Source organism: Elgaria multicarinata, chromosome 15 (assembly GCF_023053635.1).
Source record: "Elgaria multicarinata webbii isolate HBS135686 ecotype San Diego chromosome 15, rElgMul1.1.pri, whole genome shotgun sequence".
Classification (NCBI taxonomy): domain Eukaryota; kingdom Metazoa; phylum Chordata; class Lepidosauria; order Squamata; family Anguidae; genus Elgaria; species Elgaria multicarinata.
The window spans coordinates 15,202,706-15,306,722 of record NC_086185.1 but is presented as its reverse complement, the minus strand read 5'-3'; the positions used below and the strand labels follow the sequence as shown (position 1 = coordinate 15,306,722).

The 104,017-nt window shown below is 46.6% G+C and overlaps 3 protein-coding genes across 3 annotated transcripts in view; 2 read left to right on the top strand and 1 right to left on the bottom strand.

Moving 5' to 3' along the window:
• The first annotated feature begins 2,888 nt into the window (after positions 1-2,888).
• On the top strand, positions 2,889-26,428 carry CENPI (centromere protein I). The gene is made up of 21 exons (XM_063142016.1): positions 2,889-2,961; positions 5,533-5,833; positions 6,669-6,803; positions 6,951-7,069; positions 7,249-7,356; positions 7,675-7,723; positions 8,131-8,177; positions 8,818-8,907; positions 9,451-9,579; positions 10,661-10,816; positions 12,131-12,251; positions 12,694-12,785; positions 15,174-15,291; positions 15,387-15,451; positions 16,142-16,239; positions 16,404-16,539; positions 17,505-17,629; positions 20,098-20,146; positions 21,266-21,499; positions 24,002-24,043; positions 26,123-26,428. The coding sequence occupies exons 2-21, from the start codon at positions 5,638-5,640 to the stop codon at positions 26,258-26,260; spliced, it is 2,247 nt and encodes a 748-aa protein (XP_062998086.1). The 5' UTR covers positions 2,889-2,961; positions 5,533-5,637; the 3' UTR covers positions 26,261-26,428.
• Positions 26,429-33,766: 7,338 nt separating this feature from the next.
• DRP2 (dystrophin related protein 2) lies at positions 33,767-91,097 on the top strand. The gene is made up of 25 exons (XM_063141689.1): positions 33,767-33,919; positions 43,058-43,211; positions 58,313-58,446; positions 59,472-59,628; positions 60,544-60,664; positions 62,301-62,569; positions 64,541-64,687; positions 65,639-65,717; positions 66,778-66,838; positions 68,095-68,156; positions 68,651-68,725; positions 69,397-69,598; positions 70,955-71,040; positions 72,500-72,657; positions 73,806-73,972; positions 75,439-75,550; positions 77,895-78,031; positions 78,826-78,891; positions 80,405-80,470; positions 82,825-82,968; positions 83,348-83,576; positions 86,031-86,151; positions 88,051-88,137; positions 88,257-88,342; positions 90,616-91,097. The coding sequence occupies exons 2-24, from the start codon at positions 43,104-43,106 to the stop codon at positions 88,307-88,309; spliced, it is 2,841 nt and encodes a 946-aa protein (XP_062997759.1). The 5' UTR covers positions 33,767-33,919; positions 43,058-43,103; the 3' UTR covers positions 88,310-88,342; positions 90,616-91,097.
• A 5,764-nt stretch (positions 91,098-96,861) lies between these two features.
• Positions 96,862-104,017, bottom strand: part of LOC134409412 (ribosome-binding protein 1-like) — a 9,683-nt gene continuing 2,527 nt past the window's right edge. The window contains exons 4-6 of the mRNA XM_063142143.1: positions 102,971-103,147; positions 100,884-101,025; positions 96,862-99,143 (exon numbers count right to left, since the gene is read on the bottom strand). Of these exons, the coding sequence (XP_062998213.1) occupies positions 97,435-99,143; positions 100,884-101,025; positions 102,971-103,147 (2,028 nt within the window). The 3' untranslated portion in view covers positions 96,862-97,434. The remainder of the gene's footprint in view (positions 99,144-100,883; positions 101,026-102,970; positions 103,148-104,017) is intronic.

Here is a 104,017-nt window from a genome sequence, read left to right as displayed (position 1 = left end):
ATTGGAGGAGGAAGGAGATGCAGCCGTTGAAATAAAGCTCTATCACTGGGTGGACAACTTGTGGGACTCCAGATGCTTTGGCCTACACCTCTTATCAGTCCTAGCCAGCATAGTCAATAGTGAGGCATCATGGGAGTTGTAGGCCAAAACATCTGGAGGGCCACAAGTTGCCCACCCCTGCTCTAACAAGTGATGAGAAGGTTTCAGGGTTCCCTGAGAGTTGCTGGAGCAGCCCCTACATCTGCTGGGAGGAAGATAAATGCATGAGGTTGTATAAATAAGAATTAAATAGGTATGTAATGAAATAATAAAGGTGAGCACATCTGGAAGACTCAGGGCTGGATTGAACACAGCCAGTGAACACAGCCAGTGAAGCTGCTGGTAAATTCTCCACCTCAGAAGAGATTACATTCCCCCCAAAAAAGGACTGCATTCTCCGCACCCTACAAAAAAAAAGAGCTGTATGACCAGCTCTCCACCCAGCAGAGATGGAAGACAGCCCACAAACAAGAGTAATTTCTCTACAACCCTACAAAGATTGTGAGTCTTAATCAGTCCTTATGTTTGCCCTTTCACTACTGGATGGAGAAAGTATGGCTGTGCATTTAGAGTGAGCTTATGCGGGAGAAACGTGCCTGGATCGTTCCATGGCACTGCCTCCAAAGTTTGTCTTATTCATTACATGACCAAAAAAAACCCCAAAAAACAAGTAATATAAGAAGAGCGCTGACTGTATGTGCAGATGCCAAATATTGCGGGGGGTGGGGGGTGGAAATCAAGTTATTAATCTAGACTTGCCTTCCCATCCAGGCTGGCACCCTATGTGTTGGACTACAACTCCCATAATTCCCAGCCAGCATGGCTGTGGTGCAGCTCATCTGAAGGGTGCCAGGATCTGCTATAGACATGGATTTCAAATGTTTGTGGGAATCTCTGACATTCCATCACAGCGTAAGGGGGGTTCTGAGTCATGGGAGGGCAGCGCATAGCCACAAGAGAGAATTGTGGGAGCATTGGCAGATGTGTGCGCAGTTCAGTCAGGGCAACAGCAAGTCTTCTACTATGCCCCCAGAATCCTTTGCGATGTGCAAAAGGGTACTTCGGCGTGAAGTTACCACGGAAAGGGTTCTGCCCAAGTGGAAAGTTTGAAAACCCGCCCCTGTCCAGTACTGCACAAAATTCTCCAGAGATGCCAATAGAGACTGCTGTCCAATGTGCTGAAGGGACTGAATCCAAATACACAAATGTGTGATTTGTTGTCACGCTGGCCACAAAAGCAACCAAGCAAGTCACTTGCACAGTTGCGGAATTCACTTAAAATGAACCAGAAGTATTTGGGACTGTTCGCTTTTAAAATATTACTTAAAACACATGCAACGGGTAGGGGAGCATGTGGCCCTCCTGACATTGAAGGATTGCAACTCCCATCAACCCTAGCCAGCATAGCTAATGGGGAGTTGCAGTCCAACCACGTTGGATAGGTCACACACGTTCCCCTTCCCTACATGAGAGTGTTCGGAGCATTTCGTACACATTGGCCGGGTTCGGACGACACACTAATCAACGGTTGTTTTCCATTTTGTTCCTATTACCCCACACACACTGGTTAGCACGTCGTCCGAACCCAGCCATTGCCTTGTAACTGTTACAACAACCCTGTAGGGTAGGTCAGTGTTGCTACGTTCGAGTAGTGATGAGGGAACACAGAGGCTGAGACACCTAATGAATTCATGGCAGAGGGTCTCTTGGAGCCCAATCCTATATATGTTTACTCAGAAGTAAATCCTACTGCGTTCAATCGGGCTTACTTTAGCCACTGGGCCATGCCAGAAAGCCTTGTTCTGTTTCCTGAGGGTGGAGTTAACGTTTGCAAACGTGTTTGAGGGAGCAATATTTTGTAAAACTAGAGTGACCACATGAAAAGGAGGACCGGGCTCCTGTATCTTTAACAGATGCATAGAAAAGGGAATTTCAGCAGGTGTCATTTGTATATATGGAGAACCTGGTGAAATTCCCCCTTCATCACAACAGTTAAAGGTGCAGGAGCTATACTAGTGTGATCATTTTAAAAGAGGGCAGGGCTCCTGCAGCTTTAACTGTTATGATGAAGAGGGAATTTCACCAGGTTCCCCATATATACAAATGACACCTACAGAAATTCCCTTTTCAATACAACTGTTAAAGATACAGGAGCCTGGTCCTCCTTTTCATAGGGTCACCCTAGTAAAACGCCCAGAGAGCTTTGGCTATGGGGCGGTATATAAGTGTAATAAATAAATAAAATATTTTGGCAGTGAGGGGGAGGTGTTTTTTTCTTGCCTGAACCCGCATAGAGGATGGATAGAATAGACGTTTGAAACTGTGACTAGAGGGCTAACGAAAGCAGGTATCTGGCTCCAGGTAGGTAATTATTCTTCTCAATTACATAATAGTGTTAATAACTGTATTTATTCTTGAATAAGAGCAAATGTAATGACAGAGAAATAAGGGTGCTTGTACGTGTCTGACAGGGAGAGACTAAGCCCCCACCCAGCTCGCCTTCTCCTCTTTTCCCTCAGAGCCACTAACGGCCACAGCCAACAGCCCGCCCATTTTCGTCCATTCACTCTGAGCATGCGCAGCTACTCCGTTCGACTCCCGCCTCTAACCTAAGCCGCGGCTCTTCAAAACAGCCCCCGCCCACTCTCGCCCGGGCTCATCAGCAGACTGGGACGATGATCTCATCCTCCTGCGGTGCGTCTAAAACAAGGAGGGGCAAAAAGAGGAGAACTCCGCGCAGGCTCATACCGAATCAGCGACGCTCCAGGCGACTGTGGGAAGCCGAGCAACCAATAGGAATCAAGCCCTCCCAGCGCAAAGGCTCTGTGGTTGCCGATGTGCGCCTGCGCGGGAAATTTGAACTGAAGAGCGGTTAAGCAGGGAGGCTCGTCGCGGGGGTTGTTATGACAGCGGGAGAAAAAGGTAGGCCTCGGCGCCTTTCGTGGAGTGGAGAAGGGGTCGTGGCTGCCGTGGCGGGGTCGGGAAGGTACCGAGGGCCGGTGGGAGGCTTTTAAGTTTGTTAAAGGGGAGGGAGTAGCCGTAGACGGAGGGCGGGGCTCGGGTGGGTAGCTGTGTTCTGAGGGGGAAAGGCTCGCGAGACGCGGGGTATTATTATTATTTATTTATATAGCACCATCAATGTAGGGGGTGTCGTGGACAAGGTTGTGCTTAGGAGCAGTGAACAGCACTGGGCCTGTTCAGACAACACGCGAAACCCCAGTCAGCCGCTGACTCTTTTGCAGCAGATGGTTAGTGACCGTGTTTAAGCCATGGTTATGTAGCCACCATGGTTAGGAAGGGTTCACACCACACACAAAGCCATAATGCTTAGCTCAAAATGCTTAATTAACCACCGTAGCTTAGCGTGTCGTCTGAACAGGGTCGATGTCATGTATATTTGGTTGCCTCTGTGGTCAATGGGATTTACTCCCACATACAAATGTGCGTTGGTTTGCAGCTTAACACATTCATTAAACTTATTAAAATGTATTTTAAATTGTTACATTTAAATGTATTCAACAGATGTCTTGCATTTATTAGGGTGACCCTATGAAGAGGAGGGCAGGGCTCCTGTATCTTTAACAGTTGCATAGAAAAGGGAATTTCAGCAGGTGTCATTTGTATATATGGGGAACCTGGTGAAATTCCCTCCTCGTCACAATAGTTAAAGCTGCAGGAGCTATACTAGAGTGGTTAGATTTAAAAGAGCCTGCAGCTTTAACTGTTGTGATGAAGAGGGGATTTCACCGGGTTCCCCATATATACAAATGACACCTGCTGAAATTCCCTTTTCAAGACAACTGTTAAAGATACAGGAGCCCTGTCCTCCTTTTCATATGGTCACCCTATATTGCCTGGCTGTGCATTTTGGCAATATGGGCCAGCATGGCTTATTTCATTTTATGTGTAACTCGGCACTGGCCCTTTAAGGACAGCCCTGCCTGGTCTAGGTCCTTTTCTCTCACCAGCCTTGCATTAGGAGAAATCATGTTGCAGGCTTGGGATAAGAGCGCTGCCTACAAACCTATTATGTCAACCAACATCTCTGCGAAGCCTTCCAAAGGGGCAGCCTTGTGAGTCAATTGCATGGTGGTGTTGTGGTGAGTCCTGAAGTGCAGCTGTTCATCATGACAGTCCCTATAGCCACAACCCCAGGGAGAGTCCCAAAAAGGCAGGCAGCTGTGTTGATCCATATCAACAAACTAGTTCCAGCAGTTTTCATCTCCATCAGGAGCAGGTCTTTGACAAAGCTAATAGGTCTTCACTGCCCATTCAAGATCAGGCCACCCCAAAATACTTTCCATTACAACAAGGAAGAATATTTGTTGCTGAGAGAACTCTTTCCCCATCAGCTGCTGTGACGATTGCAGCTAAGCTCAAAGGGAAAAGGAATTCTGAGGGGCGTGACAGATGACATCAGTGTCTCTGCTAATAAAATATGCTGGGTCTACATCCTTCAGAGCCCTGCTTCTGTTACAGCATTGTAATTATGGCAAACCCAGTCTTATTTTGATTGATTGCATTTCTATACCTCCCAATAGCCAATGCTATTGGACCTGCTGAATTCAGATGTATCAAGTAGTTTGATTCCAGCTGTTTGAGCTTGAGTCAAATGGTTTCCTATCCAAGTGTACGCTCTTCCTGATAGTTTTGTGCTACCTCCAGTATCAGAGGCGATAAGTTGTGGGAGGGGTTCTGTTGCACTTGTGGGTTCCTGGTTAACAGCTGGTGAACAGAATACTGGACTAGATGGACTCTTGGTCTGATTCAGCATGGTTCTTATGTTCTAAGGATAGGATGGAATGAATGTGTGAAAACGTTAATCTTCTTAAGCCTGATTACATTTGGCTCATGCTCTGTTTGTCCCAAACAATACTAGGGCCGGATCTACACTACTGCTTTAAAGCGCTTTATAACAGTTTTATAGCGCTTTAAAGCAGTTAAAGCGCTTTATAACTGTTATAAAGCGCTTTAAAGCAGTAGTGTAGATCCTGCCTTAGGAAGGGGAATCTTAACAGCAATGACATGGTAACTGAGCAAATTAGAAAATACAAGCAGCCCAAGAAAAAAATCCTTGACAAATCCAAACATATCACTTAATTGCCGTTGCAATATCAGAGTTCGTAAAACTTCATACTATTTACTGTATACAAATAAATAGCTGCCTCTGTTTGCTGCTGAGTTTATTTAATTTCGTTATTGTGCTTAATGTTCATTAGTAGCCCTGGGGATCTTACTCTCTAAGAGAGAAAGAGGTGGGATATGTTTTTTTAATGAATAAAATAATTGTGGTTTTGGTAACTTATTACTATAGCAGGTACATACTAATATAACCTTCACTTACTATCCTCCTTTGGATATACTGTATACTTCCACAAAGTCTTGTTGTATCCGTCTAAAGGAGACTTTTATACTTTCCTTGGGGATGCTGTCCACTATTGCAAATTCATTGGGGTCGCTGAAGTGCTAAAAATGGCTTTCCTTCTCCTACAGGTAGTTTTTGGGCACCAAACTTGCATATTGCTGGAGAATAAGTTAATACTGGCAAATGAAAATAACTGGACGTGTCTTCAATTTCTTTCCTTGGAATCAAAAAGGATGAAGAAAGCCATACATGCAAAGAAGCAAACTTTGCCAGTTAGCTGTAGCAAACAAACTGGTCTATCTGCAAGTATCACAAAGAGTGTTGGCAGCAAAAGTGCACAGAAACACAGAGATCAGCAAATATCTGCTGGTGAAAAAACAGACCACAGCCAAGATCCTCTTGAAGAAGCTGTGTGCTATTTGGAGAAAAGTAAGAACAAAAGCAGGGCTAAATGTTTATGCGCCAGTCCAGCTAACAGATGCATATGCAGTCTGAATGACTTCTCAAAAGGCCTTTCAGATAAAAGATTTATTACAACCCTTTGGGACCTTCCTTTTCTACAATTCCTATTAGTCAGAAAGTACCTGTGTTGACAACTGTTTTCCAGGTTAGCTGTACGGTGCTGTACCAAATGTTTTGTTTAAAGTTAAGGCAGTGTCAGTTTATCAAACTTGTCTTGTCTAGGAAACATCCCCTCACAAGTATTATGGTGAACCCATACATCTCATTGGTCAGTTTCTTGTGACCTTTAGTTGTTTTGTGCTTCTCACTTTCCTAAGCGGGGTATAAGTATGATAAATAAATAAATAAAAAAAATAATCAGAAGGATATTCAAGAACAGCTTAGCAGGGTATGCTTCCTGTAAGAAGAAAATATTGGAGATGTATAAAATTATATTTTATATTTACTTTTCAACCACCCTGTTTAAAAGAATGCTTTGTTAAAAGCCATTGGCAAAATTAGTGGGGAGATAAATGATTGAAGATACTCTGCCCTGGTATGGTTTTCTTGATCTTAGCATACCACCAGAAGTATTGTATGTTTATAATAACGACACTATCTTTCTGAGCAAGTGGAATTCCTTCTTTTTACAAATGCCATGACACCACAGTTCCTTGTCAATAGAGAAGTTTGTTTTGTGGGGGAAAAGCTTTTGCTGGTTTAAGTCTAGCAAGTCATCGTGCAAGTGTTCTGAGAGAGACACCACTCACAAGGAGGATGTTTAGTGTGTAATTCAATCTCTGCACATCTTGGCTTTTTCTAGTTAAGGATCGCATTTCTCTAAAGAATGAAGTTCTGCAGAAACACTTGGCAACTGTGGAAAAGATCGCCCAGGAGAGAGGCTTGACACCTGAAGAAATTGACATCGTGTTGAACGTAGCACTCAGTGGCAAGTTTGGTAAAAACAAATTTATGTTTCTCTCCCCACTCTCTGCCACTCAGAAGTGCCTAAGAGCAACTGCATTGAGCCCCCAATAGATTGTGATGGATTATCAATAGAGGGAATAATTCTGAAATTAAAGCAGTGTGTTTCAATATCTTTCAGCTGAAGCAATAAACACTCGACTACTGAAGAACTTGATTCCCACTTCAGTGATAACAGAGGATTCTATCGTTTCAGCTGTGTCTTGGCTCTGTGTTAGTAAATGTTCTCAAAATACTCAGGTAACTTGGCAAGCATAGTGGTGGTGATGCCTTGGCTCTTACCAATGATATTTTTTGCCAGTGTGGCTTATCCTGGTGACTACTAAGCTATATGTTTTATATCCTTCTCTGTTTTGAATATGCTTCATAACAGGTTTGTTGCAGTAGATTACTGAAAGATATCTGTTTTCTCCCATAAGGTAATCTTCTTAAAATGGCTAATTACAATGTTTGACTTCATTGACCGGAAGGAAAAAGTTAATGCCCTCTATGGCTTTTTCTTCAGCTTCTTACAAGATGATAAACTGGTAAGATAATTAGATTTTGTTCTCTCTGATAGTGTGTAAAACCTCATTATCCATGATAGCTTTGAATAGCTCCACTCTTCAGTTGCCCTGAAAGAAGTGCAACTACTGCTTCTAATATGGAGTTGTATTACAGTTGATCAGTGCATTTTCACAAATTGTCTGGTACAAAGCTCAAATGATTAAATGCCATCTTGACAGTAAGATTTCCTAGAAATACTTGCTGAATTAAATGTTATCTGCTTGTTAAGATTGTGTTGGGGTAGTAAGTATAAAAAATGCCAAATTAACTGTTTCTGTTCAATACCTTTCTTTCTGCAGCTCCCCTTTGCCTGCCACATCCTTTATTTACTGACCAGAAGAGAGAACGGTGAGTTCTTAAATGGATTGAGGCCACATGTTATGTGCTTGCAAAACTGAGCCTTTAAAAAAAACCTTTCTCAGAAGCTTTCTGTCAAAGGAGCTAATCTTGTGTGTGTTTTCATTGTCTGGGGCTCATTTTGTTGACTTGAATTACTTATAAAAATTAGTTAAAGACTTAATATAAAAAATGGAGCATTCAGCTGTTTAATATTCCAGTTAACTGAGTTTGTGCAGAGCAAAAGAATATGGCCTTTCTCCTGTGTTTTGTCTTAATCTAATCTGTTTCGCTAGGAATAAAGATCCCTTTACTGTTTTACCTATAGCCATCTAGAGGCTTATGTAAAAGTCTTCGTATAAATTTGTAATCTAAAATAAAGTATAGTTATAAAGCATCATTTGTTTTCTTTTCCACAGTAAAACCTTTCCGTGTGAGGAGGCTCCTAGATCTACAAACCAAGATGGTAAGCTGCTTGAAACGAAAGTCAAGGCGGAAAAACTTATAAAGCTTTTTGGTATCTATGGAAAAATGCTTCCCTCAGGCCCTCTTTTGTAGTAATAATACATTTATTACTTATACCTCTCCCTCTAGATCGAGGTGGGGAACAACATTAAATACAATAAGACAATATAAATCAAATGCATAATTAAAAGAGCACATAAAACGGATACAATATTAAAACAACATATTTATTACTTACCCACCTCTCCCTCTAGATCAAGGTAGGGGAACAACATTAGATACAATAATACAATATAAATCAAATGCATAATTAAAAGAGCATATAAAACCAATACATTGTTAAAATAACAATCAGAACATCTTAAAATTCTTATGTGTAACTTTTCTCTAACATGCTAGCTGTTGACTGACTTGCTGATGCCTATGTACATTGTATGTCAGTGAAAGAAAGTGTGAATTTTAATCACTTCAAACACTGTTTCGCAACAGCTCTTGCCAGTCTTTGGGATGGTCCTCATTCTCCTGCCAAAGTATTTATGGGTCATGAACAGAAAGATTTGCCATTTCTAATGGACCGAGCTTCGTAGTTTCTTGGCCTGCTATGTTCAGAACTAACTAACTCCCTTCTTGTTTCTATCCAGGGAGCAGAACCTTCCCTGCAGGCTCTGTTATCAATATACAAGAGCTTTGCTCCTGAAATGGTGCGCATAAAAACGCTCACAAATGAGAAGGTGAGGAATAGAATGGCTGGCAATGAGGACATATGTTTGTTCTGTGAGAGAGCTTGAGTTGGAATTCTGTGTGTCCAAATTCTCAAGCCCCTTATTGGTTTGGGACTGATGAGTACATAGCTGCATTCTTATAGACAAAGAAGTCCAATTGCTGGACTTCTGTCATCACTACTTGAGGGAAAGGCGCTTTTCACATCTACAAGTGCATTCATGTATTACTAATGCAAATCCTGTGCTGCCCATAGGGGCTAGTAGTCAACCCATGATTCAACCGCAACCCACATTCAAACTGTACTCTGACTCATTGTGTTGTGTGAATCCAACCAAAGTGTAAACTTATTTACTGGGAGATGTCCTTTAATAGCTTCTGATTTAAAGAGATGAAAGGGCTTTTCCATGAATCACATGATTTCAGTGCAAATTGTCTTTGGAGATATAACTGCTGTCATTGCATGAGTAATAGTAATCTAAACCCATATCCTTTTATTTGTGGTTTAAAGGGAATTTTCATTCTCTTCTTCCCCCCCCCCCCACCTTTCTAAGATCCGGTTTAGGAATTCAGAGAACTTGTGGAAAACAGCAATCGGCAACATAAAACGACGAATCTGTGGAACATTACCTACATCCCAGCCCAATTTAATAGGCACTGGCTGTGTCCAGTCCCGGAAGAGGGTGAGCTATTAAAGATTTCTTGAATGCACTAATTGGATTATGTCTATATATGCTATCGTTTTGCACGTATGTTATTCATTATTGACAGTTAGTTAGCTTCTCAGGCCATCAAGTATCTTTGCAGTCTCTTCTTAGTGTTGCACATAAAAATATTTGCCTTCAGACTCAGTTGTGTCTGCACTTGCAAGAACAAATTTGCCTTTTTTTTTTTTTACACTCTTCCCCATTGTTTAATTTTAATCTGTCCACAGTCCTGAAAGTCTCTTTCAGCGTTGTTTTGTCATCTGTTTTTATTTTGCTAAATGCTCAGGCATGTGCCATTTTTGAACTTTTCAACATTCTGGGCATCCCACATATTCCCAGCCTATTTAGTAATGTGCATGGCAGAGTAAACAAGACAAGCGAAAGAGTTTTGTGTATAATTATAAATTGATACCTGCTCCCAAACTTGGAGAGAAGATATTGGTTATGGGGGAAGTCTATATTGGTGGCTTTCAAACTCTGTTCTAAGAAGCCTAGAGTTTCCTTAGAAGCTTCTCTGGGTTCTTTAGGGGAGTGTTCAAAGATGGGTTGAGAGCATGATTTTAGTTTGAATGTAAATTACTCACATTGATGTGACTCTAGAATACAGCCTGCAATCCTTGTCATTGCACGGAGGTTCCTTGGCAGGAAAAATCAATCTGGAAAGGTGTGTGTGTTTGGGGTTTGTTGTTGTTGCTTGAACCACTTTGTTATATTTCTCTTCTTTTGGAAAGCTCAGAGCAGCTTACATGAAGTTTCCAGTAGTCTCTCATAGAGGCATCAGTTGAATCTATCTGGGTGATAGCTCTCATACAATTCATTAGCTAACTTATATTGTAAATTGATTGCAATAGGTAAAGCTCACAAAGCATGTCATTTTCTTCTGTTTTGTAAGATGCAAAGAAATAGTAATTGTGACGGCAATTCAACACTGAAGACTTAAACTTAGAAAAAGACTGGAGGATAGTATGGTGACTGAATTTGGGTTGAGAGTTGACACCACATCTGGAAACATGGCTGTGATTTGTATATAATTTTGGCCACCTTGTTTTCTGTACAGAAATGGAATGCAAAGCTGGCACTGCCCGCATGCCAGAGCAACTCAACGGATAGCCAGAAGTCCATCTACAATGATCTGCTTAGTCATGCTGAATTCTTCCCAGTAGAGCAGCTACACACATTTCCCCAGCTTCTGCAAAACATCCATTATTTAGAGGTAAGCGGCAGACATGAAAGTGACCAAGAAGTGTGTGTGTATTAGGGACTGTGTGTTTAATCCTCGGCTTGTAAAAAGGACTTGACTAATCTGATAGAAGTCAAATGGGCGCAAATTGAATCATAGCTTTAAAACATCTGGAAGGACGTGATAATGATTCCAACTTAATGTAAAAATGTGAACTTGTATTAAGGATTATTGTACCCTTCTGTTAAACAATCGTCATGATGACCACCTCCTCCAGAATTTATGCAGTGTTCCCTGAAACACAATCTGGAAGATGATTTTTGTTTTCTAAACAAAAAAGAATGTTTTAAAACTTATGCCATTACAACAAAGTAACCATTCCGATGGTAACATTTTGATAGACTCACTACTATTATGCATGTGCTGCAAATCAAGTGGATTACGAAACTGTGCGTTGAGTGTGGTTTGTGGGGTCTGAATTGGACATAAATTGGAGCTAACCTGCCCAGTTGAGGAATCTCTGGTATAATCTTTTTCCTAGCAACAATGTCTTATTTAAACTAGTGGTGTTTGTTGTTTTTTTTAAAAAAATAACACTACTTAAATTAGGCATTCCGTTGAAAACAAAACACATGACTGGTTGCAAGTTGTTGTTGATTCTCATGTTACAGTGGCCTCACATCCTAGGGCAGGTTGCAAGCCCTGACCGTATGTATGCATTAGGACTGTGCTCCACTTCGCTTCAGTTCGGAGAAGCGAAAGCGGAGCGGCCTGATTCGCCTCCGACAAAGGCGAAGACGAATCGGTTCAGGGGGGGCTGCGGATCGAGGTGATGCGGTTCGCCTCGATCCGGAGCTCCAGATGCAGGTAGGTGGTGGGTAGGGGGACTCACCTGGCGCCAGCTCCGCAGTCCGTGCAGCGACAGCGATGGAGCCAGGTAAGGGGGGAGGGGGGCTTACCTGCCTCCATCATGGGCTTCAACTGAGGCCCTGGGTTGAAGCCGGAAGAGGCTGCGGCCTTCTCTTCTGCCTTCAACCGGGGCCTCAATTGAAGCCCGCGACAGACACAGGTAAGGGGGAGGGGGGGTTGGCTTACCTAGTGGCGGCGCCAGATCTCACTCCGCGGAGCGGGGGATGGGCGGATTGGCCCAAAGCGGTTCAGGCCCAATCCGGAAGTTCCGGATCGGGACACGAAGCGGTTTGGGTCCGTGCACAGCCCTAGTATGCATGTGTTTTCCTGGGTGTCTTGACTGCTTTGTTTGAATGCAAAGAAACAAGGTGGTGTTGGCTCTGTGGCAACTTTGTGTGCTGCCTTCTTAACGGTTTCTTCTCATGGCTGCCTTTACAGCCTCCTTCCCAGATAGCCTCAGTGTTAGGAAGACCTCTGTTGCTCCACTTCATCAACTGTGTCAAAGATGACTCCATCTACCAGAGGATGTATTATTGGATGGGCCAAACATTCAGAGAAGGTAGGCAAAACTGATTGATTTGAGATCTTAAGAGTCAGGAACTGATGCCTTCATTGCCATGGTAGGTTTGTGCTGTGAACTAGTTCTTCCAGTGGTAAACATGTGTCTGGGCTGCATCACTTCAGGTGAGGCCTCACCTGACTGTTCCTCCGTATGAAAACAAAACAAAAAGTCGGGAAGAAAGACTCTAGCTTAATCTTCTGCATGATGTACTAGTTTTCTATGTGCAAGCAATTTTTGTTATGTAGAGGCATTCCATCATTTGTCCTCCCTCACCTGCAATCTGAAATGGTTCAGCCCATTTACAGGTTACCATCTCAGTGGGTCTAAATTGTGCCAAGGCACAGTGGCGGGTGTAGATTGTACACAAAAATAGGGGAAGTGGGAAAGAAGGATATTATATTCAAGCATTGTTATACCCTTTTTTCTTATTACGATCCAGAATGCCCTTGGTATAAAGTTGAGAACCAGCAATATGAATTGGAGTTCAAGAACTTCTTGGAGAAAGTCTTGGAAGCAGAGTGTTTCTTGCAGGTTAGTTTGCATGTGACTCCCATTTCAGCATTCCCTGGAGGACATTTGAGTCCTTATTTCTGTCAGTCTCTCAGTTAAGATATCTGAGATTAGGGGTAGAAGTGATCTGTATGCCACACAGAAAAGAAATTGGGTTCCACACATTTCCTGCTCTCATTTTTAATAGAAGTTTCCCCACAGTTCTGATTACAGGCTTGGACACGGAAGAGTTGTTTGGGGGTGTCAGAGTAGAGGCATGGGCTGGGCTTCAAGTGGTTGAAGACTCCATGTTCCCATTTCCCTCCATTGTCCACACATCTCCCCATTCTTGGCTAAACTATCAACGTTCTTTTAAGTCCTATAGCTAACAAAATTACACAGCTTAGGGCTTCCTTGTCTAGAACAATGGTAGCCAAATTGCAGCTCAGGAGTTGTTCAAGTGCCACTCCCAGGCATGAAAGAAACAACAATAAAAAGTTATTATTTATCTGGAATTTTCAAATGTCCAAATATTTCACATAGTGTCTTCCTTATCCTTACAACAACCCTGTAAGGTAGTTGAGTATTACTACTGAAGCTAAGAGAATGCAGCTTGCCTGAGGCCACCTAGTGAGTTCATGGCAGGGATGGGATTCAGACTGCGTTCCTCCTGTTCATAGGTCAGTCTCTTAGCCATCTCATCACCAATTATCCGAAGAAGGCCCAACAATTCAAAGTAGAGCTGTCCCTGGATAAGTCAACTATTGGGTAGAAGAATGCAGCGGCTCTCAGGAAGCAGATTCTTTACAGGACAACATACCATTTTTTGTTGTCGTGTGGCACAACACTTGGATTTTCTGACTCTGACTTCAAAATGTCTGGTTGCTTTCTCTGGGTTTACCTTTGCCCTTGGAATCAGAATTGGGGGAGTTTCTTGTAGGCCATCTAGTCCAACCCTGTGCCCAACGCAGGAAATCCAGAGCTAGTGCATCCCCAACAGATGGAAAATGGGAAGCTATCTTGTACCAAGTCAGACCATGGGTCCATCTAGCCCAGTATCGTTGACACTGTCTGGCAATGGCTCTCCAGGGTTTCAGGCAGGATTCTGTCCTAGCCCTACCTGGAGAGACCAGGTATTGAACCTGGGACCTTCTGCATGCAAAGCAGGTGGTCTACCCCTGAACCACAACCCCTCCTCATCCATTCTTTGCTTGAAGGTCTCCAGAAGAGAAAGACCATCGCTCTTCTAGATAATTGGCCCTATTGTTGTTGTTTTTTAATTCTTTTTATTAACTTTTACAACAGTTAACAAAATTTAAAAAACATAATACATAAACATAAAATAGCATTTGTCTCATATATTCAAACTAGTCTATTATACATATTCATGCTAAACATAAAAGTGCACCCCCCACCTCGGGATCTCATTCCTGCTTCCAGAAACTCATAGTTTCTTCTGTTGGTGGTTTCCCGCTTCCCTTAGAAAACACAAATACTAAGAACTTTTTCCAAATTCCCTCAAAATCGTTCTTTTTTACTATACCTCTTTTCATTTCAATATTATATGTCAATTTATCATTAATAGCAATATCCCACACTTCTTTATACCATTCTTCCATACAATAATCTCCTTGTGTCTTCCAGCTCCTAGCTACGATTAACCTTGCAGCCATCAGCAAATTCGTTATCAGTTCCTTAGTTTCTTTAGTACATTTGAGATCTTGCAGTGAGAGTAATGCAATCCTTGGTGTATCCTCTATTTTCATTCCAACAATCTGCTCAATCTCAGTAAACACCATCTTCCACAACTTTTGCACATATTTACAATCCCACCACAATTGGCCCCATTGTTAAACTGCCCTTACATTAATATGTTTCTCCTAGTGTTCAACTGAAATTACCCTCCTGCAACTTCAGCACATCATATCTAGTTCTGCCCTCTGGGCAGCAGAGAGCAAGTATTTGCCCTCTTCCATGTGATAGCCCTTCAAATACCTGAAGGGCTGTTTCGTCCTCTCACAAAAGTATTACCTCCTTATAGCTGCGTGCTGGAGGAAAAACAGATTGTAACTGAGGCAGGCAGTGAGTGACGCATCTAGTCTGTGCAGACTGGAAGCAGGGTTCCTAGGGAAGGCAAACTGGCTGTGAGATGGAAAGCAGAACAGAGTGACTATATAAGGAACATGAGTAAAGCGAGCCACATGGGTAGTTGGAGATCACTTTGGCAAGCTAAAAAAGTAAAATCTTTTGGCAAGGAACTTGGATTTTTGGCATTTACTTAGAACTTTTAGCATGGCAGCCCTAATTGTTTGAAGAGGGGCAAATGGATCATTTCTGTTTTCCTCTGCTATGGGGAAGCATCACCAGGTAGGGTGTATGAAAGAGGCTGGCTTGCAAGAAATCTGTTGCCATCTCAATTGTGCCTTTCAGGAGGGCTTCTCATCCTGCGAAGAATTCTTGTACAGGAGCCTGCCATTCTGGGATGGCTGCTCCTGCCGGCCTCAGGTCCTGCAGCTGATGCGTTGGATCCCTCTAAGCACTTTCTCAGGTATGTAATGTCACCCAACCAATCTTATCCTGTTTTGTGCTCTAGACAGATAGTCTTCCTTCAAAGTCACTATTCCTTTCTTCCTTTGCTTTCAGAAATGAAGTCTTACCTCTACAGGCCGTTGACACAGCTTTTTTTCACCTCATCCCTTTATTTTAAGGTAATGGAGGGAAAGGGGCCAGTGACTATTTGCTTTCGCGTGTAAGAAAGTACCAAATTTTATCCCTGGCACATTAAGGGGGGGAGGGGTCTATTTCTCCACAGTTGTTTTCCTGAGACCCTGAAGAGTTGGGTTCAACACCCACTGACAACTGGGGACAAAAAGCCTTGAATGTCATTGGGATTGTTATCCTTGCTAAAAGAAGGCGGCAAACCACTTTGGCACACTTACAGATGGGTTTCTTGTTGTGTATAAATTGGTCTTGGGGAGCAAAATCGGGCTTACAGGTAATGTGAAAATGGGGCGGCAGCATCCTTTGAAATCCATCTGTAACTCTTGAAAAGTGTATGTGTGTTCTAAGAGACAAAGGAATTGCAAACAAATCCAGCACCTTAAAATAGGAGTTGTTGCTCTTTTTTGTCTCTTAGCTGGAAATATGCATGACTTTAATTTCTATTTTATTTTTTATGTCCTGTGATTACGTGGTTAGCTCCAGATCTATTAAGCTACCCTAGGAGAGTTCTTAAACCTATTTTTGTTGCTGTTCTGGACTGTAGAAACCTTCCCTGGCTGCTTGCTGCAGCCTTGATAGTGTGTAAAATATGGGCCTTCCTCCTCCACACACTCCCAGTTGGGCATGCTCCAACTCTGAAATGCAATTGATCCGTGTTTGGTTTTTCTCTTCTACAGTGTAGCGTTCTTGAAAGCCTGAGAGAGCTGTTACTGAACTGGCTAAATTGGCAAGTCATGCAAGCCAACATGGCAACAGAGTTGAATACAGATGTCTTGTAAGTACAATCTTTAAAAAGGTGGCGCACCTCTTGTACAATGAGGCGTCCATCGGGCAGGCGAGCAGACCTGCTCCTCGCATGGGGGGGGGGGCAGTCACTCCCTGCCTAACAGATGCCTAGTGGGATAGTGATGCTGATGTCTGTATCTTGCCCTGCTGCAGGAACACCACCCTCTCTGGCCTGGTCAGCTCTGTGGCAGAGCTCATCCACTTTGTAGGCTGGCTCTCAACCATCGCCCTGCACTTAGAGAAGAACTCTGCTTTCTTGATGCACTTCATCCTGGATTTCTATGAGATGGTACGTAAGCTGTTCACACTGGAAGTTGGTTCCCTCAGGATGACGGGAGTTTTAGGGCACCAGATTGGGGAAGGCTGCCCTGAACACTCTGTGTTTGACATCCCTCGGCAGCTCCAATGTAAGGGTGGGCAACTTGTGGCCCATTCAGATGTTTTGTCCTGCAACTCCCATCAGCTTTAGCCAACATAGCCAATGATAAGGGGAGGTGTCGGCCAGAACATTGGCTTGGCCACAGTTTCCCCACCTCTGCTCTAATGCTTCAGGACAGAGAAAGGAACAAAAATTCTGGGAGGAAGAAAAGGGAAGGACCCTCCCCACCCCTTAAGGTATTTTTGAAAATACATTTGAAAAGGTCAGTAAAATCTCCTGTTTGCATAAATCGCATTATTTTTCCCCTTCAGGTGCTGTTCAGGCATGTCTTAAAAGACATTTCCTGTCCCACCTTTCTGTAAAATGGCTTCCAGGGTAGCCAACAATAAAACTTAGATCCGTTAAAAGCACAGCAATAACAGCTAAACAGCAGTCAGAGATGTCAGTAACAAAACCATTAGAAGTAAACCAGAAATAAAACCATAAAAAAACCAGGATTAAACTATATACTAAAATTCAAGTGAATAAAATAGTCTTCCCCTGGTGCTTAAGAAGTAATAACATTGGCACTAGGTAAGTGTCCTAGGAAGAGCATTCCACAATTGGGATACCATCACGAAGAAGGGCTTGTCTCCAGTCAGCACTCAGAGAAAGGCCTCTGAAGATCTTTGGGAACCCTATGCGGGCAGCTGATCCTTCAGCTATCCTGTTCCCAAGCTGCATAAGGCCTTATAAGTCATGTATAAAACGGTGGCTGAGAGTTAACGTGTGGGTGGACAGGTACAAAACAATCCCTCTATTTTCCTGTGTAGAAAGTGTACTGAGGGCAGAGAGCTGAGCGCACAAATTCATCTGGCTACCCTTCCTACTTGTAGGTGTGTGATATGTATCAGAAGTATAACCTCCCCTTGGTTGTGATGCCTCCAGCTGGAGTCTTCTATCCAGCATTGCTCAGCATGGATGCTGTCACAGTTGACCGTCTCTGCCACATTATGTACAGGTATTGACAAGGTCTCGTTTTTGCTATGCTGGGAACGCTTCCCATCTTTTTCTCTTTCAAGCTCTTCCTCGAAGTTTGATCTTGATGTCCATAACCTCGCCTGTTCTGGACTCTACCTATTTCCCTAATCTGCAACATATTTTTATAAAGCCCTCTCATTTCTCTCAACATTTCTCTCTCCCACCTACCCCCTCCCGCTAGTTAATCTTTTGAACTGCAATCATGCCACTAAATAAGCTTATATAGTACCCAGCCTACTGTTTAGATCTTAGTAAATGTTAAGAGGGAGGACTAACTGGAGGCCTGGGCTGCTGCTGTGGGACACCGTGTGTTCATCCCTGACCCTGCTGGTTTAGTTGTTGTGTGCAAAGTAATAAGGCTGGAAGACAGAATATCAACTTGCTATTTTTAACCTGTTGAGCTGACAGTCTAGTGAGATTCGCGACGGCAGTATCTCACTTACGCAGTGTTGTAGATTCCTCTTGCTTCTCCTTGGAAGGAGAGAGCTGTAGGTGGCCCTGATGCTTGATTTGTGAGGACGTCGTCCTCGTGGATGGAGGAAACCCAAGGCTCAAATTTGGCAGCCCGAGACACTGTAAAAATGAGTTACCCCTTGGAATAATTCTCCTACAGTTTTATTGTTTTGGTGACTTGCTTTCATGTGGTTTCACATGGCTTTATGGGCGGATAACCGTCATACACGTAACTGTGCGACACACTGGTGAAGCTGTTCTCAATTTGAAGTTCAGAGGTTATTAAATGTCTTTATCCAGGGTCTCAAACTGGAGGTGTGTGTCGGGGTGGTGATTCTGCGCTCGTTAGTAGCCACCAAAGGCCTGAGCTTTTGAGGCCAGTTGGGCATCTGGATTTTTAAAAGTGTCAGTTCTCTACAAGGCCCACTAGATAGAGTGTTGTAGTTCTTAACGACGACAGTTCAAACGGGCATGCCTGATATGAGAAAGAGCGAGTTGCTAACAGCTGGTGTAGGACTCTCTGCAGCTTCTTCCCCAAGGAAGCTGCAGCAGAATTAATGTGGAAAGGTGCACTCTGGGAGATACTCTGAAACTAGTGCATACTGTACAGAACAGCTGCCGGTACCCATTACTTCTAGTGACCTCCCATTTCTATAGTGACTGAATGCTGCACTGGTGCTTGAGGTCATGATCTCCCTTTTCCCTTCGAGGCCTAAAGCTCCTGCATCGCCTGTTGTACTAAAGAAAGTACATCCTGCATCGCCTGTTGTACTAAAGAAAGCAGTAGTCTAAAGCTCCTGCATCGCCTGTTGTACTAAAGAAAGCAGTAGTCTAAAGCTCCTGCATCGCCTGTTGTACTAAAGAAAGCAATAGTCTAAAGCTCCTGCATCGCCTGTTGTACTAAAGAAAGCAGTAGTCTAAAGCTCCTGCATCGCCTGTTGTACTAAAGAAAGCAGTAGTCTAAAGCTCCTGCATCACCTGTTGTACTAAAGAAAGCAGTAGTCTAAAGCTCCTGCATCGCCTGTTGTACTAAAGAAAGCAGTAGTCTAAAGCTCCTGCATCGCCTGTTGTACTAAAGAAAGCAATAGTCTAAAGCTCCTGCATCGCCTGTTGTACTAAAGAAAGCAGTAGTCTCCTTCTACACAGTCTCACTTGGGAATTGAATGGAGCATCCATTCATCTGCCGTCCCCCTTCTCTCTGAGTAACAGCTGCTTCTGAGCTATGGAAAGGGCCTCTTGAACTTCTCTTTGAATCTCCTTAGATTCAGAGTGAAATTCAGCATGCTTGTTATTGGATGATAGAGTTGTCATGCACACCTCCTGTATTTTCCTCAAAGGGTCTTATTTGGAGATGGCTCCTCTTTCAAGAAATCATAGAAGGAAAGCACAAGCAATTTCCGTAATTTGGTAAAAAAATGGTGTCAAAAGAAATGAGGGTGTGTGTGTTATGCTCTTTTGGTGCACCAGCTTTTTGCCCCTAAGGGCCACGTCTAGTGTCAAATGCTGGACCAGGAGTGGCACATCCATGCACATCCCAATATATAATAATAATAATAATAATAATAATAATAATAATAATATATTTATCTCTTACCCACCTCTCCCTTTGGATCGAGGCAGAGAACAACATTAGTACAACACTACAGTATAAATCAGATACATAAAATTAATTAAAAGAGCATATAAAACCAATACAACATCAGAAGAACAATCAACACATCTTAAAAATTATTGGTTTAACATTCATCTGAATAGGCCATAATATACAGAAATTATTTCCCCTGCACCCATACTTATCTTCTACACACACACACACACACAATGTGCTCACTTCCCCCAGCCATTAGGGACTGTTTTTTCTCTGCCATTTGTAGTGGAGGGAAAACCAGGGATTTCTTGATTCGTAGCTTCAGTCTCCTAACCGCTACACTACACTAACTTGTACTGTGTATTGGAATTCAAATTTTATAATCCTCCTTTTTGTTTTTACTTCAGGTATCGAACCAACCTGGTAGCTGCTAAGCAGAATCAACAGTCTAAAAAGGTACCACAAATAATATGCCAAGTAATGTCCTATGTCTGGAGTGAAACAAAGTTCTCCACTGGGTCTTATCCCTGATATTCAATATAATCCCAGAGGCACTCTTCAACAATTGATTTTTGTCTGGATTTCAAATCTCTTCCTCCTATATGACATGCTCTTAAAATCCTGAGGGGTAGGATTTTTTCCTAAAAAAAAAAAAAGAATCCAACCTGCGCATACCCACACACACAGTGATCTATGTCTAGAGTTCCTTAACTGAGTCTCACTTCATTATCATGAACCACTTTCTTTTTGAACTCAACACTCTCTGTACTGCACGTCGACCTAATTTTTTTCTGAAACACCACAGCAGTCTATGGAGGTTAAATATATGATATTTACGCATACTGAAAGTGAGCTGTGCTATGGGTCTGTCTTGCACCTTCTCGTTATCATTTATGCACGTCTGTCTTTAGCTGTGATATAACCAGGTCTGGGAAAGTTTGAGTTGTAGCCAGACCCAAAGCTACTCCTGTTGACCTTCAACATTGTGGGAGTGCCCAAAAGATGGCAATGTGGGTTGGCTGCCAACTTCCAGAACCCCCTCTTCTAGCAGTCTTCTGCTGTTCAGATTGGGAGTATGCAGCCCCCAAAGACTATGTGCATATTTGAGCGAAGAGAGAGAGAGAGAGAGACCCCTTCACAGAGTTTAGCAAATCTGATGGCTCTGTGTGAGGGTCTAATGAGGGTCTGGGGGTGGGGGGCGCCTGCACATCAGTTACCACCCCTAGGTCATGATTGTTCCTTGAGCTTGTTTCAGAGCTTTCTGCATCTAGTTTAACTGAAAATATGACATGCAGCTGATTTCCCCCATGTCAAAGATTTAAAACATAATTCCCTCTTTTTTTCCCCCCCATCCACAAGCACCTGGCCAACCACAAAATGTGGATAGCAAGGCTGCGTTTGTCTTAGTGGGTCACAAGCTGTGCAGTCCTAATTTTAGTCTACTTTTTAATCGGTGTTCTGCAGATAATGATTGTGCAGGGGGTTTGTTGGAATGATGCTCCTTCTTGGCAAGAGATAAAGGGAGCCATCCCTGGCCTGAAATGTCTTATAGATTGTCTTCCTGTGTCTTGTCAGACGATGCTGCAGTTCAAGTTCAGCAGCAAGACTTGCCAAGAATACAACCAGTACATAACAGCCATGGTTGGGTGCCTGTGGGCCTCAAACGTGTTCCAGAAAGATTTCCACCCTCAGGGGATTCACTTGGATCCAGAAGTGCTGGAGAAGACCAGTGTGCAGGAATATAGGAAGAGCTTCAACATAGTTTACCATCCTGCCCTGACAGGCTATGCCATGCTCTTCTTGCAGCAGGTAAGAACAAGTGTTTGTATTGTTTGAGTAGCATCATCCCTATTTCTTTTAGTACTGTGCTACTTAAGACTACTGGATCTTCTGTGAGTCTGTTGATCATTAGTTACCATGATGTCTTTAATCTTTCCTGTTGTATTTCAGTCTTTGGTACCACATAGCCCAGCTGCAACTGTGGCATAAAAGCTCAAGCTGGGTGTGGGTTTCCTCCAGGGCTGTGGAGTCGGCACATAAAACCTCCGGCTCCTTTATTCATGGCACCTCCAACTCCTTTAATTATATTTCGATATAGGAAATAAATTTCCTAGATATTTTCTACATCGACTGCAAGCACGCAACTTTTTAGAACCCTAACCTGTTAAAGCCCGGATCTAAAGGCTATAGCTAAGACATTCTGGGTTTTTTTATTTAATTTATTAAAGAAGCCCAAAAATGAAAACAATGGGGTTATATTTTTATTTATTTATTTGATTGCATTTATATCGCCCCATAGCCGAAGTTCTCTGGGCGGTTTATCAAAAGACTATAGAGTATGAAGTAATAGCATATAAAAGAAAGAAACTATAAAAGAAAATCAGGAACAACTTTCTCTACTAGTTCAAAAATCTAAAGTATATACTTTGATATCAAAGTCAAAACTACAAAAAAGTAGAAGAAACAATTGAACACCTAAAACAACTTAACAAATGACCATTTTAAAAGAAATGAAGTCAGTTAGGTACATAAGTAACATAAACCTTTTTCGAGGTTAAAGTATCGTTTGAATATAAAATTCAAGTGAATATACATTTAATGAAATAAACATTATATTGTAGAAGATTGAAGACTAACATATTGAAGACTAACTCCAACTCCACAGCCCTGGTTTCCTCAGACTGTGTGGTGCAGGAGGCAGTAGCATTGGACTTGGACCTGGGTTCAAGTCTCCATCTAGCTATGAAAGCTCACTGAGTGGCCTTGGGAAGCAGCTAGCAGAGGCTCAAAGTGCTTCCTTATTTGTCCTGGTCCCATTTTTGGGGTCCTAAACCAAAGGAAAGGTTTTCCTGCTTGCCAGTTCTTCTGCTTACAACTACAAGTGGTATGTGTGATGCATAATTTAACATTTCAGCTTCGTTTCTTTTTTCAAAGGCATGTTTCTAGCCCCTATGATTGGAAAAACACGCTTGAGCAACACCTGGTGAAATGCAGAAGCCAGAGGAGTTGCCAAACAAGATAAGGATGGTGCATTGGTGCTATCCTTAGGTCCCTGTGCCTTCCTCCAGGCTTGGAGAAGCAGTCTAAATAATGTTTACCTAAATTCACATTTCATACGTACAGTTTATGCAGAACATCAAGTCCATCTTAATGGAAGTTGGTTTACCTTGGCACAGTATTCATGTTTTCTTAAGCACAGAGTGTACGCAGCCCTGATTATACTAATTTGGGCCTGTGCTGATATGGAGGGTGATCTTTTCCTTAAAAGCTCTCAGAATGTGAGACTAGTCTCCCATGGCTGATAAAGCAGCAGCTCGTGGCAATCTCTTTATCTCCAGTGACCGGGCTCCATATCTCCAGGAGGCAAACTGCCAGCAAATCAACACAGTGCAAGAAGTACTATACAAAAATACAATGACTTGTTTCATTGATAGACTTTTCTAGGGAACGAAGACAAGCTGTAACTTACCTGGTGCCCCTTCTGTGGCAATCATCACCAGGCTTCTTTTTTTGATCTCCTTGAACAAAAAATCTATTTTGCTTTCGCTACATTTGGTTGCTTTTTTTTAAAAAAAAAATTAGGTTTGCTATGCGGTTCGAGAACTTTTGCTTTATTTTATTCCTTTTGCAATCCCTTTGCGAAGTCTCTCAGCCTTTGAAATGATGATTAGTGTATTTCTGGTCTCTGTGTAGCATTTAGGTATTAGCCCGATCAGGATTACAGGTCCGGATCCTGTATCTTTTAAGAGCTGCATAGTAGGGAAAAGCTACACCAAGTCCAAAGAGCCAAGCTTTTGCTGCTGCATGCTAGACTGGAATTTGCTATTCAGTTCACCAGGTGGTGCTGTCATACAGCAGATTAACAGATGGCTGAACGCTCTCAGAGCCGTTTCCTCTTCAGGTGACATTGGCATGAGTTAGGTCTTTTTTTTTTTTCCAGTGGCCTTCCAGACGTTGAGCTGAAAGTCAGTTGAACTATTCTCCAGAAGCACCCCAAGCTAATTTGATCTGTGCAGGATCGCCACAAAATGTCAACTTGTACATTTTTCCATAAATGTATGACTTAGTCTGAGATTTGATTTCGTGGCACAACTTTGAGACTTTTATCAGCCTGTTTTTGCCCATGCTATGCGCAAGAGGGTTAGTGCTTCAGTTGTGTCACACTGCCTCCATCTAAACTACTCTGAGGCTGTTTCTAGAGTGAATGTGCCTGTAGAATTGAATGGCCAATTTGTCGTGGTTGAAGCCCTTTCTTGAAAAGGGGTTAACTCATAGATCTTTAATTTCTAACATCTCTCTTATTCCCTTCAGACACAAGCAGAAGACAAAGCCCCAAACTTCAGATTAATTCAGGTAAAATGGCCTGGATAAAATGGTGGTGAGGGAGCTGTTTTGACATTTGGAGCTGAGTTTTTTGAAAGCAAATAAAGTCTAGAAAGGGGAGGAGGTCTAGAAGATGACAAGGTTGATGCTCTGTGTTGCTGAGATACCTGCACCTTCTTTGTGCACCCAAGCTGTATCTGTGTCCACAACATGCTCTCACGTGCAGCGAAATGTGAAGTGGAGAACAGGTAGTGCTACATCTCGGGGTGTGACAAGTACTCAGCCTGAACATTTTCCATTCCTGGCCTGCGAATGGAGCCTTGTAACAGATGCAGTGGTTTCCTTGGCTTCTGGAAAATATAAATTGTGTCTCTGTTGCCTGGTTCCCAGTATTGTTCGGACTATAAAATTTCAGAAGGGACTATCAGGGAATAGTAGAGTTGGAAAGGGGCCTATAAGGCCATCGAGTCCAACCACCCGCTCAATGCAGGAATCCATCTTAAAGCATTGCTGGCATGCTTGGGGACATCATCATTATTATTATTATATTGCATTTTTATACCGCCCAATAGCCGAAGCTCCCTGGGCGGTTCACAAAAACTAAAACCATTCAAAGTATAAAACAAACAGTATAAAAACATGATATAAAATACACATTAAAAAGTGATTTAAAACATACCGCACATGATTAAAACATCCTTAAAACATTCTAAAATTTCACTGGATAGGCCTGCCAGAATAGATCAGTCTTTATTGCTTTTTTAAACTCTAAAAGACTGTCAAGTTGACGAATCTCCTCCGGCAGGCCATTCCACAATCTGGGGGCAGCAGAAGAAAAGGTCCTCTGGGTAACAGTTGTTAATCTAGTTTTTAATAGCTGAAGTAGATTCTTCCCAGAGGACCTGAGTGTGCGGGGCGGATTGTACAGGAGAAGGCAATGCCGCAGGTAGCCTGGACCCAAACCATGTAGGGCTTTAAAGGCGATAACTAACACTTTGTAATTCGCCCAGAAACTAATCGGCAGCCAGTGAAGAGATTTTAAAACTGGTATAATGTGGTCACCTCTAGGTGTACCAGTGACCAGCCTGGCTGCCATATTTTGGACTAATTGAAGTTTCCAGACTAGGCACAGAGGTAGCCCCATGTAGAGTGCATTGCAGAAGTCAAGCTTTGAAGTTACCAGTGCGTGCACTACCATCTTTAGGTCTTCCAACTCTAGGAAGGGGCGCAGCTGGCGTATCAGCCGAAGCTGATAACAGGCACTCCTGGCCGTCGCATCTATCTGGGCTGTCATTTGGAGCGATGGATCCAGGAGCACCCCCAAGCTGCAAACGCAGTCTTTCAGGGGGAGTGTAGCCCCATCCAGAACCGGTTGACACACCTCCAAACCCAGGTTGCGGCCTTTGACAGCGAGCACCTCCGTCTTGTCTGGATTCAGCTTGACATAGTGCCAACCAGTGATGTGGGGTTTCTCGAAAAAGTTGAAATGGAAATTTTTCTGATAATATCTGAGTATGTTTGGGTTATGTGTATTCTTGTGTTTCAGTTTACAAGCCCACCTTATTTACAAATAAGTAGATAAGTGTTGTAAGAACCATGAGGTGGAGCGGGTGGGAAGAGGTGAAAACTGTATACATTCATTATGCTACTGATTTTATGGGGAACAGCATGTTTCGAAAAGTAAATTTTTCTGCCCACGTCACTGGTGCCAACTTGCAATAAGGATTTCTTATTACAGTTTCTCTTTAACTTTACTACTGTACTTCTCTTCTGACACATAAACATATTACTGGATACTACAGCTACTAACATATTACAGCTACTAACTGGAGACATATTTCAATCTTTCTATGGAATATCCTCTACTATAAAGAGGAATGCCTGTTATAAGCTAACTGAAGCTGTCGTATTTGAACCAGTTGAGCATCGCCTGTAAGAAGGAAGCTGCATGAGGTTTGTGTCACGGCATGCTAGCATCATGGGCTTATACAGCTTAGATTGGCCTGCAAGCTCAGGTATTGGGCTGCTGGTAGAAGAACTGAGAAGATATTGTGTGACGAAGCTTCTGTAGCTTGAAAGATGTAATAGCTCTAATGCTTTTATCTGCAGGGGAGAAGGTGGGAATGGTACCTGGAATATCTCTACTCCCAAGAATTACAAGGACTGAAACTCTTCATTGAAAGTAGCATCAATCGTGTTTCTCAGTCTTCTCAAATGAAAACAAGCAAGCAAATGGGAACAGGCTGATTCTTGCAGATTGTTCAACTTAAAATATTGGATGCTATTGGACTCCCATCTATGAGAAGTGTCCCTCCATCTCTTGGTATTGACACCCTGATGGACAAACCCAAGCCCGGAGTGCAGTGGTGGAGCTGGTTTCCCTATTCAGCAAGTCTGGATGTTATTGCCAAGCTGTTTTTTTTGCCATGTGGAACCTTTCTTCTTTTGGTGAACGGCCTTTTTTTTTTTAACTGAAAAGTCAGAATCTGTGCACTTAAGACAGAAGCGGTGCCTACCTAAAGGCAGTGCTGTCTTTCCTCCCATCTTGGCAAACGAGAGCCAACTGTTTCAGCTCATTGCTGGAAATGTTACGAAGGGCAGAAATGACAAAGGCAAGGAATTCCAATACTTTGGACAGAAACAGTATTGCCTCTCTAGCTCAGCTAGTAGTGGTCTGCAGCCATTAAGACACCTTGGTGATGAATTTCATGCTTCACTGATACTGCAAAGACCCTGCGACTGCTGCAATGGCTGGCTAAATGCAGTTTTTTCCTGTGTATTTTGTAGCTATGTATATAACTGTATAATAGATATTTATGCAATGAAATGTGCTCTGTGATTTACATGCTTTCTGCTATTTTGTTGTATTAGGACTGAGATTAGATGACCTACAGTAAGTTTTTGAGCTGTCCCCTTTGAGGATACAAGCTATACCTGCACACCCTGATAGTTTTTCTTGACTCCTTTATTTTCACATTAGGGTGTCTTGCTTTTAAGCTACCCTAACTTGAATTTCATTTCTTAAATATGTGCGGTAACAGCATTGGAAGAAACCTTTAGCTTCTATGTAAGCCTGCTGCGTTGTGTCCTTACAAAAAACACCAACCTTCTTGCAGTTGACAGTGGTCATGTTCACAGGTGAAGCCTAAATGTCTTACATTGGCAACTGCAGTTGACTATCACTGGCTTTGCATATTTCTACCTCAGTGCTGTTGCATGCAGTCATGGACCTGACAAGAATCCAGGGGAAAAGTTACCCTTCCCATCCCTACAAGACCTATATAGTAAGAGCCAGAAGCCAGGATATTTACTTCATATATCATGTTTATATGTAGCTGCTGTAAACGCAAGTAAAAGGCCTGCAGCTGTCCATGGATCTGGATTTGCAGATACTGTGAAACACTGATCTTAAAATTACTTCTGTCCTGATTACATATATACATATATATATATCCTTTCTGTGTAGTAGGGGCTAGTGGCTTTGCTTGTGCTGAATTCTATTAGGGGGGTCTCTACACTCAAGTCCCCATATGGCTTGCAAAGGAATACAAGTTGATGATAAAAACATAAACAAAACAAAAAACCACCTAAAAACAGCAGCAGCACACACCAGAAAGAGAAGTCAGTATGAAACAATTCGGATTCTAGAGGATGCTGTTTTCGAGCTTCTAGGCTTCATGGTATTTGGAAAAGTGTCCGAAACAGCTAGCAAGGTCCAAAAGGTTCCAGTGCTTGTGGAGCGGTAGCCTTTAGCTCCTGTGTGGCTCTTTTGCCCTTCATTTTCTCTTCCTGCTTCCCCATCCTTTACATTATTGCTTGTCGTTTATTTGTTCAGTCGCTTCCGGCGCTTCGTGACTTCATGGAATTCTTGCTTGCTTCCCTGTAATTCCAAATTCTATGAATTACCCAATCCTTTATTTCATATAGGGTTGCTCCCGTTTGCTTAACTTGTTGCTTTGGCTCATGAGCATGGACTTTGGTTCTCCCCAGCACATAGGCTGGATTTGGGCAAGGAGGAGCAACCCTGAAAGGAAAGCAGCATGTTCTGGTCCTCAGCAATACAGGAGCAACGTATAAATCAAACACATGCTTTCACCCACACGGAATAGATGCTGATAACTCCGTGCACATCACTGGAAATTGTGCAGATGCAGTTCTTATGTTCCTCGCCGCCTAGTGTTTACTTCGGAGGGGGGGCGGTCATTACACTGCAATCAGGAAGGCACCAACAGCTGTTCAGCTGTGCGCCTCATTCTGTGTTTGAAAAAAAGACATGAAGGCTTTTAGGTTAGAGAAGCGGCTGCACAGGCCGGCCAGTTTGTCACTTCATAACTAGATCCTTAAACTGCTGTCATTTCAGAGGTGGCAGCTGAGGTAGCGAATCGAAGATGTGGGACACTTCCCAGCGAACGGCACTGTTGCACTGTTGCCATTTGCTTCTGTGGGCTTTGTGGAGGATGTGCAGTAGCATTGTCTATAGGATCAGACCCCAGTCCTGCAGTCTCTAGGACAGCCATTTCCTTTTCCAATTTTCAGCATGTACACAGTGCAGCTGGGAAGTGGTTTAATTCTGCCCAAAGGCATCTACAAACTGCTTCTGAAGCCATGTTAAGCTTCCCATCTGTTAATAGTTTCTTTGTGGGGACGGAAAAGGGTTACATTCTCCTATTCCTTTTATCTTCCAGGAGTTTAGCATCTACCTCTTGCACTGACCTTTCCAATTTGCTTAGCCTTGTCATTTAAAGGTTTTAAGAGTTTCTCTCCCTTCCTTGTGCTGGAACATCAAAACTGCTTGCTGTGTGTTCTGGCTCCTTCTCATGTTGGCCTACTTCCTTGTGCTTGTGTTTTGCATCCCTAATGCCATGAATAAATCAGGAGACGCAGATTTAAAAGGAGGTGCAGCTGGAGCCACTTGGAAAACTGAACTGCTTAAGCGAAGCCTGCCAGTGGGTAGCTTCCCAAGGTCTCTTCTTCACTAGTAACGGATGGAAGGAAATATCTTAAACCCCAGTTCCGACTGACGGTAACTCTGGGCTGATTTTTGGAGGAAGGTCTGGCTTTTCACATTTGCGTTTCCTTCCCTTTGCAGCTTGTGGCTTGGCCTTATCTTCACAGGTCACGTTGAGCTAAGCGCATCTCGTGCGTTGCCCAACCTCAGTTTGGCATTTGACGCAATCCCAGATTAAGGCTTGGATCTCTCAAACAGTGCAAGAGGTGTTCGTCCTGGGTCTAGCATATGCCACTTCAGACTGCAAGGCATGGGGGGTCACATGACTGAATGCGCCTCCATACACACAAATCCCCCCTACACATAGAAAACTAATGTGTTTGGGCAGTGGTCTGATGCCTAGCTTTCATCTTGATCAGCTAGATTTCTATGTGTGGGAGGGAGCATGCCATACCATGGGATGCAGGGTGAGGAAATGCTCTTTCTATACACCTGGAGCCCCACTTCATACTACACTATTCCCCCACCCTCCTTTTTAGCTCACTTTTGACTAGCCAGGCCGCCACGGCAGCTATCATGTGACTAGCCACATCCTCCATGGGAACTATTTTGTGGTGATGCCCACAGCAGTTTCTCAACTTACCAAATTTGCCCACGGGTTCAAAATGCCCAGGGGACCCCTGCAGCATAGTATTTGACCTGAAATTGTTGAAGGGGGAAATTAAATTGTCACATTATGCTTTAATTGTCACATTATGTACACGTTTTTATTGGAATACTTGTAAAATAAAATTAAAGACAGCATTTGCAATTGTATGTAAATATAAGAAAAAAAGGTGCAGAAAGCAGTTGACCCACAAATTCATCCTTACCCAACTGGGTGCCTTCCAGATATTTTGAATAACAACTCCCAGCTTCCCCTACTCAGGATGAATGGATGGGGATGCTGGGAAGTTTTCTTCAACATATCTGGAGGGCTTCAGGTTGGGAAAGGCTGCACTAATTAATTTTAGCAACCCAGAGAACTGTGTTGACAACCACTCGTCTATTTCAATAGAGTTCAGTTCTCTTCTCCTGAAGTTGTTGGGATACCTTCCATTTTGCTGTCATTATCTATTGGTTCTCTTTCACACTGAGACACATATGGAGTCTCTCACATACTTGCTAAGGATAATCACCTGCAAAACATTGACAACTTTGAAACAGCCAGGCTTGCTTAATACTGCATTTGCTATTGGCATCTATTCATTTTTACTAACAAGCATAGGAAATGGAAAAACTTCTGCGGAAAAATAAACCACAGGAAAGTTTGCTGTGGAAATTTTCCATCCCACATCACTGCCATCAGGCTAAAAGAAAGAAAGCCATGTACAGGACTAGGAGAAGAAAATAAAATGGCTGTGCTCACACTACCCAATAACCAACACTCAGTGGTTGAGTGTGGGCTGTTGAACCGTGGGTTATTTGTTGAACCGTGGGTTACCATGTTTTCTGAACCCAGGACATTTTCCGCAGGTTGGCTTGTTAACTGTGCAGTGTGGCTTATTTTTCTCTAACAAGCCACTTTGAGAATCCATGGTTTCTTGTTGGGTTGTTCAGGGTGCATAATAAGCTACCCAGACGACATGCTAACCCATGGTTCAACAACAGCCCATACTCAACCACTGAGTGTGGGTTAGTGTGTTGTGTGAACCTAGCCTATGTATCTGCACGAGGTGAAAACACCTTAGAGCACAATCCTATGCATGTTTAGAAGCCTACAACTCCCAGCTCAGTTACTGATGCCTATTTGTGTACCCTGATCTTGGAGAACTTATTTGAATCTGAATCTGTGTGTCTTTGTATAAGTAATTTAATCTATTTTATAAGCCACCTTCACAATTATTTGATCAAAAGATGGGATATAAATCTTCTAGACCTTTGGATCCTGCGTTGGCTTTTAATAGCTTCCATCCTCTTAACCTTCTGCCAGGGCTCTTCGAACTTAAATATGAGGTTGGTCTGACTTTTGGGGGGCTGAAACATACTACTCCCAACAATGAGAAGACAGGTGTTTTTTCCAGTTGCGTCTTTAGAATTTCTACTTTTTTCACAGCGGAGGTGAAGGAGTTTTGTTTTTTAGTACTACCATTGTTTCTTTCATACATGGTCTACTGGAGAATGCAAACGGGGAAAGGCATGTGAACTGCCTGCACAATGTCCTTGGTCTAAATATGATTTTCCAGGACACCAATATTTTTTTGTTGTTGCGTAACATCTTCTGCCTGCTGTCATGGAATTAAAAGCAACACGTCCAGGAAGGAGAACAGACAGCTGTTTGTGTGTTGTTCATTTACATAATTAATTTTTTTTTTTTTTATCCTAACTTGTAAGCTGTTCAATATTTCCGGGGTGGGAGGAAGCTCACATAGTTAACTCCTATACCATTAATTTGTGTTTTCTAATTGCATAAAATCTCTATAGGCTTACAGATGAATAAAACAAGTTTGGAGGGAGGAACACACTTCATTTTTAACTGATGCGTGACTGAATCTTAGCAAGCAGACATATGATAAAGAGGAGACAGAACATTTTAAAGAACAACTTAATTATGTTTAATAAAATATGGGTTGCTGGGTCTATTGGGGGGGACACCATTTTGGTTGGTCAAAAGGTTTTTAACCTATTAATTTAAACAATGAATTAAATGTGTAGCCCTAATATTTATTTATTGGATGTGGACTTAGCACAACATTTTTAAACACCTGTCTCTTACCTTTTGGGGGAAAGATGGAACAAAAGAGCTAGACTTAATTCCCAACACTAGATTTTGTCTGCACTAATTTTTCTTTTCAAATACTTCCCAAATGGGGCTTTGCACTTTTACAGTCATGTTTTCTTATGGGCATTTAGGGTAACACTGGTGGCTTTGCTGAGACTATTAGTGTTTTTACAGGTGTTTGCGAACTTCTGCTATTTGTGTAGTTATGAAACCAGATGTCTGATTCCAATGTTATGAATTTGATCATTGGACTGGGAATCAGGAGATCTGGGTTCTAGTCCCCACTCAGCCATGGAAACCCTCTGGGTGACTTTGGGCCAGTCACAGACTCTCAGCCCAGCCTACCTCACAGGGTTGTTGTTGTGAGGATAGAAATGGAGAGGAGGAGGATTATGTATGCCACCTTGGGTTCCTTGGAGGGAAAAAGGCGGGATATAAATGCAATAAAAAATATGACATAGATTAGTGTTCACCTATGGATTGCAGCCTCACTTAAGGAGAATCATTCATCAGAGGCCTTGCAGCTTAAAAACAACAACCCACAAGTAGAAAGGTGAGAGAGACCGAATGTGTATCTAAACTACACCTTTATACGAGTTCTATTAAGTGGCAGGGGGTCCTTAAAAGTATCCCACCCAAGGCCCTTCCATAATGTTGAGTTTCTGATTACGAACTAGTAGAGTTTAAGAAGAAGCTAAATCACCTACCCTTTAATTCCAGCTGGGAGTCACACACAATGGTGGACCCGGGGGTGAGGAAATGGTCTTGCTATACACCTGGAGCCCCACTTCAGGCTTTGAAACGGGCAGATCTGCGTCCCGCCAACTGCTTGCAATTCCCATAATTCCTCACTCTTGGCTATGCTGGACAAGGCTGATGGGATTTGTGGCCCTCTAGATACTACTGGGCTACAAGTTTCCCAACGCGCCTTTAAAAAAAAGTTATTAATCTAATTTACCTAATTGCCATTGTTGATTAACATGGCTGTGCATTAATAGGTTCCAGGAGGTGTGGCAAAATCTAACCGCTGCCCACCCAGTACTGTCTCCAGGTTGCAAGCATTGGTGGCCTCTTGTTGAAATACACATTTTGCCTAGCTGGAGATTGATCCACCGAGTTACCGATCCATGAATGCAACAAAATTCTCCACCTCCACCTAAAACTCAGGAGTCTCTTCCATAAGCATGGCAGGGTCATCAACCCCAACCCTTCTGGGACACCTCTCCTTCCATGCCCAACTTTCATTTAAAAATAGTAAGTCTCCCTTGACATTTTATTTAAGGAGACGAAGACATCTCTGGTGGCAGAATTCTACCATTAGCGCTCTCAGAAGCAAATTTTCTCCTGCCTTTTCAGGGTTTTGTCCACTGAGTGCAAAGCTGCTGCAATACTTAACAAGCACTAGATCCTCTTTTTAAATTGTATTCCTCTGCAAACCTTTGTTTCTAGGGCCAAATCGCTTCGGCTATTGAGCAGCACAGAAATGTAATTCAACAAATAAATCTAGGTGCCACCTTCCCTCCTCCTCCCCCGAGCGCGTTTTGAACAGCACAGGGCTAAGCAGGAACCCAGCAGGCGAAGCATTTCGTAGCCTGCAGATCGAGGGAGGATGAGGGGAGGGCGATCATCCCCACCTGTTGAATTTCAACCTGTCATTTAAAAACCCAGGAGGCCTGCTGGCGCTGGAAGTTGGCAACCCTGCTCCTCGTAGCCCGTAGGTAACGTGTGGATAGCGGCAGTGGGGCGCCTCGTTTCTGCCCCCCTGAGCCAAGGAAGCCCCGCCAGCTTCGAGCCGAGGAAGGGGGAGAGGCGGCGGGGTGGGGGTGGGGGACGATCCGCGACGCCAAAGGTCGGTCCCTCCTCCTCCTCCTCCTGGCCGGGGCGCGTCTCGCTTGCTGTACGCGTGTGCGCGCCTTTGAGACCCATCTCTCCTTCTCTCTCCTGGTCCGGGAGCATTTTCGCTTTTGCAGTAGCTGCTGCTACTGCCGCCGCCGCCGCCAGGGGCCAGCCGAAGCGATCTGCTGGATCTCCCTCCCTCCCTCCTCTTCCTCCTCCTCCCGATCTACTGGAGATGCGATCTCCTCCCCAGCCTCAGCATGCTTCTTCGGCACGGGGGGAGGCGACACCCCTTTACTGAGCCAGCCAGCCAGAGGCGGCGGCGGCGGCGGCGTCCCTCCTCGCCCGAAGGAGGAATAAGGTAGGCCCACGATGCATCGCTTGGAGCGCGCAAGAACGAGCCATCGATGCTGTGTCCGTTCCAAACGCATCTTCTTCTCCATCCCCACCGGGTGTGTTGTGCTTGTGCGTGCGCCTTTCCTCAACAGCTGTGGAGGGGAGGGCTCCCACGCCCTGAAGTCCCCCCTCCCTCCCCAATAAGCATGGTCCACCTTTGTCCTTTCCATTCCCTTCCACCACCACCCTTCCCATTTTTTGTTGTCTTTGAGAATTTCCCCCTTTGCACAGAGGTGATTTTTCAGCCTGAAACTGACACATTCCAAAGGGGCAGCCGAGTTAATCTGTTGCCCAGGTTGGGGCCGGGGGGGGGGGGGAAGCTGTTAAGACGTCCCAAGATGTCACACAAAGCTCCCCTTTTATCTTCTGCCCGCGGATGCTGTTGACTTGAGCAACAACCTCTCCTCTCTTCATGACCCCCTACCCACCCACCCACCGCCCGTTCTCACAATCGCTCGAATCTGTCATGTGCAAAGCGATCCCCTTCATTGAGGGAGGTGGGAGTGCAGCGGAGGCCTTAACTTTACTTCGTCTCTTCGGATACCACAGCAACAAAGAGGTCTTGGATGCCTTCCTCTATGAGAGGGGGGGGGGAAAGAAAATGTCAGGGGTTATTAGGCAAAGAGGGTGGAAATTCGTGTAGGAATTTGGGAGCTGCTGCCACAGGGAAAGGGGACCTGTGTTCCCCACCAATGTTATTAGACTCCAGTTCCCATCATCCCTAGCTACCATGGTCCAACAGGGCCACACATTCCCCCACAACCTGTTCTAGAAGGGACTTCTGAGCAGGTGTGTTTGCGTGGTCATCTGTCCTGCCCCACCAAAGGAGGCAATTGAGCAGGGGAGGGAGGAGCAGATAGAAGGAGACCAAAATGAAGAGACTTGGATTTGGAGTGATGGTGGAAAGGCCACCACAGCAAGGTTAAAAGGCCTTCTCAGACTTCGACCCCCAAGCAACAAAACTGCCCATTGTCCTTATAAGTCTGCATATCAAACTCGCAAAGCCCCTTGCTGGAAAAAATAATCTGACCTCTATTAAGTGTTGCTGGAGTTTTCGTGAGCTATTAATAAGGAGCCACAAAAAAACATTTTTCATGTCCGCTGCTTTTTGTCATTGCTGTTCTGCAAGTGATTCATGATTGTGGGGGGGGGGGGGGTAGCAGTAAATAATAAATGCATTTGCGGTGGTTTCTTTTTAATGCCTCAGAATATTACAGCAATGTTGACGTGGGTCGAGCAGGCATCCTTTACTTTTAAGGAAAGGGGTTTGTGATTGCATGCCTAGTTTGCATATAGGCATTTTTGAATTGCTTTGTAATTACATCTGATGAACTCCACGGAAGCCAACCTTCCCCAACTTGCAGCCTTCCAGATGTTTTGGGCTACAACTCCAGGCGTTCCGGGCGATTGGCCGTGCTGGCTGGGCCTGGTGTGAGTTGAAGTCCAAAACATCTGGATCACAGCAGTTTGAGGAAGGCTGGTTTATGCCATCACAAATATGTTAGTCTTTAAGCTACCACAAGACGCTCTCTTGTGGTTGCTGCAACAGATAATACGGCTGTTGCTCTGGGATTTGTAACAATTATCATTCAGTGCATTCAATTGGTAAGCTGGCCAGAGATATAGGAATATCAACACACATGATCTGAGCTACAGAGGGGGGGGGGGGAGACCTCCCTCCCCCTGCCTAAATGATGCCCCTCTTTGGACTGCCTTCATACCAGGAGAATGTGTGTTGGGTTTTTTTGATATGAAAGAAAGATCAGTGTCTCTGCATTTGCTCTCTTGGCCCTCCAGATCAAATGATCGCAGGGAACCTGCCTGAGCCAGAGTCAGACCATGGGTCCATCTAGCCCAATATTGCTGACACTGACTGGCAACAACGGCTCTCCATGGCTTCAGGCAGGAGTCCTTTCCTCACCCTACCAGGAGAAGCCGGGGATCAAACCTGAAACCTTCCACATGTATCACACTGAGCTATGGACCCATTGCACCAACTAGCGTTCAAAATGCCCCAGGCAAGCTTTTGAGCTACACAGATGTCTTTTCTAAGCATAAGCGTTCAAAAGAAATAACCATGGTGTGTTTCCAAGCCAATGTCATCAACATCACATTTCGATTGTTCTTTTTTGTCTTTTACGGAGGATCAATATCTAAGCAGCATCGGTGTTAACTCGGAGGTACAGTAGCAAATAATAATGTTCAAGGTGTCAGGAGTGGGGGAATTTAAGGCAGGAAATGTAAATAAATTCTTTCTCATGGGGTGCGGGGCTGAAATGCGGTGGTTAAAAAAACACCGAACAATATTTCAGACGAGTTCTCACGTTAGTTTAAGGCACCCAATAAAACTAGAACAAACGTACCGTGGCATAAGCTTTTATATGCCGGAGCCCACTTCATTTGATGCATGAAGTTTTATTGGGTGCTTTATAAGCATTTGCAAAGTAGTGCCAAAGATTAGGAACGTGGGTCAGTATCAGACGCTGCCCCCCTGCACCACTTCTGGATGGTGCGTTTCACCAGCAAGACCCATAGCCAGCTCAACAGGAAGATAGCACTTACTGGAACGACTCTACAAATGACCTGAAATGCTCATTTCTGGAACAGGATAGGCTCTAGAAGAGCTCATTTCTGAGAGCTCTGCTCACCTGTTCTGTTCCAGAAACTAGAGTTTTGGCTCCTTTCTGCTTGTGTTACAAAGCGCTAATTTCCCATTGCCCTTGTGGTGGGTCCCATGGGTACATGGGCAGCACTAGATACTACTGGCCATAGACAACTGCCTTATGCGAGGTCAGAATGCTTCTCTGAGCTTTATCACACCAGCGTTATACTGTGCAATCACTGCAAATTGCACGCAAAGGACTCTGAAGTTTTCCACCTGCTTTGATTGTGAAGTACTCCCATGCATTGTTTTATGATGGTTTTAATTTTTGTGAACCGCCCAAAGAGCTTCAGCTATTGGGCGATGTAAAAATGTAATAAATAAATAAATAAATAAATAAATAAATCCTGCTTTAATTGTGCTTGAAAGTCAAAAGATTCACCCTATTTAGCCCCTACTTGTTGAGCATATCTTCCGAGCCGCCGCTGGGGCACAGGAGCAGGATTTTAAACAAATGCTTACATCTGCGTAAGCTTTAAAGATAAAGATACCAAAATTGAAAATTTGAAACTTTTCAATGGGGAGCGGTATATAAATAGTCTAAATAAATAAATAAATAATAAAATTGGCACATTAATAGATATTAGGGAGAGCTTTAAGCATACCAAATTTGAATTGAATTGGGTCATCTGTTGATTTTTTATGATTTTTTACATTTCCCCCCTTAAACTCACTTCCTGGTTTGCAAAGGATCACTGTCGCCCGGTAGCAAAACAACAACAACCGCAAAAGCAAAGCGCTACAGGGATAATTCGAGGGAAGCAGGTACGTGGGATGAAGCTCTCTATCTAGCCCAGAATTGTCAACTCTGGCTGACAGAGGCAGTCCAGAATGTTGGGTAGGGAGGGGTCCTTCATATCCTTTGCAACTGAGTTATTTTAACGGGAGAAGCCAGGGCTTGAACCTGGGACCTCCCCCTGTCTTCTGCTTCTAAGCTACAGTTCCTTCTCTGAAATTCCATTCTAAAAACCATCCATCACTATATATTCCCTCTGTTCACTTCCACCCCCATCCCACAAGATATCGTGCAATCTGGTTCCTTTCTGTTTCCTGCTCGAAGCAATCCCACCCGTTACATGATTTGATTTGATGTGATTTATTACATTTATATACCACCCCATGGCCAAAGCTCTCTGGGCGGTTAACAAAAGTTAAAAACAGTGAACATTAAAAAGTATACAAAATTTAAAACCATCAAAAACATAAACAGTATAAAAACAACGGTATTCTTGAAAATGCAAGGCACTACTCACTTCTTATCTTCTGATGGCTGTACATCTTGTTCTTGAGCTCTGCCTTGAGATTATCGTACCAGACATTGCCCACATGTACTTCCAAGCCTGCATTTGCAGCCTAAAGCCTAGAAACGTTTTTGTGTGTGTTTTTAAAATTAAAAACTTTGGGGTGGTTCGCACGATCAAACAGTTCACCATGGCTTATTTAAGCCATGGTGGGCTCCAGTATGTGTGGGCAGCCATTTTAAACATTCAAGCCATGGCTGCAGGTTGTTGTGATGTCCGAACCTGGCAGGGGAGGGTTGTGTGAAGGTTAGACAACCATCGCATAACCCATGACTTGCTTTAGAGTTGTGTGCTGGTTGTGTAAGCCTCACACAACCCAGCCCCACCACATTCACAACAAGCCACGGTCATGGTTTGAATATTCAAAAGCCGCCCAGCACCTGCCACAGGTGAAGGAAGAGGGAAACAACCAACCCAGGCATTGTGAAAACAAATTTGTTTGTTCAATCATCTGCCAGACACATTTGGGGTGGGGCAACAAATCATGGGTTAAATAAACCATGGGTTAGTGTTATGTGCAAACAAGTCACAGGTTCACTAAAGTGTCAGAGATTGCTGAAAGCAATATGCTTTTAGACAAGATCCAGACTTCAATCCTATGTATGTATACTTACCTAAAAGTTAGTCCCATTGAACTCGGTGGGATTTAATTTTAAGTAGACATGCCTAGGATTGCACTGTCAGTGAAAAAAATGGACTGATGGACCAAGTTTAGGGGGAGGATTCATTGTATATTAGAATAGGTAGAAAGCTAGAAAGAGTTTTTTTCTGTAATGCATTTAAAGTAATTATTTTTAAAAAATAATATTTTTTGCTGGGAGTGGGTCTCCGTGCCCCCTTGTTTTGCTCTTGACTTGACAGAGCCAACAAGGTTAAACAAACAGGCTTCCATTGAAACTGCAAAACGCCATGTTTGTTAAAAGTACAGTGAATTTTAGCAAGATTTTTGAAGAATGTAATTTGGGCCGAGTGCCAATGGTAGAACCACAAAGGTGGCATTGTAAAGCCTGGATAGCAAGGCGTAGCAGGGCCAGAAGAACCCGGCCGTCTGACGCTACTGTTTTCAGAGGTGTCGGAAAGTTGGAGCGAAAAACTCCAGAGCGAGCGGGAAAATTATTCCCCCTCTCTTGTATTACTGGGACCTGCTGCAGGAGACTAAAGAACCAGTTAAGTGTTTGTGGAAGACAGAGGTGGGAAAAGCCGTATAAGTGTGCACACACATACGATCTATCAGATTCACTTGCCATTCAGTCAGTGGAATGAAAGAGGAAAGTGGGTGATTTTTTCATAAGGAGCTCAATAACCTAGTGGCTATTAATCAGCGCTGAAAAAGATGTGTTTGGACAGCAGAAAGAAAACCAGGTTCTAATTTGCAATCTCAATGTGGTTCTTCAACCCAGCCAGTATGATTCCTGTACCTAATATATATTCTACCACAGAGAACAGAGTTATATCTGACATATACCCAACACACACACACAAAATCTGTACCTTTCACTACTGAATTCTGTAACATACATAAATTATACGAATTATACATATATTTGTCTATTTTTGCATTCTGCTCTTAGTTACAGAGAAGGGTGAATTCCTGTGCTGTAGTTGTAGCCCATTAGATCTCACCCTGGCAGCTTCCCATATTTTGTCCAACACATACCCAAATCTTAAGGGCTGGAAACTTAGCTTTTAAATCGAAAGAAAGCCAAGGATCTTGAGCTGGCGATATGCATTATGCTGAGCACAGGACAGGGGTTAAGCCATATGGACGATATCAAACCGTTGCATTCCAGCATTTTCTATTGTCCTCCCATCTTTTTAGATACCTGGTTTGCAGCATTTCTCTGACTTTTAATGAAGTTGCGGTTATGATGGGATTGCAGGAGCTGCAAACAGGAAACTACTAAGTAAATGGCCAGTTGGGGGTTGAGGGCTACCAGGAAACGACTAATTAAAGAGCTAGTCACTAGAAGAGGTGAGACCATTGCTAAATGGGACTTACTTCTGAGGAAGCTTAGTGAAACCCATTATGGCTCAGTTTTTGTGAGCTGCAGGAGCTGCAAACAGGAAACTACTAAGTACATGGCCAGTTGGGGCTGATGGCTACCAGGAAATGACTAATTAGCTCAGCGGTAGAGTACCCACTTTGCATGTAGAAGATCCCTGGTTCAATTCCCAACTTTTCCAGGTAAGGTTGTGCTGCCAGTCAGTGTCGACAATACTGGGCTAGACAGACCCATGGCCTGACTCAGTATAAGGCAGCTTCCTGTGTTCCTAAGCCTGCCAGTCTCCTGACCTAGTACCCAGGGCTTTTCACCCATCTTACAAACCTGCTGTTTGCATTATTTGCTGATACCCCAGTTTGGCTGGCACGTTCCTTTAGTCAAAGTTGGCATGCACATGATGGCCATGAATGGCTATAATAAGCCACAGTGGTGCAGAGGCAGTGGTGCCGAGGATGAAAAGGAAAGAAGTTTTGCATGCTTGTCAAGTCAGAGCAGACAAGAACCTGAAAGGTCGGCAATTCTAAAAGGTCTTCATCCCATTTGGATTTGTTCAGTAATCTGCAAGTGAGGGGTTAGCTGGGGTGAACTGTGAAAATCTTACATTCAGAAATAAAGGGAGGAAAGACGATTCATCATGCAATCTTTTAAACAGTACGGACGAACACACCAGCCGTTTCTTCCACAATTTCTCTGGTTTCTCTGCAATTTACATCATTGCTTTACTTGGTTATTACAGAAAATAGAGACGATATCAAACCGTTGCATTCCAGCATTTTCTATTGTCCTATCTTTTTAGATACCTGGTTTGCAGCATTTCTCTGACTTTTAATGCAGTTGCAGTTATGATGGGATTGCAGGAGCTGCAAACAGGAAACTACTAAGTAAATGGCCAGTTGGAGGTTGAGGGCTACCAGGAAACGACTAATTAAAGAGCTAGTCACTAGAAGAGGTGAGGCCATTGCTAAATGGGACTTACTTCTGAGGAAGCTTAGTGAAACCCATTATGGCTCAGTTTTTGTGAGTTGCCTTTTCTGCCTCCATAATAATAGCCTGGTGGTCCCCTTTATACTAGCAACACGCGTAGATGGACTGGCAAGGGTCAAAAAACTGAGCAGATGAGCTACTCAGGTGTTTAAAGCTGTCATGGTAAGGCTGCTGGAGAGTGCTTAGCTTTCTGAATTGCCTTTACCCTGGAATTTATGCAGACTGGAGTGGAATAGGCTTGGTGTTCTGACTACAAGCTTGCTTCCCTAAAATGCCCAGGCACTATTGTGCTTTGAGACATTTTCCATATCCATTTCAATGGGGCTTATGCAGAAGTCAGCTGCACCCAACTTGGTGTCCTCCAAAGATGCTGGACTGCAAGTCCTATCATCTCCAGCTGGCGCGATGCGAGTTACAGGCCCTATGCATTTGGAGGGCACCAGATTGGGGAAGGTGACTCCAAGTGGGGTGTGCACCCTTGCGTCCGTCTTTCTCCCACGCTGCATTGCTTAGTGGTGGCTTAACACCCACCACCCAAGGCAGCTGCCTTTACTGTACAGGGTTTCCCTGTGGCATTCCCTCCACCCCTCCCCTGTGTGAATTCCCAGCAAGTCCTACACAGTGGTGAGAAAATGCATTGATCTGCTGTACCTTTGTCAGCTTCAATGACATTCGCAAAAGAAAGGTAGTGAAAGTAACAGGGGTCTTATGCATCAACAGGATATGGTGCTACAGCACTGGGAGAGGAGGAGTAGGAGTACACAATTACAAAATAAAAGGAGGGGAAGAAGTAAAGAAGCAGAAATTCTGAAGGATTTATCAAATGGCAGGGGTATCACTGGCTGAGGTGAGCAGTTGGCTATACAGCGGTCCCTGCCGTATATTTATGCGCTTTCCAGATGCCCTAGCAGCGAGAAATTGCAGGAACAATTTTTCCGAGTCTGCTTTGTTTCCTTTCGTGATTTTAAAAGACAAAGATGGCCATGCTGCTGTGTGAGAAACAACCGAAATCCACAGTCGGGTACTATAGAGGAGGCAGGGGATGGGGGAAGAAACAGAAGAGTTGGAGAATTAGGCCAGGACTTGTGACCATGAGGTCTGCAGCACAGGCTGAATTTCAAAATGGAGGTTGCCGTCTAAGGATGCCATCCTATGCACCCTTAGAAAAATCATGCAAATAGGACTTTGGGGTGGCTTTAAAAGGGGGTTGGATCAATTCCTGGAGGAGAAAGCTATCAATGGCTACTAGTCCTAATGGCTACGTGCTACATCCAGTAGCAGAGGCAGTGCGCCTATGTACACCAATAGTTGGGGAACATGGGTGGGAGGGTGCTGTTGCACCATGTCCTGCTTGTGGGTCCCTGGTCGAGAGCTGGTTGGCCACTGTGTGAACAGAGTGCTGGACTAGATGGACCCTCAGTCTGATCCAGCAGAGCTCTTCTTAACGTTCTTAGTTGTAGAACATTTTTTCTGTCCAGCTATGCATAGGATTGTGCCCTAAACAAATTGCTCACTTCTAGGTGTTGCAGGTATCTGATTATACCTAGCATTCTGGGACAAAGAGACAATGGCTGACCCTCGTTCCTAAAAACAGAAAGGCCAGCGGTAACTTATATCTGTCTCTTGCCTTGGGCAAAACACGCAGGTTCTTGAACGGGCAAAGAGCAAAAATAAAGAGAAATATGACAGTCTTCTGTATGCGCGCCCTGTCTAAAAATGATAACAAGGGAAGGCCGTAAGACTGTGAAAATGTTGACACTTGAACATTTGCAATGTGGGTTGGTGTGATGTCATCCTTGCCTTTTAAAGCTCTCCAGGGACTTTGCCCACTGAATATTTCTGCCTTTGCTTCCCAAACTCTCTCTCTCTGTGACCTTCATTCCTTCAACTGTACCATGACCCTCAGCTACTCAAAGCTCCCCCCTCCCATTCTCTCCTGCGCCATTACTTATTGGCGCTAAGAGCTTTAAGCTAAAATAGCCCTGTGTTTTGGCCCCGCCCCTTTGCCTCAGCCCCGCCCATTGCTGGATCACATGGGACCTTTCAATGGGATTGCCCCCTATAGTTGAAAGGTGTTCAACCCCCCTGTGCTAATCCAATTCCTGCTCCATGCAAGATACATTAAGCACTGTGGTTGTTTTTATTCCTTTCAGTTTCCCGGATTCAAAAAAGCGTCTGTCCTCATGAGCGCCCGTTCTGATGCAGCCAATGGTCATGCAGGGATGCTCTTTCACCCTCCCCAGATGTCATGAGTGGCATGCCACAGGCCAATCCCGTCGCAACAGCACCTCCCACACACAGTCTCAGGTAAGAACTCCGGCGTTGGCCAGCTATGGCGCTTTTCCTCTTCATTTCCTCAAGGTCCTTCTCCGCTGCTTCCCCCAAAAGAGATCACGGAATCCAAAAACTTAAAGTGAAGCAAAACGACAGGTGAACATATATAGGGGATTAGATACCAAGCTTTTAAATAGGGAATTAATAAGCCATCTACTATTGGCAGCTAGGTGGCTGATAGCTGAGCACTGGAAAGATGGCGAAGGGCTCCATATTGATCATTGGTACCCAAGGGTGGGGCAGATGGGCCTCCTAGAAAAGCTGACGCAAAAATTGAGGAAAGCAAGAGGACAACTAAATGAAGATAAATTTGAGGGGGGTATGGTATGGAGGAAATTCATTGAGTCTGTGAAGAGAGAAGAAGATGGAAGAACACCGCCTTTGGCATATATAGAGGTATGGCAAGCATGGGTAAAGTGACTAATTTCTGGGTGTGTGTGTGTCTAAATTAAATTAAATTAAACTAACCTCAAATCCAGACTGGAACATGTCTGTATGGACCCTGAATGTGTGTGTATATGTGTGTGTGTGTGTGTGTGTTATATTATTTGACCTTTGTAACCAGAATTAAAGAAAAAAATACAAATATTAAACAAAAAAGATGAGCATAATGAAAATGCTAAGTTTTCAAAAAATAGAACTTCGAAACTTGGATCAGGCCAAAAACCTATGTAGCATCCTGTTTTCCACCATGTCCAACAGGATCCCCAAGAGAAGCCCAGAAACAGGACATGAGCAAAATTTATCATCCTCCTCTTCGAGTTTCCCAGAAATGGGTATTCAGAGCCATGCTGACTCTGAGACTGGAGGTACCATGCAGCCTTCAGGACCAGTTGCCATTGACTCTGTTCACCCGACACGCTGAGCCACAGTGGTGCAGCACTTTGAGCTAAACATTATGTTTTAGCGTGTCGTGTCAACCATGACATAGCATGTCGTGTGAACCGTTCCTAACCACGGTGGCCACGTAACCACCCTTTAAATACACACACGAACCATTTGCTGCAAAGGGGTTAGTGGCGTAACCATGGCTTAGCGTGCTGTCTGAAGAGGCCATCGAGAGTCGTATCTTCCACAAGTTTGCCTAATCCCCCTTTAAAGCTGTCCAAGTTGGTGGCCATCACTACGTCTTGTGGCGTCGAATGCCATGGTTTAAAATGTGCCGTGTGAATGCGTATTTCTTTTATCCATCCTGAATTTCCCCCTGTTTTATTGGATGACACCGGGTTCTAGCATTACGGAGAAGGGGGGAAATGTCTCGCAATCGACTTTCTCCACACCATTCACAATTTTTATCCATGTCTAGCCTGAACCCTCCTGCTTCCTGGCCTTTTTTGAAAGCTAAAAAGCCCCAAGCAGTCTAACCTTTCCTCGTAGGGGACTTGCTCCAGCAGGCTTAAACTGAACAAGCTGTCAAAACCCTTGGAAGTCAATTGGAACAATTTTTACATCCTTCTGTGAAAACTTTGCAGCGATGAAGCCATCCTTACATCCTCAGGCAAAATCTTCCGGGGAATACAGCAATTAAGACCCAATTCCAAGCTACTGCTGTCTTCCTGCAAGTACTAGGCATGAAAGGGGTTGATTCATAATTGGCAAAATCCTTCTCCCTTGCCACAGTCCCAGGTTCAGTTCCTGACATCCGCAGGAAGGCGGGGAAAGGCCCTAGAGAACTAAGAAGAGCCCTTTTGGATCAGACCAAGGGTCCTTCTAGTCCAGCACTCTGTTCACACAGTGGCCAACCAGCCATCAGCCAGGGACCTACAAGCAGGACATGAGTGCAACAGCACCCTCCCGCCCATGTTCCCCAGCAATCGCTGGACATAGACCTACTTTCTCTTCTACTGGAGGTAGCATATCAGGACCAGTAGCCACTTGCATCCTGCCCTAGTGGTTCAGCACCATGGATAGCTCCTTTTGCAGTCTGGCTGTTTCTGACCGAAACCCAGAGTGGATTCACGGCCTCACCGAAATGGAAGCCACCAGCCACCACTGATGAAGGCACCATCTATGCTGATGGGGCAGAATTAATTAATTATGTTAATTCATAGCAGGTGACTTTAGGCAAGCCACTCTGTTGTCTCTAACTCAGCTCCCTCTCTGCAAGAATTCCCTTGGCCTCTTGTGCACAGCCCGCTGCGAGGATTGCTGAGAAAATGTAAACGCTCTGAACGATTGAAACGTGCTTTCTATACGTGAATCGTTATTATTGATCCTGGGCTTATTTCCGGTGCCAGGGCTCAGTTCTGAGCAACGCTAATGAAAAAAGCGTTAAAAGAACCCTGCTGGATCAGACCAGAGGCCCATTTAGATCTGCATCCGGTTTTATTTATTTATTTATTGCACTTGTATACCGCTCCCATAACCAGGGCTCTCTGGGCGGTTTACAGAAATTCTAAAATTGAGATAAAAACAAGTATACAAAATTTAAAACTCTAAAGCACAGAACATACATACATAAAGCATTAAAAAACGTTAAAAAACTAAACATGTGGGTGATTAAGATGTGCCGCCATATGCCTGGGCAAAGAGGAAAGTCTTAACCTGGTGCCGGAAAGATAGCAGCGTTGGCGCCAGGCGAGCCTCGTCAGGGAGATCATTCCATAGTCTGGGGGCCACCACCGAAAAGGCCCTGTCCTTCATTGCCATACTCTGAGCCTCTCTCGGAGTAGGCACCCGGAGGAGGACCTTAGATGTTGAACGTAGTGACCGGGTATATTCACGTTGGGAGAGGCGTTCTGTCAGGTATTGTGGTCCCAAGCCGTATAGGGCTTTATAGGTCAAAACCAGCACCTTGAATTGGGCTCGGAAACATACAGGCAGCCAGTGCAAGCGGACCAGAGCAGGTGTTATATGGTCGAACCTTCTGGTTCCCGAAATCAATCTGGCCGCTGCATTTTGCACGAGCTGCAGCTTCCGAATCCGGTTCCCCATTGTAGCCAGGTAGATGATGCCAGGAAGCCCCCGAGTAGGCCAAGAAGTCTACAGTCCTCTCCCACGGTTGCTCCCCAGCAAATGGCATGTTCGGTGGTATGCTGCTTCTGAACATGGAGGTTCTATATCACCACCGGGCTTGTAGCCATCAACAGAACTCCCTCTGTTTTTGTTGAATACCATTTTACAGCCATCTAAACTGGTGGCCGTTGCTACAGCCTGTGGCGGACAGCTGCATGCCTTCATGACGTGTTGTGCTTCTGAGCATGTGGGCAGGGCAATCCCAGCCCTCCCAAGGGTATCTGGAAGTGAGAGGAAAGAGTGTCCACCCCTTTAAGCCGGGGGTGTTGAATGTAGGTGGGAGGGTGCACCAGTTGCTGGGGAACATGGGTGGGAGGGTGCTGTTGCACCATGTCCTCCTTCGTTGGTCCCTGGCCGATGGCTGGTTGGCCATTGTGTGAACAAAGTGCTGGACTGGATGGACCCTTGGTCTGATCCAACAGGGCACTTTCAGTGTTCTTATGTCTTTCGGTTTCCCTCTCCTAATTTGGTTGCCACACACACGCAAAAGAGGATGCTGATGTGATATTTCTGGCTTTGGCCCCGCCCACGTTCAGCTTTGTCTCTGTGTACCGTTGGTATCTGCTCCCCCGGAAGTTAAACCAACAGAGAATTGTGCTGAAAAATATCCCCGCTCCTGTTTTAAGACCGCTACGAACGCAGCTCCAGCCCTAAGTGGCATTCTGCTCTCTAAAGCCAGCCTCCCTCAACCCGGGGACCTCCAAATGGATTGTAATACAATCTCCATCATCCTCAACCCACAGCCTAATGGCTGTACTACTTGGGGGTGATGGGGGGGTTGTAGTCCTAGCCTTTTGGAATGTCCCCCTGGCTGAACTGGGGGCTGCAACTGCTTCCAGGCCAGTCCTGCAAACATCCCATCATCGAGGTTTAACCTCGCAACGGGAGAGCAAGGGAAAGGCAGAGGTGGTGGACGGAGAATGTGTGAGTGCAGGAGGTCAGCTGATGGGAACGCTCAGGGGGCTGAGATGCAGAAAAAGAGGGAGCTTTTCATCCTTACGCTGTGGGTGGGACCGAGCCTGTAAACGTCAGTAAAAAAAATTAAAATCTGTGGGAGTCCGTTGGTGATGGGAACGGAATCCTCTTGGCAAAAACAAAGGCATTTTTTTATCTTCCTTCAGTGCTACACGGGTGTGGTGGGCCCCAGGAATTTCTGCTTTCCCTGCAAAGGAGCCAGGAGCTTCCATTGCTAGGGATGTCTGATCCTGCTACAAGGGCCTCCTTTGCTTCTCTCCCTGCGTCACCCGCCAGCCCCACTTGCAGAGATTAAGCCCCCAAGAGCACGTGGACAGGGGGAGCTGGGCTGTTTGTGTGGCCAGATGCAAAAGCAAACCGTGTGTGTGTGTGTGTGTGTGTGTGTGCTGTCTATATATCTTCTAAGCCCTACGGTAGCTGCAAATCGGCGCTGCATCAGTTATATGACGTGGCCGCAGATTCACAGCCTCTATGGGGCTTTCCCACGAAGCTGCATGGTTAAAAAGTTGGGGAGTTAACCTGACTGTTTTATTGGGAGCAAGATCACCCCGGCTTTCCTGCCATCTGATCTAGCTTTTAGGTCAAGCCAAAGGATGGTCTGGGCAGATGGCGACCATTGATTGGTCTCCAGAAGCCAGGAAGAATAGCTTCTACACAGCTATTAAAATTTCCAGAGGGGTAGCCGTGTTAATCTGTGGCAGCAAAACCAGCACCGTGTCTCGTAACACCTTAATGACTAACACGTTTTTTCTGGCTCAAGTTTTCAAGGACGCTAAGATTCTTCATCAGATGCATAGAGCATTATGGAATGTTTCAGGTTCATATACCGTACATCTGGTTGTGGTGGTGGAGAATTGTAAAAGGTGAGGTCAGAAGGGAATTAAACGCTGAAATTACTGACGGTGACAATCACATTATTAACGGTGGTTATTCACAGTGCGGTTAACACAAACATCCTGTGCTAAGTAAACCAATTAACGCATGTAGTGTGAATAATAATAATAATAATAAAAATAATAATAAATAATAATTCTTTATCCCGATTCAAGCCTTTGGCAATAGAATTAAACCTGTTGATGAATTCTAACTCAGCCGTCTCTCGCTCTATGCTCCCTTTAAAGTTCCTTTGCTCCACAATGGACACTGTGATAGAGTGTTCTTGGAAGCTGAAGTGCTCTCCCACTGTTTTCTGAACATGGCTATTTCTGATGTCACATTGGTGCCAGGGCTGGTGCCAGGCTTTTTTGCGCCCTAGGCAAGGTAAGCTGCATTCACCACCACCACCACCACCGTATCCCCCCCACCCCAGGTAGGCAGAGACAGGTTACCTGTCCCTCGCCTAAAGTCCTCCTGGCTTGGTGGGACGCTGCAGTGGGGTGGGCGGGCAGCTCCAATTCCATCCGTTCCCCCCCCCCAAGCATCCCGGCTTGTCTTTGGCTGGGAGCCCCCAGCCGAAACCAAGCCGGGAAGCTAGGGGAGGGCAGTCAGACGGCTCCACGTTCTGATGTCCGGCGTGCGCCGGAAGTCAGAACGTGGGGCCGTTCCTTCCCCTCCGCCAGCGTCCCGGCTTAGGTTTGACTGGGAGCTCCCAGCTGAAGCCTAGCCAGGAAGCTGGGGGAGGGCGGTTAGACGGCTCCATGTTCTGACGTCCGGCACGCGCCGGATGTCAGAATGTGGAGCCGCCCGTCCCCGTCCCCCAGTGTCCCGGGTTGGCTTCGGCTGCTGGGCGGGCGCCCAGCTGAAGCCAAGCCAGGGACATTGGGGAGCAGGGCGGAAGGCTGGGAGGGCGACTTCTGGGGGCGCTTACCTTGGCGCTCTAGGCAGCCGCCTAACTGGCCTCTATGGAAGCGCCCGCCCTGACTGGTGCCCATTTATATAAGAAGAGCCCTGCTGGATCAGACCAAGGGTCCATCTCATCCAGCATTCTGTTCACATGGCAGCTGAGCAGCTGCCATTGGGAAACCCACAAGCAGGACTTGAGTGAACAGCACCCTCCCACCCATGTTCCTCAGCAACTGGTGCCCGTAGGCATATTGCCTCTGATATTGGATGTAGCATAGAACCATCAGGACTACTAGCCATCGACTACCTTATCCTCCAGGAATTTAAACAATCCCCCTTTAAAGCCATCCAAACTGGTGGTCATCACTATATCTTGTGGAAGTGAGTTCCATAGTTTAACTGTGCCCTGTGTGGAGACGTCCTTCCTTTTATCTGTCCTGAATCTTCCGCCAATCAACTTCATGGGACGACCCCATTGAGTTCTAGTATTTTGAGAGGGAGAAAAATGTCTCCCTATCCACTTCCTCCACATCACGCACACCGGAGTAATTGACGGACCCTCCTTGCTCCGGCAAGTGAATGAGGCGATAACGAGGCTTTCAAATGTCATAGTGGTTTGTGACACATTAACGTAGAGGAAATGAATAGGAAATGAACTCACAGGACCATCCTAGCTATGACTGCTCAGAAGTCAGCCAGCCAGCCGGCCAGTTTCAGTGGTGGAAATGTGGCTTCTCCACCTCCACTGCCAGGCATATAATGCAGTGTGGGGCACCATGCCATGTGGATGAGTGTCCAAAGGCATCTAGCTGTCCACTGTTGGGGACTAGACACTGGGCTAGATGGTCCGATTCAGGAAGGCCGTTCTTCTGTCCTCAGCTTCCATGGGACGGTTCCGCTCGTGCCGTGCTCGTCCATTCTGAAGTGCAGGCGCTCATCGCGGCAGTCGCCTTAGCCACGCCCCCAGGCAGAAACCAAAAATCTATGTCCGTACACCTCTGTGTGTGTGTGTGTGTGTGTGTGTGTGTGTGAATGGACATCTGCCATTTCGCATTGCAAGAAGGAATAATAACAACAATATATTTTTGCTGGAAAAATCATCCCCCCACCCACCATGAGGGCTTGGAGCTAAACTCGTGAGGAAACAGCAACACCTGAGTGGGGGGGGTGGCTGATGTCCCCATCACTGCTAATCCCAGAGTCCCAGGGCTTCCATCCCCCTGGACCTGGCTCTGCTCCACCCCTGCTCTCGTGCCTTGACCTCCCAAGCATCTCGTAGTTGAGCATGACTGTCACAAGTCCGTGCTGGGAGGCTTGAACCCGGCTGGTGGCATTCAGCCTCCCTCTCACCCAAGCAGCTCCTTCCCTGCCCCCTGCCCTCCGCCACAATCCACAAACACAGGACCCAGCCGCTTGGAGGGGAGCTGGAATTCTACCTAGACAAAGCTGCGATTCACAAGACGGCCGGTGGCTGCTGCTGCTGCTGCTGCCGCCATCCCCACCCCCCTGCAGATTCCTCGGGGGTCAGCTGAGAGGGCAGCGAGCAACTCCTCTCTTGCCTTTGCTGTTCACTTGCATCCTTCTCTCCTTTTCGGATCGCTTTGGCAAGGGCGGTGGCCAACGGGGTCTTCCCCATGGCACTGCTTGAGGAGGCCTGCTGGGGAAGCTTGCTGCTGTACAGGTAGGGGAAGGCGCGCACACCGAAGCGGGGTGTGCGCGTGGATCTAAAAATAAAGCTCTTTCACATAGGTCTGGGTGGAGTAAGAGGCGGGAGCAGGGGTGAGCCGGCCGGTCTGGCATCCCTGCAGCAGCGGTGGCAAGAGCCACTGGGTCTCCCCTCCATCTGTCCCCGGAATATTGGGTGTCTAGGAGCGAGTAGGGCCCCATTCCTACATCTGGCCCGTTGCACGGCAGTTCCTCAGTGAGTGGCAAGGTCTCGTGCAAGGTTGCACATCCTGCCTGTGCGCGACGGGGCGGGGGGGGTTGGTCCCCACGGAGACGCCTTCTGCCGTCACCCTGTTGCAAACCGCCGCTCCAAAGGGACTCAATTCCCTTTGGGCCGCTTTCCCAACCTGATGCCCTCCCAAGGCGGTGGACTGGACTAGCCAAAGGCCACGGAGGCTGGGGATGATGGGGCTTGGAGTCCCGACGCATCTGGAGGGTACTGGGGCCGGCTGAGGCTACCCAAAGTGTTTCCCTCCTGGGCTCGGGGTGACCACCTCTGACCACTTTCTCCCAGCAGGGCTCTCTAACCTACTTCGGCGCCGTACGAATCGGCGCGTGAAAATGCACCGGCTCTCCCATCCGAAGGCATCAGCAGCGAAATGCAGCAGCTGTGGCATGAATGATTTATGATGCTCATCTTTCTGAGGGTGTTTTTTTCACCCTCCTTTTTAAATCTGTCTTGCTTTTGATGTTTTGGCAGATCAGGGGCGTGGGGGGCGTGTGTGCAAAATTAAAAGCTGTCTTGATACTGATGCACGAAGCCGGCCCCGGCCTAACCTCTTTCTTGCCAGGTAGCTGGGCGCCAACAATGGCGCTACTGAGCTTGCCATGCGCTCCCTAGGACAGGGGTGAAACTTTGCCGCCCAATCAGAATCAGGAGACGCGTTCCCAAAATTTGAATGGGATGTTGCGAATTTGCACCGGTTCCCGTTTAGATTCTATTTGGCGTGAAAAGGCTATAAAGTCAGCTTTCTCTTCCCTGGGGCCCTGCCAATGCGGTGGACCACAACTCCCAGCATGCCCCAGCCCAACACATCTGGAGGGCACCAGGTTGGGGATGGCCGGTCGGAAAGTTCCTTGGTGAAAACGTTTATGCCCACACAAAGTTGTTTGGCTGGCGCCATTGCAACGGCCGAGCAAAGCCTCGGAGCAACGTGAGGCGACAGGCGGGAATGGAGGCCAGGCCTTTCCCTGGTAAATTGGGGCCCAGTCCCGGTTGCCCCGGAGATCCCTGTTTTTCCAGAGGTCTCCGGGGTTTTCCAGGTCATCTGGTCACCCTACACAAAGACTAAGAATGAATTTGCCAAATGCAATGTTTTATACTCCGTTTCTCTCTCTCTCTCTCTCTCTCTCTCTCTCTCTCTCTCTCTCTCTCAAAACTCCTGAGCCTCTTAATTGGAAATGTAGTAAAGAAAAGAAATACAAAAGGAAAATATGCCCTTGTTGTTTTAGCAAGCAAATCTATGTCTGGAGAGTTTCTTGGAGCGTTTCTGCTTTTCCTTCCCCTGCCCCAAATGTATTCCTGCTCTGCTCTGGCAGAACCCTCCTCCTCCTCCTCCTCCTCCTCCCACTTTCCTCAGATCATGCAGCATTGTGGCGGAGGGTTCTTTGTTCTCTCCTATTTTCCCTCTGGCGTGGTGGTGGGGCATCCATTAGATGCTGGGGTCTGCCGCTCCTGATGCCCTTGGAGGGGGACTTGATGGCTGCTAATGGAAAGCAGTCAGCGTTTCGTGGCTTTGGGAGAACTCGTTGCTAATTACTGAGCAGGGGAGGCTAATGGCCCACGCAAATAAAATCACAGTGGGGGATTTCTGGAGCGAAAATGTCAGCCTCGGTTTGCAACAAGTGGAAGATGTGCCTATGTAAAAAAAAATGCTCAAGCTGGTGGTTGGATCAAACCAGGGTTATAAGAACCAGCGGAGGCTGGTGGCTCCGGCGTCAGTGGGGCGAGCAATCCACTCCGGGTTTCAGTTGGATCCGGTCAGAACTCTAAAGGAGCTGTCCAAGGTGCTTCACAAGATCCAGACTTCTCGCTTTGCATATCTCCTTTAGAGTTCTGCCCGGTTCCGACTGAAATCCGGAGCGGATTTCTCACCCCACTGATGTCGGAGCCACCAGCCTCCACTGATAGGACCCTAGGAAGGCACCCTGGATTGAGCAGGGCCATCGCTCTGTGTAGCTGCGTGACTAAGCACCAGTGGTGTAGCTAGCAGGGCTGGACTTCAGGGCCAATATCCAGGGCCCCCAAATCCCCGCCTTGATAGTGGCAGGTGATGACGGCATTCAAAGCAAACCCCATTTTATATCTGATGGTGCTAGGAATGAAGTGAGTTGAAAAATGGGAATGTAGCTTTCTACTCAGTAGCGTAGCGGCTTAATTGTTTGCTTTTTCAAAAAGAGATATTTGAAAAGGTGTATGTGTGTAATTGGAGGGGATGTCCTTTTTAAAAAAAATTGTTGTTGTTTATTCGTTCAGTCGTTTCCGACCCTTCGTGACTTCATGGACCAGCCCACGCCAGAGCTTTCTGTCGGCTGTCACCACCCCCAGCTCCCCCAAGGTCAAGTCTGTCACCTCCAGAATATCATCCATCCATCTTGCCCTTGGTCGGCCCCTCTTCCTTTTGCCTTCCACTTTCCCTAGCATCAGCCTCTTCTCCAGGGTATCCTGTCTTCTCATTAGGTGGCCAAAGTACTTCAGTTTTGCCTTTAATCCCATTCCCTCAAGTGAGCAGTCTGGCTTTATTTCCTGGAGTACGGACTGGTTTGATCTTCTTGCAGTCCAAGGCACTCTCAGAATTTTCCTCCAACACCACAGTTCAAAAGCATCTATCTTCCTCCGCTCAGCTTTCCTTATGGTCCAGGTCTCGCAGCCATAGGTTACTACGGGGAATACCATTGCTTTAACTATGCGGACCTTTGTTGTCAGTGTGGTGTCTCTGCTCTTAACTATTTTGTCAAGATTTGTCATTGCTCTCCTCCCAAGAAGTAAACGTCTTCTGATTTCCTGGCTGCAGTCAGCATCTGCAGTAAACTTTGCGCCCAGAAATACAAAGTCTGTCACTGCCTCCACGTTTTCTCCCTCTATTTGCCAGTTATCAATCAAGCTGGTTACCATAATCTTGGGGTTTTTTAGGTTTAACTGCAACCCAGCTTTTGCACTTTCTTCTTTCACCTTTGTCATAAGGCTCCTCAGCTCCTCCTCGCTTTCAGCCATCAAAGTGGTGTCATCTGCATATCTGAGATTGTTAATGTTTCTTCCTGAGGAAAAAAAAAAGCTGCCGCCATCTAAAATGCAAGGCACTCGGTACATGCTCAGAGGTAGTTTGCTCTCAAGCCTTTTTTGTATTTTTTTTTAAGTGGTGTTGTTGTTCCGCTCAGGGGACATACCCTCTCTCTCTCTCTGTTCCAAGTGAGCTTGGGATCCCCGGCTCTTTTGAAAACACGCAATGGAAATCGTAGCACACACATGAACCTGCAGTGATCTAGGTGCCATCAACCCACAATGCTGGAACAAGGAAATGTTGTTCATTATTGTTCATGTCGCAAGGCTGGCTCTATATTGATCCAGTTCGAGGGTAGCCGGCAGTGATTTTGCGTGATCTGCATTTGAGAAACGCAAGCCAGGTAGCAAATGCCGTGATGGGCTCATTGTGAAATTCCCCCAGCCTAAAATATCCATTCATTGTTGTGGCCTACTTTTGAGCAAATCCACGTAGCGTGAAATCTTGGGGGACGAGGAGGGTTGTGTTTTCGTGTAAAAACAAAAGAGGGGGGCTGCAGAAACTATGGAGAACAGACAAGGCCAATAAGGTGCCATGATAATTTAAATTAAGCCCTACTCAGTGTATTTCTCCATCGGGAATTTATTCAACTGCCAGCTCCACAGAAAACTTGGGCTGCAATCCAAAATATAATGTATATGTTTTAAAAACATCTAATTTAGAAAGCCTGCATTTGGGGGGAGATTAAGGACTCGTATGTTCTAGGGTTAAGTATTTTAATAATTCCTTGCGGGAAGAGTCATGCCACCGGATCTTATGAAAGTGATTCACTCCTTTGGTGTTTCCTATCACTACGCAAACTCCTCGTTCTCTTAAAATAAAACAAATGCCCTTGTTCTCCTTCGTTAAATGTCAGAGGTATTGTACATTCCATTACTTCCTTTGCCTCAGCGTTCGATGCTTCGCTTGTCAACTTCTTTCCCCCCTAGAAGGGGACTCTGGACTTTCATATCTGCAGTGACCGGCAGAAATTCGTCGTGTTTTATTTTCCTGCCGTGAGGATGCAGTCAAGGGGAAATGTGGAGGTGGGCTGAGGAACATGGTCTGTCAGTTAAGCATCTAGGACGGGGCCTGCGTTCCATTTAGGAGGCCGCATTCCACTAGTGGGCGGGGCTGAAGGTGGGTGGGGCCAAAATACCAGCATATTTTAGCCAGTGGAGGCCGGCGACTCCGATGTCAGGGAGGTAGTGAATCCGCTTCGGGTTTCAATCAAAACTCTAAAGGAGTTCTCCAAGGTACTTTGAACTTTAGATAGCTCCTTTAGAGTTCTGACAGGTTCTGGCTGAAACCCGGACCAGATTCATCTCCCCACTGACACTGACTTCACCAACCCCCACCGATTTTTAATTTAAAAATCTTACCGCCTGTTTAACCATTTAGAATAATGGAAAACTGCACAACAGCTGAGAAACCACCAAAGAATAGGTAATTGGGGGGAAACGGAACCAGGGGGGAGAAAGGGGGAGCGGGGGAATGGGCTTCTGGGGAACTCTGAAGGGGCAGGCTTTCTTGCACCTGGAGTCTGCTGGTTGTGGGGATTTCTGCAAAGAACGACTAGGTGGGTCTGAGCCATACAAACTCCTTAATGGTCAGGATCACTGAACACAAAATGAGCTATGGCTGAAGGACAAATAAAAGGAAGGACTTCTTTACACAGCACATAGTTAAATTATGGAACTCACTACCACAAGATGTAGTGATGGCCACCAATTTGGATGGCTTTAAAGGGCGGTTGGATAAATTCCTGGAGGCAAAGGCTATCTGTAACCCTTGGGTCGGTACCCAGGGCCGGGTTCTATGTCTAGGGGTTGTTTGTTTTTCCCTTAAGGTTAGCTCAGGCTCAAGCCCCCACCCAGGAAACCTGGGACACCAATTTAGAGATGTCTGAGTAGCAACCTCACCCACACACCTGAGGTATAAGTACTGGTATTTATTCAGTTTGACAACAAGCAACAGAAATAGAACATGGGAGACAACCTTTTGATTAACACATTTCCCTCCCAAGGTCTAGGTAGGCTGATGGAAGCCTGTGTCCTTTAGCCTTATTCACAAGCCCAGGAGACAGTGAATGAATAGGGATCCTCCAGGCATGCAATAAGGTGGATGGTAGGTGGCAGCATCAGGAACTGGGGTGCGCTGCAAAAGAGAGCTGATTCAGCAGGCCCAAACCAGGAACTGGGGTGCGCTGCAAAAGAGACTGTTGCATGCACAACACTATATGCAAACGAGCTCCTTCATGTTAGGGCATGTTTTCCCTGCTCCCCCCCCCACACACCGGGCGGCGTGTACTCATTTCTCTACTGCTTTACATATCAATGGCTACTAGCCCTGATGGTTGTGTGCTATCTCCTGTATTCGAGGCACTAAGCCTGTGTGCCCCAGTTGCTGGGGAACATGGGTGGGAGGGTGCTGTTGCACCATGTCCTGCTTGTTCATCCCCGGCCGATGGCTGTTTGACCACTGTGTGAGCAGAGTGCTGGACTAGATGGACCCTTGGTCTGATCCAGCATGACGCTTCTTATGTTCTTAAGTATTAAGAGTTTAAGACTGTGCACTCTTGCTATGAAAAATTGAGAGGCCATGGGTGAACCGCCGAGATTTTAGTGAAAACTAAAGCAAGGCCTCTTAAGGCTGATAAAAAGTGCATGAGCCAGAACAGCAGCAAAATAGCAGTCCATGCTGGAGGGATTAGCCCAGCCAAACGCTGCCCTCTAGTGGCGTAACATTTGCTTTGGCGCCCTGCCCTTCTCGTATACATAGAAAGCTGCCCGTTATGTGTCCATCTACTCTGGCAGCAGTTCCCCCGGGGTCTCTCTGATCACTTCCTACCAGATCTTTGTAACTGGAGATGGGAGGGGATTGAACCAGGATCCTTCTGCATGCAAAGCATACACTGTGCCACTGGGCTGTGGTTCCACAGCTGCTAAAAGGAGCCTCTTCTTCCGTCATCAACTCTGTCCACTATGCTAGTCCATGTGACAACAGCCACATTCTCCTCCTCCTTTAATATACTGCTTTTAAAATCTTAACTGCCCTGGAGAGTTAGTAATTGAATGTGCGGAGACAGACAGACAAGATTTGCCTTGTTCAAAATTCGGTTTGTAGAGTGCCAGCTAATGACACAGCCCAATATTTCATTTTTGGGTGTTAAGAAATTGCTGAAGGTGCAATTCTATGCATGTTTAGACCAACAACAAAAATCCTACAACTCCCTGCATTCTCCAGCCAGCAATTTGGGAAGATGTAGAACTTTTTTTCTGTCTAAACATGCATAGGATTGCACCTTATTTTTTAGAACAAATTGCCTTAAAATAAAATGTTACTTGTTCATCAGAAATCTTGGTTTTCTGCATAAGGAGATACATATGCAAAAGTAATAGATTAATCAACTAAAACTCAGATGATTAATCAACTAAAATATCTTGGATCGGGTGACACCCATTATTTAATAATGGGTTTTAAATACACTTCCCATAAATCTCCTCCTGCCTAGTCTCCCCATGGAAAATAGGGGAAACATGAAGGGAAGGAAAGGAACCTCTCGTGCAAGCACTTGAGTCATGACGATAACTTTAATCCATTGATTGGGTTCGCACGACGCAGCAACATTTACAGTAAAGGGAAGCTCCAGAGGTGGGGTCACTCTTAGAACCATTTGGGGGAGACTTGGGGAGAGGTGGAAAGGAAGGGGGATCCCCAAGGGTAAACCCTACACTGGAAAACTTCAGGATAACTTTGCTAAGGGGACGATACGGTTCTCCTTTTCCATTTCCCCCCGAACTGTCAGCTGTCAAACGCTGTAGCCTATAAGTGACCTCGACTTATCAATTACCTTGTATGTTTCTTAGTACACTTCATTGCCTTGGATAGCTGAAACATACAAGGGCATAGACAAGCCAAGGCTATATATAGTTTGACAGCTGCAATTGCCACACAACCCAAAAAATTACAGAGATATTTGTGCACATTCCTGCAGCCCTGTTTTGTGCAAATCCCAGGGCACGCATGTGCGCACACACACACACACAAGCTCCGAATGTGACGATTGGAGCAGGGACAGGCATTGGGAGTAGTCCCCTGGGATACAGGCCGGAGAACCAAAGGGAAAGGAGCGGAGAACAACCCACAGTAAGCCTGTCCATCTGTTGGGCTCACTCATTGTGGGTTGTTCCAATGACAACCCACACTGCGTACCTCATGGTAGGTTGTCATGTCATGCGAATTCAGCCATTGTCTTGTAGCAATCGGCCGATGCTTCTTCCCTTTCACCGTTCCACTTCCTCTGTTTATGCTTAGGTTAAAACGGCCCAAGATGGCGCTGCACCGTCCTGTGTGAACCAAAAGCCTCCAAACAGCGCCGTTGGGCTCCAGATGCCTCTGGAGATGAATCTTTGCTGGAATGAGATTAAAAAGAAGTCACACAATCTTCGGTGAGATACTTACGGGATGCAGGGCAAAGTGCCTTGTTTTTCATCAGGGGCGCGGAGCCCAGTCTGACAGATGCTAAAGCAGACGTAGAAATGCCACTCGCTGTGGTGCACCCCAAATGCAGAAGCTCCCATCTCTTGCTAGTTCCCTGCAGAAGGAGAATTTTAGGCCCTCAGGCCCTCATTGGCTCCTCACGTCACCTGGTCCAGCTAAGCTGATGCTGCACCCGAACGAAGCATAAAACCTTTAGCCTGCTTGGTGGTGCAGGTGGTAAGGTGCTTGGAACCTCGTGCCTCAGTCCCCAGCTTGGTTCTCCCAGTCCCTTCCAGTTTGTCCTTTCTGGATAGTTATTAAAATTACAGACGCTTTGTCCTCCTTGGCACCTGGTCACCATGAACCTTATTGGTTCGCACATAACACTAAGCCATGGCTTATTTAATCTATGGCTTGTTGCCCTTCCCATGGTTTGTCTGACAAATGATCAAACAAGCCATGGTTTGTTTTCTCAATCCTGGGCTGCTTGCTTCCCTCCTTCACTCGCTCCCTCCCTATACCCCAAATGCCTTTGAGGCACTGTAGTACTGACATATAGTGCAGCTGATTTTTACCACTCTTGCCTCTGCCTTTCTAGTCTGGCAAAAACAACCCTTGAACAATCCACAGTTCTGGGTTCACCCATAAAGAAAACCCATGGTTTAAACAACCGGAGTTCACAACCAAACAAAACCATGGTTTGTTAATGCAGCTGTGTTTATACAACATGGCAACCCAGAATTCAACAAACCCTACCATGGGTTAGCGTTATGTGTGAACCCAGCCATTGCCTCAGCTGAGGCATCTCAGCAAACCTTTGCTTGTGCTACCCACAGTTTAGAATGCAAAACGTGCTTGGAGTTTGCAAATGCATAGGCAGCCCAGCCGTGCTTTATTACTGCTTTTATTTTCTACCCTTTGGTAACTTCCCTCCTGTCTCCATGGTCTCAGTTTCCTTTCTGTCCTTCCTTGCCCCCCCCTTTCTTTCCTCTAGGGCTCGTCTGGAGGCCTTCTCGGACCACAGCGGCAAATTGCAGATTCCCTTGCAGGAGATCATAGACTGGCTCAGTCAGAAAGATGAGGAGCTCTCCGCCCAGCTGCCACTCCGTGGGGACGTCCTCCTGGTGCAGCAGGAGAAGGAGAGGCATGCGGTATGTGCTGTTCCTACCAGGGCCGGCCCTACCATGAGGCAGGGTGCGGCGGCCATCTCAGGTGGTTGATTTGTGGTGTCGTGAAAGGGCAGCGAAATGTTAGTTATTAATTTATTATTATTGTGTATTTACTGCTAGGAAGAGGTGCTTGTGGGACTTTCTGTGGAGGATTTTCTGCCTCAGGAGCCAAAAGCACTCGACTAGCCTGGGGTTATTGTCCCTTGGAGCTGGACAGCAAAATGTCTTAGGCTGATTTTGAGCCTGCCTGTTTGGGAATATTGCTTCTAGAGGCCTAGTTTTGGCAAACTCTGGGAGGGAATTCCAGAATCTATGTGCAACTATAGAGAAGGCCCTGACCCTTAATAGGCCCTCATGCTGGAATACACAAATTGAAACTAACTAAAATAAAATCACGTCCCATGATCTGGGGACCCACCATAGATAAGGCCCTGCTTCCAGGCACCCGCCTGCCTTTTATCCCAGTGATGAGTGGGATTTGCATTGAATCATCATCATCATCATCTAATGGATGGCTTTTCAGCCATTTGCTCATCTTTTCCTTTTCACAAAAGAACGAAAGGTCTCTCCTGGGACAGAGCTTGGGCAACTCATTTTACCCACCCACCCCGTGTTACTAGCTCATTCTGTGTACAGTGGTGCATGTGAATTCAATGTGTCACAGGCCTGTCTCCAGAAGGTAGCCAGGCCTACACCCTAACAACGCAACTATTTTCAAATTTGCACAGAGTATCCAAGGATCAGATGTAACCTACGAGAATTCTGAGTTTGTATGTCCCACCTTCTCTGGGTTAGGGGAGCCACAAAGGCCCTTGGAGTCAGCCATGGGGTGTCGCGTGCTGAGACAACATCTTTGCAGCTCACTTTAACTCTCTCGGTTCCCTCTCCTCAACCTAGGCGTTCATGGAAGAAGTGAAGTCCCGGGGGCCCTACATTTACTCAGTCTTGGAGTCGGCTCAAGCCTTCCTGACTCAGCACCCATTCGAAGAAGTGGAAGACTCAAATCCTGACAGCAAAGGTTTGTCATTGAACACATCTCTCCCTTTCCACCCTGATCTGCATTTTCCGACAGCTTTTTCCATTCATAGAATCATAGAACGGTAGAGTTGGAAGGGGCCTATAAGGCCATCGAGTCCAACCCCCTGCTCAATGCAGGAATCCACCCTAAAGCATCCCTGACAGATGACTGTCCAGCTGCCTCTTGAAGGCCTCTAGTGTGGGAGAGCCCACAACCTCCCTAGGTCATGGGTTCCATTGTCATACTGCTCTAACAGTCAGGAAGTTTTTCCTGATGTCCAGTCAGAATCTGGCTTCCTGTAACTTGAGCCCCTTATTCCATGTCCTGCACTCTGGGAGGATCGAGAAGTACATTTTATAGAGAATAATCATGCTTAAAGAATTGAGAGTTCATTGTAGTGAATCCAATGTCAGAACAGGTGGCGCAATTTGGGCTCAGTAGCAATTGAAATCCATTACAAGGGTTGTAAACGAATGCGGGCCCGTTTTACTTAGGGTGGCCACTTACCCATCAGTCTCTGCCATCATGGGAGAGAGAGAGGCTCCAGGTTAGAGAAGGTGGACCTGGGGAATCTGATGTGAGACCACCCCAGAGGCATTGTAGTTTCATTTCCTCCTTCACTCTCCTCCTCCTCCTCCTCCTCCTTCATTACCTTCCCATGCCTACTTGCCTTTTCTTAGGGTGACCCTATGAAAAGGAGGACAGGGCTCCTGTATCTTTAACAGTTGCATAGAAAAGGGAATTTCAGGGGGTGTCATTTGTATATATGGAGAACCTGGTGAAATTCCCTCTTCATCACAACAGTTAAAGCTGTCCCTCTTTTAAATCTGGTCACTCTAGTATAGCTCCTGCAGCTTTAACTGTGGTGATGAAGAGGGAATCTCACCAGGTTCTCCATATATACAAGTGACACCTCATGAAATTCCCTTTTCTATGCAACTGTGAAAGAGTCAGGAGCCCTGTCCTCCTTTTCATTTGGTTGTTGAGTTATGGCTTTAGAAGCTGATTAGTTATGGCACAGACTGGGTTTCTGGCACATAACCTTTTGTGTTAAGTCTCTGTCTGGGCCTTCCAGAGACTAGCAGAGATTGCAGCAGTTCTCAGCCAAGTCAGCAAAGACGTGAATTAAGACAAAGATTCATGTAGGTTAAAATAAACCTTTTACTGGAAAATAAATATATAATTTAGTTATGGCAGTACAGATACAAATACTTACAAACGGTCAGTCAATACAGCTCACATCAAGTTGGGTAAGGGACATGGAAGTAGAGTGAACATGAAAACACATTTACTTTTATAGACAACCTGTACAATGATGCAACTCCTTGCAACCCTTAATTGAAAACAATCAGTTAAACAATTATTCAATTATGACACTCAATGTCCAGGTGTAGAGTTGACCTTTAAGTTTCTGCTGAGTCTTCTGTTCTTCCAGATCCTCAGCAATTAACAAATCAATGGAAAACATAACCAAGATCCATTCCAGGATCCAACATTGGTCACCCTACTTTTCTCCTCTTGCTTCTCCACCTCTTCTCTGGCTCCCCCAACACCGTCCCTCCTTCCTCCTCCTCCTCCTCCTCCTCCTCCTCCTCAAGATCAGTTGTCCTCACCTTCATTGCCGTTTGGTTTCTAGATGTCTCCCCAAGACACCGGATCCAGAACATCAGCCGTTTCGTGTGGAAACAGGCGACGGTGGCCAGCGAGCTCTGGGAGAAACTCACCGCCCGTTGCGTGGACCAGCACCGCCACATTGAGAGGACCCTGGAGCAGCTGCTGGAGATCAAGGGCACCATGGAGGAGCTCAGCACCACCCTCAACCAAGCCGAAAGTGTGCGAGAGACGTGGGAACCGATCGGAGACCTCTTCATCGACTCTTTGCCGGAGCACATCCAGGCCACCAAGGTAGCCTTATCCTCATACCGGACTTAACCACATAGCCCAGAAGGTGGGATGGAGGCGCAATTGCTTTAGTGCATCTGATCGCGGCACCGTAATCCTGTAACCCTACGAGGATACACAATGTTTCAGAATGCACAAAGGTGGTAAAAGAATAGCTCTCTTAGGGCCCGTCACAGTATGACACGCAAGTTTTGGAGTTGCGTAGAATTCTTCCCCGAGTAGATATTTAAACAGCAATTTAAACTAAGGAGGGAGATGTTCCAGCATGTGGCATGGCTCTCAACTTCTTTCAGTCTTAATTCTCCTGTGGATTTAGTTTCTGGATTGGGGCCCTATCACAGCAGAGGAGGTGGGGAACTAGAACCCTATGCCTCCTGCTGTGGACCTGGTCTGGATCCATTCCTTTTGATGCAAATTTGGGGGGGGGCATGTTTGGGCAATGGAATTGCAGGCATTGGACCCCCAAATCCAGATCAGACCCACAGCAGGTGAGGGGCACTATGGATCCTCCCACTGACGATTTGTCTAAAATGCGTACAGGATCTCTTACAGTCGAGTTCCATTTCCAAGGAGCTCTTAGGGCCACATTCCAGCGGTCAGCATGGCCAAAAATGACAAAAATACTAGCATTGGCTGGGTGGAGGAAAGAGGTGGAGCCTTGGTAGGGGGCGTGGCCTTCTGGGAAATCCAGAAGGGCTGGATTGGGGCCCAGGTCAGGATCCTGGTCTGAGGTTGCAAACCCATGATGAATGCCACGTGTAATTTGACTTAAAAGCCTCATTTCGGTAGGGGAGGGGTGGGCAACCTGCAGCTGGCGGGCCACGTGGGCCCCCACCCCTGATCCCCACCCTTGCCGCTGACGCTGCAGGGATTCTGCCTTGTTTTCCAGCAGGCCTGAGCTCCTTTTGCGGACGCCCAAAAGCGCTTTTCTATTCGGAAACAGGGCATCACCGATTCTACGGCGAAACTGGGCAGGGGACTGGGATGGCTCCTTCATGCTCCCACACGATGTGGTGATGGCCACCAGTTTGGATGGCTTTAAAAGGCGGTTAGATCAATTCCTGGAGAAGAAGGCTATCAGTGGCTACTAGCCCTGATGGTTATGTGCTACCTCCAGTATTCGATGCAGGAAGCCTGGGTGCACCAGTTGCCGGGGAACATGGGTGGGAGGATGCTGTTGCACTATGTCCTGCTTTGTTGGTCCCTGGCCGATGGCTGGTTGGCCACTGTGTGAACAGAGTGCTGGACTAGATGGACTCTTGCTCGGATCCAGCATGGCTTTTCTCTTGATGGCTTTAAAAGAGGGTTGGATAAATTCCTGGAGGCGAGGACTCTCAATGGCTACTAGCCCTGATGGTTGTGTGCTATCTCCAGTATTCGAGGCAATAAGCCTGTGTGCACCAGTTGCTGGGGAACATGGGCTGGAGGGTGCTCTTGCACCATGTCCTGCTTGTTCATCCCTGGCCGATGGCTGGTTGGCCACTGTGCGAACAGAGTGCTGGACTAGATGGACCCTTGGCCTGATCCAGCATCAGGACACTTCTGATGTTCTCATGTTCTCCTTGTTTCTCTGCAGAACAAGGCTCCTGATGCCCTCCACCCAATGGCCATCAGAAGCCCTGTTCTCCTGGGTAACAAGACATGTGCTCCTGTCCCACTTTGTTTCCACCCCGAAAATCGCTGCAAATTCGGCAGCAGTGGCCACGTCTGGCGGGAGAGGAGTGTGACCCTTCCAGGGTTCCAGAGTGGCCGACGCAGCCTCCACCCACCCAGGCTTTGCCCACCCTTGCTATCAGTGGTAAAAGATCTCGATTTTTGACTGGCGTCTTCCACCAGTTCCAACACGAGTGGCTGGATTCAGTCAGTCCCCCTTTGCCTGGTTTTCCAGTTGGTGATGGAATAAAGCGGTTTCTCCCTCCCTCTCCTTTTGCTTCCATCCTGCTGCTTTTCCGTTGGGGCGGGGCGCCTCCCCAGCTGTTCAAAGAGGAGCTCTCCCCCATGAAGGATGGAGTGAAGCTCGTGAACGACCTCGCCCACCAGCTCGCCATCTCCGACGTGCACCTGTCCATGGAGAACTCTCGCGCCCTGGAGCAGATCAACACCCGCTGGAAGCAGCTGCAGGTGAGGAAGGGCCGCCGAGGCATTTTTGGGCAGGGATGGCGGCAGCCCAGAGCGAAGGTGCGTCGGGGCATCATGCGTAGTTAAAAGTTGCAGGCCTCACCAGCAGGTAAACCTGACAGGGCTCCTACCTGTGGAACCTTTGCAGGGGTCCCCTCAAACCTACGGCCGGCCCTAACCTTGGGAATAGGGTTAACAGAGCCAATGATCAGATTAGTTCAGGAGTCTGAGTGAAAAGTTGATAGGGGAGGTTGAGTGATGAAATTCAAGGGGAAAAAGCAGAGTATGTTAACCAGAAGGGAGCCAAAGGATGCTATCTGAATGTCCATATGTTGGCCACCCAGGCAGCCGTAACCCCAAACCTAAAAGCAAATTGGGAAGTGTGTTCCCTTCTATCCCTGTGATTCTCCATTTCTAAAAAGATTATGATAGCTGATAAAACCTTGATGTGCCAAAATATCGCATCGAGTCAAACCTTGAGTCTTCCCATGGCATCCATATTTCACACCTAAACTTTGTTTATCTGTTTACCCATTCATCTTCTGCTTAATTAAAAATAAGGAAAGACATCTTTTAAAAACAGTTGCAAAATTGCTTTAAAGACTGGGCATTATATTGGCGACGGCATGAATGCTAGCCAGTTGATGCTGACCAAGGCTGATTTTGCTATAAATGTACTGTAGGGTCATTGGTTTTTCCAGAGCTCAACCTGGATTGGAAAAGGTATGTTTGCACTGTGGTGAGGACACTTTGAAACTGGTCCCACTGGCGTAGAAATATTGCACCTGGCTTCACCTTTAAGTTTCAGGTGGGAGATTCAGTACTGCAGTAACCAGTTCTGAGTATCTGCACAATCGCACTCACACCTGCAGCCGTGAAATGCTGCATAGGCTGAAACGCTACGCAACCTCCCACACACACACACTTTGTCTGATGTTTCCAACCTCCGCCTAGGTCTCCATCAATGACCGGCTGAAGCACCTTCAAGATGCCCACCGGGACTTTGGACCAGGATCTCAACATTTCCTCTCAAGTATGTGAATGACGGTTTCATCTCAAGGGACTGCTGCATGTGTTTCGGGCCTTGTCTGAACATGCAGCAGGATGAGCTAATAGAATCCTGATGCCGTAGAGAAGACAGTGCCATTTTGAAGGGAGATGCCATTTTGAATATTCTCCCACTTAATAAAAAATGTCTCCCTGCAAGTAAAAAACAAACACACTCGCTTATCAGGGAGTGGGCTAGGCTAGTTTTCTAGCAGAGACATTAACAGCACTACCCCTTCAAAAATGGCATCAGTACTATCCATTCTGCCATCTCAGAATCCTGGATCAGACCAAGGGTCCATCTAGTCCAGCACTCTGTTCACACAGTAGCCAACCAGCTGTGGACTAGGGACCCACAAGCAGGACACGGGTGCAACAGCACCCTCCTGCCCATGTTCCCCAGCAACTGGTGTATATTGGCTTACTGCCTCTGATACTGGAGGTAGCACACAGCCATCAGGGCTAGTAGCCATTGATAGCCTTCTCCTCCAGGAATTTATCCAACCCCCTTTTAAAGCCATCCAAATTGATGGCCATTGTGTGGTAGCGAATTCCATAGTTGAACTATGTGCTGTGTGAAGACGTCCTTCCTTTTATCTGTCCTGAATCTCCCACCAATCAGCTTCATGGGACGACCCCATTGGGTTCTAGCATGGTGAGAGAGGGAGAAAAATACCTCTCTAGCCACATTCTCTATACCCACGCATGATTTTGCACACCTCTATCACGTCTCCTTTTCCCCCAAGCTAAACAATCCCAGCTGTTGTAACCTTCCCTCACAGGGGAGATGTTCCAGCCCCTGGACCATTGTAGCTTTGCACTCCACCCTGCAAAGTGTCTCATTTGTAACACCTCTGTTCTCCTACTCACAACTTGCAAAACATTAATAAGGAATTCCACCAAACTGAGAACAAAACAGAGGCAGAAATTTTTTAGGGCCAGGAAAGAAACGAACCTGTCGCTGGTAAATAGCAACCATGGGATCATATGTGAGATACACCCCAGACTGTCTTTCCGTCACCTCTTCTCTGTTTTTTCCCTTGCAGCCTCAGTCCAGGTCCCCTGGGAACGAGCAATTTCTCCCAATAAAGTCCCGTATTACATCAAGTGAGTATCCAGCTGCACGTGCGTCCCACCTCGTCCTGCCCATTCCTTTTTGCCCTATATCTATCTATCTTACCCACAACTTCTTTTTCCTTGTTACAATGGGTCTGATTTTCCACATTTCCCATGGGACACTAGAGGAGTCCAGGCTCTCCAAGACATCCACATTTCCAAACCCTTGGCATTGCTTTTATTTCGGAATTGGTCTTGCACCCCTGGTGTGCTTTGCTTCCTGCATGTCACCAAATTTGAGCATTCATCCCTGCCTGCACCTTCTGTGGGATTTTCCAGAACATTCCTTCCCCCAGTCCCCAAGGAGATATGCACACTTCCATCTATACACAGGTCTGAAAAATACGTGTATTTATTTATTATACTTTTAAATTGCACTATATATAATTATTTATTTATTTATTACCCGCTTCTCCCTCTGGATCGAGGCAGGGAACAACATCAACACAAATAATACTATAAAAGACATAAGACTGATTAAAAACATATAAAACTAATACATTATTAAAATAACAGCTATACATCTTAAAATTCGACTGGGTAGGCCTGCCGGAAGAGAGCAGTCTTTATAGCTATTTTAAATTCAGAAAGACTGTTCAGCCGGCGAATCTCCACAGTCTGGGAGCAGCAGAAGAGAAGGTCTTCTGGGTAATGGTTGTCAGCCTAATTTTGGCTGACTGAAGTACATTCTTCCCAGAGGACCTGAGTGTGCGGGGCGGATTGTATGGGAGAAGGCGATCCTGCAGGTAACCTGGTCCCAAACCAGGTAGGGCTTTAAAGGTAATAACCTACACTTTATACTTCACCCGGAAACTAAGGCAGGATCTACACTACTGCTTTAAAGCGCTTTATAACAGTTTTGACAACTGTTGGGGCCCAGGACACACTCCATATACAATTGTCAAAACTGTTATAAAGCGCTTTAAAGCGGTAGTGTACATCCGGCCTTATTTGCAGCCAGTGAAGAGATTTTAAAACTGGTGTGATGTGGTCACGCCTAGGTGTTCCGGTGACCAGGCTGGCTGCCATGTTTTGAACTAGTTGAAGTTTCCGGACTAGGCACAAAGGTAGCCCTATGTAGAGCGCATTGCAGAAGTCGAGCCCTGAAGTTACCAGCACGTGCACTACCGTCTTTAGGTCCTCTAACTCTAGAAAAGGGTGCAGCTTGCATATCAGCCGAAACTAGATAATATATATAGCATAGCATAGCATCGTGTGTGGCTATCTACTGGTTCTTTTCTTTTCAGCCACCAGGCACAGACAACATGCTGGGACCATCCCAAGATGACCGAGTTGTACCAAACCCTAGGTAAGAACAGCTGTAGTAACCTTCCACGTTCCTACTGCACATACCAGCTGACCCACATCAGCCTAGAAATCCCCAAAAGCCAACATAACAGTTAAAAAGAAGAATTAAAAGCCTTTGGAATCAAAAGCGGCCCCAGAGCCTGTCTAAACAAAATGGGGAGAGGGCTTGGGAGACTTCCCCAAGGAGACAAGGCCCAAACGGCAGTGCTGCCAACGGATCTGTTATCCAGGCTAAATAGCAGGGTGGGTGGGGAGCCTGTGTCTCTCTGGACGTTGGCGTTCTGGGAGGGACACATGTGGCCACCAGGATTGAAGCTCTGCACCCCTGGCGTTAAGGAGAGATTCCAACTCCCATCACCCCTGGTCAGCATGGCCCAGGCTCAGGGATGATGGGGATAATAGTCCCAACAACATCTGAAGGCTCCATGTTTTCAGTCCCTGCTATACCAGATGCAATTCTGTGGTTTCATTTCTCCTTCTCTCTCTCTTTCTCAGCCGACCTGAACAACATCAAGTTTTCCGCTTATCGCACAGCCATGAAATTGCGCCGTGTGCAGAAGGCCTTGAGACGTAAGCCCCCTGCTCTTCTACCTCCACCGTCACAGTGTCTCTTCCATCCAAAAATAAGTAGGGCCAATTTGCACCGTCTCTCAAGTGGAAATGCTCTGTGCATCAGCCTTCCGGCCTGCTGGCTTCCTGATGTGTTGCACTACAATTCCCAGCATGCCCCATGCATGATTGGGGCATGCTGGGAGTTGTAGTCCAACAGATCTGGAGGGCACTAGATTGAAGAAGGGAGGAGCAGTATACTCCGACAAACACATCACCTTGTATTTATTTGATAATGATGCCTGCCTGTACACTCCATTTCCATGAAAGAAGGGTGGAAGGGTCACAGAGACCTGGCACGTGGCACGTTGGGATTTATGTGCATCTGTGCTTGCTTCACACATTATGTCAAAGGAAGTTCGGATGTGCCCCATCAAGCACACAATATTTCTGCGTTAGAGATTGTATGCATGGGTTCTCCTTCACTAGTGGGCATTGACTGGGTTCACACAACACACTAACCCAGATGTGGTTGAGTGTGGGTTGTCATTGAACTGTGGGTTGTTTGCTAAACTGTAGGTGGCTTGTTAAAAATGCAATGTGTCTTGTTTTTCTCGAACAAGCCACCTTGACAATCCATGGTTTGTTGTTCTGCTTCTGGTTTTGGCCTCCTTTGACTCTTGGCCACGCAGTGGACATGGTGACCCTTCCAACAGCCTTGGAGGTCTTCAACGAACATGAGCTGCAGCCCAGCGACCACGTGATGGACGTGGTGGAGGTGATCCACTGCCTGACTGCCCTGTACGAGCGGCTGGAGGAGGAACGGGGCATCCTAGTGAACGTCCCTCTCTGTGTCGACATGACCCTGAATTGGCTGCTCAACGTTTTTGACAGGTATCTCTACAGGCATCCATATCAATACGTTCCAGTGTATGTTCCAAACGTTCCCGCCTGATTGCTAAGACAATCTTTGGAGTCTTTTCTCTGGGTGTTGTCTCCCAGAATGGTGTGACAGGTGGGTCCCACGGACAGGACATCCTCTGCAGTGCGCCCCCCCCCCCCATCTTTAGAACCTCCTGCATTATATACATTTAAACACCAGGTTAAGACTTTCCAGCAGCCACTGAAAAGAAAACACCCATGTTAGATCTACACTGCATTTTTTTTATTGGTATTGATGTGCAATGTTGGGGCACATTACACATTCTGTGTGTAAGGATGAGGCAGATAGCGTTCTTAGCCAGCTCTCACCGGATTTAGCACGGGCCCAGGACAAAGACGCCGGAGGCTCACCAAAGCGAGGTATAAGACTTTTATTTAGACTAAGGGTAGGGTTGATACATGGGAATATCACTAATAAAACGTCATAAAAGCATGCATGTAGCATAAGAACCCAGTGACAGGCTAAAATAATAAAAACTTAACGTGCTTAAGTTACGCCGGGCCAAGCGCACCTCTCTTGATCTTATATTCCTCCTGCCAGCCGCCAACAACCCGCTCTCTGGCTCTTTCCCCGTCCCTTCTCGGCTTTGTTCTTCTGTCTGGTTTCACACCTCCCTTGGCCTGCCCGATCGCTCAAGGCCGCTTGACAGATAAGGTCCGGTGCTTGGTGCCTGCCTCCACCAGGCTTCCCTCCCTTCGCCAGGTGCTGCCCTCAGCCCTTTGCCCCTGACATTTATGGTGCCATAAAAGTTAATTAAAAGAACCCTCTTCCCACACTACATCACCCATGTGCCTCTACCCAGCATAGTCTACCTACTTTCCCTTACACTGTGTACCGCTTTCGTAGCGTTAATTTCCCACTTTTCATTCCGCGTTATCCAAAATACCACGACGGATGTCATTGTGGGCACTATGAGGTATAAATGCGCATCTTATCGCTATGATGCGCGGGATAGATCCATCCCCATTCTTCTCGGGCAGGCACACCAAGGGGAGGCCAGCCCAGCAGCTGTGCATTGCAGCCTGCCAAGTGCATGGCAGCCTCCCTGTTCTTGCAGTTGCAATTGCAATTGCGGGCAGGAAAGGCACGTTTTTGGATCCCGTCATGCATGACTGCATGGGTGGCATTCAGCTCTGATCCCAAGCAGCACAGGCCTGCTCTAAAGCCCAACTGGGATCATTCTACCGGCAACGTTTGGAGGAAACCACTACAGAGCCTTCCACGCCGGTTCCGAGACGGCGCGTTTGTAAACCAAACGGCGGAGGGTGTGTGTGTCAATTTTTCACGCTGCGCTTTTTGCCTTCCAGCGGACGCAGTGGGAAGATGCGGGCGCTCTCCTTCAAGACGGGCATCGCGTGTCTGTGCGGCACGGAGCTGAAGGAGAAATTCCAGTGTGAGTCAGGCCTGGGGCGTTGGTGGAAGGAACTGAGAACAGGAGGTTTCCGGGTTTAGCACGGGTGGAGAGAGGAGAAGCCACATCTGCGACCCAGCTAATCTGCATGCCTCCTGACTGTGTGCCCTACTTCTGCAGAGGACTGTCCTCTAGAAGGTGTCCTCTATTGGAAGGCGTCCTCTGCTTGAAGGGTTGTCCATCCCACATCTAGTTTACAAATAAAGGACCCTAAGAAAGGAAGAACAACAGAGGTCTCAAAGTTGTCCACTGAGGATTATTCATCTATTTATTGCATTTATATCCTGCCTTTCTTCCTTCAAGGAACCCAAGGCGGCATACATAACCCTCTTCCTCCTCTCCATTTTATCCTCACTACAACAACCCTGTGAGGTAGGTTGGGCTGAAAGTCTGTGACTGGCCCAAAGTCACCCAGTGAGCTTCCATGGCCGAGTGGGGACTAGAACCCGGATCTCCCAACTCCCAGTCCAACACTTTAGCCACTACACCACACTGGCTCAATATCGACTGGATAGTAGAATGTACAAAAGGCGAACTCCAGTCACCTGATCAGCCTTCACCATTACACTGTGACGTCTTGTCTTCCTATTTAAACGGCAGCCGTTATTTTTCAGTTTGCATCTGCATATATAAATGAGCACATTCATATATTCTTCAAATCTATGCCCTCTTTTTTGGTGATGAATTTGGAATGGGACCTTAGAAAGATCCAGATGCATCTACTCTAGAATAAAAAATGAACAAAATATGTAACTGCTACACACCGATTTAAAGTCATGCCTCTTTTGGCCCAGAAATCTGTAAGAGATTCCACCGCCTTCCCACCCAACTAAAATTCCCACGAGAATGGGAATCTATTACCCTAGTCTTAAATGCGTCGTAATGGTTAAGATAGGGTGACCAACTGTCAGGATTTCCCCGGATTTGTCCTGGTTTTTGTTCTTTCCATGGTGTCAGGGGGGGATTTTCTATAATTTTCAATAATGTCCTGGAATGACACACCTTCCCCTTTAAGGCTGCCATTAGCATGGCAGGAGGGAATGACATGCTTTCTTGAGGCACAGCATTCCCCCACCCCGAGCTCCAATTGAGGTCTTAAAGAGGAAAGTGGGTCATTCGTGGACATTATAGAAAAGGCCCCAATTGGAGTGGATGGTGGTGGTGCAGAATGAAATCCTTTCCCCTCCTCCACTCCAATCGGGTTCTTTAAGGTGGCGGGGGAATAACGTACTTTCTGCAGGACTCAGAAAGCTGCTTCCCCACACACACACACACTAGGTGTCCTCTTTTTTGGTTTCCCAAATATGGTCACCCTAGTTAAGAATAATGCCTTCTCTCTTTTCCCAGAGATGTTCGTGTTTCCAAGTGTTTTGACTGCCCTGGGGAAAGCTGTGATTTGTCCCTCTCTCTCTCTCTCCACCCTTCATGCTCTTTCCTTTAGACCTCTTCAGCCAGGTGGCCAACTCCGGCGGGCTCTGTGACCAGCGCCACCTCGGCGTCCTGCTCCACGAGGCCATCCAGGTCCCGCGGCAGCTTGGGGAAGTGGCAGCCTTTGGCGGAAGCAACGTGGAGCCCAGCGTCCGCAGCTGCTTCCGCTTCGTAAGTGACACGGACGGCGCGCTTGACCCACGCGGACCTTCCAAGAAAGATGCTTTAGGAAGGAGAAGTTGTAGAAGGTGCCAACGGAACCACATTGTTCCTAAGGTTCATACAGCTTGGGCTCCATCCTGTTCAGCTGCAGTGACGTCTAAAGGCCTGTTGCCACATAGAATCATAGAATAGCAGAGTTGGAAGGGCCCTACAAGGCCATCTAGTCCAACCCCCTGCTCAATGCAGGAATCCACCCTAAAGCATCCCCGACAGATGCTTGTCCAGCTGCCTCTTGAAGGCCTCTAGTGTGGGAGAGCCCACAACCTCCCTAGGTAACTGATTCCACCGTCGCACTGCTCTAACAGTCAGGAAGTTTTTCCTGATGTCCAGCTGGAATGTGGCTTCCTTTAACTTGAGCCCGTTATTCTGTGTCCTACACTCTGGGAGGATCGAGAAGAGATCCTGGCCCTCCTCTGTGTGACAACCTTTTAAGTATTTGAAGAGTGCTATCATGTCTCCCCTCAATCTTCTCTTCTCCAGGCTGGATGGGTGGAGTCTATTGCAGGGGTCCTTCCTATGCAACCATCAGCCAGCCAAGATCAAGGAAAGGAATGGATGTGACCCCACCTATATTGTGCCTGGCCTAGGGACATTACCATGCCTGGGTTCATGGGGTCCTGGCCCCCAATCTATTTGCCAAGCTCCCAGACCTATTTCCCAGGCTCCCGGATGATCTATTCCCCAGAGCCCTGAGTGTCCATTGCTGCCAATGGAAGTCTTTTTCTTAGCTTAATTGCCATGCAAGGGGCAATTTTCGACGGGGAGGGGGGGTTGCATGCAGCTGGGAAGGGTCGATTCTCAGGGATTTTTAATATATATTTCATTGGTATTTGTAATTTTAACTGTTTTGCTGTACGTTTTCCGTTTATATAAATCGCCTTCAGGATTTGACTGAAAGGCGTGTTTTTTTAAAAATGTCAGTAATAAATACGTAAATCCTTTTCGACATGAAACTATTTCAATTTGTTAAATCATTTTGATCAAATTCAATCATTCTCAAGCCAGGGAAACCAGTCGGAGGAAGTCCTAGCTTCGAAAGAAGAGGACGTGTGCCAGAGGTAGTGACCGGTTCCTTCCTCCCGTCTCTTTCTCTATAGGGAAATGGAAAACCGGCCGTTGAGTCTGCCCAGTTCTTGGAGTGGGCTAACCTGGAGCCGCAGTCCATGGTGTGGCTAGCAGTCCTGCACCGAGTGACCATTGCCGAGCAAGTGAAACACCAGACCAAGTGCTCCGTTTGCCGGCAGTGCCCCATCAAAGGCTTCAGGTATGGAGGTTGCTCCAGGGGACGCTTCTGCTAGGCGGCAGCTGGAAACGAAACAATTCCAGGGGTACCAACCTTGATAAAAGGAGGGCAGGTGTCCGACCGTCACACCGCTGCTGGGACGGCTGGCTCTGTTCAAGAACTGAGACTATTTCTATCTACACCAGCTTCTGGGGAACATGGGCAGGAGGGTGCTGTTTCACCCACGTCCTGCTTGTGGATCCCTAGTTGACAGCTGGTTGGCCACTGTGTGAACAGAACGCCGGGCTAGACGGACCTTTGATCTGATCCAACAAGGCTCTTCTTATGTTCTTAGGTTCACTCCAGAATACTCTATTTCAGGGACATTAACCCTTGCATGCCCAACTGTTTAATTCCATTTCAAAGAAGGGGCCACATTCATTTATTTATTTATTTATTTATTTCCCAGCATTCCCCAGCCAACCATGCAATCCTTTGCATGTTTACACACGCAAACACAGTCCTACAACTCCCAGCATGACTGAGCTAGGGTCCCTTCCGACATAAGAACCAGTTTATACAAGAGGCAGAATCAAGTTGTAGGAGTTGACTCTAGAGATGCACCATTGAATCCTCTCCTGGAACAGGAGATCCCTGCACCTAGAAAACTAGTGTGCCGGGGAGAAAGCTATCCTGGAACACTTCAGGCCAACATGCCTGCTTTCTGTGTGAAGGTTGTTTTCTTTCCCCCGTGCCCGTCCCCCGCCCTGCTTTAGTGGGGGGAGCATTCAAACATGCAAACCTGACCTACGTCTTGAATTGGTGCAATCCAGCAAAAAGCGTGATCCCGGAGGAGAAGTCTATCAATGGCAACTAGTCCTCCTCCGAGTGCCTACTCCAAGGGAAGCTCGGAGGATGGCAACAAGGGAGAGGGCCTTTTCAGTGGTGGCCCCCCGACTGTGGAATGATCTCCCCGATGAGGCTCGCCTGGCGCCAACATTGTTATCTTTTCGGCGCCAGGTCAAGAGTTTTCTCTTCTCCCAGGCATTTTTAACAGCATTTTAACAGCATTTAACAACGTTAAGTTTGTTTTTAATGGACCCCACAATTGTTGTTTTTAAATGGATACTGTTGTTTTTATACTGTTTTTTATGTGTGTGTGTGTGTGTTGTTGTTTTTTAAATTGTATACTTTTAATGTTTACTATTTTTAAATGTTGTAAACCGCCCAGAGAGCTTCGGCTGTGGGGCGGTATATAAATGTAATTAAATAAATAAAATAAATAAATAAATAGTCCTGATGGCTATGTGCTACCGCCAGTGTCAGAGGCAGTAAGCCCAGGTACACCAGGGGACACGGACGGAAGGATGCTGTTTCACCGTGCCCTGCTTGTAGGTTCCTGGTCGACAGCTGCGAACAGAGTGCTGGACTAGACGGGCTCTTCTGCTGCTCTCACGTTGATTCCGCTGATGGTCTGAGCCCTTCCTGCCTGCCCTTTGTTGTTCCAGATACCGCAGCCTGAAGCAGTTCAACGTGGACATCTGCCAGACCTGCTTTCTGACAGGGCGAGCCAGCAAAGGGAACAAGCTGCACTACCCCATCATGGAGTACTACACGCCGGTAGGAAAGGCGAGGGGTTGCCCGAGAAGAAACGCTTGCGGACAGTGGGGGAGGCCCAGGGACACTGCCCTGAGCTGCTTTAGCAGGCTGGCCTGAGGACCATCACTTAGGCCGGGGGTGGGCAGCTGTCCACCATCTGTGGCTCGTTGTACGTGTCCATTTGACCACTGAAGAAGACCAGAGGTCGAAACGCATTTGGCATAATATTGATTTTTATGCTCAATAGATATTGTCGAGGTGATGTTTGCCCTGTCCTGGACGGGGTTGCACTCTCCCTAAAGGATCGGGTCCGTAGTTTGGGGGTGCTCTTGGATCCAGAACTGTCACTTGAGGCACAGGTGAACTCAGTGGCAAAGAGCACCTTTTATCAGCTTAGGCTGATATACCAACTGCGCCCTTATCTGGACAGTGATAGCCTAGCTACAGTTATCCATGCTCTGATAACCTCTCGTTTGGATTACTGCAATGCGTTATATGTGGGGCTGCCTTTGAAAACGGTCCGGAAGCTTCAGCTGGTACAAAACAGGGCAGCCCGTTTACTAACAGAGACTGGCCGGCGAGATCACATTACGCCAGTCCTTTTCCAGCTTCATTGGCTGCCAGTCCAGGTCCGGGCCCGATTCAAAGTGCTGGTATTGACATTTAAAGCCCTAAACGGTTTGGGGCCAGGTTATTTGAAGGAACGCCTCCTCCCATATGTACCTGCCCGGACCTTAAGATCATCTTCAGGGGCCCTTCTCCGTGAGCCCCTGCCGAAGGAAGTGAGGCAGGTGGCTACTAGGAGGAGGGCTTTCTCCGCTGTGGAATGAGCTCCCCAGAGAGGTCCACCTGGCGCCTACACTGTACTCCTTTCGTCGCCAGCTGAAGACCTTTTTATTCACTCAGTATTTTAACACTTAATTTAAATTTTACTGTTTTAACTCTGTATTTTAACCTTATATCAATTTTGCTGCGTGGTTTTATCCTGGTTGTGCTTTTTATACTGTATTTTGTATTTGTGTTTTTAACCAGCTGGTTGTTTTATGATGGTTTTAATTTTTGTGAACCGCCCAGAGAGCTTCGGCTATTGGGTGGTATAAAAATGTAATAAATAAATAAATAAATAAATAAATTGTACATCTTTAACTACACAGAAAAATTAAATAATGTTACAATTAACATTATTTAATTTTTCAGTGTAGTTAAAACGGGCAGATGTACAATATATATATATATTGTCACCAGGGTACCCAACCCAGTTGTTCTGCTCTAAAGAGCTTCACCTTGCGCTGCTCGTCTCCCAGCACAGCCAAACTGAACAGAACTTCTGGGGACCAGGGAAGAGGCTTTCATCTCCCCGTGCCCAGCGATCTGGATGCAGCCAGGGAATATCAATCTTGGAGAGGATCCCCGAGGGATGGGAGAGCCTTTAACCTCCCCAGCCCCAAGCAATTTTGATTGAGATGGCTAGGGGCGGGGGGGGTCAAAGCCTCTCCCACCCCCTAGCCATCCCGGTGCTGCCAAGATCACTGGGGAAACAGGGTTTGCAGAGGTGATTGATGGAGGGTGGGTGAGAGAGGCTTTCACTCCCAGCCCCATAGCAATCCCGTCTCAGCGGGCAGGGAAGGAAAGGTTAAAATGCCCCATCCTTGCGCATGGAGAAAGAGTTAGTGACTGGGTTCACACAACACGCTAACCCACACTCAGTGGTTGAGCGTGGGTCGTTACTGAACCGAGGGTTAGCGTGTTGTCCGAACCCAGGACATTTTCCACAGGGTGGCTTGTTAACCATTCGGTGTGGCTTATTTCTCTCGAACAAGCCTCCTTGAGAACCCGTGGTTTGTTGTTGGTTTGTTCAGAGTGATGAACAAGCCACACTGCACGATTAGAAGCCACCCTGTAGAAAATGTTCTGGGTTCAGACAACACACTAACCCATGGTTCAACAAACAACCCACACTCAACCATTTGAGTGTGAACTAGCGCGTTGTATGAAGAGCCCTGTGTGTGTGTGTGTGTGTGTGTGTGTGTGTGTGTGTGCGTGCATGTGAATAAACACAATCTTCATGAGCTCCTGCACTCAAAACTTTACCACTGTACCACTGGACAACTTCATAGAAGATAGGTCTCCCAATGGCTGTTCCTCATGATAGCTAAATAGCCCTTCCATGTCCAGGAACAGTACATCGCTGAATACCTGCTGCTGGAGGCAATACTATTGTGTTTCTGTCCTGGTTATGGTTTTTCTGGAAGCATCTGACTGTCCTCCATCAGAATCAGTATGCTAGGCCGGATGTAATTCCGGACGTACCTCCAGCAGGGCTCTTCTTACAGAGAACTTTCGTTTCTTCTCTGTCTTTCTGCAGACCACCTCCAGCGAGAACATGAGGGATTTTGCCACCACCCTGAAAAACAAGTTCCGGACAAAGCAGTATTTCAGCAAACATCCCCAGAGGGGCTACCTGCCAGTCCAATCTGTACTGGAGGCAGACTTCATTGAAACGTAAGTGGTGGGTCCATCGATGTCCATGAACACCCCCCTTTTTCTTGAACTGAACTTCTTCACTGTACCCTGCTATGCGGGAAGATGAAGCGGGCTAAGAACCAAACTTCGGCCCCGCAGAGGATTCTGGGAAACAGCAGGGTTTTCTATCAGCGGTGGCCGCTATCCCGGAGCAGGTCACAGTTGGAGGAATACCTGGCCCTTTTCCAACCAGGGATAAAAGTTCTCAAGCTGATTTCCATAAGCTTCATCTGCTGGAGAAAGAAGCAACATCCAAAGAAGATCCAGTGTTCCATGAAGTTGCCACATGGATTAGAAGAGGGATTTGCGGGGATGTGGTAGCGCACAAGCTTTGCATGCAGAAGATCTGATTCAATTCTGGGCATCTTCAGTTAAGAAAGGGTCAGCCAGCAGGGGGGAGAAAAGCCCTATTTTGGGGAACCCCAGAGGGCTGCATCTGGCCCGAGGTTCCCCACCTCTGAAGAAGGCAAGACTAGACTAGATGGACCAATAATCGGCCACCAAGAGCCAACCTGATGCTCTCCAGATGTTTTGGAGCACAACTTCCAGGATTCCTGACCATTGGCCTCGGCCAGCTGATGGGGGATGATGGGAGTTGAGCTTCAAACCGGGGAACCAGGTTCGGGGAGTCTGGCGCAGCAGACGCTCCCTCCCTTCCCAAATCCAGCAGGTCTCCTTGCGATGCTTGGATGTGATAATTTATAGATCCCTCCAGGGCAGCCGCCGGGAATTTTAGCCCTGAATCCTCCCTGATTTCTTTGCCTCTCTTCCAGGCCAGCTTCCTCTCCGATGTTACCCCACGCCGACACCCATTCTCGGATCGAACACTTCGCCAGCAGGTACTGTTTGGCGGCCCTATAGGAGAGAGGGATCGGGCAACAGATGTCGGGGTGTGTGGGGAAAGAGGTGTCAAAGCCAGTACAACAGATATGGGGGGATAGATAATTAAGCGGGTTTATCACAGCAGCCTCTGCAGCAGAGAGGCAGAAGATTACGTCCACCGCTCCAACTACCTCAGGGAAGGTCCTTAATTTGGGGGTAGAGCCCCCTGCTTTGCATCCAAAGGGCCCCCAGGTTCAGTTCTCAGCATCTCCAGGCAGGGCTGGGGAAGGCCCTTGTTTGGAACCCTGCAGCGTCGCTGCCAGCCAGTGTAGACGCAGTGCTGCAGAAAGTCTGGATTTAGGAACAACTCAAATAAGCCTCTAAATATGTTGGAGACAGCCAAGATGTAAGATAACTAAGATGAAATCACTTTGGCTTAAATTTGTTGGGAAGTCTAGTATGACATACAGCAGAGTTGCTTTATTTAGAGAGAAAGCGTGGCAACACAGCATCTAGTATCGGAGGCAATAAACACAAACTAGAGCCAGTTTAAAAGAAGTTCAAATCAACTTACTTTATTAGTGCTGTTGTACACATCTTCAGAGAAAGCTATCTACCACAGTTTAACTGCAAGCACCCTCTAACACTGGATGGCACCCTTTCATTACCCTCCCTAGTGTAATATACCCTTTTCTCTTTATTTTTTATGGCATGGGGCCTCTGAATCTTGATATAGCTTAGGGCCGCATCGCCACAGTAACCCTTCAGAGGAACAGAGCTCCCTTGAAGGATGAAAAGCCCAAATTCCCAGAGGATAGCTTTTATCAATGAGTGCTTAACCTTCTGCTACCACAATAGAACCTTTTGGTTCAGGAGAAGTACACTCTTGAGTACCAGGCGCGGCGAGCAAACAGGAGGTTTTTCAGCAGTTTCTTCCATGAGCGTCCTGCTGTGTACTGCTAGGACCAGAGGGCTGAAATGGATGAACCTTTTAGGGGGGGTCCGTATGCCCCATTTACCCCATCGTTGCTGCACAGTGGCACTGCATTGTTTATACGATGCAGCCGCCAACTCGCAGCCACGACAGGTGTCCACACACACACACAAACTGTGCTTTTCCCTTTGCTCCGAAGTCACCACGTTGTCACTTCGTGTGTCAGTGATAGCCTCGGCTTGGCTTATCCAAGCAGGCGTAGCTCTGGGTGGATCGGGTGAGCGCAAGGACGCAGGGCAGGGGGCGGACTTGACAAGCCAAATGGTCGCTTGTGCTGTGGTTATTCTATCCGGGTAGCTCGTGCTCCCTCCTGCCAACTAATTTTATCGTTTCTGCCTCGGAACAGCGGGATCAGATATCAACGTGACATCATATGAACACCCCCTTGGTCTGGTCCAGAAAGGGAATATTTACACCGTTATTTTCATACCCAAAGTTTTCTGCAGTTTCTTTCCCACCCAGAGCATTCTTAGAAATTCTCTGGCCCTTCCACATCAGTTCCTTTCAATTCATTGGCCCGGTTCTGTTTCCTGCAGGCTCGCCGAAATGGAAAGCCAGAATTCCTCCTTCTACAATGACAGCCTTTCTCCGGACGATAGCCTGTGAGTTGCTAGTTTTCCTTTCCTTTCCTCTTTCTTTCTTTCTTTTTTACAAGTGCTGTGACCGTTTGGATGCCTCTCACCCTAGTCACATAACCAGGGGCCCCATCAAGTGACATGTCTTCCAGTGCAATCGGATGCACTGATATTCAGAAATAAGTTCCATTGAGTTCAATGGGGCTTGCTCCAGGGAGCTGTCTAAACTCTCGGTAAGCCCCGGGGTGGATGCGTGGTGGCATGGCGTCGGTTATACAACGCAGCAGGAATCGCGCGTTGTAAACCACCCCGGGGCTTTCCGACGAAGCTGCGGAGAAAAAAAAGTCGGAGACTTACTGACTGGGGCATCTGCCGTCTAAGCCTCACACTGGAGCTGCAGCGGATTCGTGGCTGGGCGGATGGCAACCCCTGATTGGTTGCTGTCCACATGGCAGACCAGGGGACATATCCGGCGCAGGAAACCTCACGCTTTCGCTGCAGTGTCAAGATTAGCTGCCACTGTTCTGCAGCAGTGAAAGTGCAAGGTGTGGGATCATTGCGGCAGCAACCTGCTGCTGTAAAGACACCCCCCTAGGACCATCTTCCTCCACCTAGTGCCCTCCAGATATGTTGGATGAGAGCTCCCATAATCCCCCAGTCAGCTGTACCATGCCGGCTAGAGTGTTACTGAAGTTGTAGTACAATTCATCTGGAGGGCAGCCAATGGGGGAAAGTGTTCTTAGGTTGCATCCTCAGGCCCTGATCTCTTGGCCATGCAGAGGCCCTCTGAGGCCTCCCCACTGCTCCACCCCACTCTTCTCCTGGGCAGAGAAGGGCTCCATGGGGACATCCCGCCACCTCCATTATTTTCCCTTGGATGAGCGAGAAGGCAGCATGTAAGCTCACGCTACCATAGGTTCTTATTTCTCCCCCTTGCAAATGCCAGAAACTCTTTCAGAGGCCCATTAGGTGTTTCAGTTATTATCTAGTTATGTCTCAGCCGCCTTTCAGGCCAGAAGCCCTCCCAAGCTGTCTGGTGCTGCTTGGAGCTCTGGACCAGGAAGAGCATCATCGAAGGGCAACTCAGGGCCCAGGTGTCCACACTAGGCTCTTCTCAAGGAGCCTGGGGGAGCATTGCCGGTTCAGCCTCCTAGAAGCTCTAGTTCTGTAGTCATAGAATCATAGAACAGCAGAGTTGGAAGGGGCCTACAAGGCCATCGAGTCCAACCCCCTGCTCAATGCAGGAATCCACCCTAAAGCATCCATGACAGATGGTTCTCCAGCTGCTTCTTGAAGGCCACTAGTGTGGGAGAGTCTCCAACATGGTGCCTGTGGACACCTCTCTTGATCTCTGCCCAGATCCCTGCCCCTCCCTCCTTGTTTTTATTTTATTCCTCAAGAATTTCATATGTGTTGTTGTTGTTTTTAACCGGGAGGCTGATTTGTTGCAAAGCAAAGTGCTGCCTTCTTTTATTTGGGTTCAAAAGAGTGAGTTTGTGTTTTGGAGCACAGACCTCACCTCTGTCTTATTCTTAGGTTTGGGGGCTCATTGCTTTTCTTTTAGCCTCACCAGTTTGCCTTCCGGGAAATGAGTATTTCGTGGCCAGCCAGGCCCACCATGGCAGCCATTTTATGATTCAGATCAGTATGGGAGATAATAATAATAATAATAATAATAATATATTTCTTACCCGCCTCTCCAATTGGATCGAGAGGCGGGGAACAACAGCAAGAATAAAATATATAAAATACTATTAAAAACATAGCATACACTGTTAAAAGCATCCTAAAAGCATCCTAAAATTCTACTGGATAGGCCTGCCAGAAGAGATCTGTCTTTCTTAAATGCTAAAAGACTTTTAAGTTGACGAGTCTCCTCTGGCAGGCTATTCCACAGTCTGGGAGCAGCAGAAGAGAAGGTCCTCTGGGTAATGGTTGTCAGCCTAGTCTTTGCTGACTGAAGTAGATTCTTCCCAGAGGACCTGAGTGTGCGGGGCGGATTGTATGGGTAAGCCTGTGTCCGCCAGTTGCTGGGGAACAGGAGGGTGCTGTTGCATTAATCTCCTGCTTGTGGGTTCCTGGTCAAGAGCTGGTTGGCCGCTGTGTGAACAGGATACAGGACTAGATGGAGCCTCGGTCTGATCCAGCATGGCTCTTCTGATGTTCTTGTGAGGCCCCATGCCAGCCATTTTGTTAGAGCAACCATGAAACACTCTCTGAATTCCAACTGTGCCCACTGAGTCCAAAAGGTTGGGGACCCCTGCCCTCGTTCCCCTGCTCCAGAGTCATCCTCTGAGACGCCGCCTGTTCACCTTATGCCTTACCGCTCTGTCACATCTCTTTCCACTGCCTGATCCTCATCACAGCTCTATCCGCAACAGGGATGAGGACCAGTACCTCTTACGCCATTCCAGCCCCATCACGGACAGAGAACCTGTCAGCAGCCAGCAGGTCCAGGACAGCAGCGACACAGACGATAAAGGGGAATTGGAGAGGATCTTGGCTCACCTGGAGGATGAAAACAGGTAAGAGGGTCGTGCTTCCTGTTACAGGTCTGCAACTGTCAGGACACGAGGACGCTTTTGAGACCCTCAAGCGCAAAAGGCACAGAATTCCCTTGAAAAGGTTTGCATTTGGGGAATGTTGGGAATCTCTCCTGATAAATCAGCAGGAACTAAGGCTTAGGAGAGGCATAGTTAGCGGAAGGGGCCCCAGCCTTTTGGATTGGGCTGGATTGAGCCCATACAGTGGCTCTGTATCTCTGAATTGCAAACGTTCTGCTGCAAATCCTAGTAAGCTGGTGCCGCCCCTTCTAACTCAAAACGCGATCGCTGCTGCGGATCTGCGCAGCGCTGGATGTTGGCGAATGCTAGCGTCATCCTCCAGCTGGGTTGTCTTCTGCAGGGTTCTCCAGGGAGAGCTCAGGCGCTTGAAGTGGCAGCACGAGGAGGCGGCAGCGTCGGCGGAAGGCACTCCAGATACGGCACAGGACCCACCCAGCGAGGAGCTGCTAGCGGAGGCCCGGATCCTTCGGCAACACAAGAGCCGCTTGGAGACCCGGATGCAAATCTTGGAGGACCACAACAAGCAGCTCGAGTCTCAGTTGCATCGCCTGAGAGAGCTGCTTCTGCAGGTATGGGCCGTCGGCGTGTCTCAGGACTGCTCTGGATAAGGGCACGTCCATCCTAAATTGACATCAGTGCACGGTGAACCGGATTCTCTTGACTCACTTTGAAATCATAGAATTGTAGAGTTGGAAGGGGCCTCTAAGGCCATCGAGTCCAACCCCCTGCTCTAGGCAGGAATCCACCTTAAAGCATCCCTGACAGATGGTTTGCCAGCTGCCTCTTGAAGGCCTCTAGGGTGGGAGAGCCCATGACCTCCCTGGGTCATTGGTTCCATTGTCGTACTGCTCTAACAGTTAGGATGTTTTTCCTGATGTCCAGCCGGAATCTGGCTTCCTGTAACTTGAGCCCGTTATTCCGTGTCCTGCACTCTGGGAGGATCGAGAAGAGATCCTGGCCCTCCTCTGGGTGACAACCTTTTAAGTTTTTGAAGAGTGCTACCATGTCTCCCCTCAATCTTCTCTTCTCCAGGATAAACATACCCAGTTCTTTCAGTCTCTCTTCATAGGGCTTTGTTTCCAGACCCCTGATCATCCTGGTTGCCCTCCTCTGAACACGCTCCAGCTTGTCTGCGTCCTTCTTGAATTGTGGAGCCCAGAACTGGGCACAATACTCTAGATGAGGCCTAACCAGGGCCGAATAGAGAGGAACCAGTACCTCACGCAATTTGGAAGCTATACTTCTATTAATGCAGCCCAAAATAGCATTTGCCTTTCTTGCCATATCGCACTGTTGGCTCCTATTCAGCTTGTGATCTACAACAATTCCAAGATCCTTCTCGTTTGTAGTGTTGCCGAGCCAAGCATCCCCCATCTTGTAGCTGTGCATTTGATTTCTATTTCCTAGATGTAGAACTTGGCCTTTATCCCTATTACATTTTAAGTATTTGAAGAGTGCTCTCATGTCTCCCCTCAATCTTCTCTTCTCCAGGCTAAACATGCCCAGTTCTTTCAGTCTCTCCTCATAGGGCTTTGTTTCCGGACCCCTGATCATCCTCATTGCCCTCCTCTGAACATGCCCCAGCTTGTCTGCATGCCACTCACATCCAAGGATTTTGGTTACTCACTTCGCTGGGGTGTGTGAAATTACACAGTGCTTCCTGTGTCAACTTAAGTAACATTGCCATGCTAAAAAGAAAGAAAGCTGAAAACAACTTGATGTTGCGTTCCTGGGAAATGAAAGGGGTAGAACTGTAACATCAGGGTCAGTTGCAAGAGAAAAGGTGGGAAATAGAATCATGCAGTTGGAAGGATCCTTGGAGGTCATCTCTAGGGCAGTGCGGGATCCACAATGCAGGATACAGCTGCCGCATCCCTTTTTTTTTCAATTTATCATTTTTATTTTTCTCAGCTGCAGCATCCCTGACAGATAACTAGAAGGAAGAAATTTGAATTGGAAATTCCAATTCAAACTTTACAAGGAGATTCGGGGAAGGCGATTCACGTGTCTATACATTAAACTTTGCCCTAGGGTGGCTCTGAATTTGCACTGCATTGGTTATAAAGCCCGACTTTTCCTGCTCGAGCAAGGTCAGCGTGGCTCTTCCGCTGTCTGACCTCACTCCGTGGCTGATCTGGGAGGTCCTGGTGGATGGCGACCAGCGATTGGTTGCCGAAAGCCAGGAAGAGGGTATGAGATGGCTCCGGTACCTGGATGACCGCTAGAAACCCCGCATTCCCTCCTTGCCATGGGGGTTAGCAAGCGCAACCCCACAGGGGAGAAATCGCAGGGATGATGATGATGATGATGATTAGTATCCCGCCTTTTGCCCAATACTGGGCCTCAAGGCGGCCTTACAAAATTTAAAACATACACATTTTAAACCTAGGAAAAGAAATGTACCAAAAAAAATTACAATATTAAAACATAAACTTTACTAGTCCTTAACATAGATGGAGGACCAGATTATTCTCCAAAGGCCTGCTGGAACAAACAAGTTTTAGCCGGCTTCCGAAAGCCCATCAAGGAGGGAGCCAGCCTAGCTTCCCCGGGAAGAGAGTTCCAGAGCACCGGAGCAGCCACCGAGAAGGCCCTCTCCCATGTTCCCACCAAGCGCGCCTGTGAAGATGGTGGGACTGAAAGAAGGGCTTCACCAGAAGATCTCAAAGCACGGGCAGGCTCATAAGGGAGAATACGGTCTATCAGATAACCTGGACCCAAGGTTTAGGGGCACTGTGGCACCAGTGCAGCAGCCCCCAGGTTCTAGTATCATGAGAGAGGAAGAAACACTTCTCACTATGCACTTCCTCCACACCACGCCTAATTTTGTACACCCGTATCATGTCCTCCTCTCACTTTCCCTCCCCCCATGAGCTAAAAAGCCCTAAGCATGGTAACCTTTCCTCCTGGGGGAGTCGTTCCATTCCCTTGATCATTTAGGGTTGTGTCGTACAGGAAAGATGGAAGAAGGACAAGTAAGATGGTGGTGAAGAACTACCTCAACCTCTCTCTTCTCTTGCCAGCCGCCATCGGATTCCAAGGGAGACGGTTCCACAGCCTCCTCTTTGGCTTCCTCTCCTCACCCGTCCGAGGGAAGCCAGCCTAGGGGAAAAGACCCTAGCACACCAAACACGGAAACGGCAGGTGAGTTTCGGTGGTACTACGAAACCTCCCTTGATCACCCTGTGGGTTGCTGCTGGGTTTCCTCCTGAGTTTTTTCTTTCCCCTTCTTCTTTCCCAAGTTAGGGGACTTTTTTTGTTTTACAACTGCTCCTGTCCCCTCCTTGAAATCGGAGGTGCGACCAGTTGGCCTCCAAACTCCCCCAGATAAAGGAAGAAGGGTCTGACTCAGCTTAACTAGGCAAAACAGAAAAGAGAAAGCTCCCACAGTAGTTCTCAACCTTTTTTTTGCTCCATTCCCCCCTTTCACCATTGTTCAGAATGTAATTCCCCCCTTCCCAAAATAGTCTAACTCAAAAGGTGCATTCCAAATAATATGCACATAACATTGAAAATCTTTCATTTTTTTCTATATTAGTCCCATTTAAAGGGGCAACGCAAAGCATGGCCCCTTTTACATTCTCGCCTCCCATGCTTTGCATTGCCCCTTTAAATGGAAAGCTTGCAACTTCTAGGATTGCAAGGGAGGGAGGGAAAAGAGAGCAAAGGCCTGGCTTTTGCAGACGACATGACACTTTTCCAGGACGTTTTTAATAACATGTATAGGAAGACATAAACTACAGGACATCATACTTTGCTGAATAGTGGTCCCAATTCCCCCACTGGAACCCTAAAATCCCCCCCCCAGGGGGGGAATTCCCCCCTTGTTGAGAACCCATGCTAAGCGGTCAAAACAAACACGCCAGATGCAAGAGACTTAACAGAACTGCACTAGAACAATAGGATAATTTTTATACAACACTTATAAATGGAGCGTATGATGGTACACAAATAGTCATAACAACTATCTCAGTCTACGCATCCCCGGTAGATTCCCGTTTTGACTAGATGTAGACTTCATGGAGAGCTCCTATTCTGAAGGTGCATGACCCTGCTCTAATAACCACATTGAAAGGTTGTTTCATTGCCTGAATAGATAATGTTTTCAATGGTGTGTACTGGTTCATAAGGCAAAACAGCCAATTACATTGATAGACTGAGAGTGACATAGTCCTGCATTGGAAGTAGAAATGCCGAAAGAGAAAAACAAAACAAATTCATTTAAAATGTGCTGGAGCTTAACACCAAACTAGATTTGACATCAGATCTGCAGTTGATGTTTTACAATTAAATGCCCCCCCATTGTTCCATGTTTGTCCATTGCAGCAAAAAGGCTAACAGTGTGGTGTAGTGCTTAGAGCGTTGGACTAGGTCTCAGGAGATCCAGGTTCTAGTCCCCACTCAGCCACAAAGCTCACTTCAGTGACTTTGTACCAGTCACTGACTTTCAGCCTAACCTACCTCGTAAGGTTGTTGTGAGGATAAAATGGAAAGGAGCGGGATGGTGCTTTGGGCTCCTTCAAGGAAAAGTGGGATATAAGTGTAATAATAAATAAACAAAGAAATTTATTCTGCCACAAGCTTTCATGGACTATAGCCCACTTAATCCGTGGCATCTGATGAAGCTTATGCCAGCATAAATTTGTTAGTCTTTAAGGTATCACAAGACTCTTCCTCGTTTAAAATTAAAAGTAGTCACAGGGGCTGCAACGCTGGGGAACGGGTACTGAAAGCCTTTTGATATGCACACCCCATGCCATTTCCCCAAATTGCTCGGGACTGATTGGTTGGTTGGGCTTAAATGGCAGGCCCTTGAACAGGTTCAGAGGTACTCTTTTCTTTACTGTTACCTCGCCTGTTTGAGAACAGAACTTTGGCAGAGAAAATGTGTGTTTGAACTAAGCTGTGGCTTGGCCTACAAAATTCCTCAACCTCTTGGCTTCCTAATATACTAGTCCTCAGTGCCACCAGGTCCCAGCCCTGCCCTGCCGTGTCAGTGTGCTTATTTTTTTCCCTCTCTTCCCTCATTTTCCCTTCTTTCAGATGAAGTGGTGGTGAGTACTCAGGACGTCAGTCTGTGTTTGGAAGATATCATGGAGAAGCTGCGTAATGCTTTCCCCAACCCCGGAGGTATGAGTCTACGTCACGGATGGTAAACTAGCTTCCTGTTTAGGGCTGTGATACCCCAGCCAGAACCAAAACAAGGCTCAGTCTGTGATTTTCGACGTGATCCCTTTTTCTCCTGACAGGACAAAGACCTCACCCCTTGGCCTTCCTGAAGAAGTCCCTCAAGTTCTCCTAGATGCTTTTCAGATCTGAGAATGGGCAGCAGCCGGTATTAGCCATTGCATTAAAATTTGCTCCTGCCCTGGCTGCTTATGACATTGGTGTCTGGCATTCCTAACCGCTAACCTTATGCGATGGCTTTTCCAGTGTGTATTAATCAGGCTTCTGTTTGCCCCACAACGGCATCATCAGCCAAAGGTTTTCTTCCTAATATCGCTCTTCAAGAGGCAGAAATCTTCCCTGGGCAAGACACGAACGAAATGACGTGAAAAGAAGTTGCAGTTGAGCATGTTATTTGTTTATTTTTAGTTTAGTTTTTGAAGCACTTACTTAGGGTAAAATCAAGTTTACGGCTCCCCAAATAGATTGTGCTTTTTAAAAAATATTTAAAACCCAAGGCAATGAATGGAACAGATAAATGTATGAACGTTCCAAAGAACTTCCGATTTTTCTTTGGAAAAGGTGCGCAGCCTGTCACAAGTATCCAGGGGGCAGGAAGGAAAACAATGGCTCAATCAGTGTTCACTTTGCTGTTATGTACATCTAAAAAGGATATAAGTGTCTCAGGAGGCAACGGTTTCGTTTGTGGAAAGCCCAACCCGTTCCAACCCGTTTTTTCTTTTAAGGCCTTCTTCAACAGCTTATTAAAAACACCCACGGAAATTCTTCTAACAGAATATCTCCTGCTGTAATTCACTGGCGGCTTGATTCGCTGGCGCATTGCAGACGGAGAAATTTGGGCTTTTATTTCCACGAATAAAATCTTTGCATCCTGAGGTGTTTATCTCCTTTTGGGGCCGATTTCAGACGCTTACCAGCCTTTGCACCCCTGTTGTGTACATCTGCCTTTTCATTGCGAAGCCAGAGAGTTGGCTCCCCAGTCTTAGCTCGTCTGCCTGAGAACTTTTAGCTGGAGACGCCGATCACTGGACTACAGACGTTCCATAAATGTTATCCCGTGAACTGCCTGGAGAGCTTTTTGTTCGAGGACGCCATGCCCATAAATTTAAACAAATCACTACAGCTAGTGGTTACCAACGTCCTAACACCCTTTTGGGGTTTCTGAATTTGGGGCGACGCCATGGAACGTGGCTTCGGTCGGTCATGTAGAACCCCACTAAACCCAGCCCTCCTGGGGTCCCAATCCGGGGTTCTCCTGGATAGCCCCACCCCCTTATCCTGGCCCCGCCTCTCTGACTGACCGCCCATCATTTGGCGGTTCCCTGGCTTTTGTGAAGCTTTTACCCAATTCTAAAAGGTTGGGATGCCTCTCCTAAGCCTTAGTTACCTAGCAGAGCTTTAAGCTGAAACATGCTGCTATTTATGACCCTGCCTCATTTGCCTTAAGCCCCGCCCACCACAGGTATGCTCCCCCAAGCACTTCTTTGAAATCAAATTCAGCACCTTCCTTAGGAGTTATGGCTGTTTGCAATTCATAGTGCCTTAGAAATAAGCCCAGAAGCATTTTACGAAGTTGTTGTGAACCGAAAGCTCCTTCTTTTGTCTAAGCTGGGCACAGAAGAGGGTGGCTTACCTCCCCCCGGCAACCCCCTTGGTTTCCATGCTGGGCACAGAGGAGGGACAGCACTTTAAAGCACTTTGAAAACATTTTGAAAACTGTATATGCAGTGTTTCCTGGGCCCCAACAGTTGTCAAAACTGTTATAAAGCGCTTTAAAGCAGTAGTGTAAATCCTGCTTGGTCCCTCCACCAGCCTGCTTACTCGCCTGCATGGAATTCCTTGTCGCCTATGGCGACCAGGCTGGTGCTTAAAAATACAAGGTTGAGTAATATATATATATATCCCTTTGTCTCTGAATTACTGGGCTGCTTTATTCTTCCTGAGGACAGGCTTGGGTGTGCGTGTGTCGGTTGACATTGCTGAAGTGTGCAAAATCTTTTTTTAAAAAAAACATAAAGCGAGGAACCCCCTTTTAAATGTCAGGGAGTTAACCAACAAGGGCTCCATTGTGAAAATAAGTGAAAAGGTAGACATGTACATGAGTCCGTTGACATTTCTCTGCACGCCTGCTACTGTTACCAAGAAGCACTTTGCTCAAGTGAACGGCTGCTGTGTCTGAGCTACTAATTTCAGTACTAAAAATATAGAAGTGTACAAGACAGGACAGGACAGAGTATTGGTCATGGCACGAGTTTCCAGCAGCAGCATCGAATGAAAATGCTCCAGTGTAGAGGATACCTATAGGATACGACACAGTGTATCTGCAAGCCTTTAACATCTTCACCTCCAAGCCCTCTTGAATAGCCTGAAATTAACCAACGCCAACTCCATGGGACGTGACGCTGTTGTTTTCTCTTTCAGGTCCGACTTCCCTTATCTAACCCCTCCTGCAAGCGAGAGGCTTTGTCTAACCTTGGCAGCTGTTTCTCTCCTTTCCTCTCACCTGCGTCCTCCCCCTGTGCGGCGGGCTTCACTCGGAACCTTTCGGCCCCGATCTTGGCAGAAGGTTACCAGAATCCCCGCAGGCTTTGGCACCCAGGAGAGCAGCCCTTAGTAACTTCAGAGCGCTTTTTGGAAGGCCCGTCCGGAGCCACCCAGAGCCTGGACAAAGTCAACTCATGGCACCATTAAGAGGCTGGGTTCAAAGAACTCTGCACGACCAGGAGCGGATAGCGCACGGAGGCACCTTTCCGCGCGAACTACAAACTGACACGAAGAGCATTTTCCTCTCTGTGGTTTGTGAACTATCGGTTTGGGGGTTGAGTCAGGAAGTGACCTATCGTGGTTTTTGCCTGAGTCCGTGGCCTGCGCCAAAGGGTGGTTTAAGAGGACAGGGACTGGAACCAGACAATTTTAAGGGGGAAGAAATCTGAAACCTCCTTACCCCCCGCTTTTTTTTTTTTAAGGAAAAGAAAGAGAAAAGTTTGCATAGGAGTTGGGTATGTTGTGAAAGGAACTTGCAAGCAGCCGGGTGCCTCTTGATCCACTGAGCTCAGTGGGAAGTAATGAAACGGTCCAGAGGAAACCTCACAGGAATGGTCACTGAGGAAAGAGAGCAGGCTTTAAAACACACTGTTCCAACAGCAGTAGCAGCCTTACAGGAGAGAAGCTTTATAACGGAGAGCCTTATTGTTTTAATTTACATATTTATATATAAATATATATAATATATAAATACATATTATATATACTGTATTTAAGTGCTGTTATGGACTCCCTCATGCATTAAATTCTAATTCCTTGTTATGCGTTCATTCCGGCTTTGCTGTTCTGTTCTGTTCCGAACTCTTGTTTTCAATGTGATGAAAGACAACTCGCCATCTCTCTCGTCCGTCTGCTCCGGCAGCTTGATCAGAGGCTGGACTTGAATGGCTTCGTTTTGGAATTGGAATGAGCTCCGTCCGAGTGACCTCTTGAGAAACGTGGCTGGAGGACGTCGGGAACCTGACCGTCCTGCATCCGCAAGGTTTATTGACGCATCGTGAGAAGGGGCGCAAGCCTTTACTGTTGGACCGGTTCATGTGAGAAATTTGGGAAGCGCAAGGGTAGCCCCTCCCCTGGGCTGTTAACTGCATTGCATGGTGTTTATGTCACATGGGTTAATGGCAATCGAGGGAAAGGCAGTTCAGAATGTCCCATTACAGGAGCACAGGAGAACCAAGTACCTCTATGCTTCGGAGGAACAAAACAAAAAAAAGCCCTGCATAAAACTCTCCTTCCAAGCTGTGGAAATGCCCTTATTGGTACAACCTCCCCTTCCTGAAAATAAACAGGTGCCCCCATTTCCATTCAGGCAAATTGAGATTATTCAGAAGGACTGAGGAGGTTCTAGCTCTATGAGAAAGAAAAAACAGCAATATAGAGTTGAATTACCTATATTTAAGCAGGCCAGATCCCACTGGAATAAGTAAGCTCCACCTGGCCTGAAATATGCGTAAGGGCACAATCCTATGCATGGTTATGGGGGTGGGTGGGAGGGAGTCCTACAACTCCCAGGATTCCCCAGTCTTTTTTTCTGTCTAAACATGCCCCAAATCAACATTGGCCCCATTCAGAAGACGCCTTAAACCATGGCTTTAACCATGGTAGTTAAGCCAGAAAGCCGGGCTGTGCTCAGAAGACACCTTAAACCATGGTTAATAAAGCAAAAAGCCTTATTCGCCATCATTAAAGCTGTGGTTTAAGGTGTCTTCTGAACACAGCCTGGCTTTCTGGCTTGACCACCATGATTAAAGCCATGGTTTAAGGTGTCTTCTGAATGGGCCCACCATCTAATTGTTGTAGATCAGACAGTTCAAGAGTCTTGTTCTTGGTTAGTGTGGCAATGAATTTTAGCCATCCATGGGGTGGAAATGTTGCCCCCATTTTCTTCTGCAGAGAGCATGGCATGGGATGTGGGTCAGAGTAGTACAGACAGCAACGTTTCGCCTACATCTCTAGTAGGCACAAGCAGAAAGGAAAGGGATTCACGTGCCTAGCATGCAAAAAGGAACACAAGCATTAGAAATGGTGGCTCATTAAGGTCAACGTTGAGTCCCCATGTGTGTCTCAGCTGGTAGATTTGTGTGGGTCTGATGCTCAAAGCACATTGGATTTGCACCAAGCCCACTGTGAAATAACCTACTCAAGTAGCTCACAGTGTGTTCGGCCAGAGTGTTGACATGTTTAGACCTCTCAGGAGCAACGCCGGCGTGCATTTCTTAGAAGCCGCTCCCATTTCCTGTTTAAATCGCTTGTCTCCTTTCCTTTCCTCTTCATCAGGAATATGGTAGACACACAGTGTAGTCCGTCAGGATTTTGTCCACCCTCTGACACTAGAGATCCACTAAGATCAGTTGGCTTTGTAGCCCCTTGTGGGGACTTCTGAAGCAGATGTCCATGTAAGGTTCTGTTCTGCAGGCAGGTGTGATAAATTCTTAGGAGGAAAGTCAATTCATGAGAACTGCCGAAGTATTCTAGATATTGGGAGATGAGCCATAAAGCAAATATCTGTGGTTTGGATTAAAAGTGTTAGTCATGGCTAAGGCTGTGATATTGGACAGTGGATTTTAAGATATAGGCAAAGACAAAGCAGGTTTACAGCCAAGTGTATTAAAGATTCTGAATATCACCTAATGTTCATGCTGTGTATTGCGTTTATAGCAGGTTCTCTCTGGATGTTGTGCAAATTGTGGAGTATGGAGTGAAGCCCTGCCAGATCAAAATATAAGGGAACTATATACTGCCTCTGCTGTATTGCTGCAGCATTGCAAAAATAAAGGCGCCCCCTTAAGAATGCAAGGTATGCGGTGTGGTTGGTGGTGCCCTGGGTCACAATGTGGTTTGCGAGTTCTTTTGTAGTAGCGTTGTGGATCGTTAGGAATGTTACGTATGTCGAGAGAACTGTAGGTTGTGCGGGTGGTTGTAGCACGTCGCGTTGACAGTTGTGTGTGGGTTGTGTTACTAGATCGCTGCGGCATGTTGTTTGTTGGGCATCGTGGAGGATCCCAAGAAGGGGGACAAAAATATCAAAGGAACGTGCAGATTGATGTCACGGTAGCTGTCAAAGGAAGCAGATTTTTCTGGATTGCAGGCACCAAATGTTGATGACAAAGAACGTTTTGTTGAGGATTCTGTAACGGTGGACCTTTAGCCTGGAACAAGAATGTTCTTTGTGGGTTTGTGCCAGTTGTTCCTGCCAAGGAATTGTCCCGTTTAGCTTGATATTGTGATTTATTTCTCTTTCCCTAGGCAAGAAGCATGGGCTGTGTCCGTGTTGGGTTGCCCAAGAACAGCAGAAAACTACATCCTTCTCTTAAAGTACCATGTGAGCAGTATGTGATCAAGAGCTTAGGAGCCAAGTTAGCCTCAGGAAGACACAGGGGCAATTTAGACTCAGTCGTTGAGCCTGGGTTGTTGGTGAACCCAGGGTTGCTTGTTGAACCATGGGTTAGCGTGTTGTCTGAATGTATGCAGGGTAGCTTGTTAACCACCCTGAACAACCCAACATCAACCTGTGGGTTCTCAAGGTGGCTTGTTAAAGAAAATAAGCCGCATTGCATGGTTAAGCCACCCTGCAAACGTTTGGACAACACGCTAACCCACAGTTGAACAAACAACCCATGGTTCAACAGCAACCCACCTTCAACCATTGAGTGTGGGTTAGCATGTTGTTTGAACAGCCCCACAGACAAAGGACATATCCGCACTCAGGGTGTATAGAATAGGACAACTTTTGGCAACCTGGTGTCCTCCAGGTGTGTCGGAATTCAACTTCCATCAGCCCCAGCCAATATGGCCACTGGTCAGGAATGTTGAGAGTTGGAATCCAAAACATACGGAGGCCACCAGGCTGGAGAAGGGTGGAATGGGGAATTTTGACCACAGCAGGACATTTGAAGAGAGCATCACTTGCTAAAATGACACCACCACCACCCCATTTAACACCACTCTTAAAAGGAATTGGGTGGGGCCTTGCATCTGGCGTCTCCTATATACATTTCATATTTTAAACCATTTTAACATTAATGACTGTCCTCCAAAGAATCCTGGGAACTGTAGTGATGTAGGAGCAATAAAAAAACCTTTTTTCTTTTCGTTTTTTTTTTGTTTTTTTGTTTTTGTTTTTTGTAACTCCCAGCTGCTTTCCAGAATAACAGGCCCTGGTTAAACAGGTTTGAAACTGGTTTGATTTCATTGTGTAGACATAATCTTTCCTTGGAGAAACTGGTGAATACAGTTGGTGTCAGGTTCGCTTCGTGCCTGGAAAATGCTACACCTTGGAGGTTTGCGAGACCTCCACGGGTGACAAAGCTCCTTCTTGGACTTTGCATGAGGAAGCCGTGAGGTCGTCTTTAGGCTCCTTGAAAATGGATGGAGGGACAATATTGTCAGTAGAACATGTTATGGGTGCAATCCTAGGCATGTTTAAACAGGAAAAAAAAGTCATGCTGGCTGGGGAATGCTGGAGCTGTAGGACTTCTTCCTGTTTAAACACACGTAGGATTTGCACTCTAAGAAACCCTGTCTAGTAAACTGCCTTGTGAAGGCAACACATCCTGAGATAGAGGTTAAAGCTCTCTCAAATAAATCAATATTGTGATCACTTTCAACCATAGTGCTAGGATATGGTGGAAGGAGTCTCTTACTCAATTTTATTTGGATTAACAGCGTTCTTCCTGAATGTAGTCATTAGACCCTGCTGAACAGCATCTAAGACAGCTTTCAGATTTAACCATCAGCCAATTTTTCTGCTAAAATCCACGTGTAAAATTGTTAAGTCTTGTGCCTTCTCTTCCCAATCACCCAGCCAAAAGAAACCACAATTGGAACTCAGCAGAATCTGTATCGCCTTCTAAATATATAGGATTTTATTTTCCAGTGTGTGAAAAGGCAAGAAATGATGTCTGAAAAGAATAATTAATTTGTGTAGCACTTGTTGGCTTCCCCAACCTCACAGCTGCACTATAGGGGCGGGGGGGGGGGGGCTGGCTGGCATTAACAGTGGGTACCACCAGACCTCCTGCCCAGTTCTCTGGAGCGGCACTTTCCCATTGCAGATGGCGCGCGATTGCTCCTCCTTGGACACGCCCAAGGCTTCGGATCGTCCCTTACCTGGCACACCTGGCCAAAGGGCAGCAGTCTAGAACAAGGGCTGAGCATGGTCGGGTTTTGGTTTTTGGGAAACCTCTCCGTTGAAACCATTAGCCGTGGGGGCATAAATGAGCCAAAGCTTGCTTTCTTTTTTTCAAGACTGGGAGTGGAACTAATTTTGACTGGTTACAATGTGCTGTCCTCACTCAAGTCTTTTCCGTTTCTGCTCTGGCGAAAACGAAACAAAAAGAATAAATTTGTACTTATATTGTTCTGTTTGGTTTCATTCTTGATCCTGTGGGGATTCTGACTTGCTTGGGAAAGAGCGCTGGGTTCTCCGTTACACTCTTCTCCACATCCAAAGTTAAATGGTGGATAGTAAACTATCATACTTGCCTCCTGCCCTTCCTTCAAGGCAGGGCTGGTGCCCCATGGGGTCAGCAATCCGAGGGCCCATTGACAAGAGCCCCATGGCTGCTCGTCATCTTCCACTGCTTCTTCACCCGCCTCTCTCTCTATCCCAGGCAATGGTGGCTGTGTGATGGTGGAGCAGTAGACGACCTTGGACATCTAGTCATTGGCTGGGTTCACACCAACCCACCCGTAGCGGTTGAGGGGCTCGGTTGTTTGCTGAATTGTGGGTTAGCATGTTGTCTGAACCCAGGATTTGTTAACCACCCCAAACAACCAGGTGGCTAGTTTTGAGAGAAATAAACTACACTGAATGTTTAACAAGCTGATGCCATTGCCTGCCCTGGCCGGGGAAGCTACCATTTTACATTTCCCACAATGCCATGGGGCACCGTAGGACATTTAAAATGGCAGCTTTCTAGCCCCTTCCCATTACAGCTAGGGGGGGGGGGAAACACAATTGGGGGAGGCCAGCTATAGGGTTCCTTCAACCCAGTCTCCTGCCACTGTGATTTTATTGCCACTATCCCCTCTAGCCCCCCCTCTCTCTCTCACGCACACACACACACCATTTGCCATTCCCTCAAAAAAACTTTAATTTAATTATTTTATAGTTATGTATGACATTCTGAATCCACCCTATAACACAAGTTCACCAGGAGGATTACATAAAATGCTAAAAATCCTAAAGATACACAAATAGAACAGGAAAAACAATGCCAAGTATATATAAAAACAGGAATAAAATCTAAAATTCCAGGGAGAAAAGAAAGGTCTTTGCCCGACACCGAAAGATAACAGTCTAAGGTGTCAGGTGAGCCTTTCAGGAAGAGCAGCCCATAAACGGGGCACTACCACTCCGAAGTGCTCAGCTGGAACTATAGCTAAGAGGACATTTATTTTCCGTGAGTACAGGTTGCAAACGTAGCTGATGAAACAGCCACAACAACCCTATATAGGGCTTTCTGTTGCCAGCAACTCGTGAGGGAGCTGAAAAGACTAGAGCCAGACTAAGGAGGGGCAAGTAGCTCTTTCCCCATAAGTACCAGATCCATCCCATGGTGAGTGCAAGCCAATCTTCAGACTGGGCTGCCTTTTCTCAAGCTGCTGGTCACCAGCCACCGCCCCTTCACTCCGACCCGGGTTCCAAAGGTCCATGTAGTCCTTGGTAGCCGGCTCTGCCACGTGCTTCCCTTTTCACTGGGCTTCCTCCTGTATTAAGCCGGGCTGCTTGGGGGCAGAAATATTCCACTCAGCTCCTGCTCCAGACCAAGCTATCTCCTCCAAACAGCCTGCTTGACTCTGGTCTTTGCCTTCTGCACGGCGAGTGGGCAGCGGTGTCTCTTGGGCACCCTCACATTCCTTTCTTGACGCCCCACTGCTCTCCTGGAGAGATTCTTCCCCCAAATCCATTTCAGCTAACACTCTTATTTCCCCTGCCCCTTCCCGTCCAACTTGCAAATCTGCTTCTTCTGCATCCAAGTTCTCTCCTTTGGCATTCTTGGCTTCAAAGCTTAATTCTGCCTCAGTGCCTTCCTGGGCTCTCTCATCCCCTTGTATCTTTCCCTGTGACGTAGTGCCATACCCATCTTTGGTGCCTTCCCTCTGGATTCCAGCTTCTTCAGGATTATCCTCTCCCCTGGAACTCTCTGCTCCAAGGCAGCTCTCTGCCTCGGTGCTATCATCTATTAATCCTTTCCCACAATCCTCAGCTGCCGCCACTTGGCCTGCTGGGTCTGCCTCACCATGTCCTGGGCCTGCTTCATACCCATGTGTCTCCTCCTCTGGCTTAGAAGGAGCATCAGCTTTTCCTTTTGACTTTCCCAACGCCGTTTCTTCTGCCGGTTCTTCCTCCTCTCCAGCGGCACTCTCTTTGTTTGGCCCTCCACAGTTGCCCCGGTCAGAGCTGGCTTCTTCCCTCAAATTCAGCTGTGTTGCCATCACCCCTGCTTCTCTCCTTGACCCTTCCTGCTCGACCTGGAAGCTGTCCCCTTCGATGCCATCCAAGGCGCTCTCCTCTCTCGCCCCTTCCATTACATCCTCTATTCCGCGATCCGTATTGTCCTGTATCCTAGAATGGGCCCAGTTTGTAGTTTCTAATTCCACATGCTCTGCTTCATGGTCTTCCCTCTCTCTGGTGAAATTCTCTGCTCTGAGGCCCCACTCGGTCTCACACTGTCCTTCTGTGGGGCCTCCCCCACTGCTGATCACGGGGTCCCCAGAACCCCCATGGACACCTGTCCCTCCTTGCTCTTCCTTCTGCACTGTAGAACCAACATCTCCATTCCGATCCCAGCCCTCTTCTGTATTTTCCCTCTCCCAATCTGGCTGCTGTTGCCCAAAACCTAACTGTTGTCCGTTGCCGGTTTCAGAGTCTGTCCCATTGTCCCCACAATGACTAGACACCTCCCCACCTTGCCCATAGTCTTCTTGCTTGACTTGTCCTTCTTCAGCCACCCTCACTTCTTCCCTCTCTTTCTGAGCAGCAAAGTTCCCTGTGTCCATTTCCCCCTCGGCTAGGAGTCCTCCCTTTCCCTCCTTAGTGTTTCCAGGCTCTAATTCTCCATTCCTTGCCCCAATCCCAGTCCCTTCTACCCCTCTCTGAGGATTTGAGCTTTCTGGATCATTTCCCTCCTCCTCTGCCCTCAGGAGGCCATCTTTTCCCTCAGGGAGCTCTTCAGTCTCCTCAGTTTCCTCTGGAGGCTGCTGGAAGAGCCCTCGGTACCTCTTGCGCTCTTCCACATGCTTCCGCCTCATCCGCTCCCCCAGGACCTTTAACTCTTTCCTCACGGCGGCCGCCAGCGACGGATCCAAGTGGGCCACCCTCAGGAAATCCGCTCGGGCCTCCTTTTCGTTCCAGACGGCAGCGTGGGCCTTTGCCCGCTTGAAATAAGCCTTGACGTTTTCTAGAAAGGAACAAAGCGAATGAGCTTCTCGGGAATCGGCAGATATCGAACCTAACCTCTTCTCACCCCCACCCCGAAAAATATTTATTCATTTATTTATAAAAAAATTATAAACCCCTCTATATCTAAAAAAAAAAAAAAAGTGTCCTGAGTGATGAACAATGAAAAAGGAATCAAAATACAGAAGCATCAAAATATTTAAAGGCAAGTTATAACCATGAAACTGTGGCTGAAGGGTTACTTAAAAAATATTAAAGTTGTTGTAGTGGCTTTCAATGTATGTGTATTTTGCTTGCCTTTGTGGTTTTTAATCTTTGTATACTGTTTTTAAGTGTTTTTGTCTTATGTGAACCGCCCAGAGAACTTCAGCTATGGGGCGGCATGCAAATGCAATAAATAAATACTTAAATAAATACTTAAATAAAACATTAAACAGTTACTTAAATAAAAATGTCAAAAACAAAACAACCCTGGTGCCTGCCTCACATCAGCTGGCAGGGAATCCCACACTAGAGGGAACCAGTAAACTAAAAGCAAGTGCACTCTAAATGGACCTCAGGTCCATGTGAAAGCACCAGGAGTGTCTCATCTGATGACCTCAGTGACCAGGTTGGCTGAGTCATCCATATAGGCTGTTCTTGTTTCATGGGCCATAATTTTTTACATTTACACTGGTCCACAGAAGGTTGACGCCTGTCCATGCCAGATGTACATTCTCCCTCTGTGTGTGTGTGTCTGTGTGTGTGTGTTTGTGTGTGTGTCAAGTGTAGTTTTCTGTCTATATGGCCAATTGCTGTTATGCCAACAACCCCAAACCTACCTGTTGACTTGTCTCCTCCTCACTTGCCGGCTCAGACACCATGTGAGTACAAGGCCATGGCCGCCTGTATTTTGTCAGGGCCGGCGCCAGGGCTTGACACTGCTGGGCAGCTGCTCAGGCCGACTCCACCGCAAAGGGGCCCCTGCTCTCTCCTGGCTCTGCCTCCGCTCCTCTTCCTTAAGAGTGTGGAGATGGAAGAGCAGCCACCTCTGTTTGCCTTGCCCTGTCCCACTGGGTGCTGTTGCAAACTGGGCCCCGAGGGAGCAGTCGTGATTGTGGCAAGGGGGAAGTGACCCCCGAGAGAGGAACTGAGAGGGGGGGGGTTCCACTGAGGGCATGTTACCCAAGAGCCCCCAGAACCCAAAACTGGCACTAGCCCCGTTCAGACAACACGCTAAACCATGCTGCTTAACCACAAAATGGTTAACGGAATGCCGTTAACCATTTTGTGGTTAAGCAGCATGGTTTAGCGTGTTGTCTGAACGGGGCCACTGTCTTTTGTGAGTCCACAATTATACTGGGTGAAATTAGGAATTTAGAATGGGGGACTAGAACTCAAAATCTCAGTTTTAAATGTTAAAAAGAAAACCACCAAGTTTCTAGGCCTTAAGACTTCAAGAAGGAGGAGGAGCAGCAGCAGCCCAAAATATCAAATGTTTATGTTGCTTTCTTGGAAGTGTAAACAACCCAAAGAAAGAGAGAAGTGGGCCTAGGCCCAGCCAGGGTTCATGAACCACCCAAGCGATTGCGTGGGTCAACGATGCTCACAGGAGATTGCCTGTGAAGCAATGCGTGAAACCCCCACTGCTCTCGGCAACACTGCGAGGGAGGTATCACGGGACCTGCAGTGTGGTCCCTTGGGATGGAAAAAAGGTTGGGCTACAAGTAGCCAGCAGGGGGGCCTCACTGGGGGGACTCACTGTTGTCCTTCTGGAGGAGGTCGGTGGTGTGCTCCAAGACCTCGTAATACTCCCCCAGCTCCAGCTGGCACTGGCAATAGTTCAGTACGAGCGGCGTGATGAGATTCTCCAGCTTCAGCCAGTCCTCCTCCTGCGGCTTCTCCTGTCGAGACACCCAGTGAAGAACAAAAAGGGTGATGCGGAGCCTGGATTGATCAACATTATTGTGGAGTGGGATGGAAGGCATGTCAAATCCGGGGCCACCTCAGAAAGAAGGCGATGGACCCCATTGGAGGAAGGTCCTGGCCCCTCTGTGCCTTATGAGAACATAAGCGGAGGACAGGAATGAGTGCGAGAAAGAGCCTGAGCAATTGCTGAAGCTAAGAAAGGTGAGTATCTTGGGACAGGAGACCACCATATGGCCTGTATAAAAAGCAGGACGCATATATCCGGGTGGTTTGGGAAGACTGGCCGGCTGCGGGCCCACTCTCCTTGCTCCTTTGGGTTGTCCATTTGTTGTTTATTCGTTCAGTCGTTTCCGACTCTTCGTGACTTCATGGACCAGCCCATGCCGGAGCTTTTGGTCAGCCGTTGCTACCCTTAGCTCCCCCAAGGTCAAGTCTGTCACCTCCAGAATATCATCCATCCATCTTGCCCTTGGTCGGCCCCTCTTCCTTTTGCCTTCCACTTTCCACTTTTGCCTTCCACTTTGCCTTCCACTTTCCACTTTGCCTTCCATCAGCCTCTTCTCCAGGGTATCCTGTCTTCTCATTATGTGGCCAAAGTACTTCGGTTTTGCCTTTAATACCATTCCCTCAAGTGAGCAGTCTGGCTTTATTTCCAAGAAAACGCACTGAGAGCCAGTGTGTTGGACTGGGTCTCAGGAGACGGCCTGCAAGTCCCCACTCGGCCAGGAAGCTCCCTGGGTGACTTCGGGCCAGTCACTGACTCTCGAGCCTGACCTACCCCACAGGGTTGTTGTGAGGATAAAATAGAGAGGAGGAAGACATGTGTGTGTGTAAGCAACCTTGGGTTCCTTGCAAGAGGAAAACGGCAGGATATAAATGTAAATAAATAAAATTTATACACACACACACATATAATTCTCTCAGGGCAGCTTACCTAAGAAGGGCATATGTAAGCTGCCCTGTTAAGTTATGTTGCACCCCGCCTCGATCCGGAGGGAGAGGTGGGTAACAAATAATAATAATAATAATAATAATAATAATAATAATAATAATAATAATAATAATAATTCAAAACCAATTCACAATACTAAATAATGAAATTCTGAGCTATCTAAAGATACACAAGAACTAAATTGATTGATTGATTGATTGATTGATTGACTGCATTTCTATACCACCCAATAGCCGAAGCTCTCTGGGCGGTTTACAAAATTAAGACAATTCAAAGTATAAAACAACAGTATAAAACCATAATATAAAATACAATATAAAAGCACAACCAAGATAAAAACAGCAGCAATGCAAAAATACAAATTTAAAATACAAATTTAAAACAGCGAAGTTAAAATTAATTTAGAAAGGTCTTCACCTGGCGTCTAAAAGAATATAATGTAGGTGCCAGGCGAACCTCCTTAGAGAACTCATTCCAAAGCCGGGGTGCCACAACAGAGAAGGCCCTCCTCCTGGTAGCCACCTGCCTCACTTCCTTTGGCAGGGGGTCACGGCAAAAGACCCCTGAAGATGACCTTAGGGTCTGGGCAGGTACATACGGGAGGAGGCGTTCCTTCAGATAGCCTGGCCCCAAGCCGTTTAGGGCTTTGAATGTTAATACCAGCACTTTGAATTGGGCCTGGACCTGGACAGCAAGATCTTAAAAGCTACACGGAACAGTTGAGAGGATTGAAAAGTTTGTCTGGAAAAGGGGCCCTGAAAAGTCAACAAAGCAGACTCCAGCTGACCTCTTTGGAGAGGCCACAATACATCCTAACTGTAGGTATTGCCACTCCCTTTCCTTGGTAGCCATCCGCCTTGCCTGAGGTGGTGGAGGCATCTGCAAAAGACCTTCTGCTGAGATCTTAACAGACAGAGATAGCTAATAAAATTAATGCATTTATCGTCTTACGCCCACCCAGCTCTCACCTTGGCCTGGACGTTGCGCAAACAGATCACGGCTTCCTGGTACTTTTCGGCCGCTTCCTTGAATTTCCTGGACAGCACCAGCCGGTTGCCCTCGGTGTGCAGCTTAGGCACCGCCACCAGCTTCTCGTCGTTGCTCATGGCCCAGGTATCCCGTTTGTAGGAAGAAGGGTCCTCCACCTGAATAGGACAGAAACGCAAGGCTTGTTATTTATATAGAAGTCCTATTTGTTTATTCTTCTTAATAATTATTTTTTAATTGCTGACCTTAATTCTCACAATCTATAAACCAAGGGTAAGCAACGTAAGCAGTCTGATCCACAGTGGAGGCACCACCACCCATTAAAAACAAAAATGGCATCTGTAGCGGCTGTCGAACGCCCCAGGGGGCAAATTTAGCCTCTTTGCAAGCTAAACTTAACCTTTTCACCACTTTGTGAGTATTAAGGTCAGTGCTACAACCTTGCACTTTGAAATGTGCTCAGAAATGGACTTCACTTGCCTAGATGGGTCAGAACTGGGTTGGGAAGGAAGGGGAACCCTTCACATAGAACCCCAAGGCTGTGGGTAGAATCTGTCGGTCCTAGGGTGACCATATGAAAAGGAGGACAGGGCTCTTGTATCTTTAACAGTTGTATTGAAAAGGGAATTTCTGCAGGTGCCATTTGTATATATGGAGAACCTGGTGAAATTTCCTCTTCATAACAAGTTAAAGCTGCAGGTGCCCTGCCCTCTTTTAAATCTGGTCACAGTATAGCTGCAGTATAGCTCCTGCAACTTTTAACTGTTGTGATGAAAAGGGAATTTCACCAGGTGTGACATGCATACAAATGACACCTGCTGAAATTCCCTTTTCAATACAACTGTTAAAGATACAGGAGCCCTGTCCTCCTTTTCACATGGTCACCCTGTTGGTCCTGGATCCTAACCTGGTCATATCCCCTTCCCCCAAACACTGATTGTTTACCCTGAACCTCTTTCAGCCGGAGGACTGAGTTCAATTTCAGAGAAGCTTTCGGAGGCCAAATTCCAGTGTTGGATGTAGCAAAA

Bases quoted from the DNA above. Each gene is read 5' to 3' on its own strand.
- CENPI (XM_063142016.1), top strand. From the start codon at position 5,638: ATGAAGAAAGCCATACATGCAAAGAAGCAAACTTTGCCAGTTAGCTGT. The intron at 16,540-17,504 runs GTACGTAAGCTG...TCCTACTTGTAG, and splicing joins TCCTGGATTTCTATGAGATG to GTGTGTGATATGTATCAGAA. The intron at 17,630-20,097 runs GTATTGACAAGG...TTTTTACTTCAG, and splicing joins CTCTGCCACATTATGTACAG to GTATCGAACCAACCTGGTAG.
- DRP2 (XM_063141689.1), top strand. From the start codon at position 43,104: ATGCAGCCAATGGTCATGCAGGGATGCTCTTTCACCCTCCCCAGATGT. The intron at 73,973-75,438 runs GTATGGAGGTTG...TTGTTGTTCCAG, and splicing joins TGCCCCATCAAAGGCTTCAG to ATACCGCAGCCTGAAGCAGT. The intron at 78,892-80,404 runs GTACTGTTTGGC...TGTTTCCTGCAG, and splicing joins ATCGAACACTTCGCCAGCAG to GCTCGCCGAAATGGAAAGCC.